This window comes from Perognathus longimembris, chromosome 14 (assembly GCF_023159225.1).
Source record: "Perognathus longimembris pacificus isolate PPM17 chromosome 14, ASM2315922v1, whole genome shotgun sequence".
Taxonomy (NCBI): Eukaryota; Metazoa; Chordata; class Mammalia; order Rodentia; family Heteromyidae; genus Perognathus; species Perognathus longimembris.
Window position 1 is genome coordinate 17,916,051 of NC_063174.1, and position 144,179 is coordinate 18,060,229.

General features: G+C 35.4%; 1 pseudogene; it reads left to right on the top strand.

The window, feature by feature from the left end:
- Nucleotides 1-7,946: 7,946 nt before the first annotated feature.
- On the top strand, nucleotides 7,947-109,505 carry LOC125362995 (annotated as a pseudogene).
- Nucleotides 109,506-144,179: the final 34,674 nt, after the last annotated feature.

Genomic DNA, 144,179 nt, shown 5'->3' on the forward strand with positions numbered 1-144,179 from the left:
AAAATCATTTGTAAGCCTCATATCTGCTGTATCAGATTCATAATGGTATGTGTTTGGGTAATTTGGGGAAGATTAATAGTAAAAAATGATTCTTGGTTCAAATGAGTGGATTAGTCATCACCAATTATATGCTGCCAGAATTCCTGAATTCATGGATAGATTGAAGTCCTTTCATAATACATAAGATGCCTTGTTCTAGATAAACCTTGCCTTTTCAATGGATCTAAACCATAACAGGCATTGTATTCTAATTTAGGGCTATCTACTCTTAGGACTCTTTTGATGATTAATATTTATTTTACAATTTAGTGCTTCATTAAGCCTCTCACAAGAATGTGTAGCACCATTTGTAATACATAAACAATGTACTAATGGAAAGGGTAGTGTTAGCCAATTTAGCTAAAATATGCAACCAAATTGAGAATTTGGAATGCCCAGAAAAGAATAAGGAAAACATTGACACAGAAGCCAAGGGAATTATTTCCAAGTACAGTTTTTTCTCAGTTTGTGATGGGGTTACACACAGATGAACCCATGAAAGCCGAAAATATCACAGGTTGAAAACTGCGTTCACACACTGAAGTGTTGGTTATTTTCCCTTTGTGATCTTTGTGGCTGGTTTGTAGGTCCTGCTCACGGCTACTACCAAGCATCACAAAAATATATCACCATCCAGAAAAGGATCAAAATGCACATTGCTTTTGCACCTTTGTAAAATTTTTAAAAATAATGTCAATCTATTGTAAATTGGGGTTGAAAAGGGAGTCAAATATGAAAAAAGAGACCTTGGATGTGACTGCATAAGATAGATATGGAATTCTCTGATCTGGATTAAATTACCAGAATATGAGGAACTATGCCCCAAAGCCAGCTTTAGAAGCTGAATTTAAACATGAAGTTTTTTTAGTGAAAGGCTATCACTAGATCACGATATGCGTGGAATTTAGACTTGTCACTGGAGATAGTTAATGTTCAGAGTCTTTTAGCAGTTTCTTTAGCTTTTCTCAGTGATTGAGTGATTGGAAGAATAAAGTTTTTAATGTCTCTTTTTATTGTTTGTATTAGTTATTTACTGCTTCATAAGTAATTAGGACAGATTCATTGATGTCAGAAAATGCATTTTACCTTGTTTCAGCTCCAGTAGGTAGAGGGATTGATATATTTCACTTCTATCTTCAAAATAAGAAAAAGCTAGATAAAATAAGAATCAACATTTTTAAAATCTGTCTGAGAACTGAGTTTTTCTGGCAGATTTTCACTTGGAAATTTGGAATGATAGGTCAATTCAGGAGGCCATTGTAAATATATGCTTATCTGAAATGGAAGAGATAATAGCCGTACATTGAACCTTAAAGCTAGATGCCAGTAATTATGCCTATAATCTAAGCTACTCAAGAGGCTGAGACCTAGAGGATTATGGTTCCAAACCAGCTCAGGGAGAAGAATCTGCGAGATTTCCATCTCCAGTTACTTATCCCAATGCTCAATTAGAGGTGTGGTTCAAGGGATAGAGAGCCAGCAATAGTTAAAAAAAAAAATCAAACAAAATTGTGAAGCTCTGTATTCCAGTCACATTACTGGAATAAAATGGAAAAAAATCATTATATTTGAAGAAAGTATCAAAAGTTAACATTGGGACTAAAATCATATGAACAGAAATAAAGAATACCCTTCAGAAACAATACAAACAAGGTGTATTAGTCAATGTTTCTCTGCTGTGACAAAATCCCTGAACCACACAATTTAAGAAAGAATTGTTCTAGTTCCTAGTTTCAGAGATTTTAGCTCATCATGGCAGGAAGGACATGACAGAGAACAGCTGACATCTTGAAATTCAGGAAGGGGGGAGAGACAGAGAGAGACAGAGAGAGAAGAAGAAGAAGAAGAAGAAGAAGAAGAAGAAGAAGAAGAAGAAGAAGAAGAAGAAGAAGAAGAAGAAGAAGAAGGAGAGGAAGAGGAAGAGGAAGAGGAAGAAGAAGAAGAGGAAGAGGAAGAGGAAGAGGAAGAGGAAGAAGAAGAAGAAGAAGAAGAAGAAGAAGAAGAAGGAGGAGGAGGAGGAGGAGGAGGAGGAGGAGGAGGAGGAGGAGGAGGAGGAGGAGAAGAAGAAGAAGAAAGAGGGAGAGAGAGAAGGAGGAAGGGGAGGGGGGAAGGGGAGTGGGAGGGGAGGGGAGAGGGAGCACACTAGGGCAGAGACAGAGAAAGACAGAGAGAGATAATATTTATGCGAGTGAGACTCTTTCTTCTTCCTTTTTTTATTCCATCTAGTGATGATGAGACCCATATTCAGGGTGGGTCTTGCCTCCTTAGATAATAGAATATATCCTCTCACCCACAAGTGAGTGGTACTAATCTCCTAGGTCTCAAATCATTCAAGTTGACAAGATTAACTACCACAAATCCACTCCTTGTCAATTTTGCCCCCAAATGCATCTCACTAAACTCAGTCTCCCAAAAAATTGATATCCACATCTTAATGCAAACTGTGTTTCTTCCATTCCCGAGAGTCCCCCATTGTTTTAACAGTTCCAACCTTGTTCAAAAGTTCTAATTCAAAATCTCCTCTGAGACTTCAGGAAAACACTTAGCTGTGAACTCTACTGGCAGTCCTAATGTTCTCCCTCCTGAACTGGCTCTATTCCTTACCTGAAGCATTCCTTAGCAGACATTCCGTATTCTTGGAATCCTGGTCATGTGCCTCTCTCACTCACAAAGGGCAAATTGTACAGTAGATGAAACCAGGAAGCAAAGCTTGGTAGGGTCTACCTTTGAGATCCTCTACCATAGTCGTTGTCCCATGTATTTGGAGAGCTTTCTCTATGGAAAACATTATGGTGTGATATGCCACATTTGGCTGAGAAGAGTCTGGCAGATTTCAATGTTTTAAACTATTTTCCCCCTCAATGTCTCTTCCTTCTTTTCTTTCTCTTGAATTCTCAGATGCCTTGTCTTTCTTTTTCAGGGAAGACAGAGGCACCAGCCTGAACCATCAGACTATATTTCCATCCACACATCAGCATTTTTATTTGCCTTTTCTCTTTTCTTTTGGCTTAGATTGAAGAAAGTTGCATTCTCTTCTGCAAGTGGCATGCACTATCATCCATCTACTTTTCTTAATATTGTCAAGTTCTTGCTTTACTAACCTGACAGCATGGTCATATTTCAGTGCAGAAAAATTACCCTATTTTCACATATTTTCCCACTCTCTACTTGTATTTAATTTTCAAAAATTCTTGAACAGTATGTCAAAGTTATGGATACAGTTCTCAAACTCTTTTTCTTAATCTAGTTCTACATAGCTTCTGATATTAATATTTTAAAATACTCTTTCTTATTAACATTATTTTCTTTTTCTTTATCTTTTTTGCTAGTATTGAATACTACAAAACTTGTGTTTGCTAGGCTGGTACTCTACCACCAGAGGCTCACTACCAGCTAAGATTTTTGCTGGCTATTTTTTTCAATGCAATTTAAAAAAAAAATTGTTATTTTAGAGGTGATATACAGAGTAACCACTCTTTACAGTTACACAAATCAGGTAATGAGAACAATTCTTTTTGAACCATGTCTCTCCTTTCCTCACTCTCTCTAAGTTTATTCTTTCTTTCCCCACCCACAAGAATGTTCTATTTGTCCCCCATTGTTCCCCCTTTTCTGTCTCCCCTCAGCCCTTACACTCCCAAATATAAAAAATAAGAAAAAAGGAAAATAAAACAAAAACAGCAACAACAGAAACTAAAAAGGATCAGTTTCCTTTTCTTGGAGTTCATTTGATAAAATATTGTTTGTCTATTTAGCCAGTCCTGGGGCTTGAACCCTGGGCCTGGGTGCAATTCCTGAGCCTCTTTGTGCTCAAGGATGGCTTTGTACCACCTGAGCCACAGCTCCACTTCTTGGTTTTTCTGAGTAGTTTGTTGGATGTAAGAGTCTCATGGATTTTCCTCTCTGGGCTGGCTTCAAATAATGATCCTCAGATCTCAGCTTCCTGAGATCTGACTATAGGCATGAACCACTGGCACCTGACAGACTTTATTTTATATGATCATCTGCACATAGCCATTGAACATCTATCATCCACTCCTATGCATATCTTCCTTTGGCCTCAATATGTGAATGCCTAAAAACCTAATATAATTTACAATATCCATGTGTGTGTGTGTGGGGGGGGGTGTTTTAAATTATTCAGTGTATATGCATGTAGATTTATAGGCACATTCTAGCTACTACAAATGAAGTAAACTATACAATCTATGCTTCTTTGGATCTGGCTTACTTTGCTTAATGTAGTTTTTTTCCAAATCTTTCCATTTCCTTACACATAGTACAGAATCATTATTTCTGATGGCTGGGTAGAATTCCATTGTCTATATATATTTTATTTTCTTGATCTATTCATCCACGGAGGAGCATCTGGTTTGATTGCATATCTTGCCTATGGTAAACAATGCTTCAACGAACATGGTTGTGCTGGTCACTTTAATGTTCATTGTTTGTGTTCTATTGGATGAATGTCCAGCTGTGGAATTGTTGGGTCATAGGGAAGCGCCATGTCTTTTGAGGAACCTCCATACTGCTTTCCAGAGTGGTTGAACAAGTTGCTGGCTATTTTAGAAATTGAATCTCATGGACTTTTCTTCCCAACCTGGCTTCGTGTCTGATCCTTTAGAGTTCCATCAACCAGAATAGCTAGAGTTCCTCCCTCCCTCCCTTCCTCCCTCCCTCCCTCCCTCCCTCCCTCCCTCCCTCCCTCCCTCCCTCCCTCCCTCCCTCGCCTCTCCCTCCCTCCTTTCCTCTCTCTCTCTCCCTCTTTTCCTTCCTCGATCTTCCCTCTCTCCTTCCTTCCTTTCCTCCCACCCCTCTTTCTTTCTCTCTTTCCCATTCCTTCCTTCCTTCCTTCCTTCCTTCCTTCCTTCCTTCCTTCCTTCCTTCCTTCCTTCCTTCCTTCTTTCTTTCTTTCTTTCTTTCTTTCTTTCTTTCTTTCTTTCTTTCTTTCTTTCTTTCTTTCTTTCTTTCTTTCTTTCTTTCCTTATTCCTTCCCTACCTCCCACCTTCACCCTCTCCCCTCTACACCTCTCTGTCTGTGCTATCACTGAAGATTCAACTCTGTCTCATGCCCTTGCTTGGCTTTTTCCTTAGAGCTTTACTACTTGAGTCACACTTCCATGTATGGCTTTTTGCTATTCAGAAATAAGAATCTTGAAAAATTATCTGCTCAGGCTCATCCCTTGATTCTCATATCTCATCTTCCTGAGAAGTTAGGATTGTAGGCATGAGCCACTGCATATGCTTGAACATTATTCCTTAATTGCTTTATCTAGTAATCTATTAATTTCTCATCCAAGACTTTCCCTTGTAGCCTCTTTTCCCCAGACTATTATGATACTCTCATAAGTATTTCCCCATATCTTATCTGTCCCCATTCCAAATTATCCTAAGTATTGTACTCAATATATAGCTTTAATCATGTTCATGGATTCCCTAACACAAGGTAAATGTTAAACATTTTAATAATTGGATGTTAATATCATCACACCAATTGTTAAATATGACTAATTTAAAAAGGTACCAATATTATTCTATAATTGTAAGCATGATTAGTTTTATTCCCCCTTTGGCACTGATTGACCATTGCAGATGATCTAATATAATTAAAAATTGACATTTGTACATAACCAAATTCCCATTCTCCTGACTCTAAATTTAATTAACTCTGTAACTTTAGGTAACTCCATTTCCAACTCCTCATTTAGTCCCTTGTCAGTAAAATAAAGTACTTAATTTGATCTTGTAGGGTTTTTGCCAATGTGAAACTTAGGTTTCAGTAGACAGGACTTTTCTGCTAGACATAGACTGCCAATATTTCATTTCCTTCCATCCAAATCAATTATGGAACCATAAGGTAAAAAGTCAATCACATAAGTACACAACCTATGACTGTTTTATCAGGTAGTCTCTGTGCTATATTGACTGACTGAGCTGTGTCTTTTTCTTCACAAATAAGATACAATGTTGATTTCTTTTCACAAGTACTTTTGGTATTGAAAAATTCACTAACTCTTCAACAGGAGACATTTTCCTGCTCTTCAGACTAATGTTAAGAGTTTAAAGTAGATGTGCAGACATAATCTTCTGTCAGTTTGAACAGAATCTTACTAATCCACCTGACATTAATTCATTTAAGTCATCTTCTTATGAGCTGCAGAGAGTAAAGCTGTCAGAAGTTCCTATCATAGCTGAAGTGGAGCTGCCAAGATTTATTTTTCAAACTGTCATGTAGAAGAGGCTTATTCTTAGTGTGACAAATACACTTTCAATACTCTTGACTTTACAAGTATAATATGGTATTTGGTTTAAGAAGGTAGAGTAGATTCTTTCTTTTTTTTTTTTTTTTTTTGGCCAGTCCTGGGCCTTGGACTCAGGGCCTAAGCACTGTCCCTGGCTCCTTCCCGCTCAAGGCTAGCACTCTGCCACTTGAGCCACAGCACCGCTTCTGGCCATTTTCTGTATATGTGGTGCTGGGGAATCGAACCTAGGGCCTCGGGTATACCGAGGCAGGCACTCTTGCCACTAGGCTATATCCCCAGCCCCTAGAGTAGATTCTTAAAGTCTGCAACAGCATTAGCATTGTATTAGTCTTGCAATTAGGAGCATTTGCAACCTTGATATTTTTCTTAGGAAAATATAAATCTTATTTTTGATAGCTAATGCAGTAATAAGTATATTAATTCTATACTAATTAATAATATTTCTATTTTCTATATCAATAAAATGCTTGCTATAAAGCCTTCAAAATATTACAAAGTATTATTAGCCTTCTGAAAGGACAAACATATGAATGCTTACTTTATGATGTTACCTACCTATTTCTTAAGTTATTTTTATCATGTTAAGTAAATATCTATTGTGGTGTATATATATTTTTAAGCACTAAAAATATTCTGTGCCTCATTATTTTCTCTCTCTCTCCCTTCCTTCCTTCCTTCCTTCCTTCCTTCCTTCCTTCCTTCCTTCCTTCCTTCCTTTCTTTCTTTCTTTCTTTCTTTCTTTCTTTCTTTCTTTCTTTCTTTCTTTCTTTCTTTTTCTTTCTTTCTTTCTCTCTCTTGTTCTTCCTTCCTTTCTTTCCTTTCTTTCTTCTTCCTTCTTTCTTTCTTTCCTTCCTTTTTATTTTTTCGGTGTTACAGCTTGCTCAATGTTTCATGCTTTCTTGCTTGGCTTTTTCACTCATTTGCTAACACTTGAAACATACTTCCACATCTAGGCTTTTGAAACCTACTTGATTTATCTGCCAAGGGTGTCTATAGACCTCAATTCTAGGACAGCCTCCTGAGTAGCTGGGATTATAGGCATGAGCCACCAGCACCTGACTTCATTCACTCTTTTTGTGTATCAAATTACTGGCCTAAAACCAAGTACCATAAAGATATGTGATTGTGTTGCCTGGTCTCATTTGTATGATAAATATCAGGACAGTATATGCAACTCATAAAAGGAAGACATGAAAAACATTGATGTTAAAGATAACCAATAAGGTATAATATCAGTTCATACATTCCCTCAGTCATTTTTACTGTCACCCAAATAAAATACTGAGTGAAAATTTTTAAAGGGATTCTTTCCTCAAAATAACTTATGGTAGTTTACTAAAATATTGCTTGACTATATAAGCAAATGTATGCTGACTACAGTGTGAATTTGTCTCCTATAATTATTCAGTACACAACCATTCTAACACTGAAGATCAATAAAAATTAATTGTGGGGCACGCCTCACATCATTAAGAGGCAATCAGCTGGCCCCGCCCGTTTTCCCAGCCCTGGGGCTACGTGGCTGTTATGCCGGAACCCGGAAGGGGTGGTCCTAGATAGCCCCTCTTGCCTTCCGGTTCCGTTGAACTGAAAGGCAGTTCTAGCTGGCCCCGCCTCCCAGCCTTGGGACCACGTGTAGCCAAGATGGCGCCGGGTGGTGAAGCTGGAGGCCGTCCTGTGGGCTGTGACTTAGAATTAGGCTGCCTCCTAGGGTTGGTCCCTCGGCTCTCCACCCTTGATGGACAGCTCAGGCCGCCCCTCATAGCCCCTAGCTAGGTGTGCTACACCCCTCCCCTTCCTGCCACTCTTTGACCCTTTTAAGAGTGTGATTCTCCCTGAATAAACTGAGATTGCAAGACCTCTCTCCCAGGCTGTCTGATTGTCCTCCGGTGAAGCGGGGCTGGATGGGGGTGGTTCGTCGACCTTTCACCTTTTCTTGGCTTGCCTCAGTTGGGGTGCGCTTCCCCACCCCTCCCACTGACCAGGAGAGCACTGGGGGTGAAGGACCCCGACAGGTAGTTTACTAAAATATTGCTTGACTATATAAGCAAATATATGATGACTACAGTGTGAATTTGTCTTCTAAAATTATGCAGTACACAACTATTCTAACACTGAAGATCAATAGAAATTAATCATTCTCTTGCTCTTTTGAGGAAAGAAACAAAAATAGATATATTGAGAACTGATTGTACTCTCTAATAAGTATTATTTGGGAAAATAAGTGCCTAACACAAAAAATTATAACTTGGAGATTCCAGAGAAAGTCTGTTTTTCCAGTAGACATTGACATTGCGATCTTGTCTACGAGAAGGAACTGACTGTATGAAAAGTATAAGAAAGGGCAGAGGAGATTCCTCAGAAAGCTAAACATAGAGCTCCCCTATGACCCAGCAGCCCCACGCTTGGAGATCTACCCAAAAAATTACAAACAAGAACACACTAAAGCCACCAGCACAACAGTGTTCATCACAGCGCAATTTGTCATTGCTAAAATATGGAACCAACCCAGATGCCCCTCAGTAGACAAATGGATCAGGAAAATGTGATACACATACACAATGGAATTTTATGCTTGTATCAGAAAGAATGACATTGCCCCATTCGTAAGGAAATGGAAGGACTTTGAAAAAATTATACTAAGTGAAGTGAGCCAGACCCAAAGAAACATGGACTGTATGGTTTCCCTCATAAGGAATAATTAGTACAGGTTTAGCAGCAGAGGATCACAAGAGCCAAATAGTTATGCCCTTATGAACACATAAGATGATTCTAAGTGAAATGAACTCCATGTTATGGAAACAAGCGTTATATTACTGTTTAATTATTTTCAACATGCCTTGTGAAACTGTAGCTTTTTTTGTTGTTGTTGAGGATCCTCTTGTATCCCCTTCCTGTGGTTGTTCCCGTGCTTTCACTGTATCTCATCTGAGTACCCTGGATTCTGTATATACTGGAATTAGAACTAGGGAAGGGAAAGGGAATATCAAAATCAAGAGACAAAGGATAAAAAGGCAAACGACTCCAAAAGCAATACTTACAAAACCATTTGGTGTAAATCAACTGGAAAAGTCATGGGGGGAGAGGAAAAGGGGGAGGGGGACGGGCAGAAATGAGGGAGGAAGTAACAAATTGTACAAGAAATGTACCCACTTGTATGAAACTGTAACCCCTCTGTACATCACTTTGACAATAAATAAATACTTATTCAGAAAAAAAAGAAAGGGCAGTTTGAGCTCCATGTGCAGAGGCTATGAGTCAATCCATTTGTGCTACTATAATAAAAATGGCATTCATCGGGCTATCATTTAAACAATAAACACCTGTTTCCTGTAGCTTTTTTTTTTTTGGCTATATTTTGGATCACAAATGAGGCTCATAAGCAATGTTTTGAAGATGTACTCTCAGCCTGAGATCCTCAGCCTGTGGTTCCAAGCCTGGGGTCCCCAACCTATGACACTATTGTAATGGAGTTGGACCTTCAGGAGATGGAGGCCTAGTGCAAAGCAGTTAGGTTATTGGAGGCATGCCCATGAAGGGGAATATGCCATTCAAGCATATATCTTTCCTTGCCTCTTCCCCCTACTTTCTCTGCTCCTCCCTGCACTTCCTGCCACAATACCCAAACTCCTGTTAACAAAGTGAAGAAGCCATGTGACATGGATGAACCTGTCAAACCATAAGCCACAAAAAGCCTTTCTTAGAGGTTGATTATGTCAGGTATTTTGTCACAGAAGTGGAAGGTTGGAGTGTCTGAAAGTACTTAAAGGAAGGTTGCAGAAGCATAGAATGGTGGAACTTGGAAAATATTAGAGACTCATTTATTTCCACTTTTTTTGTAAATCATTCTATTGTGGCTCAAGAAACTGGACAATTCGCCAAAAAAAAAAATCACAGAAGGATTATGGTGATAGAGAAACATACACACAACTGTAGAATGTTCTTATGTTTAATATGCTATGTCACATAGATATAACCAAGAGTCGTTGTCTTTCATGTCCTGTAATTTGAAGGCAGATGCACAAGTGCTCATGGAACTTCTGCTTTGTTGTGTTATCTTACACATGCTAATTTACTAGCCACAGTGGACTGAGTCTATTGTGTATTTTCAGTGGCAATGAACTCTACTAACTTCAGGTGTATCTTTAAGTACTGTACAAACAGATTTTGTCCATTTGGGAATTGTAAAAAACCATACATTCCAAACCCAAGTAACTTAGGCAGATTCAGAAAAGGAAGTTTCAGTGAAATAAAAAGTATTTTGACATGGAAATATCTTAGTAGTCCTGTAAGATTGTCAGTTTTTTCTTGGGGGAAATTTCTCTATGAAGATAAATTACAGTTCTGCCTCTTTTTCAGCTTTCACCAAGAAGGTGTCAAAGGTAGTAAATAGCTGGTAAGTAGAAAAGCAATAAATTTGCTATGCTTTAGTTACATCTATAGGAAAGAAATACCTGGGGCTTCTGCATTTGCCTTAAGAAAAACATGTGTAATTGGAAATAAGTGATGCTTGGTATACAAATGGCTATTTGAGGCTCTGACCACGTACTATTGCTGGCTATATAATCTGACTTATTTACTTACCTCTCTGTCCATGTCTTATTTTCAGACAAATGAGGCTAGGCTAGGAATAAAACCTACTTATATTGTTATAATAAGGATTATAAGACATAAATTATATAAAGCCTTTAGCAAAGATATTTGACAAATAGTAAGTGATCAATTAGAGTTACTTAATTTTAGTATTGCTTGGTTAAACTCTAAAAATGTATAGTGGAAAATTTATTCACTAATCACTATTAATTATGTTAGCTATAATAGAGTACTAATTTTCAAACCTGTCGATAATTTGGGTCAGTGGTTATTAGTTACTTGTCCAGTGGCACATAATGACATTACCTGTTCCCTCCATCTTCCCTAGAAATAGGGAGCAATTTTATTTGAAGTGACAAGGTGTTAAGGTATGATACAAAATGTCCTAGATAAAGTCTGTTATATAATCTCTGTATCATGCACTGTAAGTCCCATTTCGGATACTAGGAAGGCTGCTTAAAAGGGAAACCTTAACATTTACTCTTCTTTCCTTCTCTCCTATTTCTTTCCTAGAAAGATAAAAGTACATTGAACTGCTATTTTGGAAGAGGAAGCAACCTTGAATATGGAAATTATGATTGAAAATAGCAGACAGAGCAAAAACAAGGAAACTGAAATTCCATAAACTTGGCAGAGCTCTTATCCGGCTAACTCAATTTGCTAACTCCTCAGAGAAAAATGGAGAAAGTATACATTTTCGCTCTATTCAGCTATTTCAAATTCTTTTTGATGGACATATGCATAACAATTTTAGTTGATAGATTACCTCTCAGGAGAGTTGTAACAATATAGATTTTCTCTGAGTTTGGAGATTGTCATTCAGCAGATCTTGAGCCAGGGCCAACTAGGTTTAGAATAAGTGCAATGTGTCTTGAAGATTTTATTCTGTGATATTAGTTATCCTTTCTCCAGTTCTAGAAGGGTTATTCTTGTGGAACATCACAAGAGACAGTCACAAAAAATAGTCTCCAGGCATCATGTGTACATCCCATGGGGAATAGAACCACATGGAATAGATGATTGTTCCTTCAGCCCTGGGTAGTCATGTTTCATGAAAAAAATCTATCCTAGGAGGAAAGGAGAGTATTCACTGGACTTCTGAAATGTTTTGTGAGATACAGCTTGGGCAGATAAGCAAAAACAACTTACCTTTTCTGCAAGTCATCCTAAAATCTTAAAATTAATTGGAAGAAATAAGGTCTTCACACAAAAGAACCACAATGTCATCAGCTTGTGGTAACCAACAGAGCTAGAGGACAAACTGGCGGTGTCGTTCTGATCCTAAAGTACTATGTATCAAGGTCGATTCAATTTCAAACTAAACTTGCTTAAAGCATCCTTTCATTATAGGGAAAAACTGCATAAAGGGAACTCTCATCATTTCCCCTCCTTTTCTTTTTTCCTATTTTTTACCTAGAAAGAGAAAAATGTACATTGAACTTTTCTCTTTTGACATTGAACTTCTCTATTTCTAGAAATGGGAGAAATAAAGGAAATAAACATTCATGACCCAATAAAAGAACACTCATAGCAACCACTTGGGAACAAATATTTCTTGGTATGAATTAGAGTCTATATCCTATAGCCAGCATTGTACAGGAATTTAATAAATGAACCACAGAGGTCAGCTAGTCTCAACTATGACAGTGCCATTCAGTGAGATGAAAAGCCATTAGCCAGTGTGATAAAACCTTTTCTATGAACAACGGATGTAAGGGTCGAAATCACTCAGCAATTCCATCTTCATTACCTCTCATTCTTTCAAGTAGAAACTCACTTGCCTTATATTTTCACAGTGTGTCTCTAATAGAGCATCTGTGTGGAGGTCCTGTGTAGTTAAAGAAAAACTGTGCTGTGGTGACTTGGAGCCATTTTAATACTTTTTAAAACCTTTGCTCCACATATATGAGGTCGATTTTCCTTACCACTCAATAGTTTTGACTATAACACAAAAGCCTGTTTTTGTCATCACTCTGAAGAGATGAAAATCCAAGGTTATATCACCACATAGAAAAGAAAAAGCATTTGGCGCTGCTTTCCGATGGGAGCTTGTAGCATCCTCCTTGGCAATTGCTTGCTGACTTCTGCTGCAGGGCCAAGTGCCACCCTGCTTTGCAGAATTGAATGCATTTCTGAATCTGAAGCACTTTGTGGCCCTTTGGGATGAGAGACACTTTCCTTGCTAAGTGGCAGCTACTTTTATTGTTATTATTGTTATTAAGTCAATTCCCAAAGTCATATCCACTAACATAGCATTTTCAAAAATGACATATTGTAGCAGCGTAGTGGGAAATGCTGTTCAGATGGTTTTCTGATGCCATCTTTATAAGTATTGCTTTCATGGTGGTACTTTTGGGAGTGACACTTTTCTTTGGTGGTTCAATATGCCCACAGGTAGAAAGCTATTAAAAGAATAATGATGGGTGAGAGCAGGTGGCAGATTCTTCATGACAGGCTCATCATCTATCTAAGGCATCTGTTGTTGAAGAGCGTGTGTTGTCACAGGCTCCTGAGAATTATGCAGAGTGATGATATTGAAGCACATTCTTTGAGATCCATTAGAGTAATTGGTTGAAAATGGACTGTGTTTGTAGGCATCAATTCCAAGAAATATGCCAAGTTTGTGGAAGCGTGGCTTTTCCATTTAATTTCCAGAGGGAATCTGTGTAATGCCTTTTCATTATGGGATGGTGAATTCCACAGTGCAAATATCACACAATGAGGCAAATGTATAGAATGAGAGTCCAGGGAATGGTTATTCCATTTTCATGAGTATACTTCAAAGACAAAAGTCACAAAATATTTGGATGACACTAATGAGGGCTAACTTAAAGGAAAAGTATTTTTCTGAGAAACTAACTACAGGGTTGCTTTTACTTTTGACTGTATTGCATCTGATAAATAATGCTATCCTTCCTAGAGAAAGCAATAAAATGGTATGGTGGGTGAGAGACGGACATTTATACTCAACCCTTGTTTTAGAAGTATGTAGTATATATCTCCAATATTATGTTTCCATCCACAGTTTATGCAACAGAAATCTAAAAAGTGGTCAAAGACTCCTTAAACAGAGTTAAATATTTGTTCAGACACAATATGATGGATAGCCTCCACAAACTAGATGGTGAGTCCCTGAATGTAGTAGGTCCCATGAATGTTTCCATAACCCGCCTGACTCAGAGTGACTGTAAGCAGGATACAAAGTGACACTATTTAATTTGATTTTGTTGTAATTGGTACTGGTCTTTTACTTGGTAACACTCTTGCCTTGTACTTCACAATTTGAGCCGACCTATGCTTCCAGACTCTTGTTTTGCTCATTTTGGAGATGGAGTATTTCAGACTTTTCTACCTGGGCTAGCCTCAAACTACAATTCTCTGTATCTCAGCCTCGTGAGCAGCTAGGATTATAGGCATGAGACACCAGTGGCTAGATTAAATTTGATTTTGAATGGTCTGAAGAAGGCACGTACCTGCCTATGTGCTTTGTTTATGTGAAAAACTGATGACAATACTTTTTTGAAAAGTGAAGAGCATATGTATGTTTTTATAGGTTAATGTTTGAATGAAAGTGGGCAAAGTACTGGTATTCTTTCTTAATAGAAAAGGTAAAAGGAAAACAATTTGATCATGACTTCTTTGTGGAAAATTTGAGTCTTTATCATCAAATTCTGGACTTAATAGTATTAGCAAGGTACAGAGCTACCTAAGTCTTTGATCTTCAACAAATCATCCCCTGAAATTCTTTAAGAATTAATTGCTAATTACTGTGTTCAAAACTTGCCCTTTGCAGAAAACTGAAATGGAACCAAGTATTTAATTTCAAAAAAGTGAACAACAATGCTCAATTTAATGTAACACAAAGAAAGAGACAGCGAATGCCATCTCTTTCAGAAAAATTGTAAAACATGAAATAACATGCATGACGTTTATGCACTTAGGAATGTGCTTGAATTTTCCTCCTTTTCTGAAGTACATTACAGAAGGATGATGACAAGACACTGCTTCTAATATCCCCACTACATAGTCAATACAACATGGCAATGTCTTTGCTACAGTGACAATCTGTGAATGATTTTCCTTAAGTAGCTATTGTCTTGAGAAGCCAAAATTTGTCTATTCTCTTACTTAGAACAGTTGAGACAGTTGAATCTATATTCAACCATAAAATTAAACCAAAGCCTAAAGTTGTGTGCATGGCTCATAGTTACTTATGATTCAATTTCCTTTGTTCTAAAATGTTTTTAAAGGGAAAAGTTTAATTGTCTCTTTCTGGACTATCAATTATGATTTGAGTTTTTATTTTGTTACTGTTCTTTCTATATTAATTTATCTTTCCTACTTTTGCTGAATTTTTTTATAAACTTATTTTTAAGTATTTTTATTATCTTCAAGTAGTTGCACAAACAAGTTGTCATTCTGCAAAGCAGTTTATGAATACACTGGATCTTGATCAGTGTGACTCCTTTAGACATTCTCATCTATCCCTCTCAACCCCACCTCTTGCCTCACTTTTCTTAATTTTATAAGACATTCAGTACTTTCTCAACTACATTCCCTCCAACGTATTCTCTTTATTCATCCAGCCTTCTCCTTTTGGCTGCATTTCGATCTTTTCAAGTGCCTTTCCTGGTGTTTATTTTGTTCAACTTTGATTTAGACTTTCTAAGGAATTACATTGAGTTATCCTCTGAATCGTAAGGTATTTCAGCTAATATTTTTGTATACACTTGCATACCACCCAAAATATTTACTTACATACTTATAAATGAATTCTAGCTTCCACATATAAAACATGCAACCTTTGTCTCTCTAGGTCTGACTCATTTCATTTAATACAATTTATCCATGTCCTTCTCTGAAAACAATACAATATTATTTTTTCTAATGGATGAGTAAAATTCCATTATATATATATATATATATATTTTTTTTTTTCCCCCCTTAATCCATTCTTCCACTGGGGGCTGATTACATGTTTTGGCTATGGTGAATGGCATTGCAATAAAAATATTTTTGCTGGTGACTTCACTGCATCCTGGTTTGTAATCTTTTGGATAAATGCCCAAGAGCAAAATTGTTGGATCAAATAGTAGTTCTGTGTGTCTGTGTGTGTGTGTCTGTCTGTGTATGTGTTTGAGAAATCCCCAAATCATCTTGTAAATTTGGAGCTTACATGTGCTTTAAAACTATAAAAATAGTATTAATTTATCGAGTTTCATAAATTACCACTAATAGAAATATCAACTACTACATAGAAATTAGATGAGAAGAATCAGATGAATGGAATGAACTAAAGTAGTATTACTTTATAATTGGTCACTTTTATTATGGTATTCTGTGTTTTTAGAAATATATAATAGCCAAGGACATTTAAAAATAGAATACAGGGCTGGGAATATGGCCTAGTGGCAAGAGTGCTTGCCTCCTACGCATGAAGCTCTCGGTTCGATTCCCCAGCACCACATATATGGAAAACGGCCAGAAGGGGCGCTGTGGCTCAGGTGGCAGAGTGGTAGCCTTGAGCGGGAAGAAGCCAGGGAGGGTCTCAGGCCCTGAGTCCAAGGCCCAGGACTGGCCAAAAAAAAAACCACCAAAGAATACAAAGATAAATTTCTTTCTTCCTGTAGCTGTGAAACTTTATTATTTCTAGGTCCTTTCCACATGTATAATCCACAAAAGCATATATTTCTTGAGGTATGTGGTAGGTTAAACAATTGAAGAAAGGATTATTTTATACTCCCAGCATGTAGGATGCTAGTAAAAGAAAGTCATTAAATCATGGTGTACCCAAAATGATATAATTATGAGCTTATGGTAGTTTACTTAATTGGTCATTTAAAAGCCATTTACTCAAGGTTTTGAAGGGAAAGAGAGAGAAAGTATACTAGAGGGACAGAGTATTTTGACTTTGAAATAAATATAAGGCTTATGAATCTGCCTCATCCTTTACTAATCATGCTACCTTAGATAGGTTACTTACTCTTTCTGATTTTATTTTATATAAAACAGGTATAGTAATACATACGTATAGGGCTATTATAATAATTAAATGTGATACCACTTGTAGTCATCCAGTGCAAAATTCTTTTGTGTCTCATATCCCAAAAGATCCAGTTTCCATGATGCTAAATTACTAAGTACACTTTCTCTGGCCCTTTGTGAAACATATAATTTTGTTACAACTCTATGTCTTCAAGGGTTACTTCAGTTAATTTTTGTTAAAAAACAAAATCAACACCCTCAAACCAAGTTATCATTCTGGTCTAGATTGGCTAGCAATATATGAGGGCTACCCTCAATATTTAGTGAATAATAAAGGCCTAACGATTGAAGGTGAAGATGGTGCTGAATATACAAAGCATAGTTGTGAAGAAATTCTTCTTTGAGGAGGAAAGTCTCTGATAGGTTCAGATAATGACAATCCTTCACATTTTTATGTGAATGAATGGAACCATACATGTGGGTATTCTTAACACTTTGTAAAATTAAAGAGATAGAAATTTGTGGGAATTGATCTATGGGGAGAAAGGAAAACTATTTATAGAATGTATGTAGAAATATGTGAAGAATCTAAAATGATATCCGTAGAAGAGCTGGGCACAGTGTTAAGTGGCCTTTTGGTGAGGAAGGATGATGATCATTTATATCTAGAAAAATGTTAACATTTTCCTAATGACAAATTTTTATCTAAAGCATGAAACTAAAAGGTTAACTACTCTCCCCTACTCTTAAATGTCCTTGAGACTTTGTTTTGATAGCTAGAATCTCCATCTCTAAGTCTCTCTGGGAAGCAGTAGTTATTTCAGATATGAGTACAAAAATACAAAATGAACCCAAAAGATTAAAATTCTATATCAAAATTAAACTATCTGACCTTGAAATGAATTTAGTCTCCAATCTCTTATTTTAATTTTTGTCTTTAGGGAACACATAGACTTTTCTTTAATTTTATTTGCCGAAGCCTAGAGGTACTGTAAAAGATGGATTTTACTGTGAGAAAAAAATAGGCTATAAATAAACACATTTGTCATTGCTGGTAAGTGAGGTCTACATTTCTATATTGTTAAAGTAATGGCTTTGAATGAATATATTAACTCTAGTGAAAAATCAAAGATTGCCATTCTACTAAAGTTAAATTTATTATACTTTTAGGCAAGGCTTTAAAATAGCTGTGATCTTCCATTTAATTTGTATTGTGTAGAGGAGAGTGGGTCTGCTTTTGGTTCCTCTTAAATGACAATGTGCTATCTGCTGGCATTTGCAGTCTGCTACTTTAATATGCATAAATCCCATTATGCTCCACGCTTGATGCTTTTAAGATGTGACTGTGGCTTTCTTGACCTATTTGTTGATTTATTTTGGAAACTGAGAAAGTATCAAACCACTGAAGTTGGGTCCTATTAATCTTTGCTTGTGCTCTGTCTTTTCTCTCTGTAATTCTTATTAAAGCTAAAAATGAGAGAGTGCTACCAAATATGTATAGAACAGAAAAATGTTTTTAAATGGATGAATATCACAGTTTGTAAATTGTGTTTTGTGGCATTGGAACAATGAATTATAGTTTTAAAATACATTTATCTGACTTGCATGAACATCATATATCATCTTGATATGAAAGTTTTTGAGCTCTAAGTTTTTTCCCTTTAAAAAGAAACGAGAGATTATGGACCTGATAAATAATATACAATGTTACATTTGGGTAAAGTAAATTTATTCTCATTGTTCAAGAGAATAATTGGTGAAATGTGAGGAAAACCTTGCTTTGTCTTAAATTAAATCAATAGACAATAAAGAATATATTCTGAAGTTGATCTTTTGTTCATATACCCTGTGCCTAGGTATTTCCTTTTTTATTTCATTTGTGACCAGAAATACAAACAAGTATCCCAGTTTACATCTAAAATAATACTCTCCTTATTAGAACTTTGGATGGGGAGGAAATGGTTATTCAAATGCTAATTTATTGTGAAAAAGGAAGTCAAAGTACATTATAAATGCACAAAAAGACTTGGGTTTTTCACTTTTCTATTGTTCAAGTGAGCTGGAGAAACAGAATGACAATGGCCCAGTTTTGTCTGATTGATTCTGTATCATAGGTGGTGATGAGGGAGGTATCCTGTTTGTGAATAGGACTATCGTCTGGCAACCATGTTAATGACAATCAAGAGTTTTTTCTTGGCTAAGTTTGGGTAGAAAATAGGATCATCATTTGGGCTTGTTACAATTTGCTCTTTAGACATTTTTCTTGTTTAATATGGAATATTCTCAAGTCTTGTTACCTTCCAACATTTCTATATATGATAAAACCATGAGCCCAGATTTTCTTTATTTACTTTGGAAAGCGTCTTTTAATTTGTACATTAGCAGATTAATCAAGCTTGTCAAACTGAGGTATGTAGAATGTGGAAATCATTATGAATTCCATACTACAATAGAGAGAGAGGAAAAAAGGTAAAGTCAGTCTTCATGGAGGAACAATGAAACAGACATTATTATCAGAACTAGAATAAAATATTGTATTTAAATTTGAAAAATTAAAATACTTCATCTAGGTTTCCTTTATTTCTTATCACTTCTATTTTTAATAGCAAAGCCACATGCCATTTTATACAGTAGAAAGAATTCAAATGAAAAAGAAAAATTATTTAGAGGCATAATGGAATGTCCCAGGGAGTCAGTCAGATTTTGGTGAGGGGTAGAAACTTGAATGATTTTGGAAGATGAAGGACAATGGGAAGCCAAACTCCTTCTCTGTTTTCCATCTGTGGAGCCATCAGAGCTTTGCTTCTATGTCTCTCCCATGTCTCTGCTGCACTCAACCCCAGACTGAGCTTCAGTCATTCTTTCACTGCCATGATATTCTTGTTGTAAACCCAGTGCCTTGAGTACCCCTTGTCTCACATGAGACATTAGATCTAAATTCACCGAAGAAATACCTATGTGCTTCATCTTGGGTGAGTTATCTATCTCTGGTCATAAGCAAACTATCCATGGTTAGAGTGACAGAGTCCCATGGTAGGAATATGTCTGCAAATACTCATGGGACAGGTATCCCAAAGAAAGCAGATATAGAAAAAGGTATCTACTTTATTTTGGACTTGAAACACAATCATCTTAAGTTTAATGTTAAAATATAATACTAGTGAAGCTTGATTAACTGTAAAATATCCAATATGCTTGGGATAAAGGGTATGGGTTTAGGGAGACATCATGGGCTTGAGTTATAAACAAATGCCAGGACTACCCAAGGATAATAGGGTGGAACAATGATGGTTATTACTTTGATTTACTTAAAAAATTTAAATTATTTTTACTATTTTTCCTGAAAGCATTATGTGTATATGTTTAATTTATTTTATATAATACATAAAAATTATACATATTAATGGTGGTATGTTAACATAATAGGTATGAGATGTTTGAAAATATATGCCCTTAAGCATTTGTCTTTTCTTTGTGATGAAAACATTCAAAATCCTTTGTTGTAGTTTTGCAAAATACAGAACACCATTATTACCTGTAGGTAGCAGCAACAGAAGACTAGAATTTCACAATGTAAGGACAACTTAGGACCTTTTAATTGTTTCATATCTCAGACACAGTAATGGTGCGGTCTGTGTTGAGGTTTGAATTATACCCCAAACACGCATGTTGAAGACTTGGATTCCAGCCACTGGTGCCCCTGAGAAGTGATTAAAATATAAACTGTCTATTCCCATTTTGAACTAGCCCACGTATGCTTTTTATAGCTGAATGAGCTACTGAAAGGTGGGACTCCATAGGAAGGAAATGGTAACTGGGGGATGCCTCACAAGGCTATATCTTGTCTATGGCCACGTGTTCTCTTCCCTTTCCTGTCTGTCCTCTGTGCTTTACTCCATGCTTCCTGTCACTAGGCTCTACCTCACCACCCATGACTTAGAAGCAACAAACCCAGTCATGGATTGAAGCCTCTGAAATTATGAGCCAAAGGAAGCCTTCTTCCTTAAGTTGTTTATCTCTGGTATTTACTAAAACAATGGAAAAGTGAATGGCAATTTAAAACAATAGTCTGATAAATACATGACTAATGGATGAATGCAGACAGAGTAGAGGCAGATAGATCAGTTAGGAAATTGTAAAGAAGAGATAATGATGGAGCTAAATAGAGATAGTGACAATGAACAAAGGATAAGTTCAAGAGATACTGAAGTTACTGCTTAATTAATAGTTTCCTGACCGGTCAAACATGGTAAGCAAAGAAATAAAGACTCACTTTTTTCTTTTTTGAGTATCTGAGTGGTTGGTAATACAGTTTACTGAGATAGGGGGAGTCAAGACCAGGGAGTGAGAAGGAAAAGGAGGAGATTTACTTGACCTTGATGCAAGTAGGACAATTGATAGGGAATGGGTATATGGGCATAGTAGTCACACTGAGGTCGAGACAGAATAGGAAGATGGATTTTAAAGGGAGGCAGAGGAATCAGTGATTCACTTTAGAGGGAAACTAGAAGAAAAGCACTGAAAGAGTGTGTAGTAGAAACTCTGGAGTTAAATACTGTGAAGAGGTCATGACTGGTCCAAGTTTCCCAGTGAATTTATAATATATAAGGTATTTTTGACTTAAGCAACAGCCATTTACATAGAATTAGGGATGGGAGAGTGAAAGAGAGGGCCAGTTGACATCCAATTGAGTGTATATAGCTTTTCAGAGATAAGAGCCCGAGTTTGTATAATTGCTAGGAAGTAATAAAGAGTACGTAGGGGATTTTTGTTGTTGTTATTGTCTTTCTTTGTAAAACTGATAGAATATGTTTCTTGAAGACAAAGGAGATAGGAAATACAGAATAATAGGTAGATTGGCTTGGGAAAGAGAAATAAACACCTCTTTCCTCACATGGATATTCTTTGGTTTATCTGGCCTGCTATATGACAGAGTGCCGGGACACTCAGTTGCACTTGCTATTTTATGTACCGATTAGGAATGTGACATGTTTAATGTAGGGTTTCCAATCTCAGCTACATATCCTGAGACACTGCCACTGATAGTGCCAACTAATGGAGCCCTTCAGTTTTATTAAGCTGTACTTGATGTGCAATAACCTGTATATATAGAAAATATTTGATTTAGTAAATTATGATACAGGTTTGCACCAGAGAACTTTTACCCTATCAAATAAGGAAACTATTCATTACATCCCAAAGTTTTTACCTGCCTGTGGCAGGTACTCAGCCAATCCCTTTCTCTTCTAGCCCTCAGGTGACTACAGATGTTCTTCCTATCACTATAGATTAAATTGATATTCTAGAATTTTGTATAAGTGGTATTGCATAATATACATTAGTTTTTTTCTGCTTTCATTCATTTAGTATAACTGTTTTGAGATTCCTGTACTGTATAGTAATACTTAATTTCTTTTAATTGTTTGATAGTATTCAAGTGTATGAATATAGTTAAGTTGATGGTACCACTTACTTCTTTCTTGATTGGCATTTGGGTTGTTTACAATATGAGGCTACCAGAAAGAAAGCTGCTGTAAACATTCATGTACTAGCTCTGAGTGGACAAATACTTTCAATTAGAACAGAATGGATAAGTCATATGGAGGTATACATTTCTTTTATGGAACTATTATTTTTTAAGGCATTGTACCATTGTACCACAAGCACTATATATTATAATTGTAGTTCCTTAAGTCCTTACCAACAACTTCAGCCATTCGAATATGTGCACCATTATATCACAATGATTTTTTTTTTCTTTTTTTGCTGCTGGTCCTGGACCTTGAACACAGTGCTTGGGTTCTGCCCTGAGCTTTGGTGCTCAGGTTAGCACTTGAGCCACAGCTCCAGTTCCAGCTTTTATTGTATGTGTGGTTTATTGGAGGTATGTGTCTCAAGAACTTTCCTTCCCAAGCTGGCTCTGATCTGTGATCCTCAGATCTCAGGCTCCTAAATAGCTAGGTGTGAGCCACTGGTGACCAGCCACAATTTTCACTTAACCCATTTTCTAATGATGTTTACAATCTTTTGGTGTGCTAAATTCATGCACCTATATTGTCTTTACTTTCCTCAATTTTTAGTTGAATGTTTTCCTGTATTGAATTAAGAATTATCTCTATATCCTGGATGCAAGAATTAAAAAAATCTCTTCATATGACCAATTCAAATATTTTCTTCAAGTGTGCCACATCCACATGACTTTTCAGTCTAGAAAAATATTTTCTGAAAGGCAGAATTTTACACTTGATCAATTTTGACTAATCAGTTTGCTCTTATGTACACTATGATTTCTTTTTCTTTTTGCTAGTCCTGAGGCTTGAACTCAGGGCCTGAGTGGGTGTCCTTGAGTCTGTTCCTGCTCAAGGACTTTTCTTCCCAGGTTGGCTTTGAACCACATTCTCCAGATCACAGCCTCCTGAGTAGCTAGAATTATAGGCATGAGCCACTGGCTCCCAGCTTCAACTATGATCTCTTATTTAATCTGTAAAGCATTTGTATGATCCACAGTTTCAGAAAGGTTTTCTCTAATAGTATTTTAAAAATTCAGTCCTAGGTTTCACATTAATATATGATCCATTTTGAGTTAATGCTTTGGTGATCAAGATTCATTACTTTGCAAATAGATATCAGGTTTTGCAAGCAAAAAAGGCTGGGTCTTTCACATCTGAACTTTGTGCTATTTCCTCTCTTTCTGTCTCCCTCTCCTCCCTTCTCCTTCTTCCTTTCTCTCTTCCTCTCTCTCCTTCCCTCTATCCTTCCTTCCTCTTTTCCCTCTCTTTCTCTTTCCCTCTTTCCCCCTTCCACTGTGTCTCCCTCTATCTTCCCTGCATCCTGTTTCCATTGATGGCTAAGGATCATTTGCCAAGTATTTTGATGGCATTGTAGTAAATTGCACTTGCTTTTAATTTCAGTTTCAATTTGTTGAATGGTAATTTCTACTTAAAGATAATAAAATATAATTAAAAATAGAATATTAACTGGCCCTGGTGACTGTAATCATAGCTACTGAGTAGGCTGAGATCTGAGGACCACTATTAGAAGTCAGCCGGTTCAGAAAAGTCTATGAGACTCTTATCTCCAATGAACTACTCCAAAAAAGCTGGCAGTCTCACTGTGGCTCAAGTAGTAGAGCACCAGCAGAAGAAGATCAGGGACAGTTCCAAGGCCCAAGGCCAGGAACAAAAATAAAATTGATTAATTAATTAATTAATATTTATGAGTGTCAAAAAAGTAACATTGCTATCAGGCCTTAGCTATATTAACTGCATACTCATATGTGTAGGGAAGCCTTTGCCTAAATATGTTTGTATTTTATCTTGTTAATTCTAAGTTTTTAGAAGCTTCCACAGTATAGACAACCAAACCAATAGACAACTCACTGGGCTACTAAAATTAGAATTATCAAGAAAGAAATCTGGCCATAGTCATCTTATATATAGAAGAACAATAAGACGACATGTCCATGAGCATGTAAAGGAAATGACTATAAACCAATTTGGACAGTGTCTTCTATTCCTATATGACCAATGTTTCAGTGAGAGTTTTGCAACTGAATACTTTAAACACCAGTATTTTACCTGTGAAAACAGAGTTCTGGCACACATTAATTACTTACAGTGTTGCAGTGATAAAGGCAACATACATTATTCCTGCAGTTCATAGTGTTCAGGCTCCAACAGCAGGCCTTTAGGAACATTTATCAAACTCATTTATGAAACTCATACTTTATAAAACAACCAGATGTGTCTATTGTCAGTTCTGGCTGGTAAGTATAGAAAAAATCATGTAAATTTTAACAGGAAGGTCCAATTTAATATTTAAATTATAACTTTTTTGGTTTCTGCAGAATTTTATAAATAGCCACAGAAATTCAGGTGGTTGACAAAAGAGTAAATTTCAGCTGTGTCTTTGACACACTGTGTTCTTTAATTCTTTATTGGCCATAAATTTTTTATGAATTTATTTAATAACTTTCTGAGTACTTTCCTTTCTCTTCCTTCCTCCTTCTTTTCCTCTTTCCCTCCCTTTCTCCCTTCCTCCTTTTTGTGGAGTTCCATATATTCTAAATTAAAGAGATAAAACGTATAAGCTAAATTCATGTATAAGCAACAAAAAAGTACATTCCTCAGGTGTCTTTAATACTGATAAAGTACAATAACAAAAAAAATCACATAAATGTTTTCAGGTCCTTCCAAAGACCTAAATGTTATCTGCTGGCAAGATTGAGAAGGAGAACAAGGACTCAGAAAACTTTCCTCTCAAACCCAGATTCTCTTAATCACTTGTTATAGTTCTGTTCTATGATATCACAGATTGTTCTTCATCTTTAAAACAGAGATAATTGCATTCTTTTTAAATTAATTAATTGTCAAAGTGATGTACAGAGGGGTTAAAGTGTCATACATAAGGCAGTGAGTACATTTCTTATCTGACTTGTTACATCCTCCCTCATTTTTCTCCCATCTTTCCCTCTCCCCATTGCCCTCCTCCCTCATGAGTTGTACAGTTGGTTTACAGAATACAGTATGTAAGTATTGCTGTTGCATTGGTTCATCTTTTATTCTTTTTATTTATTTTATCTTCTTTATTGTCAAAATGATGTACAGAGGGGTTACAGTTTCATATGTAAGGTAAGTACATTTCTTTGACACACACATGTATTTGTGTTGATATATGCATATGTATGTATACACATGGAAATATGTGTGCATATACACATACATGTTTATATGTATGCATCTACATGCTTCTCAGTATACACATATAAGTATAAACATATGTGCACACATAGGTATATATGTATACAAACATGTGTATATTTGTATGTACTTCTGTATGTATATTTACACATACATATCCACATGTTTCTCAGTATTCCCAGAAATCAGTACCAAATTCTTACTAGATCAAATTTTGAATAATATAATCCCTTATATTACATGGTTAAGTATTTGGATATAACCTAAACAATCCTTCCATATATACAATCACCTCTAGATTCCTTATAATATAAAATGCAATGTAAATGGTATGCAAGTTGTCATCATATAGTATTTTTTAGGGAATATTGACAAGTCAAAAGTCTTTTCAGCTCAGTATAAACACAATCAGCAATTATTTTAAGCCTCACATGATATTCAATTGGTTCAGTTTATGGTTGCTCAAACTGCAGGTCCTGAGGGCTGACACACATGTGTACACATACTGTCAATTCTGTTTCTCTGTGTATTCCTAACTATATATTATTTATACTGTACAAAATACTAAAATGAAAACAGTAACCCACTTGTGAAAATATTAGAGTTTTGTGCCAATATCCAAGACTTGAAAGATGCTGAGCTTGTATTCTAGCTAACCTACCTTGTTTTTTGGCCTATGCACAAGTCTGGTGGTAACTCGAAAGAGTGGATTATAAACTGGATAAGGTATGACTCCAATGGTATTCACTTACCCTGATTCCTCCCTACCTCCCATGGTAATTCAAGATATCCAGTATGTTTGATATATAGAGTTGCTATCTGGCAGATGCAATACATTTCTGTTATTGTACATTTTAGGCCAAGTAGATTTTAGGCTCCATACCAACACTCCTGGATTTTATAGTTTATGTTTGGCCACTCACTTCAATAGGCCAAATAAAAGGTGAGGAGGAAAGGGCAGAGGAGGGAAGTTTATTAAGAATATTGGTGGCCTTGGGTAGAAAGCACTTGAGCTTGTCTTTACCTTATGTTTCAATAAAAGGGAGAATTTGGGAGCAAGGAGTTAGAGGTATGTGTAGCTAAATGGTCCCAGTCAGAGCTGTGTTCTTGTGGTCATAGGGGTCAGCAGCGAAGGCTGTCAGGTAATTAAGCATCTCAGGATTGATCACATGAGGCTTTGTTATAATAAGAATTATTGATGCCTGGCACTGAAGCCTTGGGATCCTGTTCTTCCTGGATTCCTGCAATGTGATTGCAAGGAAGACTGACAAAGTATACAAACATAAAATGATGGCTGAAATACTTAGGTGTTTTGTCTTTTTTATCCTACTTTTAGTTAATTTATAGGCCAAGTAAGAAGTCAGTGACCCTCAGCTGAAGCAGCTTCAAAAACCTGTTACATTTATTACTAGTTAGTAAAGACTGCCAAAAGCCATTTGCTTTTAGCTGGGAGAACCAACACTGTGACTTCAATGTCCTGCCTCAGGAATATATATCAACTGTAGCCTTTATGTTAGAAACAACATATACCTCATATGAGTGATGGATTGACTGTTGACAAGCATCTGAAAGATGGAAAGATTTGTCTACCCTAAGTAGAGAATGAAAAAACGTCTAAGTTTCTGGGCCAGCCATTCTGACACTTGGGACATGTATTTCAATAAAATGCAGTGGTGCTTGAAATGTCTATGGCAGGTAAAGAAGTTGGATGAAGCCTCTAGCAGGCTTCTAAACGTGAGTCACAGCATAGAACTGTAGGATTTCACATTAACTGCCCTATCCTCTGCACAAACCTATGCTATTCTTGAAAAATAACTGCAAGCTTCACTGAAGACTGAATGCTTGGTCATTGACCACTAAGTTATCCCTTTGTGAACTAGCCATAAATTGGGCCTGTTCAGAAGTTCTCCTTCATCAAATGCAGGCAGCATTTGTAAGAACAGCTTTGAGTGTGCAGGTGCACCTCAGTTTCCATTTGGCTAGTTAACAACAGATGGTTCAGCTGCAGTCCTAAAATCCCTCTCTCTGAGATCTTTTGAAAGGATGTTGTACAGGAAGATCTCTCACTGTGTAGAGCTTTGAAAAATCCATTATTTTTTTTATTCTGAGTGGAGGAAGAAGCAGCTAGAAAAATTGATCTACATCAAAATGTATACAAATCAAGCTAATTTTATAGTTGATGTACAGAGAGGAAAAGAAATTTAGTGAAAAAGAGATGGGGTGATATTTATGAAGATAGGCTACTCTCATTATACATAAAAGCATGAAATTTTATGTCCTGGTGAGTGCGCAACAAAAATTAATTTCAATAAAGGAAGAGCTCAACATTCTCAATAAATACACAAGAGGACTCAGTGTGTGGACACACGTCAGATTATTTCAACAGCCCTAATTTATCTTGCCCAATAGCAGTCAGGTACAAAATAACTGACAGTAAGGAAGAGTAACATATAGACTTAGAAACATGGGATTTTATTTAATCCATCCACTCTGAAAACTACTGATTGGTTCTCCTTTATAACCTTATAAACTTTCTAGAAATAGAATCCTATCACATGTCAGTTTTTAAGATTGCTTTTTTCCCCCCACACAACATGATGACCTTGTGATTCATCTAAATTATTTTGTGTATCAGTGGTTTCTTTCTTATTGCTTATTTTCCATAGAAGTTGTTATAGTTTGTGTATCTAGTCACACTGAAGGATATTCAATTTGACTCCAATAGGGGGCCCTTGCAAATACAGCTGCAATTTTTGTACAGGCATTTGTGTGTGAGATATCTTTTCTCTGTTATAAATGTGTATAATATGGTGGTTAATTTTATTATGTGTTAACTTGACTGGGAAACTAGGTGCCTGGATATTGGGTCAACTATTAGTTGGTGGAACTACTGGTTAGGTGGAACTACTACTTTTGGGTTCTGTAGTTGGACAGGGCTTTAGGCTATGCTCCAAGATGGCTTATTATTCATGGTTATTTTATATTTTGACTTGTTTCTTATTCTTCTCAATCATCCATAGTTCAGCCAGAATTAAAATCAAACTCGTTTCTCTTTGGCATCTTGTAAGTTATTCTTCATTTTACTAACATAAGAGATTTTTGTGTTTTCTTTCATTTTCTTCTTGAATTCAGATTTTATGGATAATATGTCTTCTGATTTTATATCTTGTTTTGTAATATTTTAAATCTATTAAATCTTGTAATATTTACTTCATGTTATGTTACACCACATTTTTCTTTTGTCTTATGGTTGACTGGTAGGAAACAATTTTACCCATTGAAAGTTTTTGACTGTGATTTTGATTTACTTTTTATTGTGACTTTATATGGATACTACCAGTCTATGTAATTGAGAAATATCTTCTTTGTTAAATGAATATTAACCGGTGTTCTCTAGGTAGGATTTAGGAGTTGGAGGGGTTTTCTATGTATTTTAATTTAGTATTTTCTCATTTATTTGTATTTCACAGTTCAAGTTCTTTAGTATCTGGTATTTTACAGGTGTCTTTGGCTCTGTGATTTAGTATTATTTCTAAAGAATATTTAAATTCTGTTACTTGATTCTTTCCTTTTTCTTTTTTCTAAATGTAACAGTACACATTCTTTTACTAAGTACCTTTCCCAAACTGCTACTTCAATGCACTTTTAGGCCCCAGCCTCCTTGTTTTTCTGGAATACAAAGGTCTTAGGTTATATTTTCTCCAAAAGGGATGAAAACTTCCCCCCACTTCCCCCTCATGATTTTAATTTGCATCTTTCACCCCTAGGCTTACAAAGCTCTCTCCTCTTTTCCACAGTGCTTGCCTTGTTTGTTAGCCTAATCTAGACTCTGCAGTTGGTTTGTTGGTACAGGATGCTTTGTTCTCTTATGCAAATTAAGCTTTGTGGTATGTTTCCTTTTCTCTCTCCACTGTTCTGGTTGCTGTCTTTATTGAGTAATATGGTATCTAGATGTCATATGAAGAGATTTAGGTTTAGAAGAGATTTAGATTTGGACAGGCACATGTATAAAGTAAAACCCTATACACCTTTAAAAAAACAACAAAGATAAAGGACACTAAAACATGAGAATCTGTAGTATTAAGAAAATAAACAAGATGACAAGAAGAGTGATAAAGTATGATATGTATAGGTGCTTAATACGCTTCAAATACGTGTGCTATTCTCTGAGAAGACCACTGACATAAATCTAGAGTTAGAATTGTTGACTATGTAAAATGTTAGTGAAAGACCAGCCTTGAAAAATGTCTCTGGATCTTAAACAATGTCTACAAATTACAGCTGGTTTGTCATGTAGGGGGAAATAACGAAGAAGTAATTTACCTGTGTTAACAATTTGGGGATAGTATATGTGCAGGTGAGGTTGGTATTCCAGTGAATATTATTTTGTATTAGGCTGTTAAAAAGAATGTTAGCTTGGTTCCAGTGGCTCGTGCTTGTAATCCTATATATTCAGAAGGCTGAGATCTGAGGAGCCCAGGAGGAAAAGTCCATGTGACTCCAATAAACTACTCAGAAAAAAGCAGCAAGTGGTGCCATGGCTCAAGTGGTAGAGTGCTAACCTTGAGCACAAAGAGGCTCAGTGACAAAGCCCTGGACTGGCAGAGAGAGAGGGGGGGGGGAGAGAGAGAAAGAGAGAGAGAGAGAGAGAGAGAGAGAGAGAGAGAGAGAGGAAGGGAGGAAGGCAGGCAGGCAAGTTAGTTTTCTGATGAGTTTAATCAAGGAACATATAACATTTTAATGCCTCTTAATTCTGACCATTCCAATAAGGGAAACTAAAATTATGTTTTATCCCCATGAATTTTTATTTTTGGGTGAAGTTCTCTGAGAAAATTGAAATATGAATCGAAAGAGATGCACAATTTTTTAAAAAGAATGATGTACCTTTGAAAAAACCCATATTTTTCAACTTTTAAGTGTCTTTTAAAGTATCATGACACTTTAGCTTGCTAAGTTATTGACAAGTTATATTCTTGGTTAGTTGAAAATACATTTCTGTAATATGTGTAAGTATAACTTTTGAGGGATGGAATTATTTGTGATATGGAGAGAGTTTATGTTTAATTAAGCTATTTACCATAACCAAGGTTAGAATTAGCTAAATGCCTCTCAGTGGACAAATGGATAAAGAATATGTGGTATATATACAAAAGGAATATTACTTATCCATTAGAAATAATGATACTGTATTATATGTATAGATTAGACAAATTACATTAAGTGAAATGAGTCAGGACCAGAGAGACAAAGGTTGCCAGAGTTTTCTCATATGTAGAAGCTAGAATTAACTTTTTTATTATCTGCTTTTTAAATTTTATTTTTTTATTGCACAAGGGGTTATATTTACATAAGTCAGGTAATGAGTATATTAGAATTACCTTATAAATTCATAAATAAATACACTGGGTAGCATTCAAGTGTATACAGATGTTTTAATTGAAATATAGTGGATTCATTATTGTTAGTTTTCCGTGTAAAGGACATTCTTACTGGGGTGAGGTGGAATCTCAGTGTTGTTTTGATTTGCATTTCTTTTATGGCCAGTGACATTAGAACACTTCTTCATATGTCTCTTGATCATTCTCATTTCCTCTTCAGAGAAGTGTCTTTTTAGGTTTTTAGCCCACTTGTTGAGGGGACTGTTGGTTCTTTGAGGATTTGTTTTGGAGGAATCTAATTTTTTTAGTTCTGCATATATTTTAAATATGAGGCCGTTGTCCATTGTATGGCCAGTAAAGATCTTCTCCCAATCTGTGGGCTTTCTGTTTATCTTGAGAGCTATGTCCTTTGCCCTGCTGAATCTCTGCAGTTTGTTGCAGTCCCATTTTTCCAACGGTTCTTTGATTTGTTGTATTTTTTGGCACTTATTAAGGAAGGAGCCAGACCCAAGGAGCCCAAGTGTTTCTCCTACTCCTTCTTGTAGTGTTTTCAAGCTATCTGTTTTTACTTCGAGGTTTTTGATCCATTTGGAATTGATTTTGGTGCAGGGTGATATATAAGGATCTACTTTTAGTTTGTTACAGGTGGCACCATTTGTTAAAGAGGCTGTCTTTCTTCCATCCTTTTTTTTTTTGGCCAGTTCTGGGCCATGAACACAGGGCCTGAGCATTGTCCCTGGCTTGTTTTTGCTCAAGGCTAGCACTCTGCCACTTGAGCCACAGTGCCACTTCTGGCCGTTTTCTATATATGTGGTGCTGAGGAATCGAACCCAGGGCTTCATGTATAGGAGGCAAGCACTCTTGCTACTAGGCCATATTCCCAGCCCCCATCGTATTATTTTAGCTTCTTTATCAAAGATTACGTAGGCATAGTTACGCAGGTTTGTTTTTGGGTCTTCAGTTCTGTTCCACTGGTCCTTCGGCCTGTTCTTGTGCCAATACCAAGCTGGTTTTTTTGTTACTATAGCTTTGTAATAGAGCGTGAAGATTGGCATTGAAATTCCTTCATCACTGTTCTTTCTACTTAGGAATGCTTTTGCTATTTGGGGTCTTTTATTGTTCCATATGAATTTTTGGATTGTTTCCTCTATTTCATTAAAAATGGTGTTAGGATATTAATGGTATTGCATTGAATTTGTAGATAGCCTTTGGCAATGTTATTCCTCCCAATGCAGGAGCATGGGAGGTTTTTCCATTTCCTTAGTTCTGCTTTAATTTTGTGGCCAAAAGGGAACCCCACTTCATTGTTGGTGGGAATGTAAACTTGTTCAGCCACTCTGGAAAGTGCTATGGAGGTTCCTCAGAAGGTTAAACATAGAGCTTCCCTATGACCCAGCAGTCGACTTTTGTGCATCTACCCAAAAGATAACAAGCAAAAACACACTAAACCCACCAGCACAACAATGTTCATTGCAGCACAATTTGTCATTGCTAAAATATGGAGCTAGCCCAGATGCCCCTCAGTAGATGAATGGATCAGGAAAATGTGACACATATATACACAACGAAATTTTATGCTTGTATCAGAAAGAATGACATTGCCTCATTCATAAGGAAGTGGAAGGACTTGGAAAAAATTATACTAAGTGAAGTGAGCCAGACCCAAAGAAACATGGACTCTATGGTTTCCCTCATAGGGAATAATTAGTACAGGTTTAGGCTAGTCACAGCAGAGGATCACAAGAGCATAATAGCTATGCCCTATGTACACATAAGATGATGCTAAGTGAAATGAGCTCCATGTTATGGAAATGAATGTTATACCACTGTTGTAATCACTTTCAACATGCCATGTGAAAGTGTAGCTTTTTGTTGCTGTTGTTGTTGTTGCTCCTCTTTACCTTCCTGTCGTTGTTCCAGCGCTATCACTGTATCTCATCTGAGTACCCTGGATACTGTATATACTTGTATTGGAACTAGGGAAGTGAAAAGGAATATAAAAAGCGAGATATAAAGGATAAAAAGACAAATGACTCCAAAAGCAATACTTACAAAACCATTTGGTGTAAACCAACTGAACAACTCATGAAGGGGAAAGAGAAAGGGGAAGGTGGTAGGGGGGGAGATGAGGGAGGAGGTAACAAATTATACAAGAAATGTACCCATTGACTTATGTATGAAACTGTAACCCCCTCCATACACCACGTTTACAGTAAATAAATAATTTTAAGAAAAAGAAACAACAACAAAAGAAATATAGTAGATTCAAGGGATAAGTCAAATAGTGTAATTCCTTATAAAGGCAAAGTCAAAGTTCAACAAAATAAACACCGGGAAGCAAGTACATGAAAGGAATGGAGTGAAGTTAAAGGGGGAGGGATAGATGAAGAGGAGAGGCAGAGATGACTACAGTCAAGTATTCAATGTATATCCCACACAATTAGGAAAAGTGAGGGAAAGGTTGAGAGAGATAGGTAAAAACTTTGTAAGGGTTACATGGATTAAGATGCATTGTAATCATAAACTGCTTTGTTAAGTGGCCACTTCTTTGTACATGACTTAAATATAATAAAAATATAAAATAATTATTAAATAAATGCCATTTTAATAATATGAAAATTATAATTTTAAGGAACTTAAGTTTTTCCACATTTTTGTTAGAATGAATGAGTAGTACAGGGAGGTTTCATTTTATCATGTCCATATATAATTCAATGTACTTTATTAGACTCAGCCCTTTTGTTATTCTTCTTAATCCCCATTCTTTCCCTTTCCCGACCAGTCTCAACAATCCTAATTGTTCTATTTTCACATGTGTTTATAAAGTATTTCAATGATTTTCACCTCCGGTCATACTCTCTATTGATATTCTTCCATCCCACTAGAACCCACATCCCACATCTATATTATAATTCTGTCATTCTTTTTTCCTCAGTATTTTTCAAAGTGTTTTCCCCAGAGTATTTAGCACATGTATTTATAGACCTTATTCAGAATGACCCTCTCACTTTCACTCTATACAGGCATTTTCTACATTGGCATGATCATCCGATTCTTGTCTGATTTTGTTTAAGTGTTAGATTACATTTAATGACTTCTGTGTCTTGAATCAACCTTGCATATCAACTTGATTATAATGAACTATCTTTTTAATGGGCTTTTGAATTTTGTTTGCAAGTATTTTATTGAAAATTTCTGTGTCTGTTATTCGAACAGAGTTGTCTGCAATTCTACTATTGTTATTATTGTGGTTTTTTTCGGGTTTGGGGATTAGTGTCATGCAAAATGAGTTTGGTTGTGTTCATTTTCCCTTTAATTGGAGTAATATTTGTGTTAAATCTCTTTAAAACTGGTGAAATTTGAAAGTGAATACATTGAGTATTTGAGGAGATTCTCTACTACTACTTCAATTTCATTGCTTGTTATTTGCCTATTTAAGTGTTCTGTGCCATCTTGGTTCTATTTGGAGAGGTTTAGTGAATGTATTCATTTATTCTATATTTTCTACTGTATGTAAATATATGTCTTCAAAGTATTCCTTCACAGTATTACTGATTTTATTGGGATTTTATGTGATACACTTACATGTCTTAGTTACTTGTATTCTTTCATTCCTTCTTTTAGCCAGATTAACTAAGTTTAGCAATTTTTTTTAAAACAACTTTTTTCTATTAATTTTTCTTATAGCTTTACTAATCTTTATTTTTCTGCTCTAATCTTTGTTATTTCTTTCCATTTGCCTATATGGGGTTTGGTTATTTCTCATTTTTTTCGAGGAGCTTGAGGTACAAAATTGTTTTCTTATTTGAGACCTCTCTTTTTTATATAAGCAGTCACAGCTGTAAATATGATTAAGCTTAATAATTTTAATGATTTGCTTAATTTTTTGCCACATTTGTATTAGAAACCAAGAGTGGTTTAATTTTGTAATGTATTCTATTAGTACAGTCTTTTATCTTAATTTCCTTTTAAGTTGTGAAAGCAATAAAATGATGTCTTATATTTTACATCAAATTAAAAGAAAAAAAGAGTCCACTTATATTAGTTCTGGTTTCTGGCTGCCTGAAATTTTTTCTCAGTCACATATAAAACCTTTAGGAAGTTTGTACTTTGACATTCAGAGAAAAGCTTCAACAGTTCTTATAACATGATTTTCCTGCATATAAGTGCTAAAAATAGTCAAATACACATTGAAGGAATGTAGTCTGTGGTTGAACAGTACAAGTAGGTGAAAAAAAATTTAACTTACTTTTTTAGAACTTTACCTTTGGTGAAGATCACTGAATTCAATTCTTTTTCTTTTGCTTCTGTCTAGTTTTTGCCTGGTAATACTTTTCTTTGTAAACAAAGTAACATCCATTTTAAAAGACTTCAGGTTTTGTTGATGATTCATAAATTCATAGCCAATCAAAAAATCTAGTGAATCAAGAATGAATAAAACAACTGAAGTTACAAACAAGATAAAGATTAGGGATTTTAAAAATAGAGGCTTTATTTATTACAAAAGCAAATAAGCATTGTATTAATTCCTACCCTTCTGCCTCTGCAAACATCGACTGGGACTCATGTCATTAACCAAGGTTTTTCCTTATCCTTTTCTCACAGTTTTCTTAAAATCTTTATACATTCTCAAGGGAAGCCATGAAACAAGGAATGAAGTATGATGTTCCATTTGCAATGTTTTTTACTTGAGATTTTACTGGAAAATTTTTATTGTAAAGGTGGTATAGAGAGGGATTACAATTACACAAGTTAGTAATATGTACATAATTTCCTCTCGAACAGTGTCACCCCCTCCCTCATTTTCTGCCAGTTTTTCCCCTCTTGGTTTCCCTCTCCCCAAAGTTGTATAGCACATTTCCAACATAGTGTCTAGTGGGTTTCGCTGTTGAATTGGTTCACCCTTGTCCCTTTGTCTTCTGTACTTCTCTTTCCCCTCCTCAAATTAGATAAGCATACATACAAGACATGTGCAAGCCTGGTTCAGTGGTAGAATTCTCATTTAAATTTTATTTCAACTAGTATTGTCCTTGGATACATTAAAAGAGATATCTGGAACAGTGATCATAAAGATCAAGATAAGACCGCACAAATGAAGAGTCCAAGTATCTGTGATTTGCTTCATTTATGGTAGCTTGGTGGTTAGCATGCGCAGGGAGACTATTCTTAAGCTTCCCACTGGCTTCTGCTTCTGCAGAAATCTCTTGAGAAGAGTACAACTAAAAGCCATAAAAATGTGCCTGAGAAACAGTAACCAGTAGGTAGCTTATACCTATAATCCTAGCAATTTAAGGGGCTAAAATCTGAAAATAATGGTTCAAAGCCAGCCTGATCAGCAAAGTCTGAGACTCTTATCTCCAATTAACCACCAAAAAAGCCATAAATGGTAGAACACTAACCTTGAGCAAAGAAAAGCTCAAGGACAGTTCTCAGGCCCTGAGTTCAAGCCCCAGGACTGGCATAAACAGATAAATAAACAAATAAATAAATAGATAGATAAATAAATATATAAGACTGAAATGTATTTTTTTAGAACAGCCTGAGCAGTTCTCCCTAAAACTCAGCTTTGTTTCTATTTTTTTCCAGCTCTTAAGACTGAAAAAGTCATTGTCTTAAGTCATGCATTCAGAAATACTATTCTGTTCAGAATTATGAATTGCATGACATTAAATTTTTATTCCTACTGAACATTATGTAGGTAAGATGAATGTATTCTGCAATATAAATCTGAAGTCTAATTAGGCTTTATGTATTATATACAGTAGTTTAGAAAACATATTTTGCATGTTTAATCAGAAAAAAACTACTCTTATTCAGTCTTTTATTACTTTTAATCAGATAGCTGACACAGGCTTTTACAGAAGCAGAGTTTACTTAGCTCATGGTTCTAGAGGTTCTAAGTTCAAAGGGCATGCTGATGTAGGCTCTTGGTTGAGAGACTCTTCTTTGGCTGTAAAATGCAGAGCAAGCAGTCACCTCTCAAGACAAGATGCAGAAACAGCTGAATTAAGCCCGACTTGCTCTTTTATAAAATCTCTCTCATGAAAATTATCAACAAATCTCAAGAGAACGGCCTCACACTTCCAATGACTAAAAGATCTCTCTTGTGCCTCATAGTTTAAATGAGTTATCACTGCCCAATACAAAAATCCTGGGACCAAGATTCTAATTACATGGACTTTAGGAAAACAACATTGTACCACTAAGGCAATTAGCTAAGGCAATTACCAACACCAAGTGCATTGATTTTTATTTACTTCAATAAAGTTTAGGAGCATTTCATGAATATTCAAGATGCCGTTGGAAAGATATTGATATCAGAATCACACTGGAGTCATAGAGTAGAATTTTCTTTTGGAAATTCTTTATATTTTGGCTTTAGGTTAGGGTATGGTTAATTAAAGATCAGAAAGATGCTTCCTATTTTTCCTGAGAAAAGATTCATTAAGCAACATTTAATAAAGGATATTTGAAAGTGTGTGTGTGTGTGTGTGTGTGTGTGTGTGTTTGTGTGCGTGTGTATTTTACAAACTTCTGAGAAATAGATGTTTAGTGCAAACCAAATGTTCCCTCTTGGTCCTTGGGTTCCCACTGCTTACAAATTGGATGCAAATTATCTCCCTAGGAAACTCCACTAATCTCTTCTGGGGTTGCTTAGTGAGTTCTTTCCTTAAAAAAAGTGTTTTCTTATCTCTGCTACTCCTTATGTGCATGAAAAAAAAAAACACAAAAACTACAGTCAGGTCTAAAATCAATCCCTGCCTCAAATCCCTCCTCCCAAACAAACCAAGACTCCACTCAAAAGAAGCTCCATTCATTAGAAGATTTGCCACTTTTTTATGCCTTTTATAACTTTGAACTAAAAGAAAAGTGAAATGAGTACATAAGTGAGAACATATGGGCCTTTGATAATGTGAGCAGAACCAATTTTCATGTATGTCAATGCATTTGTCTTTTGAAGAAAAGAAATACAAATGTGTGGCATTTTAAAATGAGTATTAGAACCCAAACAGGATAAAAGCCTTGTGAATGTGAATCCATTTTTAAAAAAAGAACTCTTAAAACAGCCTCAGATTGTGTGGTGAGCAGCAACTAGAGTAGAGAGAGCTAACAAAGAATATTGTTCATAAAGTTTACTTGCACATATGAAAATACAATTAGGTTATTAATATGGAGAAGATAACATGACATCCTACATAATTTCATAGAAAAGTCCATTCTGTGCATATTAGGTAACATAATGAATTCTACTGAATAATCAACAAAAAATATTGCCTCTAAAGTAAACATAATTGTCTGCCTACTGAAAAAATAGAAATATGTTTAATAAAATTAACAGCAAGATAAACTTAGAAATCAGACTACTCAGTAAATTTTTAATTTGTCATTACAATCAGTTATTTTAGAATGTCTCTTTCAAAAGTGTTACATTTGATTTTAGATAATCAATCTCTTGTTTAATGTATACTTAAAATAAAGGTAATCTTAATGGCAAAAAAAAGAAATTATAAAATAATGGCATTCACAGGGATATGGTCAGATCTTGAAAGAATAATATTGAGTGAGACAAGCCTAGAGCACCGAGGACAAAGGCGCATGGTCTCCCTGATATGTGGTTGTTGGAGGGGGAGGGGAAAACAGTAGAGATCACGTCTGTAAAGCAACAAACTTCTTTTCAAATGGTATTTCTACATATTTTGGTCAGTGACTTTACATCATCTCTCTAAAACCAAATAATTACTAAATAAACATAAAAAGGTCTCAACAGTTACATACATATGATTATATAAGATGAGGCTAAGCAAAATGAACTCCAAGAGATGGAAACAGGAGGATTTTACTGTTGTCAATGTTTAATGTACTAGGTGAATTTCCTTTGACGTACCCCCTGTGGTCACTGTATATGATTCTGGTACACTGGATATTGTATATATGCTTATCTGAACTGGGGAAGGGAAAGAAAAATGAAGGAGGTGTAACAAATATGACAAGAAATGTACTCACTACCTTATTATGTAACTATACCCTTTCTGCACATCACCTTATCAATAAAATTTAATAATAATTAAAAAAAGAAAAATGTAATTTCTTTATTTTTTATTACTAATTTAATTGACTAGGAAACCATTATTTAATAATTAGTTCAACTTGGGACAATGGTGTGGGAAGCTATGTCTAAAAGGACCTCAGCTTCTTTGGTGGAAACACATTTATTTGTGTGTGAAATGTGCATAATTTTATATCTGCTCTTTATATTACTCCCACTATTGTAGGTGATGTGTTGGGGAAACCTTACAGTTGTGTTGGGGTACCCTAACAGTTACAAGGGAGAGGGACTCCTTTCTGTGTTCCCAGACTGTGATCCAGTAGGAGGTACAATCTGATCTGTTTCTGAACTTGTGCTGTGAGGCTTTATCTGTCTCAGATGATCTTTATTATTTCATAGTCTGTATGCGCCTTTACATTCTGGATAGATTTTGTTTTTAAACCCAAGTTTACCCAGTAAGAATTTGTTGCCATCTTCCAATATCAACCAGGACACAGTAGACAGTGTTACACATCCTTGGGGTATTTTATATTTATCTTGATACGAGGTAATTGTCCAGGACTGTATATTGTTTAAGAACTTTTTGTATATTTAATCAGTTATTTCTAACAAAATCTTATTAGCTAATTACTAATATCCACACTTTGCAGAGAAAAACTCAAGCAGAGAGAACAAATAGTTTTTCTCAAGGTCACAGAGAAAGTAAATGACAGAGCTGAAGGTTAAGTCCAATGAATCTGCTCTTGAATCTTAAATTCTTTGCCATATTGTCTCTCTGATAGGAAGACAAATAATGAAATATACTTCTCAAGATGTACAATAATTCTTATTTGCTATATACTTATTGCCAGAATGCTGGCAACTGAACCTGCTAGGTAATAACAATATCAAATAATTTGGACATATAAGCACAATCTACAAAGGATAGTTTCACATTAGCCTTATTTCTATCAGTAAGTTTAGGTTTTGAGATCTCACCTACTGGAACATAAAGCCACCAAAGTTACCAAAGCCACCATACTTGTGATGACTTTATCACAGTGAGGAGACTGATAACACTGGCTGAGTGATATTTGGCTGTGTGCCTCTTCTATTTGCCTCCACTAGGCCAATTAATTCACCAATTTTTTGGGTTGTTCTTGTTCTTTGTTCTGTTGACCATATTCAGTATTCATATTACCAAGAGTGAGTTCCTAGGACAATTAATGATTGAGGATGCTTTTCCTGATTCTGTTCAGTTGTCCGTTCTAATTATACTTAAAGGTGGCATTACAATTCTTCTTACAATTGAAACTTCAGAGGAAAAGATCTAATGGAGCAATCAGACAAAAGGATAAAAACAGGAAGAAATGGAAGATTACTTGCCATTAATTTATGATGATGTGAACTTGTGTTCATTTTCAAGGGGGATTTGCAATAGATGTCTTTCATCTGGTACAAAGCAGACATTAAGTGCATGAGAAGAAAACCTGCAGACAAAATGGGGTAAATGAACTGGCCAAGCTATGTTATTGACATTCAAAATCCAGCTAATAGGATTCTCATATTAAAGGACTTGGCTGAGTGAAGACAAAAAAGGAGAAAATCTTGTGGATAATAACTTAAAACTTGTCAAAGTTTTACTCAGTTATGTAATCTTTTAGGACTTTAAATTAGAGAGAACATCACAGGTTGATGCACGCATAAAGATTACTAGCATCTTCAAGCAGAAACTATGGAAACATGAAAAATCTATATATGACCTTATGACCTAGCTTCTTCTTCCAAGTTTTTTTTTTAAATGTAATTTTATTGTCAAGTTGATGTACAAAGGGGTTATAGTTATATAGGTAAGGTAGTGAGTACATTTCTTGTCAAATTGGTTACCTCTTCCTTTATTTTTTTTGCCACCAACATTTGTTGTTGTTGTTGCTGCTGCTGCTGTTGCATTTCAGGATATAAAATATTTTGTAGAGTTTGAGAAGTGAATGCCTCCTGAATTTGTTTTTCTGCACAAAGATAATATCATCAGCTTAACATCAATGGAAATGTGGAGAAAACTTGAACAGGCTGATAAAGAGAAAATGCAAATAAAGTGGTCAAGCACAGATGAGAGACAATGCTCAAGAGCTGTGTGAGTTTTTGGCATCCATGTGAAATACCAACTCCTGTCACACTCTCTGGTTTTCACTCCTTTGTAGTCAAAATGTTCTGTGCCAAATATCCAGGCATCTAAATAGAAACCTCCACAAAAGAAAATATTATTTGTCATATCTATCCACATTATTTAAGTATATACATTGACAAAATTGGCAATGTGTAATTAGGTCTTCACAAGGTGGTAATGTGTTTAGTTACAAGTACTGATGAATTTTGTGATATGCTGATGATGATTTTGATATGATGATTTTGTGATATGTTTAGATTTAATTTTGAAAACATCACCCATAATTTATTATATGTGTATATATTTATATTTAGCATTTATTTTAATTTAGATTTGCTTCTCTCTCTTCTATCTTGATACAAAATAAGTGATTTATGTACTTGAAAAACATATGTGATTTATTTACTTGAAGAATATTGGAAAATCATTGTGTGGTTGGTATTTGAATACAAATTTCCTTTTCATGGGCTGGGAATGTGGCTTAGTGGTAGAGAGCTTGCCTAGCATGCATGAAGCCCTTGGGTTCAATTCCTCAGTGCCATAAACAAAAAAAAACTGGAAGTGGAACTGTGGCTCAAGTGGTAGAATTCTAGGCTTGAGCAAAAGCATTTAGGGTCAAGTGCGCAGACCCTGAGATCAAGCCCTGGGACTGGCACTATATATATATCCTGGCTTTAAGATCAGCAGCCATGGTGAAGCTCTAATATTTTGAAAAACTTATGTAAAATTCTGAAAATTAGTAAACAGGATATTTTCTTGTTTATCCAAAAATCATGGCTAAGTAGACATTTTTGTTTATATACATATGTGTGTACACACGTAACTCATTTAATCTTTCTTTCAAAGGGGTAACATGACTTCCTATACAAGCTTAGCTGGATATTAATGGAAGTAATGATTTCATCATTCAGGAAGGATGAGTCAGGTAGAAACCTGGTTTATAATCCCCAGCACCTATTTTGACTCTTTGGTAGGTATCAACTTATAAAGTTGTTACACTTGTAGAAACTCACAGTGGAACAATATTCTTTCTTCTTTTGAACCATTTTAGCAAAAACCAAGTATTTTGCTATTCACTCTTTCACAACCATCAACTTTACAAGACTTTAAAAATAAGCATTTACTAAAGATTTAGTGAGGAATAGAAACCACATTTGCCAAATACATTTAAAGTGCTCCAATAGATGTATGTTTTCTCTAAACCTCTCAACTTCAATTCTTCCAAATATTCAATGTCTCCAACTTTCTTCTTTTATAGAAATTCTATGCATGAAACAGTTTTGTGCAGCCTCTCCATTCAACAAAATGTCTTTGAATTGAAAGTACTTCTTGATCACTAAGCAATACCATTTGTATGATCTCAACACAGTTTTAGAAAGTTATTTAAGCAAAGTCTTTAGAGATGGGCACATACTTCATGTGATAGCTGAGCAAGCATGAGGTCTTGAGTTCAAACTCCAATCCTGGAAAACTATGTCAATAAAAATAATAACTCTGTAAGTTAAACTCTGTATTAAACATCATGAGATACTATGAACTCAGGTTATTAAGAATAAATCTATTTTAGGTAAACCAGTGACTTTTGGTCTAGGTCTGAGGCTACAGAGAGATCCAGGAGACAAGATTAAAGAGTGGTACTTTCAGATAAAAAGAAAAATATGAATGGATTCTGAAGACTGAAAGTACATACCTTGGAGTGGGTACATTATGACCAATGAGTATTTTAAGCTGTAAGTGGCTACTGAATAAGAGCCCATACACTTATCAATTTGGTGGTTGGAGCCTTTCAGTTATGTGAAATGGTTTATTATAATTTTATAAATAAATTTCAGTATGTGAAGGGGCCTTCAGAAGGTCTCAGAATAAAGTCTCTCAAAAAATATTTATGGCAATTTCAGATACACCTTAATCTGTAGAACAGGAACAATGTTGGATTACTATTGGATTGAATAGAGTAAACACTTTTCCAGATGATGTAATCAACAAGAGTTGAATGAACAATAACTAAGTTAGTGAATGTAGTCAGTTTGTTGACTACATGTAGTCAGTTTGTTTCCTAATGGAAGGTTAAAGGTGACTTAATTGTACCAATAACTAGGAGGAAATTCTCCTTGCATAGAGGAATCTGTCAATGTGCCTACAATTAATGAATCACTGATTTCACTTTTGTCAGTTCTGGATGTTTTTGGACTAAAATGGAAATTAATAAGAAACTACATATCCTTAAGATTATTATAGATCTCTGGTGTACACACAAGATTTAAATTCAAAAGAATGATTTCACTATATCTAGGACTACCATATCCTGTTGAAGGCTTTGTCTAAAAACAATAGCAAATAAAACTCTTTAAATAGGATGTAATAGAATTTAATAAAAAAAATAGCTACTTTATTAAAATTGAAAGGGACAGTGGGTAATTTCTACTTGATTTTGAAAGCAAATTTTGAACAACTGCTTAATATATTGGAAAGATAACAGTAAAAAGATCAGTTATGATTATTTTTCTTTAAATTCTTGCCTCATATGCACCTGGAATTTTTAGATCCACTGTCTTTCTCTAATTGCTAATAGTGAAATCTAATAGTGATCTGGTAATGCACAAAACAGATTTGGCCTCTCTTTAGAGAGGGAACAGATAACAATCTGAACATGACTTGGTGTTAAATAAGGCATTATTTGCAGCAATAAAATCAAAGCATTGAAATTACACAAATATACTTATGTACAGGTTATAAATGGCCTGTCAGTAATCTACACCAGTAAAATGATTGCAATTTAGATTTTATTCATATGATTATGTTAATAATTAACGATAATTATTGAATGCTTTTAGTGTATGCTCCAGTAATGATTCAAATAATGTATATCAATTAATCCATGAATACTTTTTAGTGTAATTGTTACAAACCCATGTTATAGTCAAGAAAACTGGAGATAAAAGAGCTTGCATAACTGAATGCTTGTTGTTAAAATGTGGGGCTACAACTAAGATTTAAAGGTAGAGCAGCTCTATTTTCTATTAAATAAAGCAATTGGTTCATTTACTAAAATGAATTTAATATAAATGTAATCGTTTAGCTATTAGTGATGACTGTGAATAAATCCAATTTGATGCTGTTGTCATTGTGACAAAAGACTGAAAAATGCGGTATTTTCTCTGAAAGTGTTAAAAGTTGTTTTTTTTTTTTTGTTATGGTAGGCAAAGAATTTAATCAAGTGTTTGTCATCTTTATAGTCTATCTCCAAGGTTGTGGATTTTTTACCCTTGAGGATTTACTGGAATGGCTTGTATGGCTGCATCAACATCGTCACATCTGCCACCCATCACAAAGCACCTGTTGTTCTCAAGAATCCAGAGGCAAAGGTTGAATTCATTAGGTAGACTGAACAGGTGCTCACAGGTACCACTACCTATTTAGCATAAGTAGATGCAGCCTTATTCAAGCCTCTGACCTGGAAGGCCAGCCAATTGAAAATGTTGTCCATCTGTTTTTATTATTCTCCTGTCCAGCATTGTTTTACAATGTGCAATGTATTTTCATACATACAATGAAACCATACTAAAGTAACAGTATTAACTTAGCAGGTCAAGGTAAAATTCTTTTGTTATAAAGTTATGTTGAAGCTTAAATGCTTAGACATATGGAGCTATTACAGTATGATAGTCATGAGTACAGGAATTTAACTGGAAATATTTTTATAGAATTCTTCTATTTAATGTTTCCTATTGCATGTGAATAAAAATCATAACATGTTGTAAATTAACTTCTTACTGTCTAGATCTCAGTGGTTATAACTACTACAATTTATTTACTCATAATTCACAATAATATACCTATGACTAGTTAATGAAATATAACAGTGATCTAGTAAACACAAAATAGATTCAATGGCTCTCTATAGAAGGAACAAATAGTAATTTTAGTTATGTAATTAATATGGCAATTATAAATCATGATGTGTATTTTAAAGACTATAAAACTGTTTTTTTCCCCAGCCAGTCCTGGGGCTTGAACTCAGGGACTGGGCTCTGTCCTTTAGCCTCTCAAGGATAGTGCTTTACCCCTTTGAGCCACAGCACCACTTCTGGCTTTTTCTGTTTATGTGGTACTGAGGAATCAAACTCAAGGCTACCTGCATGCTAGGCAAGCACTTTACCACTAAGCCACATTCCCTGCCTCACTACATGTTTTTATAATTGAATACTTATATCAACCGAACTGGGGCAGCGGAATTATATGAACAAGCTTAAATACAGATTATAAATGCCTAACCAGACAAGCAGTGGGAGAACTAATCGATTCTAGTAAAATTCTCATTTATTCCAATAAATAAATAAGACTGCTTATAGCCTCTGGGAGCTTGTGGCTGTGGAGTGGATGTGGAATAGTAAGAGATACTGGTAGCATAGCTTTTTAAATACTTGATGGGAAAGGATAGAGGGTGGAGGATTAAAGGAAGCATCCTCACATACACCTAGGGGGACTTGAGAATGAACACCAATTTCGACTGTAAGACACAAGGAGACTTAGAAAGTGGAGAGTGGTTATGAAAGTTCATGTCTATAATCCCAGCCACTTGGGAAGCAGAGATCAGGAACATTGCAGAGTGAAGTCAGTGTAGGAGGCAGTGAGATCTCTGTCTTAACTAGTGAGCTAGAGGTGGGGCATGGCTGTGATCCCAACTCTGCAGAAGGAGGACACAGGAGGATCATGGTCTGAGGCCTGTCCTGAGCAAAAATGGAAGGTGCTATACCATAATTTCTTTAAAAGTATGAGATATTTATATACACAAACTAAAAATAGAGTAATAGTGTTTTAGTTGATTCTTTTAATTTTTTCTTTAATATCTGCTGGTTTCTCAACAGTGAATATGTACTACTTATAGGATAATTAAGTAAAAATTAAAATTTGAAGTTAAATTTCTCAAAGAAGCATGAAAATTGCAAAAATTTTTACACTTTCACTGAAAATCAAAGTGAAAATTGACTACTACAGACATTGAAATTAATTCAGGAGCAAAAATATTCCACAGTAATCAAACACCTACAAAGACTGCTTTCTTCCTTCACAAACTACTAGGAAAATAGACTTTTAAAAGTGCTCCTATGTGAAATGTTCTTTAGGAAGATAAAAAGTAATAGAGTAAAATATAGTTATTAATCAGAGGAAAACAGATAAATGCATACAAGTACAAATTAAGGCCTTATGAAATCAACATGAAATGTTTGTTTAGTTAAATACATATTTATACTTGTTTGTACACACACATAGTCATGAATGTACACATACATGTACACAAATACGAAGAGCAACCCAAGACAACACTACTTCTGCTTTTAAGTTAGGATATTTTAGTGAATAGAAATAAACATCATATTATATTTAGAACAAACTAATTCCTGAGCTTCCTACTGATATATTTCTCACTGGCTTGATTCATTGCCTGGGATTCTCCTTTAGAGGACCCAAGTGTTTCTTTCTGTTGGGTTCTAGGTGTCCTGCGCTACCCTTATCATGTGATTGAATGTTGACTTTTTCTTGTGAGAAAGGCAGGGTAGACAATCTTTAATAAGCATTGAACCTGGAGCTCAGGAATGATGCTGGAGCCAAGACCTAAAAGCTAAGTACTTTTATTTTAAACCTAACCTTTTTAGGCTTTGCCACATCGCTTACAGATAACCAGCTAATAATCAATAAGAAAGAATTAAATAACTTGAATCACAGCTAGGGAGATAACGATGAGTTACAGTGCAGCAATAGTAAATGTTACAAATTTTAATTTGAATCAAGAGCTCTGTATCTTTTGGGCATAGAATAGCAGATTGCTACGTCTATCAATTCTATGTGAATACAACTGGAAATGGACGGTCAGTAGATGCAACTGAGAGAGTTGGAATGCAAGGTTTTATCTCTAGGCTTTTGAAAAAAAGTTTTGTCTATTTTGAGAAGATAATCACAGAAGGGATTTTCAAGATCCATGGCAGTCCACCCTATTATTTTAGTAATCTTACAGTGGGAATTTGTTTATTGACCTATTCTCTCATATACAGTAATAAAACTACTGCAAACGTCTAATATTTATTAAGTGCATGTTTGTTGTCAGACACTTGTTAAGCTCTTTGCATTTGTTTTAAAACAGTCTTCACATAGGTGTGTGAAGTGTGTATATTTTTTATACTTTGAAACAGTGATATTTTATGCTTGATATATTAAATACTTGCCCTAAGATTGTTTTTAGACTATGATAAATGGGGTGATTTGAATTTAGGATTGTAAGATTATGAATCCCACCAATAATAGGACAGTTCTTGCTTATACATCTTCTATGACATAAGGAATACTTGCAAAATACATGCTGGAGTGGCTGCAGGGCTTCTTTTTGGGATATTTAAGTTATTCTTAAAAAGACTAAACTAAGCAGCAAGATAATTGCAATTAAAGTTCAGTCTTTTAGAGTAATTTAAGTAACTATTAGAACTCTCTGTTACTTCTCTACACAAATTGCTATCTGTGCACACTTGTGTCTTCTCAATTCTTTAAACAGCTATGCAAAATCAACTTGCAATTCTTCTGCAGCTAAGGAGAGTGGCATTTGGAGAGATTAAGCTCTGAAGATGGTGTTGACACTTGGTGAGTCTCAAGTCCCTATTTTCCTGTATCTTCAACAGCTTCTTACACAAAGGTTAATCAAGTATTTTTCAGACTTTCCTTCATCCACACACAAACAAGTCACAAAATATGACATATGATTGCTCCTAGTAAATTGTAAGTTCATAAATAGCTACATTAAGTTGCACATCAATAAGACATGAAGAATCTCATACTGCTAGAATTCAGATTTCATCTGTTTTTAATTCACACCAAATGGCAATATGACTTTGATGGCCTCTATAAAAGCATGTCATGTGCAAAAATATGGAATTGGAGAGCAACCTGAAATAAATTCGCTTCAAGTGATTTTACGAATGACCAACTGAGCATTCTGTTCCCTCATAATGAAAGATGGATGTGGTAGGCAAAAACAGTAATAATTTAGATGGATACAACACTAATAGACAATACAACACATTGTATAGACAATTAAATCATATAGAAACTAATGCTTGCTGCTTAGAGAATGAGTCTTGAACTTTTTAGAAGACTGTGAATCAATTATGAAACAATAGTTGTAAGAAACATTTGCTTTGTAATTATAAAAAAATTAAAAATTTCTGGAAAATATTATCCTGTTTTGAAAGAATATGCACCATACTTATTTCTCAGAAAGTATGTCAAAAAACATTTGGAGTACATAATATGAATGTTCTAGTGGTGGCATCCATTTTCTTGCAGAAAAAGGCTTTTGTATTATAAATTATTTGTTGAAGAACTGCATTGAAGGTAAGATTAAATAAGGTAATTTTTTTGAAATTGTAGATTGTCATGAGATATGATGATTAACTGTGATAGAGTCATTTTTGTTGTTGTTTTGTTTTCTTTTTTTGCCAGTCCTGGGGCTTGAACTCAGGGCCTTGAGCACTGTCCTTGGCTTCTTTTTGCTCAAGGCTAGCACTCTGCAACTTGAGTCACAGAGCCACTTCTGGCCATTTTCTATATATGTGGTGCTGGGGAATCGAATCCAGGGCTTCATGTACATGAGGCAAGCTCTCTTGCCACTAGTCCATATTCCCAGCCCCTATGATAGAGTCATTAATCAAAGACTCATACTTGAATTCCAGCTCCAATTTTCCCTTTGAAGCAATTCTTGGCAAGATGTTTAGTATGTCAAGACTGTAAGGGTAAAATGAGAAATATAACACAAGCCTGATGGTATGGGAAATATAAATCTGATCTTGATTGAATTTTCATTTTCCTAATGATTTGTGATGCTGTATTGGAGAGTCCTGAATATGACCTCTATGTTCAGTGATTCATAAAGAGGTTGAAAAGTATTCCCAGTTATCATTTATTACATTGGAAGATACAGAGTAGTCAACAGGAGGAAATGTGGCCTGGGGAAAACTGATAGAATTCAGGTACAAGCTTCCATGATGGATATGTTTAAGTACCTTAGCATATGTAATAACCACAGAAAAACACAGAATACTCACTGCTCAGGGTTGTTCTTGGGGGTAAATAACCAAATCTAGACTTTTATGCAAATGTAGGCATTAAGAACAAGCCATGTTATTTGTATAATTTAGTCACAGTAAGCCCCTATTGCTAGTCAACAATTTCTGGTGGAATCCTCTAGAAAATTATACTACCATGTAGCATTTTTTGTTGTTGTTGATTTTTCTTGGAATTTTTTCTTAGTCCAAATTAGTGAGACATGTGTCTGTGTTTCATTTTTGGAGTAAATGTTCTCCTTTTTTATAAAGTTTCTGAAGGGCAATTTTCTTAAATTATCATAATTGGTATTAAGAAGTAGTTTTTAGTGTATGTTAATTGTACAATATAGTGGGGTTCATTTTGATATTTTCACACATGCAAATAACTTATTTGATTATTTATTATCCTTTTTATGCACACTTACCTGCCTACTGATCCCATTTCTATTTCCCAATATTCCCCTTTTGACTTCAATTGTTTATTCCTTTCTTTCTTTCTTTTTATTTTTAGATTCCTTATTTGAGTGTAAACATGCAAACGTATGATACTTGTCTTTCTGAGTCCAGCTTATTTCATTTAACAGGATTACCTCCACTTCCATATATGTTTTGGCAAACAACATTATTTTGTTATTCTCAATGACTAAATCATAATCGATTGTGTGTGTGTATGTGTGTGTGTGCATACATGTTTAGTTACTTGATGGTAACTTTTTTGAGTTAGGTAAGATGAACTCAAGTTTTCTTTTCTTTTCCTTGCTTTTTTTTTTATCCTATTCTTTTCTTTCTTTTGCTAGTCACTCAGGGCCTAGGCATTGTCCCTGAGCTTTTCTGTTCAAGGCTAGTGCTCTACCTCTTGAGATACAACTCCATTTTCAGCTTTTTGGTAGTAAGTTAGAGATAAAAGCCTCATAGTCTTTCCTGGCCAGGCTGGCTCAGAATTGTGATCCTATGATCTCAGCCTCTGGAGTAGCGGGGAATGACAGTTTTGAGCCTGTACATGTACTTGAACAAACAAACTTACAGTCAGTATGTAGCTTTTTATGATATTGAGTTGTGACTCTACTATTTATAATTTCTTTAGGGTTTTTTTTTATCATGAAGACCAATTTGATTTTACTATCAGCTTTTTCTGTGTAGATTTAAAAAATAAGATCCAGGTATTTGCTGCCTTCAAGAAACACACATCACTAGCAAAACCAAAAAGAGAATGAAAGTGAATTGATTAAAAAGATATTCTAAGCAACTGGAGCCTGTAATCAAGAAATTGCAGCTATGTTCATGTCAGAGAAGACGTCAGACTAATAGAGCAAAAGTTATTCTATGTATATATTTGTAATGGGAACACTCGAATGTTGTATTAAAATAAACTTCACTGCAACCAGTTTTATAAATCTACCAGATGTAAAAGTTCAGATAAATGAGACATTCTCATCGATTGATGTCACTATAACTCACATAACAGAAACATACAGAATATTCAAAACAAAGTTGTAGAATATACATTCTCTTCTCAGGGTATCATGCTACTCTAGCCAAAAATAGATCATAATTTAGAACATACAGTCTTAATGCAAGAAAAATGAAATAATTTCTCGAGTTTAAAGATCATAATAGATTAGAGAACAATAGCAGAGAAACACATAGAAGTTGAACACACTTCTGAATTATCAGTTCTTCATCACAGAAACTTGAAATGTGAGGGGGAATAAAAGTGAAAACATAACATAGCAGAACATGTGGAATTTTGTGAATGTCATTCTAAAAGGGAAGGTATCTATAAATACCTTGCATATAAAACCAGAGATGTCCCAAATAAGTAATCTCAGTCTTAGGAAAACAATAACCTGTCAAACCCAAAAGTATTAGAGAGAATGAAATAATAAACATATAAGCTAAAAATAGTAAAATGCAAACAAAAATATGAAGGGTCAATGAAACAAAGATTTGGTTCTTTGATAAGATAAACAAGACTGACCAACTTTCACACTTGTTGGCCATCACTTTCATCATTGAGTCATGTCCCCCAATTCTTTTTTGCTTTCATTTTTTTTCCTTACATGGTGTTACATGTTTTTGCCTATGCCTCTTAGCACCATTCTCAGCTTGTTTTTTGAGTCTATGTTTTGCTATTTTTCTGCCGAGATTAATCTTGATCCATTATCCTCTTCATATCTACTTCTTGAATTGCTAGGAATTTAGGCACGGGCCAATCATTCTAGGCCTTTGCTGTTGTCTTAAACTTACTCATTGTGCAGCATTGGCTGCTTTTACTAACTCTAATATTAACTCATGGCTATGAACTTTATAGCTACAGTTATAGTATTTATAAAATTATAAAAGAAATCCGTGGTTTATCAAGGCATAGAGTTATTTCTATTGTCCTTTAGGATGATTTAGTAATGTAAGTATATATTTCTGTGTATACATTTACCTTGCTTATCAATTTATAATTCTTGTTGATATGTTTATTTATGATTTTATTTTTACTACTTTCTTATTCTTTTGGTTCTTATATCTACAGTTCTTCTTCTTTTTGGGAGCTCTGTCTTTCTCCCGGAAAAAAACAACAAAAATGCCTAGGTTTTCTTTCATAGAATATTGTTCAAATTATTTTTCCTTGCTGCATATGTTCTCTCTTGACTAAAAAGGTATTTATGGCTGTATTTCTAGATCATGTCTCTATTAGTAACACAAAATGTTGTCTGCAAACTGTGCAGTAATACTGATATTTTTTCAAATCCCTTAAATTATATATTATTAAAATATTTATTTATTAATTGTCAAAGTAATGTACACAGGGGTTACAGTACATACATAAGGCAGTGAGTACAGTTCTTATCCAATTTGTTACCTCCTGCTTCATTTTTATCATACTTTTCCCCCTCCCTGATTCCCTCCACACTCTCCCCTGAGTTGTACAGTTGGTTTACAGCATATTGTATTGTAAGTACTTCTGTTGCATTGGGTTGCCTTTTACCCTTTGCTTCTTCATTTTGGTTTTCACTATCCCTAGTTCTGATAAACGTAAATACAATGCCCAGTGTACCAAAGTCAGATACAGTGACATTAGGGGTAAAAGCATGGGGAAGATAGACCGAAGAAAAAGGAATAATTTCTTATAGTACTTTGAAATTATCAACAACAAAGATAAACCATTTATTTCCTTAAATTATATGTTCTTCAAGATTATTTTAAGAGTGAAAAAATATTCAATTATATGTCTTCTGCTAGGGCTTCCTACCAGTTCTTTCTATTGGATTATTTATAATGTTCATTTTCGGGAAATGTGCTGAGAGACAGTTTTTATAAAAAGTACTCTCATGATGACATTTACCTTTTTCTGAGTAATAATACATTTCTAGTAAGATAAAATTGTTGGATTGTAAACCACTTAGGAGTTCAAACTATAAAAGGCAGAAAGTAACATATTGTACTTTTCCCTTTATATGTTTTCACATAATACCAGACTTTATTTTACATAGGTAAGCCCTGAGTAGAAGACACTGTTAAGTTGTTTGGACTTTTGATCCACAGAAACAGTAAGTAATAAATGTTCATTGTCTTAAGCCTCTATGCATGTTTTCCGTTGTTAGTTACTATACAGCAAGGAAAAGTAATACAAAACTTGTTAGATGAAAATGAATTGCTGCCAGAAATACAGTTGCAGCATTGGAACTGGACAGGGGCTAGAGATACAATTTTGAGAAAACAATACTGACTACCTAATTTTCTTCTACTTGATTGTTAATGAGTATTCTGAAGATGCTCCTGTTAAGGCTCAGAAGGAAGTGAAAGGCAAACTACTGTGAATACTATTATTATGTACTAGTCGAAAACTTTAGGAAAATTGTTTCTTGCACTTAGGTAGAAAGCATAATTTACAAGCTGATAGTCCTGCAGATTTAGTCAACCAGTTAAGGATAACTTTGGTTTCATTTTATTGTACTGTTAAGGGAATTAAACATACTAAAAGAAAAGCAGAACAAACAGAAACTAACAATACATAATTTAAAAAAAACCTCTAAGTCCACTCTACTTTTAGTGGTAAAATGTTCCAAAATTCAAAAAGATATGATAAAGCATGGTACAAAGAAAAAGTGTAAGGGTGTGGTTCATGCTAAAGTTTCAAATAAAATTTTCATTAGTCAAAGTATTTCATCACCAAAAAAGACTTTCTCAAGACTTGGAAACTATAGGAGTAAGAAGTATTTGGTAGCTCTTACCAAACACAGAGTTTCCCTGTGATCCAGCAATTCCACTCCTGATATTTATTCAATAGACCACAAACAAGGCCACACTAAAGCTACCAGCACAACCATGTTCATTGCAGTATTGTTTACCATTGCCAGGATATAGAATCAACCCAGATGCTCCTCAGCAGGAGAATGGATCAAGAAAACATGGTATAAATACACAATGGAATTCTATGCTTCCATTAGAAAGGATGACATTGTCTCATTTATAAGGAAATGGAAACACTCGGAAAAGTTATATTAAGTGAAGTAAGGGAAATCCAAAGAAACATAGGTTGTATTGTTCCCCTCATTTATTGGGATTAGTAAATGCCTATAAATATACATGTTAACATAATGGATGGTAAAAAGCAAAAAAATTACAATTGAACATGATAACTTATACGAGACTCTAGACATTGACACAGTGAGTCCAAAGGAGGATATTCTTAGGACAGGATCACATAGGTTCAGTAGCAATGGGCATATGCTCAAATAAAATGAGGTTAATTGAAATGAACTTGTAGAAATGGTAATAAGACGTTTTATGTAATTTTGTTTCTTTTCTTTAATCCTATGTTGCTATATTTGATTTGTGTACTTTTATACATAAATTTATCTCTTTGGGGAGGGTAAAGGGGGCACAGAAATGATGTGACTAACAGTGAACAAATGCAGCAGTGATAGTCAGTACATACTATGTTGAAATTGAACTCTACAATTTATGGGGATAGGAGACAGGAAGAAAAACCGAGAAAGAACAAGAGAAGAGGTGACATTTTACAAAAAATGTACTGAACATCTGACTTATGCTACTGTAACCACTCGGTGCATCACTTCCACAATAAAATAAAATAAGAGCTGGAAACTTTACCTCTCAAAATTTCTCAACCTAATCTGCAAGCTTCTTGGAAGCTTAACTGTGGCATTCACCAGCACCAGCAGGAGAACAAGATACAAGCTCTCTCTGAGACATATGTGAGTCAAAAACATTGAAATTCATGCAAAATATATAAATTGCTTCAGACAAAATGGTGGAGTAAAGGGGCTGAGCATAAATTAAGGGAAAGTTATTACATACCACTGGTAGAAAGCAGGCTAAAAAGTGATTTAGCTGTCAAGACTCCTATTTTCTTAAAAACTTATTTTCTTCAGAACCAAGAGTCCAAAAGAGAGAGCTAGGAGCTCCTAAAATGTTTGTATTCGAGGAACCAGTGGTGTATGCCTGTAATCCTAGCCATTCTAGCTATTCTAGAAGCTGAGTTCTGAGGATCGTGGTTTTAAATCAGCCCAAGCAGGAAAGCCGTGAGATTTTTATCTCCAGTAAAGTACTCAGAAAAAGTCAGAGGTGGTACTGTGGCAAAAGAAGCAGAGTGCTAGTCCTGAGCACAAAGAGGCTCAGGGACAGTGCCCAGGCCCTGAGTTCAAGCCCCAGGTCTGGTCGGGGTGGGGAGGGATGGGATTACCCTAGATGGCAAAATCCAAGCCAGAAAACAACAAGATTATCCCAGGCTGGGTTTCAGAGCTTTTTATATCCTCTTTATCATTCTTTCCCCCTATATTTCAGTTCAGAATAGCTATATTTTAACTGTATTTCTTTTCCCCCATTTTGTACTTAAATGGGTGGAGAACTTGTGGATTGATTTTATTGTCAACAGATGGAGAAGAACTGTTCCCTAGCAGCTGTGCTTAATGAATTAAATGGAGAGACTCATATGCACCTGGACTTTTATTTAGATTGTAGACTTTAACTTAATGAAATGATGTGATTTTGGATTTAGAACTGATGCTGTAAATGGGAGGAGACCTTAAGAGGGTTGAATGTAGTTTACATTTGGAGAGATATAAGTTACTGGAGGCCACGGGATAGGATATAGAAGACTGAAATGGGGAGGCTGGGCATAGCCAATGCCATCTTGGCCAAATGGAAGATACAGAATTGGGGTTAATTGAGGCAATCTTGTCTTCATGGTGGAGGAAGGTGAAGTCCCACTTCCCAGTTGATGGACATGCCTGAATTCCTATAGGCAATGGCGAAGACTTGGAATATAGCTTACTGGACCTGTCATTTTTGTGCCTTGAGTTATGGAGACACTGGAGTTTCCTATAACACTACCCATGCTCCTGAACTACTTAGGCACAGACCAGCTCAGGTGCCATTTCACCATGCCTTGTGTCTTGTGTTTCTAGTCTCCTGTCTCTCCTCTGGTGTCCCACTTCAGCTCTCTATTGGAGTTGACCTGGTTTGTTGGTATGATTGTTATGATCTTTCTTTACTACTGTCGTGGTGACTCAGTTTTCTAACAGCATTAAGTATATTTGAGGGCTGCAGGTCTTTGTGACAGGAGTCCACCTGTAGTTGTTGGCTTTCCAAAAAAGATTCCCAATTTTTCAACTCAGAATATGACTTTTTTGCTTCTCCCAACTGAATTCTCAGAGTTTCCTTATAACAAGACTAACACAACTTTATTTGTTATGGTGGTTGAATTTCATAAACACTTAAAATCCATGGAAGTGAATTTCTTTTGCCTTTATTTGGAAATATCCAGACAGCAAACATTAATCATAAGTACAGATTATATTATTTTGAATTAAAAGACTTAATTTCTTGATCACTTTGAATGAAAAAGTTCATAATTTAATTTTATGTGATTCTTTGTAAAATGCAATTTTATTGTTAGTATTAAGGTTTATATAGAGGAGTTGCCATTTCATAAATGAGGTGATGAGTACAATTATTTTTTTGAACAATGTCACTCGTTTCTTCTCTTTCCCCCAGTTTCCCCTTTCTAGCACTGCCCCAACATCACAGAGTTCATTTTCCACATAGTGAATATTGAATAGTATTATTGTTTTAGTTCACACTTCCTCCCTCCCTTCTGTGCCTCCCACGTTGCCTTCTACAAAAAAAGCAGAAACAAACACTATCACCACCACCACCAACAATGATGAAAACAACGACAAAAAAAACAGGGCTGGGGATATGGCCTAGTGGCAAGAGTACTTGCCTTGTATACATGAAGCCCTGGGTTCAATTCCCCAGCACCACATATATAGAAAATGGCCAGATGTGGTGCCGTGGCTCAAGTGGCAGAGTGCTAGCCTTGATCAAATAGAAGCCAGGGACAGTACTCAGACCCTGAGTCCAAGACCCAGGACTGGAAAAAAAAAAAAAAAAAAAAAAAAAAGCCACGTTTTCATTTCCTGGAATTCATTTCAGCAACATAATTTTGCTTTGAATATATTGGATTCTCCAGCATGTCACTTATTAGAAATGTTTTTTAATGCTGTGTGAAAATTCTCACTGTGCAAGAAAAGGAGGGGAAAGGCTGTAAAATCTTGCAAACATATTTTTTACCTTTCTCCAGAAAGTATAAAATGGAAAAGCAGGGATTACCAAATGGGTGATAATTTTCATACTTGTCAAATTTTTATGCATGTAAGAACTGGCTCCTACTTCAGTGGGCATGCTGTTTATATTACCTGACTTTTAAAAATCCTTATACTTGTTCACAGTACAAAGAGCATATTGCGAAAATGGTATTTTGTATTTCAGGTAGTGTGGTTATTAATAAAAGTGTCATGATGCTTATGCAATTCAAAAAATCTCTGTGAAACCTAACCTCATGCTGTCTGCCCTGTAAATGGTTTAGTAATTCAGACTACAATGTAGCTGGTAACAAATAGAATCTGGAGTCAGATAAAACAGCATGTTGGAGCATACCATTAAAGCTAACATGCATTCTTCATTAGAGAGCATTGACAAAGCCTACTTAAATACAGGTGCTTAACATACAGACTGACATGTATGTAACAGATATGGAAAAGAAAGTAAATGATAGTTGAGAAAATGACAAGGTGATTTCATATTTGCAGACTAATGGGCTAAACAAACAGAATTGTAATGTAGATTTTTACTGAAAACTGGAATGCTCTAAATTGGAGAGCAATAAAGTTATTTTTCAAGTAACACTAGAAATATTCAGTGAATCGTTTCTAAGTGTTAAATTGAAAAATTATTTATAAGGTATTTTTAGGAGTAAAAATAGACTACTTCTAGTCTTAATCTTCAATGAACCATTATTACTTTATGCTTAAGTAAATACCCTCAGATGATATGTTTTAAGTAAAATCTTCTTACCTAATTGGAATATAGTACACCAATTATTTTATTTTTCTAGAAGATTGTATTTAGAAATACTAAAAATATAGTTGTAATAAAACTGAATACACTATCGGATGTATGTGTCCTTTGGCACTTCAGTTCTCACACATTAAAAGAGACTATGTGTAACCTGTAACCAAATAGGAAAAGTAGAATATAAGATAAAGTATCAGTTAATTTACTTTTTTTTCTTTTTTGGTTCTAGTCTTCAGACTTGAATTCAGGGTCTAGGTACTGTCTCTGTGCTTTTTAACTCAGGGTTGTCGCTTTACCACCTGAGACACTACTCCACTTCCCTCAGTTTTGGTGGTTAATTGGACAAGAGTCTCATGGACTTTTCTGCCCAGGCTGGCTTCAAACTGTGTTCTTTAGATCTGAACCTCCACCGACAGAAATCCAAGCAAGCTAAGAATGCCGATGGGGCTCAAAATTTGGATCAAAAATCAAGATCCATCTTTCTGCTGCTTCCAAGAGACACATCTATCCAGCAAAAGTAAACATCATCTAAAAGTGAAAGGCTGGAATCAAATCTATCAAGCAAATGGCCCCCATAAGCAGGCTGGAGTTGCAATCCTAGTATCAGACAAAATTGACTTCAAATTAAAAAAGGTAAGAAGAGACAAAGAAGGCTACTACATACTAGTAAAGGGATCTCTCCTACAGGAAGATATAACCATTCTAAATATCTACACAACAAATGCAGGAGCACCCAACTTCATCAAACAAACACTACTGACTCTAAAAACACTCATAGACCCAAACACGCCAAAAACTGAACAAAGAAACCACAGAACTTAATAACTGCATAGACCAACTAGACTTAACCGACATCTACAGAATATTCCACCCAACAACAACAGACTACACATTCTTTTTGGCAGCACATGGAACATTCTCCAAAATAGATCACATCTTAGGGCACAAAGAAAATCTGTACAAATTCAGAAGTATCAAAACCATTCCTTGCATTCTTTCAGACAACAATGGAATAAAATTAGAGCTCAGTGCAAACAGCCACCACAGAAAATCTTACAATTCATGGAAACTAAACAACACACTGCTGAACCATCAGTGGGTCATTGAAGAAATTAAAACAGAAATTCAAATGTTTATGGAATTCAACCAAGTTGAGGACACAAAGTACCAGCTCCTTTGGGACACAGCAAAGGCAGTACTCAGAGGAAAATTTATATCTCTGAGTACATACATCAACAAACTGGAGAAACAGCAACTCAATAATTTAAGGAAGCACCTTAATTTCCTTGAGAGAGAATGATGAGCCAAACCCCGAGTCAATAGACGAAAGCAAATAATTAAAATCAAATCAGAATTAAATCAATTAGAGACGAAAAAAACCATCAAAAGAATCAACAAAACAAAGAGTTGGTTCTTTGAAAAAATCAACAAGATAGACAGACCCCTGGCAAACCTGACCAAAAAATGAAGGCAGCACACTCAAATAAACAAGATAAGAGATGAAACATGTAACATCACCACAGAAATAACCGAAATTCAGAAAATAATAAGGGACTATTTTGCAAACCTTTATGCCAACAAATTCAAGAACTTGGAAGAAATGGATGATTTCCTAGAAAAAATTCATATCCCCAAACTTAAGCATGAAGATTTAAACCTTCTAAACAGACCCAAATCCAGTATTGAAATAGAAACGGCAATAAATGATCTCCCATCCAAGAAAAGCCCAGGTCCAGACGGATTCACTGCAGAATTCTACAAGGCCTTCAAAACAGAACTCACACCAATATTTCTCAAACTCTTCAATGAAATTGAAAGAGAACATTCACGACCAGACTCATTCTATGAAGCCAGTATAACCCTCATCCCCAAACCAGGCAGAGACTCATCACAGAAAGAGGACTACAGACCGATTTCCCTGATAAACATGGACGCAAAAATTCTCAACAAAATTCTGGCCAATCGACTTCAACAGGTCATCAAAAAAATCATACATCATGATCAAACTGAATTCATCCCAGGGATGCAAAGTTGGTTTAATATATGCAAGTCAATTAATGTAATCCACCACATCAACCAGAGCAAGGTAAAGAACCACATGGTTTTATCTCTGGATGCAGAAAAAGCATTCGATAAAATCCAGCACTCATTTATGCTAAAAGCCCTGCAAAAACTGGGATTCCAGGGAACATTCCTGAATATAATCAAGGCAGTTTATGACAAACCAACAGCAAGCATAACTCTAAATGGTGAAAAACTAAAGCCATTCCCTTTAAAATCAGGAACAAGGCAGGGATGTCCACTCTCTCCCCTGCTCTTCAACATAGTACTAGAATTCCTAGCCAGAGCAATTAGGCAAGAAGAAAATATAAAGGGGAGCCAAATAGAAAAAGATGAAGTTAAGCTTTCTCGCTTCGCAGATGACATGATCCTATACCTAAATAACCCCATAGACTCTACCCCCAAGTTATTAGAGCTGATTCAAAACTTTGGCAAAGTTGCAAGTTATAAAATAAACCCTCAAAAATCAATGGCCTTTCTCTATGCTAACGACCCGAAGACTGAAGCTGAAATCAGGAAAGCAACTCCTTTTGCAATAGCCCCCAAAACATAAAATACCTAGGAATAACCTTAACCAAAGAAGTGAAAGACCTCTTTGATGAGAACTTTAAAGCTTGAAAAATGAAATTAAGTCAGAACTAAGGAAATGGAAAAACCTCCCATGTTCCTGGATTGGGAGGATTAATATAATCAAAATGGCAATATTGCCAAAGGCTATCTACAAATTCAATCCAATACCCATTAATATCCCAACACCATTTTTTAATGAAATAGAGGAAGCAATCCAGAAATTCATATGGAACAATAAAAGACCTAGAATAGCAAAAACAATCCTAAGCAGAAAGAACAGTGCTGGAGGAATTACAATACCCAACTTCAAGCTGTATTATAAAGCTATAGTAGTAAAAACAGCTTGGTATTGGCATCGGAACAGGCCTGAAGACCAATGGAACAGAATTGAAGACCCAGAATTGAACCCACAGAACTACTCCTACTACTCTTTGATAAAGGAGCTAAAACAATAGTATGGAAGAAAGATAGCCTCTTTAACAAATGGTGCTGTCAAAACTGGCTCAACAGATGCAACAAGCTGAAACTAGATCCTTATATATCACCCTGCACTAAAATCAATTACAAATAGATTAAAGACCTCAAAATCAAAACAGACTCCGTGAAAACCCTCGCAGGACAGAACTTCCTTAACAAAGAAAGGTTGGACAAATGGACTGCATCAAACTGCAGAGCTTCTGCATGGCAAAGGACATAGCTCGCAAGATAAACAGAAAGCCCACAGACTGGGAGAAGATCTTTACCGGCCATTCAACAGACAAAGACCTCATATATAAAATATATCCAGAACTAAAAAAATTACCTTCTTCCAAAACAAAACCGCAAAGAACCAAAAGCCCCCTCATCAAGTGGGCTAAAGACTTACAAAGAGACTTCTCTGATGAGGAAATGAGAATGGCCAAGAGACATATGAAAAAATGCTCTACATCACTGGCCATAAAAGAAATGCAAATCAAAACACATTGAGATTCCATCTCACCCCAGTAAGAATGTCATATATCAAGAAAACTAACAATAACAATTGTTGGCGGGGATGTGGCTACTTCATTGTTGGTGGGAATGTCAACTGGTTCAGCCACTCTGGCAAGCAGAATGGAGATTCCTCAGAAGGCTAAATATAGAGCTCCCCTATGACCCAGCAGCCCCACTTTTGAGTATCTATCCAAAAGACCACAAAAAAATCACAGTAATGCCACCAGCACAACAATGTTCATCGCAGCACAATTTGTCATAGCAAGAATCTGGAAACAACCCAGATGCCCCTCAGTAGACCAATGGATCAGGAAAATGTGGTACATATACACAATGGAATTTTATGCCTCTATCAGAAAGAATGACATTGTTCCATTTGTAAGGAAATGGAAGGACTTGGAAAAAATTATACTAAGTGAAGTGAGCCAGACCCAAAGAAACATGGACTCTATGTTCTCCCTTATTGGGAATAATTAGTACAGGTTTAGGCAAATCATAGCAGAGCATCATGAGGCCTAATAGCCATACCCTTATGAACACATAAGATGATGCTAAGTGAAATGAACTCCATGTTATGGAAACAATTGTTATAACACAGTTGTAACTACTTTCAACGTCCCATGTGTATCTGTAGCTTCTATTATTGATGATGTTCTTGTTTCACCTTCCTGTGGTTGTACCTACACTATCTCTGTAATCTTATCTGAGTATATTGGTGTATACTGGTATGGGAACTAGGAAATTGAAAGAGAATACCATAATTGAGAGACACAGGGTAAAATAAGACAAACAACTACAAAAGCAATTCTTGCCATAACTGTTTGGTGTAAGTGAACTGAACACCTCAGGTGGGGAAAGAGAAAGGGGGAGGAGGGAGGAGGGTATGAGGGACGAGGTAACAAACAGTACAAGAAATGTATCCAATGCCTAACGTATGAAACTGTAACCTCTCTGTACATCAATTTGATAATAAAAATTTGAAAAAAAAATCAGAATTTCACAGTCAAAAAAAAAAAAAGAATGCCTATGGAAGAGAGAAAACAAAGAAGAGCTAAAATATAAAGCCTGTGTTGCCCTAGACATAAAATTACCAATTGCCTTTTTAAAGTCATTAGAATATAGTAGTTTGGTTATGAGCCTTACATAAAAAAGAAATGTCAGAACTCGTTTAACACTTTTTCCCCCTTAAGAAATGTCTCATCAGAAATATCTTAGCCTTAAGTCACAGCAGAGGATCACAGGAGCCGAATAGCTATACCCTTACGAACACATAAGATAATGCTAAGTGAAATGAACTCCATGTTATGGAAATGATTGTTATATCACAGTTGTAACTACTTTCAACGTGCCATATGTAACTGTAGTCTCTATTATTGATGATCTTCTTGTATCACCTTCCTGTGGTTGTACCTACACTTTCTCTGTATCTTATCTGAGTATATTGGAAACTGGGTATACTGTTATTAGAACTAGGAAATTGGAAGCGAATACTAAAATCAAGAGACACAAGGTAAAAAAAGACAAACAACTACAAAAGCAATACTTGCAAAGCTGTTTGGTGTAAATGAACTGAACAACTCATGGGGGGAGGGGAAAGGGAAAAGGGGAGGGGGAGGGAGGAATGAGGGATGAGGTAATAAACAGTACAAGAAATGTATCCAATGCCTAATGTATGAAACTGTAACCTCTCTGTAATTCAGCTTTATAATAATAAAAATATATATATAAAGAAATTCAAAAGAAAAAAAGAAGAAATATCTTAGCCTTGCCTTTTTTTCTTCTCTCTCTCTCTCTCTCTCTCTCTCTCTCTCTCTCTCTCTCTTTTGGTCTGTCATGGGGCATGAACTCTGGGCCTGGGCACTGTTCCTGAGCTCTTCAGGTCAAGACTAGCACTCTACCATTTGAGCCACAGTGTCACTTCTGGTGGTGTGGTGGTTAATTGGACATAAGAGTCGCAGGTGTTTTCCTGCTCTGGAAGGTTTGAACTGTGATCCTCAGATCTTAGTCTCCTGAGTAGCTAGGGTTACAGAAGCTAGGGTCACTGGTGTCTGGCCATCTTAGCTTTTCTAAGGTTGGACCTGGAAAAAAATCAACTGACCAACTCTAAAACTAAGATATAGCTAAACAGACAACAGCTGGCATAGGGACTATGTCCATATGTTGAACAATAGTAAGAAAAGGAAAGAATATTTTTTTTGAACATCAGATAAATTTAGGACTAAAATTTAGTAGGAAAAAAGATTTTCTTTATAACACTTGGGAATTATCCATATTAGCATAACCTATTATTATTATTATTACTAAATCCCACTAAAATGTGGCATTCAGAGTAATCCTCCAAAGACATTTTTTGGCCAATAACAGCAGCAAATCCCATCATGTGTCCTGAGAGATGCACTCTTTGTTTAATGTAGTCATCACGTCCTTTTACTGCATGGTATTCCAATTGGTAAATTGGCTAGAAATAGATTGGTTTTAGGAAACAGATACAAGATATAATCCTCGACAAAGGAAACAAATCCCAGACAACTGAGAAATGCCTGAATACTATTCTATGTCTTCCTTCATAGTCTAAGTGTGGCCATTTACTCTGACAATTGGAGATCAGAGTCTTAAGGAGTTTTCTGCTCAGGCTAGCTTCAAACTACAGATCTCAGCCTCCTGAGTAGCTAGGAATATGAACTACTGGTGCCCGGCATGATTTCTTTTTTAAACAGATTACTGGCAGCCCTTTTTAGTTCTAGATGAAATATCAGGTTCCTTTAAATAATCACATTCATAATTCAGTTTGCTATATGTATAAAAAGTGAAAAATATAAATTCTTCTGCAATAAGGTGACAGTAAAGCCAAATTCCAGCTCTGAAGCCATATTCAAGTACATATGACACTTACAGAAGGTCCAAAGAAAGGGAAAAATTTTAATCATAATATGCAAAGTTACCTAAAGGTTAAGGAATCTTTTGGGAAGACTTCAATTAAACTACTTTGCCTTTTGTGGCTCAGTGTTATTATGGACACACATTGTTCTACCTGTGAAAATGACATATAATAATTCTAGAAGTCTCCCAAAGCCAGGGAATACCTTTCACCATTAAAAGAAGAATCTAGTCTTCTCTTAAGATGTCTCATGAAGGCCTGTCTGAGGATTAAGGTTTTAGGGTATTATTGTTGTTCTCTTTCAAATATAATATTCATGGACATGTGTTAGGCAGCAGCTAGGCAACAGCAATTGTGTTAAGCATCTTTGTTGTATGGAAGCCTACACTTACTGTTTCACAAGAAAACTAAATCAACATGATAATTTTTCACAAACATAGAGGGATTTTATTCATCTCTTAAGAAACTACTCTTAGATTGTCCATAATAGAATTGACATCTTTGACAACTCTACTTATTTATAAAAGCATATGCAGAATCACCACTCTGGACAAAAGCATTTGCTTTCTTGTTGGACTTTTTTTTGTTAGAAGAGGCAATCTAGTACTATGCAAAAGGACAAAATCCAGGAATTTCCTTAATGAGTGCTCTGAATTCAATTTGCTAAAGATTACATACCAATTGTGTCACAACATCCCTTAAAACTCTTTTCCATGCTGGAATGTAAGTGGTGCATAGATACTCTCTCATGAAGTATAGGGAGTATCACAATACAACTTTGTACTGAATATATACTAATAAAAATTCAGAGAAAAATAATAATAGAAGTGTAGTAGAACATTACCTGTGTAGATACTATATTTCTGACAATAATTTTAGAACTGACACATTTGTGGAGTTGTTTAATAGGTACATACTTTCAGTTCTGCATAATGAGAAAGCTCTGGAAAATGTTTCTGTAATTAATGACACTGTACTCTGCACTTAAAACCTCGTTAAGAGGATAGATCTCATGTCAAGAATTCTTTACAAATACCTACACACACACACACACACACACACACACACACACACATTCAAACCCAGCTTTGTTCCAATGTGATTTCATATGAATGTAGGTATCGTTATATACTATGACATACATTTTTTCAAATTGGTATTGGTGTCTTAAGTATAAAGATACTAAACATTTCCACATTTATATGTAACAGAAAGAAATTTCAACCCAGATGTTTGTACAATACAATTGCAAGAGCCTTAATTAAGCCATAATTATGTGTACTTTTATTATTATAAGCATGGACACTCATTGACTTCATTTTTATTGCAATGAAGCGATTATTTCATGAAACACCAATATATCTTTGCTTCATTTTTCACTTTTAGCACATTTTTATTAGCATATATTAATAGTACAAAATTGTAATTGTGATAATTCCATAGAAATGAATTGTATTTTGAACAAGTTGACCCTCTCGTGTGTGTGTATGCATGTATGTGTCTTATGTCTCTTCTTTCCTCCTTTTCTTGCATAGCCTTTTTTTCTGTTTACTTTTGAGTTATTTCTTTTACTACTTAAGCACATAATACTACATTTTATAGAACATGTAAATACAGATATTTAGAGTTAGAACACTATGAATTGTATAAGGAGACAAGCAAATAGAAAAATGTTAGGACGGGCAGTAACTTTTAAAAGTGGATAGGATAAGCATATTACACTGCAAATGTAATTTGCTTCATAGTTGACCTTCGCTCAGGTTTAGAATTTGTTTATTCTAAGTCAATATATTCAACTAATATTTTTAGGATATGTACATTTTGTTTAATTTTTTATTCACAAGATAAATTCAGCACCTAACTCACTTGGTTATTGTGATAATAACCAATCAATGCTGGTAAAACTTAAGACGTGTTGAGTCATGTAATATCCTGCTCCAAAACCACAATCCAGTACTTCCTGCTTTCCTACTAATTTTTTTACAACTATATGGGGAAAATTCCAATTCATGTCCATGCATCAAAATCTCAGATTTGAAAACAAATTTGGAATAAGAATTTAGGAGTTTATAGTCTGGACAATCTTCATCAAATCACCTTCAGTCCTTGGCAGTAGCCCCTGGCTTCTACAGAAGGTCAGTGCAGAGGAAGTTGAGCTGTTATTTATTTATTTTTAAAATAATTACTTATTTATTGTCAAAATGATGTACAAAGTGGTTACAGTTTCATACATTAGGCCATGGGTACATTTCTTGTACTATTTGTTAGCTCCTCCTTCATTCCTCCGTCCCCATTTCCCTTCCCCCCCATGAGATGTTCAGTTGGTTTATTCCACATGGTTTTGCAAGTATTGTTTTTGGAGTCGTTTGTCTTTTATCCTTTGTCTCTCAATTTTGATATTTCCTTTCTCTTACCTAGTTCTATTACCAGTATATACAGTATCCAGGGTACTCAGATGAGATTCAGTGATAGAACGGGGACAACCACAGGAAGGGGATACAAGAGGATCACCAACAATAGAAGCTATGGTCACACATGGCACATTGAAAGTAATTACAACAGTGATATAACAGTCATTTCCATAACATGGAGTTCATTTCACTTAGCATCCTCTTATGTATTCATAAGGGCATAGCTATTGGGCTCTTGTGATCCTCTGCTGTGACTAGCCTAAACCTGTACTAATTATTCCCCATGAGGGAGACCATAGAGTCCATGTTTCTTTGGGTCTGGCTCACTTCACTTAGTATAAATTTTTCCAAGTCCTTCTGTTTCCTTATGAATGGGACAATGTCATTCTTTCTGATAGAGGCATAAAATTCCATTGTGTATGTGTACTACATTTTCCTGATCCATTCGTCTACTGAGGGGCATCTGGGTTGGTTCCACATTTTAGCTATGACAAATTGTTCTGCAATTAACATTGTTGTGCTGGTGGCTTTATGTGTTCTTGTTTGTAGTCTTTTGGGTAGATGCCCAAAAGTGGGGCTGCTGGGTCATAGGGGAGTTCTATGTTTAACCTTCTGAGGAATCTCCATACTGCTTTCCAGAGTGGCTGAACCAGTTTACATTCCCACCAACAATGAAGTAGGGTTCCCCTTTGGCCACATCCAACATTTGTTATTGTTAGTTTTCTTGATAATGAACATTCTAACTCAGGTGAGGTGGAATCTTAATGTTGTTTTGATTTGCATTTCTTTTATGGCCAGTGATGTTGAGCACTTTTTCATATGTCTTTTGGCTATTCTCATTTCCTTATCAGAGAAGTCTCTTTTTAAGTATTTATGGGCTGTTATTTTTAATGTGCACAACAAGAGGACTCATCACATTAAACACACATTATTGGTTTTTGTAAAAATGCCAATTCCTGGGATTGCTGATCTAAAGCAGACTATCTGGAAATAAGCTCTAAATAGCATTTTTTTATTGCTTCCTCAGTGATTCTTGCACAACTGTTTGGGCTTGCTACTGTACACAAGTCTGGGTTTAAATCATTGTATCAACCTTCAGAATCTTCAGGAATAAAACACCACAAAATGCACAGAATGAGGATAATTATTGATTGGGTTTCTAGAGGGAGTTACAAATCAAGTGAGACTGTTCATGAAAATCTGTGTGATTTAACGTTCTATTTTGTACAAAACATACTCTTTAAGTAGTATAGTTTATAATTTCTCTTGTTAGCTGATAAGGTAATGTTCTAGAATAGGTCTTCTGGATCTAGTGTTTGTGTACCTACATAACTTGCTTTTAATATTTGAGTGATATTTATGATTTTAATTTTCTATGTCCTTAAATTGAGGGCATGCTACTCAAAAATAGCATGAACATAAACATATATGTATGCTGGATACATGCATTATGAAGCAGAATATTATATAAGCATTTTCTCAGGACTTGAATCTTGAAATTGTTCTTGAGTTGTTTATTAACCTAACTTCTCGCTATTATTCAACCTTGTCAATATATCTCATGCATGTCTATTTAATCTGTCTCACCTCTAAATTCATTGCTAGTAACAAAACCAAGTCCACTCATACTTTGTGTGTAGACTACTACTGCAATACCTTCTAAGAGGTTCTATGATATTTACTTTGTCTCTTGTACATTCATCAGACATGAGTGTATTGTCTTTAGTTAAATTGTGTAGTATCATTATAAGTAGGAAGATTTTAGATAGTGTTAAACAAGTGGGGGAAGACTTATCCTGAATGTGAGTAGCACTGTTCCCCAGGTTGGAGGGCCTGATAGAATGAAAGAGAGGAAAAAATGATTGATCCTATGTAGTGAACGATTTTCCTTCTAGTTCTTGCTTATGCTACCATAATGTTTTGATTCACCCCAGTGGGGTGTGTGTGTGTGTGTGTGTGTGTGTGTGTGTGTGTGTGTGTGTGTGAAACAGAGAGAGAGAAAGTGAGAGTGAGAGAGATTTTATATTATGCTAAACTCTGCTTTATGAAACTTTACCCCTCTATCAGAAAGAATAATATGTCATTTGTAAGGAAATGGATAAACCTAGTGAAGTTATTTTAAATGAAATAACTCAAGCTGAGAGAGATAAATGGCACATATTTTCTCCTATATGTGGAAATTGTATGTATAATTATAAACATATATGAAAACACATAGAGTTTCATAAACTTATAAGCACAAACAAGTTGACTAAATCATGCTATATTTAAGGGAAGAAACCAATGATGCAACGTCCTTTGAATAACTAATTTACAGTTTAACAAAATGTTTACAAGGAGGCTGAAACATGTTTTGCAAAGGGGAGTGAAGACACTTGAATAGAAAGAAGAAGGCAGGCAGTGGGGGGGGGGGCAAATACGGTCATGATATTCAATGTGAATATGAGAAAAAGGAACCAGGAACTTGAGCAGATGGGTGGAATTTGGAAAGATAGGGAGAATAATGGAAGAGTGACATTGATATATGCATTGTACTCATAAACTGACCTGTTGAATTGAAACCCTTTGTACATGTACTTAAAGATAGCATATGTTTTTGTGTGTGTATTCATTCACAAGTGTTAATCCTTCCACTTCTGTTAACTTTTTCTAAGAGAGAAATCCTGTTTTATAAATGTGTTGCTTAAGTTTGTGTTGGATAAGTTTGCTGCATATCATTAGAATTTTAGTAATTGGGAGAAGTATTTTGCACTCAGGTCACAATAGGATAGAATGGCATCTTGGTGGGAATTGTCCATGTAAAGGTCAAAATATTAAAGCATTGGTGGGTGAGGAATATGGCCTACTGGTAGAGTGCTTGCCTCATAAACATGAAGTCCTGTGTTTGATTCCTCAGCACTGCATGTATAGAAAAAGCCAGAACTGGTACTGTGGCTCAACTGGTAGAGTGCTAGCCTTGAGCTAAAGGAAGCCAGGGACAGTGCTCAGGTCTTGAGTTCAAGCCCCAGGGACAGTGCTCAGGCCCTGAGTTCAAGCCCCAGGACTGGCAATATATACATATACATACATACACACACACACACACACACACACACACACACACACACACACACTCAAAACATTGGAAGCTTTTTATTTAACAAAATGATTCCAAACCCCAAAAATACATTTTCTGTTTTGTTTTCTAAAGACTTTGGCACAAAGGTAAAGACTTCAGGGCTTTCACTGAGCTTTACTTTGGTCTTTAGATGTAATGTTCTAATGTGAATAATCTTGAAAGCATAAATATGTTGACATCTTAATGCTCTGACATTTTATTGTCTGGTTTTATTTCTATTTTCTTCTGATGATTGAGTGTAATTACAATGATCACTGTAGAATAGCACTATTCAAATCCCGCAAAAGGCTATTTGTACGTTAAGGAATTAAAAAAAAATGGTTTATGTCAGAAAATAGTGAACTTTTATTTTCAAATGATTTCCCCAAAGCCCCATTACATAGATGAGAATAATTCCTATAGAGATGATAATAATTCCTATAGAGAATGTTTGGGGAATTGTCACATAAAATATCTGCAAGATGACCAGTTGTTTTCTAGTGCATTGAACAATATGAGTTTATTATTAACTTCATTTAAATCAAAAGACACATATTTCAAGTGTTTACAAAAGAACACTACATTAATGATTTGATGGTATCTCAGCCATTAATTCTTAAAATAATTATGTTTTATAAACAGAATTTGTAAGGAATTAATTAGTGTGGCAATGATATAGTAATGCACAGAGAAATGATAATACAGTAACATTTGGCATACAAACTTTCTGCAGTTCTACTAAAAAAGACAGATTACTGTTTAGAAAATTATGATAAATACATCGCATAACTAGTGTATCTTTGGGAGAAAATCTTTTCTTAACAATCATGCATATTATATATTGAGTATTGTTAAATAAATATAGTGAGTCCATCAATTGCAAATAATCTTCAAAAGCAGTTTATGTAATGACATTTATTACAAGAAGAACTGCATAAATAAGTTTTCTTTGGACAGGACAAATTATTAGGGAAAGTGCCCAGTATACGTAGGCCCTTACTGTTTTTGGATCCAAAAACCTGGTTATAGGGAACAATACCACCCCCCGTCTCTCTCATGTGACCAGAAATTATTAATACCACCAAAATAATACTATTATTTTGCTTTAACAACTAAGGCAAAGAATGGTAGGCCCCATGATTCTAATGGAATACCTTGGGTGGAACAAGGAATTGGTGATGGAGAAATTGCTCTTGGATCATGTCTTATTGGGTTAGCCATCCATTTGGGGCTAGTTTACAAAATTTCTTGAGAACTAAGTTTATTTTTATTCAGAAGTAAAATATGAATGGATTGATAGCAGAAGATGATATTCAAATAAGACATCTGCTTACTCTTTTAATAAGTTTGTTTAATTTGCACCCTATGAAATATTACATTATTTTTATGAAGAGCCTAGAAGTTATCTGTTACGTTCTATGATACTTATTATTATGATAAAGTAAATCTGTAGGCCTGAGTAGCTTTGATTTCAGCTACTCACAGGACTTCAATCAGGAGGATCATGGCTTGAGGTCAGCTTAGGCCAAAAACAGCTCAAACCACTCCAATCAACAAGTTAGTCTTGGTGGTGTGTGCCACGAAGGATCACTATGTGAAGCTAGCTTTAAGCAAAAATGCAAGATACTATCAGAAAAATAACTAAAATGAAATGGATGACCACTCCAGTTTAAGTGAGGACCTGCTAAGAAAACATAAGATTCTGGGCTCAAACCCCAGAATTACAGGGAAGAAAAACAAAGAAAAGAAAAGGAAGAGAAAGGAAAGAGAGAGAGAAAGAGATGAAAAATATAGGTTAGTCCTATGTTTTTGCTGAAGGATAAAAATTTGGCATGAAAATCAAATATACCTGTGTTTAAAACATTGTTCCACCACTGACAAATTGTGAAACCCCATATAGCCTACCATTTTCTTTAACTCTATTTTTAATCACTGTAATTGAGATGAGTACAATATTTAATAGATTTTGCAGGTATTATATGATAGAACCTACATTGTTCTTATAGAGAAGATATCAAGTTAATTAATTATTTCATCATCATCATCATCATCATCATAGCATCTAATTTACTCTGGCCCAAGTTCTAAGGATGTAAGTGTATTCTTGAAAGATAGGATACTCTTGAAATATGTACAGTAGTAAAAAATTGGATGCTGTGTATACAGTATCTAGACATCTTATTATATTAACAAAGAATATAAGGAATTCTAAAACTATTAATGAGATATTTGATATATAGGAATACACACATACACACACACACACACACATATTTCCAAGAAGACATGTAAAATCTGGTAAAAAGCTGGTGATACAGTGTGATCTGTACATCTGGAATGCTGGAGTGGTAGTCCTGACTGTGTGACCTAAGTTTTGTTATTTGACCTCTCCAAGGCTGCTTATCTCATCCATAATGTGAGGGAAAGTTATACATGTTTACTGAGGATTAAAAAGAATATTATATGCAAATGAGTGAGTAGGGAAACAAAGGAAACAATATATTTGACTACATAGATGTTAAGTTTTACTGTGGATCAGAAGAAACTATGAAGTGAAAGTCTAAGCCTTTGGAAGGATCAAAATCAGCATTATGGCTCAACATAAAAAAAGTCACAATAGAAAATCCTGCAACTCATGGAGACTGAACAATACATTGCTGAACAGACAGTGGGAGGACATCGAAGAAATCAGAACAGAAATTCAAATGTTTATGGCTTTTCAGCAAGATAAGCACACAAAATACCAGCTTCTTTGGGACACATCAAAGTCAGTACTCAGAAGAAAATTTATAGCTCTGAGCACCGACATCAAAAAACTGGAGAAATCTCAATCCAACAATTTAATGAAGCATCTTAAGCTCCTTGAAAGAGAGCAACAAGCCAAACCCCAAGCCAACAGTCTGAAGCAAATGATTAAAATTAAAACAGAATTAAAGGACTTAGAGTCTAGCAAATCTGACCAAAATATGAAGAAAGCACACCCAAATAAGCAAAATCAAAGACAACACTGGAAACATAATCACAGAAACAAGCAAGATTCAAAAGATAATAAGAAAATATTTTGGAAATCTATATGCTAATAAACTTGAAAATCTGGAAGGAATGGAAGAAACTTAACCAAGAAATTTAAACCTAATAAACAGACGCATATCACACAATGAAATTGAAACTGCAATAAGAGATCTCCCATCAAAGAAAGGCCCAGGTCCAGATGGATTCACAGCAGAATTCTATAAAACCTTCAAAAGAGAACTCACATGAATACTCCTCAAACTCTTCAATGAAATTGAAAGTGAAAGTTTGCTACCAAACACATTCTATGATGTCAGTATAATCCTTATCCCTAAACTAGACAAGGACACATCAAAGAAAGAGAACTTTAGATCCATTTCTTTGATGAACATCAGTGCAAAACTTCTCAACAAAATTCTGGCCAACTGACTTCAACAAGTCATCAAAAAAAGTATACACTATGATCAAACTGGATTCATTCCAGGGATGCAAAGCTGGTTCAATATATGTACTGCAATAAACATAATTCACCACCTCAATAGGAACAAGGTCAAGAATTACATGATTATTTCTTTAGGTGAGGTAAAAGCATTTGATAAAATCTAGCACCCATTTATGATAAAATTTTGGAGAAACTAGGATTCCAGGAAATATTCCTGAATATAATAAAGGCTGTCTATGGCAAACCTACAGTGAGCATTATACTTAATCATGAAAAGTTAAAGCTATTGGCTTTAAAATCAGGAGCAAGACAACCTGTCTACTCTCTCCACTCCTCTACAACATAGTACTATAATTCCTAGCCAGCGCAATAAGGAAAGAGGAAGGCATAAAAGGGATCCAAATAGGAAAATATGAAGTTAAACTCTCTCTTTGCAGATTTTAGACTCTACCCCCAAGTTACTAGAGCTGATCCAAAGCTTTGGCAAAGTAACAGGATATAAAGTAAATCCTCAAAAATCAATGACTTTTCTGTATGGCAATAACGCGAAGAGCAAGGCTGAAATCAGAAAAGTAATTATTTTTACAATAGCCTAAAAAAATAAAATTCTTAGGAATAACCTTAACTAAAGAAGTGAAAGAACTCTATGATAAGAACTTTAAAAACCTGAGAAAGGAAATTAAAGCAGAACTAAAGAAATCGAAAAAACTCCCATGCTCCTGGACTGGGAAGATAAACATTGCCAAAATTACAATTATGCCAAAGGCTATCGATAAATTCAATACCCATTAATATCCCAACATCATTTTTAAATGAAATAGAGTAGCAATCCAGAAATTCATATGGAACAATAAAAGACCCAAATAGCAAAAACAATCCTATGCAGAAAGAACAGTGCTGGAGGAATTACAATACCAAACTTCAAGCTGTATTACAAAGGTATAGTAATAAAAAAAAGCTTGGTATTGGCACAGCAACAGGCCTGAAGACCAATGGAACACAACTGAACCAGAAATAAACCAGCAGAACTATGCCTACTTAATTTTTGATAAAGAAACTAAAAATATAGGATGGAAGAAAGATAGCCTCTTTAGCAAATGGTGCTGGCAAAACTGGTTCAACACATGCAACAAACTAAAAGTAGAGCCTTATATATCACCCTGCACCAAAATCAATTCCAAATGGATCAAAGATCTCGAAATTAAAACAGATACCCTGAAAGCACTACAAGAAGGAGTAGGAGAAACACTTGGGCTCCTTGGCACAGGATGAAACTTCCTTAATAAAGGCCCAAAATTGCAACAAATCAAAGAAAGGTTGGAAAAATGTGACTGCATCAAACTTCAGAGCTTCTGCAGGGCAAAGGACATAGCTCTCAAGATAAACAGAAAGTCCACAGATTGGAAAAAGATCTTTACTGGCCATACAATGGACAAAGGACTCATATCTAAAATATATGCAGAACTAAAAAAATTAAATTCCTCCAAAACAAATCCTCAAAGAACCAACAGCCCCCTCAATAACTTGGCTAAAGACTTAAAAAGAGACTTCTCTGATTAGGAAATGAGAATTGCCAAGAGACACATGAAGAAGTGCTCTACATCACTGGCCATAAAATAAATGCAAATCAAAACAACATTGAGATTCCATCTCACCCCAGTAAGAATGTCCATTATCAGGAAAACTAACTATAACAAATGTTGGAGGGGATATGGCCAAAAGGGAACCCTACTTCATTGTTGGTGGGAATGTAAACTGGTTCAGCCACTCTGGCAAGCAGTATGGAGGTTCCTCAGAAGGCTAAACATAGAGCTCCCCTATGACCCAGCATCCCCACTTTTGGGCATTTACCCAAAAGACAACAAACAAGAACACACTAAAGCCACTAACACAACAATGTTAATCGCAGCACAATTTGTCATTGCTAAAATATAGAACCAACCTAGTTGCTCCTCAGTAGAAGAATGGATCAGGAAAATGTGGTACATATACACAATGGAATTTTATTCCTCTATCAGAAAGAATGACATTGCCCCATTTGTAAGGAAATAGAAGAACTTGGAAAAAAATGTACTAAGTAAAGTGAGCCAGACCCAAAGAAACATGGACTCTATGATTTCCCTCATGGGGAATAATTAGTACAGGTTTAGGCTAGTCACAGCAGAGGATCACAAGAGCCCAATCAATAGCTATGCCCTTATGAATGCATAAGATGATGCTAAGTGAAATGAACTCCATGTTATGGAAATGACTGTTATATTACAGTTGTAATTACTTTCAACATGACATGTGAAAGCGTAGCATCTTTTCTTGAGGATTCTCTTGTATCCCCTGTAATTGTCCCCGTACTATCACTGTATCTTATCTGAATACCCTGGATACTATATATACTGGTAATAGAACTAGGGAAGTAAAAGGGAATATCAAAATCCAGAGACAAAGGATAAAAAGAAAAATGACTCCAAAAGCAATACTTGCAAAATCATTTGGTGTAAACCAACTGAACAAATCATGTGGGGAGAGGGAAAGGGGGAGGAGGGAGGGGAGAGTGAGGGAGGAGGTAACAAATAGTACAAGAAATGTACCCATGGCTTAATGTATGAAACTGTAATCCCTCTGTACATCACTTTGACAATAAATAAGTAATTACTATTAAAAAAACAACTAGTTCAATATCTATAACCAACTAAGACTAGATCATTTTATATCACCCTGCAACAAAATCAATTTCAAATAGATCAAAGAACTCCAGGTGAAATCAGATACCCTGAAAACATTACAAGAAGGAATAAGAGAAACATTTGGTCTCCTTGGCACAGTACAAACTTTTGTAATAAGGACCCAGAAATGCGACAAATCAAAGAAAGGTTGAACAAATGGGACTGTCTCAAACTTCAGAGCTTCTGCAGAGCAAAAGACAGAGCTTGCAAAATAAACATTCAGCCTGCAGATTGGGAGAAGAACTTTACTGGCCATACAATGGACAAAGGCCTCATATCTAAAATATGTGAACAACTAAAAAAAAAATTAAATTCCTCCAAAACAAATCCTCAAAGTACCAACTGACCCTGAACAAATGGGCTAAAGAACTAAAAAGAGACTTCTCTAAAGAGGAAATGTGAATGGCCAAGAGTCACATGAATAAATGTTCAACATCACTGGCCATAAAAGAAATGGAAATCAAAACAACACTGAGATTCCACTGCAAAGCAGTAAGGATGTCCATTATCAAGAAAACTAATAATAAGAGATACTAGAGGGGCTGTGGCCAAAAGGGAGCCCTACTACACTGTTGGTGGGAATATAAACTTGTTCAACCACTTTGGAAAGCATTATGGAGGTTCCTCAGAGGCTAAACATAGAACTCTCCTGTGACCCAGAATCCCTACTTTTGGACATCTACCCCAAAGATTGCAAACAAGACCACACTCAACACAGCAACACAATTATGTTCATTGCAGCACAATCTGCCATCCCTAAAATATGGAACCAACCCAGGTGTCCCTCAGTAGATGAGAGGGTCAGAAAAATGTGGTACATATACAGAATGGAATCATATGCCTCTATCAGAAAGAATGACATTGCCCCATTTGTAAGGAAATGGAAGAACTTGGAAAAAAAAAAACTATACTAAGTGGAGTGAGCCAGACCCAAAGAAACATAGACTCTATGGTTTCCCTCATTGGGAATAATTAGTATGTTTAGGATAGTCTTAGCAGATTATTAAAATAGCTCAGTAGCTATGTCCCCATGAACACATAAGATATCGGTAGTTGAAATGAACTCCAAGTTATGGAAACAAGTGGTACATCATTGTAATTTTCAACATACCATGTGAAATTACCCCCTTTTTCTTTTGTCTTTCTTTCGCATGGTTTTACCCCTGATATCTCTGTAACTGATTTTAGTACCATGTATATTGTATATACATATATTGGAACTAGGGAAGGGAGAGGGAATACCAAAATCGAGAGACAAAGGATAAAAAGACAAACCAATGCAACAGCAATACTTACAAAACTATATGGTGTAAACCAACTGTACAACGCATGGGGGCGGGGGAGGGAAATGGGGAGGAGGAGGCGAGGGACAAACGAGGGAGAAGGTAACAAGTTGGATAAGAAATCTACTCACTGCCTTGTGTATGAAATTCTAGCTCTGGTGTACATCACTTTTACAATAAAGACATGAAAAAACAAAAAAACAAACCAACAAAGTTACCATGATGCAAATTAGCAAGAGACTCACCATGTAGCAGTGGATAAAACCCATTGTGCAGGCATTTTTCATCAGTCCTGGTTTGTTTCTTCTTCCTTCAACCTGCCATCTGCTATAGGCAGCTGCTTTGTGAGATTACAACAGTACCTGACACTTGTGGCCTCTGCTTCATAAAGAACTGAGGGTCTGAGCTAGATAGCACATCTTCCCTGAGCTGTTCTCTCAGGAACTGCTCTGGTTTTGAAGACTGTAGAAGGTGAATACATTTATCAAGGGTACCAAAGTGCTAGCTCCTTTACTAAAATTCTCAATAGATAAATGTAGAAAATATATTTTAGATTTTTTTACCTTTAATATATGCAGTTAATGTGATCTCTAGGAGCATTGTCTTGAGATTGAAGTTTTAAGTCACTAACTGTTATTGAAAAGCCTAAGGAAGACGTTTCTTCTCTTTCTTTACATATATACATATATGTAATATATTTATATTATATATGAGCATATACTTAACTATATACAAATAGGTACTTAACTATAAACAAGTATGTATATTATTTTTAACTGATTATTCTCATAACTTTTCTCCCTACACTTTAACCATCCTTACTAAGAGTCAAGAGGTGATTTTATTCTCATTTTATAATTTTACAAATGATTGGATTTTGACTGTTAATTTTTTTCTGATTTTTCTGATTTAAATTGTGGTCCATATCTGTCCTCTACATTATTTTTGAATTTACTGAGATATCATGGATGAATTAATAAAAACTTGAAAAACATTAAATTTAATAGGATCATTTTATTCCTATATAATTGAAAATATTTTAATATAAATCTTTCATAGCAATTCAAAATAATAGCCATATTTGCATTATATTAATATGGAAATAATGTAGAATAATAATATATAGAAGTAATGTAGAAATTGCTGTATACAATTACTATGTACTTTAGAAATATTATTCCCTGTCATTCATTGCTATTTTCTAATGATTTGGAGTTTGTCATTACCCTGATTTCAAAATCATTTGTGAATCTGCTAAAGTAAGATCTGAAATAAGAGTGCCAAGTGGTTTTTCTTGTACCTCTTTATATGAAATACTGTAATTTCACTGGCATAAATAAAATTTGGCCTTATTACTTTTAAGTGATACCGTCTAGAGAAACTTAAGCAAAAATTTACCTACAATCACTTTTTTGCTTTTGTTTATATTTTTAATTGTAATTTGCTTTAAAGCTGATTTTTCATTTGAAACAGACTTTGTACATAGTACTTTTTTTTCTATTTTTATTGTCAAACTGATATACAGAGCAGTTACAGTTTCATACTTTAGGCATTGGATACAATTCTTGTACTGTTTGTTACCTCCTCCCTCATTCCCCCCTCCAACCTCCCCCTTTCCCTTTCCCCTATGAGATGTTCAGTAGATTTACACTAAACAGTTTTGCAAGTATTGCTTTTGTAATCGTTTGTCTTTTTTACCCTGTGTCTCTCGATTTTGGTATTCCCTTACAGTTTTCTAGTTCTAATACCTGTATACACGGTTTCCAATGTACTCAGATAAGATACAGAGATAGTGAAGGTAGGACCACAGGAAGGGCATATAAGAGGAACATCAATAATAGAAGCTATGGTTTCACATTGCATGTTGAAAGTAATTACAACAGTGATATAACAGTCGTTTCCATAACATGGAGTTCATTTCACTTAGCATCATCTTATGCATTCATAAGGGCATAGCTATTGGGCTCTTGTGATCCTCTGCTGTGACTCGTAAACCGGTACTAATTATTCCCTATGAGGGAGACTATAGAGTCCATGTTTCTTTGGGTCTGGCTCACTTTACTTAGTATAATTTTTTCCAAGTCTTTCCATTTTCTTACAAAGGGGACAATGTCATTCTTTCTGATAGAGGCATAAAATTCCATTGTGTATATGTACCACATTTTCCTGATCCATTCTTCTACTGAGGAGCAACTGGGTTGGTTCTATATTTTAGCAATGACAAATTGTGCTGCGATTAACATTGTTGTGTTAGTGGCTTTAGTGTGTTCTTGTTTGTGGTCTTTTGGGTAGATGCCCAAGAGTGGGGATGCTGGGTCATAGGGGAGCTCTATGTTTAGCCTTCTGAGGAATCTCCATACTGCTTGCCAGAGTGGCTGAACCAGTTTACATTCCCACCAACGTTGAAGTAGGGTTCCCTTTTGGCCACATCCCCTCCAACATTTGTCATTGTTAGTTTTCTTGATATAGGACATTCTTACTGGGGCGAGATGGAATCTCAATGTTGTTTTGATTTGCATTTCTTTTATGGCCAGTGATGTAGAGTACTTTTTCATATGTCTCTTGGCAATTCTCATTTCCTCATCAGAGAAGTCTCTTTTTAAGTCTTTAGCCCACTGGGGGCTATTGGTTCGTTGCAGTTTTGATTTGGAGGAATGTAATTTTTTAAGTTCTGCATATATTTTATATATGAGGCCTTTGTCCATTGTATGGCCGGTAAAGATCTTTTCCCAATCTGTGGGCTTTCTGTTTATCTTGAGAGCTATGTCCTTTGCCCTGCAGAAGCTCTGAAGTTTGATGCAGTCCCATTTGTCCATCCTTTCTTTGATTTGTCCCATTTATGGGTCTTTGTTAAAGAAGTTTCATCCTGTGCCAAGGAGCCCAAGTGTTTCTCCTACTCCTTCTTGTAGTGTTTTCAGGGTATCTGTTTTAATTTTGAGGTCTTTGATGCATTTGGAATTCTAAAGGAAGCAATTCAGAAATTTACATGGAACAATAAAAGACCCAGAATAGCCAAAACAATCCTAAGCAGAAAGAACAGTGCTGGAGTAATTACAAGACCCAACTTCAAGCTGTATTATAAAGCTACAGTACTAAAAACAGCTTGGTATTGGCACCAGAACAGGCCTGAAGACCAATGGAACAGAACTGAAGACCCAGAAATGAACCCACAGAACTATGCCTATTTAATCTTTGATAAAAGAGGTAAAAAAATAGGATGGAAGAAAGACAGCTCTTTAACAAATGGTGCTGGCAAAACTGGTTCAACACATGCAACAAACTAAAACTAGATCCTTATGTATCACCCTACAATCATTTTTTTGGACACTAATGTCAAAGCATGCTAAAGTTATAAATTCATTTGCAGTACCCACAGCTCAGCTCAGCTTTGTTTCAGAACCTATCTAAACATATTAGTTTAAAACTCAAAAGAATTTTTACTTCAGAAACAACATTGTGATTAATTAATTATTGGGAAAATAACTAATGAGATCTCAATGGCTGACGTATTTTCTATATTATACATTCTTCGCTAATTAAACTAGACACATTAAATACCTCCCTCATGTTATTCATCCATTTTGCTTTTGGTCTAAATTGAAAGCAGAACTTTGTGAGACTTACAGAAGGAAGAAAATACATTGAAGAAATCAATGGAGAGATTCAGTGTAAATGAAAATACAAGAACATTTGGTACTTCACCCCTTATTTTAAGTTCTTGGTGGAAAATATACATGTAGGCTATAAAAGAATCCTTAGGGCATTATAAAATGTTTTTCCGAAGTCAGCAGAGAAAGTTGTAATGGTAGAGTTGTTAAAAGTCTAACTGGGTAAACCATTTGGGAATATAGGCCATATATTGTGCAATAATTTTTCAAAATAATGGGAAGGATGACCTAATGAGACATTTCCATTTCCTGAGTCTGTGAACCCTGTAGTTTGATTGCATGAGGCAATGACTTTTTTCCGTGGGAGTTGTATGGCAGAGTCTCATACATTGCTTACAAATTCATGGTGAAGTGTTCTAGCCCACAGGGTAATGATGTGTAAAGGCATTTGAAAGCATAATAAAATTGTGCTTCTGTGTATAATGCAGACAAAAAATAATTTTATTGCCATCTCTAAATTGTATATTGCTTTGAGTTGGACCCATATACTGTCTATTTAGATAAAGCTTAATTCTTTTCTGGGATTAGTAATTTCTTCATTGGTTGATATCTATCTTCATAAGTGTCATGAATAAAAATAACAAAATGTTACATCTTATTGCAGGGTCTAACCAAATTTGGTTGAGGAAAATGATTGATCTGTTCCAGGTATGTCACTTTAAAAATAAATACTTAATTCATAAAATCTAAATGGTAAATTGTTATCTATATATTTACATTTTATTACACAAACTATAGCTTAAATCTTAAATTTATTCCTTTTGATCTTGTACTTTTTTAACGTAAATCTTTTGGGGGCTTTATAAAAACTTACACGTGCTTCCATTACAGTGACTTGATTACCAACATATTTTATAGGAACAATTTATTCTTCGTAAAGTAAGTATTTATCAAGTCAAGTATGAAATTGAAAGAAAAGTATCAGAAGAACATGCAGAATTTTTTTTGCTTTCATGTTTATAATTCAACATTTGTTTATATATTAATTTTGAATATTGATATATATTTTTCCCAAGTTACTTGCAAGTGTTTTAGTGGCATAGTTCTCTTTTACCACACAATTCTTCGATATAACTTTCTTTTCTTGCATGGTTATAGAACAAACGTCAAATAAGTAATTTAATATTCATGTTATAGTATTACTTAATCTTCATCCTCTGGTCTAAGAACCATTCCCAGATCAACCAGATGACCACAAATCAATCAGAAAATACATTCTTACTAGATACTAAATTTTCCCCTAGCTTGATTTTACTTCCTTTGTAATTTTGGTAGAGATTCTTAAATTGTTTCTAATGTGATTGGGATGAAATGCTATTTTATGTCTTTCAGTACAATAATGTAGTAGCCCAAGTGTTTAAGAGTTCTTTAATTACATTCAAGAAATGTCCTGCTTTTTAAAGTTGTTGTTTAAAAGTATGTATAAATATACTTTGATAAATTGCTTCTAACAATTTTCTTTTTTCCGCACTACTGAAAAGTTATTGTTTTGGAAATTTTGTTTTTCATTGCCTGTTCCTAGTATTTAAGAATAAAATTTTATGACCTTTTATTCTGTGATTTTTGTCAAATTTACTTAGATGTTCTGGTAGTTATTTTGCTAATCACTTAGGATTTGTATACATGAATTATATTTTTTGGTTATTACATTTTCTATTTGCCTTTTTGCTAGGACTAACATCCAGTACAATTCTGAAGTATTGAGTTTAACCTATTTTTTTCATATTTACTGGCATTTAAAGAGACGATCAATCAGCATTCCATTACTAAGTTTGATGATAGCAGTACGTTCTTAAATTTTTTTATTAGTATAAAAGGGCTATGTAAAGGGTGTCATTGTGATAGTTACAACTTGCACATAGTATACTTTGTCAAATTCAAAATATGTTGTCAAAATACATTATTCTTTCATAATAAGCATCCCTCTTGCCCTCTCATTTTAAATATTTTTAGTGGATTCTCATGGCTTCTTTCACTCATGTATATGTCTCTCTATTAATCTGTCTAACTCTATCTATCATCTCTCTCTCTCCCTCTCTTGCTTTTTGCTCTTTCTCAATATTCACCCTTTATAATTATTTCTTACCCATCCACCCAGTCACCAATCCCATACTATCCCTTTTCCATCACGACGTGTTATTATTTTTGTTGTTGTTCATCTTGGGGCTTGAACTCAGGACCTGGGTGCTGTCTCTAAGCTTTTTCACTCAGGGCTAGTACTCTATCAATTTGAGCCACAGCTCCATCGAGTTTTCTGGTGGTTAACTGGAGATAAGAGTCTGATTGACTTTCCTGCCTTGGCTAGCTTTGAACTGTGATCCTCAAATCTCAACTTCCTGGGGCCACCAGCTCCCCACTAACTTTTAAATCTATATTCCTCATATGAGCAAAAACATATGATATTTTTAAGGAACAATGCAGTCCATGAGAGCTGGGATTGAGTGCAGAAAGTATGAATGGCTGGTGGGTATGGAGAAAGCCTCTACCAGTGGAAAGCTGTTTTTTGCACTGTTTTGTTCTTGAGTAAGGTCATGATTCTGTGTGCTGGACATGACAAAGTGAACCTGATTAAAGACAGGATGAGTGCCTCTTAATCTTTAGTAAATTTTGATATCTTGTTATCTATATCTTGAAATATGCCCTTTGATCTAAAAACTGAAACTGCCCAAGCTTTCTCTCTTACACATTCAAAACTGATGATGGAGGAAACACAAAAGGCACCTTTCCTAAAACTCTCTCTTGTGTCTTTGACAATGATGTATGTCTAGAATAGTACTTTTCTCTGCCATAAGGGTCTCTGCTTAATAGAATTGGCAATATTTGTCTTCACTGAGCTTGATTTATCTAATTTAATATGATGATCCCCAATTCTGTTTTCCTGAAAATGACATAATATAATTCTTCTCAAGAGTTGAATAACAGCTTATTGTTTGCGTGCCATATTTCCTTTGTCTAATTGTTGGTTGTGGAGCACAACAAATTGCTAACCAATTCACCACTATGATTTGTCTGTCTATAAATATGGGTATTTGAATTTTTCCTTTGTATGTTGCTTTACATTCCCTAGGGCCTATTCTCAAGAGCGGTAATATTACCAAAAGAAATAAAAAGATAATCCAACCAAAATGGATAAGAAAATAAACAAATAGTTTCAGAAGTACAAATTACTGATAAATACATAAAGATCATACAGCTAAAAGAATAGCCTTTGCCATAAAGGAAATAACAACAAGTGCCTCTAAGATTCCATCTCATCTCTGTCAAATGGCTATCATCAAGAAAAGAAACAGCAGAGGGCTGGGAATATGGCCTAGTGGCAAGAGTGCTTGCCTCGTATACATGAGGCCCTGGGTTCGATTCCTCAGCACCACGTATACAGAAAATGGCCAGAAGTGGCGCTGTGGCTCAAGTGGCAGAGTGTTAGCCTTGAGCACAAAAGAAGCCAGGGACAGTGCTCAGGCCCTGAGTTCACGGCCTAGGAGTGGCAAAAAAAAAAAAAAAAGAAAGAAAAGAAAAGAAAAGAAAAGAAACAGCAGAAAATGCTGGTGAGGGTGAGGGAAATGATAACTGGAGTAAGAACCCTCAGACACTGTTGGTAGGAATGCAAATTAGTGTAGCCACTATAGAAATCAGTAAGGAGATTCTTCAAGAGACTAAAACTACCTGTATGATTGTATTCACACATTTTTATTAGATTGGGACATTGTACAGAGAGATTGAAATTCCAGAAGTCAAGTTACTAATACATTGCATCTTGTTTTAAAATTGTGAATTTTTTTTTTTAATCATTTATCAAATTCTGTTCCGTCTTCCCGGGAACTGCATGTGTATCTGTTACCTTGCTGCACAGAATCACGTGGATTACACACACACACACACACACACACACACACACACACACACGGAGAGAGAGAGATGTAGGTTTGTTTTCTTGTTTTAAACTTGGAGTCATTCAGAATGAAGTTATTTCTAAAGGACTAATATATCCTGTTTGAAAACCCCAGTCATGAAAACATTCAATCAGATATGTCATATCTGTTGAAATTCTATCCTCTCTTACTGCTTTTGCACATGAGGTATAAATTTTTAAATGCATGCCACTTGAATCACAATCAAATACTTATTAAGGGGATTATTAAAATTATGCTGCCCTTTTTAAACAGGTATTGCATTAGTCTATTTTTATATATAAATAATTGTAACTCTTTAGCTGGATTTTTTAATTGATAAGTTATAGTTACTGAACTTTAAAAAAAGGAGAGCCATTTGCATTTCTGTTATGGCCAGTGATGTAGAACACTTTTTCATATGTCTCTTGGCAATTCTCATTTCCTCATCAGAGAAATCTCTTTTTAAGTCTGTAGCCCACTTGTTGAGGGGGCTGTTGGGTCTTTGAGGATTTGTATTGAGGAATTTAATTTTTTTAGTTCTGCATATATTTCAGATATGAGTCCTTTGTCCATTGTATGGCCAGTAAAGATCTTTTCCCAGTCTGTGGGCTTTCCATTTATCTTGGGAGCTATGTCCTTTGCCCTGCAGAAGCTCTACAGTTTGATGCAGTCCCAATTGTTCAGCCTTTCTTTGACTTGTATCATTTCTGGGCCTTTATTAAGGAAGTTTCATCCTGTGCCAAGGAGCCCAAGTGTTTCTCCTACTCCTTCTTGTAGTGTTTTCAGGGTATCTGTTTTGATTTCGAGATCTTTGATCCATTTGGAATTGATTTTGGTACAGGGTGATATAAAAGGATCTAGTTTTAGTTTGTTGCATGTGTTGAACCAGTTTTGCCAGCACCATTTGTTAAAGAGGCTACCTTTCTTCCATCCTATTTTTTTAGCTTCTTTATCAAAGATTAAGTAGGCATAGTTCTGCGGGTTCATTTCTGGGTCTTCAGTTCCGTTCCATTGGTCTTCAGGCCTGTTGCTGTGCCAATACCAAGCTGTTTTTATTAATATACCTTTGTAATACAGCTTGAAATTTGGTAATGTAATTCCTCCAGCACTGTTCTTTCTGCTTAGGATTGTTTTTGCTATTCTGGGTCTTTTATTGTTCCATATAAAATTCTGGATTGCTTCCTCTATTTCATTAAAAAATGGTGTTGGAATATTAATGGGTATTGCCTTGAATTGTCGATAGCCTTTGGCAATATTGCCAATTTGACTATATAAATCCTCCCAATCCAGGAGCATGGTAGGTTCCATCTCACCCCAGTAACAATGTCCTTTATCAAGAAAACTAACAATAACAAATATTGCAGGAGATGTGGCCCAAAGGGAACCCTACTTCATTGTTGGTGGGAATGTAAATTGGTTCAGCTACTCTGGCAGGCGGTATGGAGATTCCTCAGAAGGTTAAACATAGAGCTCCCCTATGACCCAGCAGCCTCACTTTTGGGCATCTACCCAAAAGACCACAAACAAGAACACACTAAAGCCACCAGCACAACAATGTTCATCACAGCACAATTTGTCATTGCTAAAATATGGAACCAACCCATTTGCCCCTCAGTAGAAGAATGGATCAGGAAAATGTGGTACATATACACAATGGAATTTTATGCCTGTATCAGAAAGAATGACATTGCCCCATTCATAAGGAAATGGAAGGACTTGGAAAAAATATACAAATTTAAGTCAGCCAGACCCAAAGAAACATGGACTCTATGGTCTCCCTCATGGGGAATAATTAGTACAGGTTTAGGCTAGTTACAGTAGAGCATCACAAGAGCCTAATAGCTATTCCCCTATGAATGAATAAGATAATGTTAAGTGAAATGAATGCCATGCTATGGAAATGAGTGATTTATCACTGTTGTAATTACTTTCAACGTGCCATGCGAAACCATAGCTTTTATTGTTGATGATCCTCTTGTATCCCCTTCCTGTGGTTGTACCTGCACTATCACTGTCTCTTATCTGAGCACATTGGAAACTGTATATACTGGTATTAGAACTAGGAAAGTGAAAGGGAATACCAAAATCGAGAGACACAGAATAAAAAGACAAATGACTACAAAAGCAATACTTGCAAAACTGTTTGGTGTAAACCAACTAAACAACTCATCAGGGGAGAGGGAAAAAGGGAGGGGGGATGGGGGAATGAAGGAGGAGGTAACAAACAGTACAAGAAATATATCCAATGCCTAATGTATGTAAACTGTAACCTGTCTGTACATCACCTTGACAATAAATAAGAAAAAAATATACTAAGTGAAGTGAGCCAGACCCACAGAAACATGGACTCTATGGTTTCCCTCATAGGGAATAATTAGCACTAGTTTGGGCTAGTCACAGCAGAGGATCACAAGAGCCCAATAGCTATGTCCTTATGAACACATAAGATGATGCTAAGTGAAATGAATGCCATGTATGGAAATGAGTGATTTATCACTGTTGTAATTACTTTCAACATGCCATGTGAAACCATAGCTTCTTTTCTTGATGATCTTCTTGTGTCTCCTTCCTGTGGTTGTACCTGCACTATCACTGTATCTTTTTTGAGTACTTTGGAAACTGTGTATGCTGGTATTAGAACTAGAAGAGTGAAAGGGAATCCCAAAATTGAGAGACACAGGATAAAAAGACAAATGACTACAAATGCAATGCTTGCAAAACTGTTTGGTGTAAACCAACTGAAGAACTCATGGGAGGACAGAGAAAGGGGGAGGAGAGAGGGGGAAGTTAGGGAGGAGGTAACAAATAGTACAAGAAATGTACCCCTGGCCTAATGGAACAATAACCCATCTGTTACTTTGAGAATAAATAATTAAATAAATAAAACTTATAACTCTAAAAAAAAATAAATAAAAGCCATGGACTCATGCCTGTAATCCTACTTACTCTGAAGGGAGAGACCTGAGGATTGTGGTTCAAAGTCATCCCAGGCAGGAAAGTCCATGAGACTCTTATCACCAATAAACTATACAAAAATCTAGAAGTGGATCTGTGGTTCTAACAGTAGAGTTCAGGCCTTGAGCAAAAGAAACTAAGGGACAAGCCCCAGAGTTCAAATAGCAGGAATGGCAAAAAATAGAAAAGTAAATATATTAGTATAATTATGTACATATATTAATTATTACCATGACGCTAAGAGAAATGATCTCCAAAATATGGAAACAAATGGTCTACCAGTGATGTTATTTTCAATGTACTATATAAAATTATTTCTTTTTTCTTCTGTTCATCTTCCCCATGATTTAGCCCCTGTTGTCACTGTATTTGATTCTGGTACTCTGGGTATTTTATATATGTCTGTCTGAATTAGGGAAGGGAAAGGGAATGTTAAAATAGTGAGACAAAGGGTAAAGGCAAACCAATACAACAGCAATATTTACAAAATAGTATGTTGTAAACTAACTGTACAACTCGGGGTGGGGAGGAATTTGGGAGGAGGGAAGGTGGGAGAAAAATGAGGGAGGGGATAACAAGTTTGACAGGAAATGTACTCACTAACTATTGTATGTAACTGTAACCCCTTGTACTTCACCTTGACAATACAAATTTTTACAAAATACAAACTTTTAAAAAATTCTATGAATAAAGGGACAAAGGGGAAAACCATTCCCTAAAAATCCCCAAACAAACAAAAAAATCACAAAAATAAAATTTAAAAACCTCTTGTCTCCAATAAGCTACTTGAAAAAAGCCGGAAATAGAGTTGTGGTTCAAGTGTTAGAGGAGTAGTCTTGAGCAAAAGAAACACTGTGGGCTAACAAAAACTGAGGGTATTTAGTCACTTTATAGGAAAGTAACTGAAAGAGTTGTTTTTAATATAGCTATCTTAATCTGGACTATAGGATTATGATTTCATGACACTAGCATTCTCCTAATGACTACAACATTTTAATTGCTGTACATGGATTTTAGGCTTGTATCTGGTAATTTATCATACTAGCACATTCATCTGGTTTAACTTACTTTCAGATAATTTGAATAAATTTTGTTTAATTTTAGATGCTTCTTGTTGTTGTTTTCACTAATGGGATTCAATGTACCTCCAGTTTACAAAGTATAGTAGTCCATTGGTTTGAAAAATAATGCTAGAAATAAATTTTCCAATTTAGACTAGCATTTTAAATATATTGATCAATTGGAATTCACATGAATATAGAATATAAATTTACATTCAATTACAGTTTTTAAGTGTGGATTTTGCCTACATAATAAAACCAGAGACATAAAATAGAAGTTCTGATTAATTTTATCATGTAATTCACATCTTTATTCTATACTATGTTGTTGTAAGGTGCCAGGAAAACAGTGAACAAAGAAATGTTAGCTTTGATGAGATTTTAGTCTAGTAGTCGAGTTTCTAGTGTAGTCTAGTAGAAGAAAGTCAGTGAAACATTTATGTATATAATAGTTTAGACCTCTGGCTGCTACAATGTAGAAAATGAAAGAACAAAAGGAATGATTTGTAGTGGAAATGGAAAGGGTATTTGTGGGACTTGGACAGGGCTTGCAAGTATTCATGATGTCACATTGGAGCCCTGAAGAGAAGAGAACAATCAATATCTGAGAAAAGAAATTCCTAGTCACAGGGAAGACCATGTCCAATGAATGCCCTGACACGTGGATTATGTAAAGAACAGAAAAGAAGGGTTGCCACTGACACTGACTCCGGCAGTAATAACAGAAATAACCACTTGCATTTGTGTTCGGCTGCATGAAAAAAAAACCACACCATTTTATACAAATAGAAACTTTGCAAACTGTGTTTGGTGTTTTAGAAAACTACTGGAGAAAGCTAGTTTTAATATGAATGTGAAGAGTGAGAAGGAATTAGCTAAATGATAGATTGTGAGAGAGGGTCATTAGTTTGTAGAAGTTTTTTTTTTTTTTTTTGGCCAGTCCTGGGCCTTGGACTCAGGGCCTGAGCACTGTCCCTGGCTTCTTCCCGCTCAAGGCTAGCACTCTGCCACTTGAGCCACAGCGCCGCTTCTGGCCGTTTTCTGTATATGTGGTGCTGGGGAATTGAACCTAGGGCCTCGTGTATCCGAGGCAGGCACTCTTGCCACTAGGCCATATCCCCAGCCCCTGTAGAAGTTTTTATGTCAAGGGACAAGATGGGAAAGAAGAGAAAGAACACATTTATAGTTACAGCATGGAGTATGAATGAGAAGGTGACAGTATATGAGACTGGGCATTTTTTTTACAAACACACATGGGACATAATAAATTATATAGGAATCTAGTCATTCACATATTGAGACCAAAGGAGGCTATGCATAGGAGAAGTGGACACAGGCCCAATAGTTATGGGCTATTGATGGGCCAATGATGGGTTCTGCTTCTCAACTTCGTAAATGGGACTCTGCTGCTTTCTAGTGGGTTACATTGAACAAGCTATTTGTTTTCTCTTGCCTCCTTTCCTTCATAGAAATAGTAGCATGTACCTGGTTGTACTGTAGGTAGATGGAAGTAAGTTCTTACAGGTGCAACAATTAGAATAGTGTCTGGAATACAGTAAGTATGCAATAAATGTTATCTTGTTTCCATGAGGAAGAGAATAAGTCTTGAAAGAGATTGCTTACTGAAACTGCATTTGGAAATACGGACTGCTGGAGTACTTCATTATAGTGACTAGGAAAAAAGAGACTGAGGTTCTTGCTACTATCATTTGTGAGAAGAGAGGCTAAAACTCCTACAAAGTATGGAAGAGCCTCACAAAATGACAAATTACCCCAAGTGCCAGGAGCTTTCTAGCTGAAAAATATTACTATACATATTAAGGCTTAAACACAAGTGGAAGGTTGTTAGGTACAAATGTATTTAAAGAAAAGACCACCTGACATACTTTCATGATCATAATTGTCTTTATAAATTATAATCATAATTGCATTTATGAAGCACTTTAATTGCAAGAAAATGAATAAATTATGTTTAGTAATTGAATTACTTGGTATTCAGAGAAAATTATAAAATGATAGCTTGCTCAATAAAGCCTAATAATTAGAAATCCAACAGTAAAACTAACTGGCAAATTATCCTTAGTCATAGCCAAAGTTATAAAAAAAATCTTAAGAAATAGGTTAAAAGAAGATCCTTTAACATTTCTGAAAGTTAACCAGTATTAGAATAATATTAACAGCCATTTTGATAGTTCCTGTTAGCTACTCAAATTGCTTTCTTATATCACCTTAGTGAGTCTGGTTCACATATGTGAGCTTACACTATAAACACCTGCCCCCATGGAATACTATGTCATTAAAAAAAAAAGGCTAGCTACTATTGGCTCATACCTGTAAACCTAACTACTCAGGAGGCTGCTATCTGAGGATGGCAGTTCAAAGTCAGCCCTGGTAGAAAAGGCTGGAGATTTTTATCTCCAATGAACCACCAAAAAATGCAGAAGTAGAGGTGTGGCCCAAGCAGTATAAAAACCTGCCTTGGGCAAAAATGCAAAAGGACAGTGCCCAGACCCTGAGTTCAAGCCCTACTATCAAACAAACAAACAAACAAAAAGAAATAAAAAATAAAACTAAAAAAGCTCTACGTTTTTGTTGTGTTTTTTTGCCAGTCCTGGGCCTTGGACTCAGGGCCTGAGCACTGTCCCTGGCTTCCTTTTGCTGAAGGCTAGCACTCTGCCACTTGAGCCACAGCGCCACTTCTGGCTTTCTACATATGTGGTGCTGGGGAATCGAACCCAGGGCTTCATGTATATGAGGCAAGCACTCTTGCCACTAGGCCATATCCCCAGCCTACGTTTTGTTTTTTGAGGAACCTACATACTGTTTTCCAGAGGAGTTAAACAAGTTTACATTCCTACCAACACTTTTGTCCACATCTCTGCCAATGTCTGTTATTGCTAGTTTTCTTGATAATAGCTATTCTAACTGGGGTAAGGTGGAATCTCATTGTGGTTTTGACTTGCATTTCTTTTATGGCCAGGGATATTGGACATTTTTTATGTGTCAATTGGCCATTCTTACTGAAGATTCCCTATGATCCAGCAGTTCCACTCCTGGGCATTTATCCAAAAGAACACAGTCACACTAAAGCTACCAGTACAACCATGTTTATCATTGCATCATTGTTTACTATTAGCCAAAATGTGAAATCAACCCAAATGCCCCTAAATGGATGAATGGATCAAGAATATATATATATATATATACACACACACACACACAAAATGGGATTCTACTCTTCTATCAGAAAGAATGATATTGTACCATTCAGAAGGCAATAGAAAGACTTGGAAAAACTTATATTAGGCGAAGTAAGCTAGGCCCAAAGGTTGTGTGGTTTACCCATTCACGGTAGTTAGAACATGCTTATAAATCTATAAGTAATGCACTTGAGGGTAAAAGACCACAAAGAAAAATAAATTTGGTCATGATACAGGACTCTCAGCATTCACAGTGTGAAATCAAAGCAGTATATTGTTAGGTCCTCTCCCTGAGGGCTACATGCAGATGCCCCCACCTCATTAAGTCTCCACCCAGTTACCTGGGTAACCAGCAGACCTCCCCTTTCCCTGAGGTCACATCCTTATCCACACCCCTTGCCCCTGCCCTAGATATAAGGCAGGGCCGGGTGGGGGTCTCTCTCTCTCTCTCCCTTCTCTCTGGCCATGGATCATCTTGGCCACAGGCCAGCAGTTCAGTAATAAACTTTCTTTCGTGCCTGAATACCGCGTGTCATTCTCCTTTACCGGCTACCTACTTTAAAAACCTAACATATATACTTAGGAAAGGATTACAAAGGTTCAATAGCTATATGCATAGGATCATATAAAATGGTATTAATCCAATGAACTCAAAGTAATGGAAACCAGAGGAGTTTTTTTTTTAATACTTTGTTGCTCTTTTTGTTTTCTGTACTTTTTTACTTGTTGGTAAGTTTATCTTTTGGGGATAAGGTAGCAGGGAGCACAGAAATGGTGAGGTCAAGGCTAAGCAAATGCAGCAGTGATACTCACTAGCCATTATATTGAAAATAACTATACAACTTGTGGAGGGGAGTCAGGAGGGAAAAACTGGGGAAGAATTAGGGAAGAGGTGACACTGTTCAAAAAGAAATGTGCTCATTACCTAACTTACGTAACTCTAACCCTTCTGTACCTCACCTTTACAATAACAATAAAAAGAAAAGAAAGAATCAGTTATTTCTTAATGTAAGATTAAAATAAAATCACAATGGAAAAATAATAAATAAAAGTAGAGCACTCTGTTTGTATAAAATGAAGTACATAAATACATTTTAACTGATGAACAACAAAATATTTTTAGAGAATAATTTCTTAGATATTCTTAGATATTGGCATGTAAAATAAAATTATTTTCCTTAAACAACACAGAATTTTTATTTGGTGAAATAACTCAATTACATTAGTTGGTCTGCTTTTTCTCTTACCCAATTGACTATTATTTCTCCTGCTACTGGGACTTCTAAGACCCCTTAGTAGTTGTTTTTTACTTAACAGACAAGAAAAAAATATTTCTTAGTTCTCTGAGCAAGTCAGTAAGTATAAAATGAGAGGGAGAAAAGAGTTGTCATTGCAAACATTCTAGGATATGATGTGTAAGCTATTCTTCAAGGAAAGATGTCATCACTTCTAAAATACAAAATAGAATGCAAAATGAACCACAAGTGCAGTGTTCACCAGCTTCGTGTGGCAGAGGACAGTGTGGTGGCCAGTGTCTTCTGACTCTTCACCTTGAACCAAATCTTTGCCTCCATGTGGCTAGTATAACTTGGCTATGTTTTAAATCTAAGAAACACATGACATTGTAAAGGTACCAGAAATAGAAGAATGTAGGTTCAGCCACAATTTTATTTTATTATATCATCAAACAATAATATTATATACATAAGGATGCTTTGTACATATGTTATTCACTAAGTGACAATGACTCAGGCCTATAGAAATCTCAGACCCAGAAGATCTCAGTTTGAAGTCAGCCAAGGCAAAAAAGTGCCTGTTAATCTCTAATTAGTCAGCAAAATTCTGTTGTTTATTTGTTTTGTTTTTGTTGCCAGTCCTGGGGCATAGACTCTGGGCCTAAACACTGTCCCTGGCTTCCTTTTGCTCAAGGCTAGCACTCTACCACTTGAGTCACAGCGCCACTCCAGGCTTTTATCGATATATGTGGTGCTGGGAAATCAAACCCGGAGCTTATGTATATGAGGTGAGCACTCTACCACTAGGCCATTTTCCCAGCCCGCCAGCAAAATTCTGTACTGGACTTGGGGCTCCAGTGGTAGAAAATCGGCTATGAGCAAGAAATCTAAGCATAGGAGTGAGGACTTGCATTCAAAATCAGAATCAGCATATATGTATGTGTATATATATGTATATATAAAACACATATGTTAAATATTTCATCTTTCTTTTTTATTTATTTTAATATGACTATGTTTTGTTCATGTTCTAAAATTCTTTTTTCTTTATAGTCAAATAGAAACATATTTGTATTCCATAACTGATGTCAATGAGAATTTATCTTACTTCTAAAATAGTTAAATTAAATATATACTACTGAATAAAAAAATAGTTAAGTCAAGTTCCAATGTCTCATGCTTGTAATCTTAGCTACTCTCAGGAGGCTGGTTGAGGTTTGTTGTTCAAAGCCAGCCTGGGCTGGATCCTCTGTGGAACTCTTATCTCCAATTAACCACCAGAAAACTGGAAGTGATGCTGTGGCTCAAAGTGGTAGAGTGCTAGCCTTGAGGCCCAGAGTTCAAGGCACACCACCAACAACAACAATTACAAAAAAAGCCAGGCATCAGTAATCTCAGGCTACTCAGGATATTGAGATCTGCTGATCACAGGTCAAACTAATCAATACAGGAATACATGTAAAACTCTGATCTCCAATTAAATACTAAAATGACTGTAGTGCAAAGTGGCATAGTACTAGCTGTGAACACAAAAGCTGAGGAACAGTATTCCATTCCCTGAGTTCAAGTCCCAAGACTGGCACCAAAAATATAAAATAAAATAAAAACTTAGGGACTACTTCACAATTGGAGCACGTTATTCTTGTCTCTGACTATAGAGAGCTTTCAGCATTATAACGGGAGCAAAAGCTTACTTGAAAATAATCATGTGATATAGAATGTGATCAATAAAGTTAAAATATTGTTAATTGATGCCATGAAGCTTATGCTTCAAAAGATAATGGCGAATATACCACTCCTCCCATGCCTCAAGTTGGAATCATTGCTTTCTCTTCATATTGACTCTTCAGAGCACTAATTCCATTTATCTTTGTCCCAAAGTAGCTAAATAAAACTTAACATTAATAACCATAGTAATAATCCTTCCTGCTTTTAATAATCATATAAAACCAGAAATGTAAAAGATTTTACAAATACACATACACACACACACACACACACACACACACACACGCACACAAAACCTTGAGCTAGAAGTCAATATTAGCCCCTGAATGCTACAAAAGAAGACAAACACAAAAAGGAAAATGTCTTCAGCAATAATTGATTCCCAAATAAGTTATTATGGCATCATTATCTTTTATTTCTCCTTTCACTAATTAGATGTTTGAAGAAGGTTTTATGATAGTTGAAGACTTTCCCTGTTAACAATATCAAGTTCTGCAGGAAAATTTTAATGTAAGTAGTTCTTCCTCCTGCAGAGACATTATACTCTTTTTTTGGCTACAGTTCATGGGAACTCTATTCTGATCTCTTTTATAATAAGTATCACATGTGAAGGAAAATGCTGTATCATTTTTGCCATTAAAATCTATGTAGGATAGATACCTGAATATCTATTATATACGCTACTTGCTCAATTGAGGACTGCAAGGAATGAGCAGAGATGTTTGCATGTCAAACATGTAGACTACTTGGAGAACCAAACAGGAGTTAGAATGGCAAACTATAACTAGTTTATTTTATTGCACTTGGACAAAAGGCCAATTCATTCTGTCTTAGAGGAGTTTCCTAACACATTTACAAGTGATGTATAAGCTATGTATTGTTGGAGAGATACTGAGTATCCCAAAAAAGTAAGCACTAACAGGAAAAAGAGTTCCCATTATATATGCTAAAATATGCACATTAAAAAGCAACTTGCAATGTGGAGAGAAGCATAGATTTAATCTGGAAGGTGTAAAGGAAATGATCTGCTCTCGATAATGGGCATTCTTACTGGGGTGAGGTGGAATCTCAATGTTGTTTTGATTTGCATTTCTTTTATGGCTAGAGATGTTGAGCACTTCTTCATGTGCCTCTTGGCCATTCTCATTTCAGAGAAGTCTCTCTTTAAGTATTTAGCCCATTTTTTTTTAGTTGTTTCCTTGAGGATTTGATTTGAGGGAACTTAATTTTTTGAGTCCTAAGTATGTTTCTGATATGAAGCCCTTCTTTGTCTGTTGTATAGCCAGTGAAGATCTTTTCTAGTCTGAGGGCTTTCTATTTATCTTGTAAGCTATATGCTTTGCTGTGCAAAAGTTCTGCAGTTTGGTGTAATCTCACTTGTCCAAACTTTCTTTTTTGCTGTGTTTCTGGGCCTTTATGAAGAAAGTTTCAACCTGTGCCAAGGAACCCTAAGGGAACACTGCTACACTTTTGGTGGAAGTATAAACTTGCTCAACCCCTCTGGAAAGCAGTGTGGAGGTTCCTCTAAAGGCTAAATGTAGAGCTCCCCTGACCCAGCAACCCCACTTTGGGGCATTTACCCAAAGATCACAGGCAAGATCACACTAACGTTAACAGCACAACTATGTTTACCCCAGCACAATTTACCATAGTTACAATATTGAACCAATCCAAATGCCCCTCAGATGAATGGATCAAGAACATGTGGTACACATACACAATGGAATTATATGTTTCTATTAGAAAGAATGAGTTGGCTCCATTCGTGAGGACATGGAAAGACTTGGGGAAAAAATCATACTTAATGAGGTGAGCCAGACCCAAAGAAACATAAACTCTATGGTTTCACTCATTAGAAACAATTAGTACTTATCTAGGATAGCCCTAGCAGAGGAGCAATGTACATACGATTACATAAGATGTTGCTAAGCAAAATAACTCCAAGATTTAGAAATAAGTGGTTTATCTTTGTTGTTATTTTCAGCCTTTTCTTTTGTCTTTCTTCCTATGGTTTTACCCCTGATGTCCCTGTATCTGACTTTGGTGTAATGGCTCTTGTATGGAACTCGGGAAGGGGAACATCAAAATTGAGAGACAAAAAGTAAAAGGTGGTAACAAACTGTACAAGAAATGTATCCAGTGCCTAAAGTATGAAACTGTAACCTTTCTGTACATCAGTTTGATAATAAAAATTTGAAAAAAAAAGTAAAAGGTGGGCTGGGGATATGGCCTAGTGGCAAGAGAGCTTGCCTCGTATACATGAGGCCCTGGGTTCGATTCCCCAGCACCACATATACAGAAAACGGCCAGAAGTGGTGCTGTGGCTCAAGTGGCAGAATGCTAGCCTTGAGCAAAAGGAAGCCAGGGACAGTGCTCAGGCCCTGAGTCCAAGGCCCAGGACTGGCCAAAAAACAAAACAAGAAAAAAAGTAAAAGGTGAACCAATGCAACAGCCCTACTTACAAGACAATATTCTGTAAACCAACTGTACAAGTCTGGATGGAGAGGGAACCATGGAGGGATGAAAGTGTGAGAAAGACGAAGGAGGAGGTAACAAGTTTGATAAGAAATATACTCATTGCCTTACATATGAAACTGTAACCCCTTTGTACATAAATAGAAAAAGGTCTGCTCTGAGAGCTAAGAATGCCTAAACACATCGCAGCATGACTACAATCTTACTGGAGTTCCCAAGAGAATGCTTCTGAGTCAGATTCAGCCTTCCAGAGCCTTGCCATCTGAACAATGAAAAAGAAATATTTAAGCCCTCATTTCCTATTATTTCTAACTCTTCAATAAAACTGAATGTTCTGCCCATCCTTTGGTGTTTGTAGTATGGAATAAGGTGGAGGAAAAAGGCCTATGTCAAGTTAACTTCTTCCCCCCAGGCCCATGCCTTCTATTTGGGGGACCCATGAGCAATTACAATAATGGTACTCACCACGAAAGAAGGGCTGGGGCCTCAGTGAAATTAGGAATAGCAACAAAGCACACAAGCAATTAAGCTTAGCAGAAATAGGCTTGAAGCAAATCCCTTTCCTATGAGTCTGAATTGGAGAGATCTTGAATACCTAAGCTTCAAACTCACTGAAATTTCACAGTGTAGTCTTTATGACAATTTTTATTTTCTTTCCATAGCAAAGAAAGGTCTTTATAATGTTATGGGAAATTAATTTCTGGTTACTAAACTAGTAAAATACCCTCTGAAGATGGTATTTTCATGGGGTAGAGACAATGATGTAACATATGAGAAGGAGATAGGGAAACCATACATGTAAATTTTTATAATTGTTTCCTTGCTTAAGACCAGAAGAGATCAAGACATTGGGCTCTTAATTCACATAATCAAAACTATGTTTTCTATATCTGTCACTAACTAGCTGGTATAAGCTGAGGCCAGCATCCTCTCATAGCTTTCCAAAATTCCCCTGGAAATCATAATAATGATATGAGAAATAAATGATACAAAATATACTAAGTCCTTAAATGCTAGGGTCAAATTTTCAAAGTTATCTTTTTCTTCACATTGTAAAATGTATATACCCTATAATTACTGCTTTAATAATGAGAAATTATCTTACACTGTTCATAAACAAGGGGCTGTAGACTCAGTAAATGTTGTTTACTTCCATTTTTAGTTTATGATATTCAAAAACTCTCCAGTCAAGTTGTAAATCACTAGCACAATATACTTCCTTAACTTTTAATTATGCATTAATTTCTCACCTGAGAAAACTTGGGATGTATTCATATAAGCCATCTTTAGAAAAGTTATGGCTAGAACGTGAACATGAAAGTTAAATAAATGGCATTGATAGATCTAGAAGACAGAAAGATTGGCAAGATTTTGTGAACAAGAGAGGAACAAGATGCCTCATTCCAGTGGGAAGATGATAAAGAAGCATAATATTTTGGGGACCAAGATGAGAGAATTTCAGGAGAGAAAAGACAACCCATGTCAAATGTTCCACAGACAACAAGGAGAAATGATAGGATTATTCTGTGAATTTGGCAGAAGGCCAAGTTGAAAGATGTAGTCTTAAAAAAGAAAGATAGCAAGATGTATAAATGTCAATTTAAGCTATTTTTCAAGAACTTTGAAAATGAAGAAATACAGTATAAGAGAAATCCAAATAAGGAATAAGGAATTGAGCTTTATTAAACTACCACAACATCCCAAAGTAATATATCTTGGCAACAATCCACATAGTAATAAAGAGTAAGCATATGTATGCCATCCCTCATTCAATATGAACACACAGCATGGGCTGTGTAGATACTAATACATTATGGTTTGAGAAATATGTTATTGAGATTGTCGTTTTTGCATTTTAATCACCTTTTTCTTCTCTTTTTATTGCTATTGTAGAGTTAATACACAGAGTGTTACAGTTACATGAATCAGATGAGTAATGAGTAAACCATGTCTCCCCTTCCATCATCTCTCCCAGTTTTTCCTTCCCATCTCCACCCACAAAATATCCAGTTCATTTTCCACACCCACCTTTAATGTGCCCTACCTTACCCTCCCAAATATAAACAAACATACAAGACAAAAGAAAAAGAAAACAGCAACAAAGACATCTTAAAATGTCTCTTGTTTTCTTTTCTTGGAGTTCATTCCTCCTCCCCTCCCCCTCCCCCTCCCCCTCCCCCTCCCCTCCTTTCTCCTCCTCCTCCCCCCTCCCACTCCTCCCCCTTCCCCTCCTCCCGCCCCTCCCCCTCCTTCCCCTCCCTCTCTCCCTTCCTCTCCCCCTCCCCCTCCTCCTCCGTTGCTGATCCAGGGACATGAACTCAGGGCCTGGGCTATGTCCATGAGCAATTATTGATCAAGGCTAATGCTCTACACTTGAGTCACAGCTGGACTTCCAGCTTTTTGACAGTTTATTGGAAATCAGAGTCTCACTGACTTTTCCTGCCCAGTTGGCTTCAGTTGCAATTTTCAGATCTCTGTTTCCTGAGTAGCTAGGAATATATGCATGAGCCACTGATGCCTGGCTAGAACCCAAGCTTTTAAAGCCTGTCTCATAGATAACTGTGTATTAGGAAAGAAAAATCAAGGCAGTGGAGTTTTTACTTATATATAGTCTTTAAATGGAGCCTGTATGCTGTTATGTTGTCATTTTTATTTTATGCTATTTTATAGAACATGGTAAGGTGCTGAACACATAATTGATATTCAGAAGTTATTTACTCCTAAAAGTCATGATTTAATTGTTGTTTTATTTACCCTATATTGAGGCCTTCTTAAAGGGAGACAGATTGTAAGTAATATGTTATGAAATACATCGTTTCCCACATACTGTTAAAGAAAGTTACCATTTACTGTCAATGTGAAAATTGCAAATAATTTTTGGGTGTATTTATTTAACCATTTTATTATTTTATGGCCTACAACAAGTGCATTTATTTCCAGGCACACAGCCATCCCTAAAGTACAATATGATTTTAAATGCTCTGTGGCAGAACTTATCATGCAGTTGTCCTTAAAATATAACTATGGGTTTCATTTTGTTAGGGAAATTAATCTTGCTTTTAAGTATTATTCACTGACTTATAATAGGAAATGAAACATTTTAATTTTACCATGTACAATAACAAAAGGTCTTTTGATGCAAGTATAACTTTGAAATTACTCTCTCTATATCCATAGAAACAAAATTAGGGTGTTTCTACAAAAATATATTAACTCTTTGTAAGTAAGCCTAGACCATAGAACACAAAAATAATCATTTAAATTAATGATAAATTTCCATCACTTTAAAGGAAATCATGAAATAGTTATTTTGCATATCACTTACACAAGTAGTTTGTCCATTCTATCATTTCCATATTAATTAGTGAGAGCTTTCTAAATATAATTTTCAGTCTCATAAATATTTCTTTCCTTTGGCATAATTCTTTCTTTTTATATTACAGCTATGTAATTTAATTTTTTCTTTTTGTTAAAGGCTGAAATGAAACACTGGACAGATCTCGATGTTTATTCTAAACAATCATGGTCATCTTATTCCTTCACCAGGCTATTCTATTGTACTGTATTCTGTTCCATTCTATTCTATATATTTATTTAGTGGAACTCAGGGCATGGGAACTGTCTCTGAGCTTTTTCACACAAGCCTAGAGCTCTACCACTTTGAGCCACAGTGCCACAGTTAATTGGGGATAAGAGTCTCATGAACTTTTCTTCCCCAGGATGGCTTCAAACCACTATCCTCAGATCTCAGTATCCTGAATAGCTTGGATTACAAGCGTGAGCCACTGGCACCCAGCTTTTATTTTTATTAGATATTTTATATATACTTAGTTGAAAGTCACTTCAAACATTTTGGGAAGGAACACTAATCAATTCAACAATATCTTTGTATTGAGTCAGTAGGATTTTTTAAGTGTTATTATTAAGGTATTGTGCATAGGGTTTAACATTTCATAAGTCAGGTAATGAAAACATTTATTTTTGGACACATCACTCCTTTGCTTTGTGAGATTTTTTTTTTTAAAGCCATGGCAGAAGGGGATGGGAGAAGTGAAAGAGGAAAAAAGGGAAAAGTCTAAACACTCTTGTCAAATAAATGTAACCTCACTAATCATGGTAAGGCATCTCTTAGGAACAAAATGTAGTAGCAGCGTAATTCCACCAGTGTGTCTAGTCAATGAACCTATCACCTTCTCTCTCATTGTTGGAGAAGAGTTCTTGTAATAATGCACACATCCTATTTTAATGAAGAAAAGCAGCAGACTTGTTCTGAATTGAAGGGTACATAATTATACTTTAGTTTAGTGACTCATTTTGTGTTCCTTCTCATCTCTACCTCTATCAGCAGCTAAGGAAAATTCATGTTAAAGGCATCAAAAACAAATTTCTTTGTGAATATGACTGTATCAACTTAATAGCCTTCTCTGGTGGAGTGACAGCTGAAACTCTGAATCCTCTGAAATGGTTTGTAATGAGAACTGAGTCCCTATTGTAAAAGCTTCCCTGTGAGTAAATGCTTACCAACCATAAGATAACAGAAAAGCAGGTAGTGGGCCTACTTTGGGAATAAGTAATGAGTATACCTTGAAAGAAATTTACATCATCCCTATATGTAAAATACTTGAATTGGTTTTTATTTTCCACTTGTTGAAAAGATGGTTAGAATGTATTCTTCACAAATGTATGTTCATAACAGAGTAATCAATAGTTTGGTAGCCAAATATGTGCTTATACTAAAACAAAATTTAAATTCAACTGTGATGTTACTATAAGACCTCTTAATGCTCAGCTAACTAGAAAATACAATCAGCTACCTATTTTTTTACAGCATACTGCATATAGACTTTAGCTCTTAATATTACATAAATTTTACTACCTACTTCCAGGTAATTGCAGATAGCTATAATGAGCTTCATACATTAAAATAATTTTTGATTATTAATAAAAGTATTGTTTCATGTGAAATTATGAGGTAAGATTCCATTACCACCCATGTTCTTCTATAACCTTCAAACTAGACTGGATAATCCAGTCATAGACTTTGATACAACTGTAAATGCACCTCATATTAAAGTTACTTTTTACTTCAATCAAAGTAGATTATAAACTTCATATGTTTTCCAATTTACTTATTAAATATACAATGCTCTCTATGATACATAATAGCTTTAAAAAAGATATATTGAATAATTGTATTTAATGTATGAATTAATAAATATAACTCTTTTTAAGCACAGAATATAAAATATTAGTAATAAAGATTATGTGATAGGAGTAGATAATTTCTAGAAAAGCACCTAAATATTTGCTGGCCAGATAAAACATTACCTTGAAAGTAAGGTTTTATTCAAAGTCAATGCATAATCTTATACTATTGTTTAAGCACAAAAATTGTCTTCTGGAAGCATATTTCACACATGTACTGACTTTATTGGTAATGCTTAACTCCTTTGATATGACTATTTGGGGCTTTATAAGATTATCAGATGTCAAAGATGACTATTGGACTGGAAACAGTATCACAATATTTTAGGATTTACTGTTTTCAGTATACCTATCAGAGATTTTTAATTTATTTTACATGTATCTATTTGTAAAATCTTCTAAAGGATATTTTGCATATGGTTTTCCTGTATGTGAGGTGCTAAGAAAATTTGTACTATTTTAAGCCACTGAGAATTAGTCAGTAGAGGGTGTTACACAGCCTTATTGCAGCAAAAATATCTGATGCTCATAATATCTTGCTGCCATTCCTATTTAGTGGTATGCTTCTCTGAATCTCTCATCTATGCTGTTAAAACACAACTTAGAAATCTGGTAGAAAAGAGTTTTTCTAGTTTATACTTGACTTTTTATATGAAACACTAAAATATGACATGTACTGCTTTAAAATGTTTTGAATAAATAAGTAGTGGTGGTTTCAAAATTAATTTGAAATCAGCTTTTATAGTGTTTGTTTTTGGGTTTTTTTTTTGCCAGTCCTGGGGCTTGAACTCAGGGCCTGAACACTGTCCCTGGCTTCTTTTTGCTCAAGGCTAGCACTCTGCCACTTGAGCCACAGCACCACTTCCGGCTTTTCTATATATGTAGTGCTGAGGAATGCAACCCAGGGTTTCATGTATACAAGATGAGGCGGGCACTTTACCACTAGGCCATAGTCCCAGCTCCTACAGTGTTTATTTTTTAGTGAAAAGACTGGAAAAGCAATATTTATAACAGAAAAATATTTATTGAAAAGATAGTACTTTAGAAATTATAATTTACATAACACATAATAGTTACTTCTAGAAAATCAATATCTCCTCAATCTTAAAATAGATCTTAGTTGGATGTTTTAGTTTAATATGTGAAGTTAAATTAAATGAAACTAACTTAGTTTATTTTAAATTTGAGACTAATTTATCAATGTAACATTTGAGCTAACAAATCAGTCATAGCAAATTCTCTTGGGGGGCGGAGGATAGACAAAATATAAAAGAACAAACTCAACCCAACTGAATCCAAACCATTCCATACCATATCAAGAAACATAAATCTAGGTGGTAATAGATTTTGAATTATGACTTGGTGCTTTGGGATGTTGACAAACTTTCTTACCTGCCTCAACTCCCACAGTGCCATCAAGGTGACTATTTAAGGGGTGGGGGTTGGGGTGTCGATCTTGTCAGTTTTGTGTTATCTGGAGCTTTCTTGTTTAAGTTCTGGTTCACAAATTAGGAAATACATTATTTATAGAAAAACACTGTATACATCTTACAAGTAAATGATATGCAAGAGCTTCCAGCAGTTTGGAACAAAGACTATATTGAACCCAACTACTGTTATTAACAATGGAAATAATTATATTCACCATCGTACCTTTCTCTGGAGATCTCGGGAAACACTTTGAAAAACTTTATAAATATCGTGATTTTCAGAGAGAGTAGAAGTTGAATTCTAACTCATTAGCAGGTCACATTTAATTAATGTGCAGCTAGATTTGCACATCAAGAACCAGGACAAATAGCTCTCTGCCGATTGCTAATTTAAAAGAAGAATCAAGACATTTTTCAGTAGAAACAGCAGTTCAGCATTGTGCCTGAATGCCACCTCCAAACTGACTGTGCTTTTACATATCTCATGGTTTTCATTCTAATTAAGGCCACTGTTGCTTTCATAATGTCTAGGGACTGATTTACAAAACAACATCCTTGGGCCTGGAATTGTCAGAGATTATTTCATCCTGTTGCCTCCTTTCTTTCCTTTTACTAAGGAACTTGTATTGCAGTTTACAAATATGAATTTGGGGCCAAACTAAAAAACTAACCTGCTGGATTAAATCTCAATCATTTTCATTCTATAGTAGGTAGCAGTGTTGTTTAGAGGAAGGGCATGAAAAAAATGTCCCAGTGCTATTTATTGGGTGAGAGGAAGCAACAATGTGTTAGAAAGTTAGGATAGTGCCCACCATAAAGGTTGGCTATAGGAATTAAGGGAATAAAGTGCTTAGAAGGTGCATGAGATACTGTAACAGAAGTCTCTTATTTTTGTTAATATGGTCAAGTTCCCTGGCTTGGTTCGTTTGTAATTCCATGTTGAAGATTATACACTCTTGAAAGAATAACTGTTTAGTTAACTTTAAGTTATACTTACTCACTGATTTTCTTCAGCAAGATGAAAAATTCTTATTTGTCAATGAATGTTTTGTTTCTGCAATATGCTAGGTTGGGTTTCACATCAGAATTCTGTTGGCTTCATAAAATGAATTCAAGGTTTCTTATTTTTCAATTTGTTTCAAAACTTTGCCTGATGGTCATTATTACTTCCCTTATGTTCTAGTCACCAGTATTATTTATTGGTGTCTTTCTATTTCTCAATTCATTTATAATCATTATTGAAATTTGATACTTTATAATTTCCATTTGGTTAGTATTTTACTACACTTCACTTTATACAGTATTTTAACTCTATAAGCCTAAAATTACACAAAATGTCACATTAGCCTTCCAACTTCTCTTGTTGTCCCTGTTAGTGATTTATGTCTTTTGCTGTGTTTTAACTGGTCCTCCAAAGGCTTATCAAATATTTTTAGACTTCTCAAAAATGATTTCAATCTATTGTTTTCCCAGTCTTTGATTCTTCCTTTTATTTATTTATTTTTTTACTTTGGCTTTCACAGTTAATATTATTTGTATTCCAGTTATTTTAAAGGTTTTTTTTTTTTTGCCTTTTTTTGACGTTGATGCTAGTACAATGGATTTTTATCCTTTCTGGTCTAAATACCTTTAGTTTATTTATCAAGTGAGATATTGATTCTTTGGAGTTAGTCTTAAGATCCTTGTATATTCGAATATTAGATTCTTGTCAGATATACCGTTGGCAAAGATTTTCCATTCTATATGCTTATTCTTTACCTTAGAAACCAGAGCCTTTGTGTGCAGAAGCTTTTTAGCTTGATACAATCTCATTTGTTAATTCACTAAATTTTTGAGCTACTGGAGTTCTACGAGGATGTTCCAGGTTATGCCATTAATTTCTGGTGTTTTCCTAATCTTTCCTACAATAGTTCTTAGGTTTCAGGTCTTAAGTTATGTCTTTCATTCATCTTATATTGATCTTGATACAATTTCAATTCAAAGACATAGGAGTGAGAAGTAGGGATCCAGTGTTAGTCTTTCACATGTAGATATCCAATTTTCCCAGATACATTTGTTGAAGAGACTATTCTCATTCCAACTTATATTTTAGATTATTTTGTGAAAAATCCATTGGTTGTTAAGTGCATGGGCTTACTTCTGGTCTTTGAGTCAGTTACTTTTGTGTTTGGGCCTGTTTTTGTGCAAGTACTGAGCTGTTTTTGTTATTATAGCTATTCCTATTTGTGGATGATATTATCCTTGAAGGTTCCTTGCACTGAAAACCTCTAGACTTGAAAAGGCTTTTGACAGTGTAACAGAAAACAAAATCAGAACACTAGAATTAGTAGTGTTCTGTATACCAACAATGAACATTATGATAAGAAAATTAGGAAAAAGCTCTATTCACAATATCTCCAAAAATAATAAACTTAACCAAGGTGTGAAGGACCTCTATAATGAAAACAATGAATCACTGAAGAAAGAAATTGAAGAAGACATGATAAGATGTTCCTTGATTAGTAGAATCAATATTGTGAAAATGTCTATATTGCCAAAAGCAATCTAAAATTTAATACAAGTTCCATTAAAATCCTAATGTCATTCATCATAGAAATAGCAAAAGAATTCTTAAAACTCAAGAAATACAGAAGTTCTGGAATAGCCAAAGTAATCCTGAGCTAAACACTTGAGATATCATAATTTCCCACTTTATACTATAAAGCCATAATTAAATTTTATTGAACATTTATAATTTCACTATTTTATATTTCCCTCCCTCCCTCCCTCCCTTCTTTCCTTCCTTCTTCCTTCCTTCCTTGCATCTTTCCGCCATCCTTCCCTCCCTCCTTTGTTCTCCCTCTGTGTCTCTGTCTCTGTCTCTCTCTGTCTCTGTCTCTCTCTCTGTCTCTCTCTGTCTCTCTCTCTACGTTTTTTGCAGTTGTGTAAACCAGGGAATTATGCATCCTAGGCAAGTATTCTAGTCTAGAGTTACATCTATGACACATCTATTTTCTATTTGTAACATCTTTTCTTGTCCCTTTTATATTTTTCACTTCACACTTTTTAACTTAGTTTATAACTATATGTACCTCTTTAAAAATGTGTCAAGGTGATGTACAGAGGTGTTACAGTTACATACATAAGGGAGTGAGTACATTTCTTGTCAAACTTGTTACTCCCTCCTTCATTTTTCTCCTATTTTTCCTCCTCCAATCCATCCCCCCCAAGTTGTACAGTTAATTTCCAACATATTGTCTTGTGAGTATTGCTGTTGCATTGGTTCATTTTTTTTCCCTTTGTTTCACCATTTTGATGCTCCCCTTCCCTTCCCTAATTCAGATAAATGTATATACAATACCCAGGGCACCAAAATCAAATTCAGTGACAACAAGGGGTTAAACCATGGAAAAGACAAATGAAAGAAAAAATAATTTCACATAGCACATTAAAATAACAACAACAATGAAAAATACTCTTGTTTCCATATCTTAAAGGTCTTTTCACATAGCATCATCTTATATGATCGTATATAGATAGTTATTGAGCCGTTGTGATCCTCTGGTAGGACCATCCTAGACATGTATTACCAGTGAGGAAAGCCATGGAATCTGTATTTCTTTGGATCTGGCTTACTTCACTTAATATAATGTTTTCCAAGTCTTTCCATTTCCTTATGATTGGGGCAATGTCATTCTTCCTAAAGGAAGCATAGAATTCCATAGTGCATATATACCACATTTTATTGATCAATTCATCTACTGAGGGACATCTGGGTTGGTTCCATACCTTAGCTATGATAAATAATGCTATAATGAACTTGGTTGTGCTGGTAGCTTTAGAATGGCCTTGTTAGTGATCCTTAGGGTAAATGCTCAGAAGTGAGGTTGCTGAGTCTTAGGAGAGCTATATGTTTAATCTTTTGAGGAGACACACCATACTGCTTTCCAGAGTGCTTGATCTAGTTTGCCCTACTACCAACAATACAGTAGCATTCCCACAGATTGGGAGAATATCTTCACTAGCCATATAAGAGACAAGGGATTAATATCTAAACTATACTTATATCAACAACTCAAAAATTAAATCCCAGAAAGCAAATCCTCAAGGAAACAATCATCCCATCAATAAATAGGCTAAAGATGTAAAGAGACAGTAGCAGCAGCGCCGGCTCCCATGAGGAGGTACTCTCGGCGGTGTTTCTCAAGCAGCTACAATTCTCACTACAGCGCCAGGACGACTCCGGTTCCTGTTGGTCCGCGGAGATCTCTCTCATCTTTCTCTGCTGCGGGAAACCGGGCTGAAGCGACTGAGTCCGCGCTGTAAACTCTTTATTGGTGGCTTAAGCTTTGAAACCACAGAAGAAAGTTTGAGAAACTACTAGGAGCAATGGGGAAAGCTCACAGACTGTGTGGTTATGAGGGATACTGCAAGCAAAAGATCAAGAGGATTTGGTTTTGTAACTTTCTCATCCATGGCTGAGGTTGATGCTGCCATGGCTGCCCGGCCTCTGATTGATGGGAGAGTGGTTGAGCCAAAACGTGCTGTAGCAAGGAGTCTGGAAAACCAGGGGCTCATGTGACTGTGAAGAAGCTGTTTGTTGGTGGAATTAAAGAAGTTACTGAGGAACATCACCTTAGAGATTACTTTGAAGAATATGGAAAAATTGATACCATTGAGATAATTACTGATAGGCAGTCTGGAAAGAAAAGAGGCTTTGGCTTTGCTATTTTGATGACCATGATCTTGTGGATAAAATTGTGTTGCAAAAATACCACACTATCAATGGTCATAATGCAGAAGTAGGAAAGGCGTTGTCTAGACAAGAGATGCAGGAGGTCCAAAGTTCTAGGAGTGGAAAAGGAGATGGATATGGAAGTGGACGTGGATTTGGGGATGGCTATAATGGGTGTGGAGGAGGACCTGGAGGTGGCAATTTTGCAGGTAGCCCTGGTTATGGAGGAGGAAGAGGAGGATATGGTGGTGGAGGACCTGGATATGGCAACCAGGGTGGGGGCAACGGAGGTGGTTATGACAACTATGGAGGAGGAAACAATGGTCCTGGAGGCAGTGGTGGAAGTGGTGGTTATGGTGGGAGGAGCCAATACTGAGCTTCTTCCTATTTTTCATGGGCTTCACTGTATAAATAGGAGAGGATGAGAGCCCAGAGGTAACAGAACTGCTTCAGGTTATAGAAATAACAGTGTTAAGGAAACTCTTATCTCAGTCATGCATAAATATGCAGTGATATGGCAGAAGACACCAGAGCAGATGCAGAGAGCCATTTTGTGAATGGATTGGATTCTTTAATAACCTTACTGTGGAGGAAGGATTGTAAAAAAAAAAATGCCTTTGAGACAGTTTCTTAGCTTTTTAATTGTTGTTTCTTTCTAGTGGTCTTTGTAAGAGTGTAGAAGCATTCCTTCTTTGATAATGTTAAACTTGTAAGTTTCAGGTGACATGTGAAACCTTTTTTAAGATTTTTGTCTAAAGTTTTGAAAAGCTATTAGCCAGGATCATGGTGTAATAAGACATAACGTTTTTCCTTTAAAAATTTAAGTGTAGAGTTAAGAAGCTGTTGTACATTTATGATTTAATAAAATAATTCTAAAGGGAAAAAAGATGTAAAGAGAGACTTCTCTGAAAAGGAAATAAGAATGGCAAATAAGCACATGAAAAAAATGCTCAACATCTCTGATCATAAAAGAAATGAAAATCAAAACAACATTGAGATTCTACCTTATCCCAGTTAGAATGGCCATTATAAGCATTTATTATGTATGATGTCTGTATTTATTTTATTTTTTTATTATTTTTAAAGAATTTAAATGTACTTTTAGTGAAAAACCTCAAGTTCATACTCATTTACTTAAAAAAAATGAAACCCACTTCATTTTTGTGTTATAACTCTTAAGAAAAATAAAAGTAAGTAATTATCTGCAAACAGATTAAAGACAAAAATCTAGGTGACAAACTACCTACAGAGTTCATACTCTGAATGTGACTAGCTCTGGAGTAAGAAGGAACACTGGAGCTATAGGCACTAATAAGATAGTGCACATCATGTTTCATCTTCATCATTTAAGTAGGCCCAAGACATGCACTGTTCTGCTCATTATGGGAAGCAATCTGATAGAACATGTTCATAGATGCACTTATTTGAATTAAAGTGCTGTTGGGAAACACAATTAAAATTGTGCATATAGGGCTGGGGATATAGCCTAGTGGCAAGAGTGCCTGCCTCGGATACACGAGGCCCTAGGTTCGATTCCCCAGCACCACATATACAGAAAACGGCCAGAAGCGGCGCTGTGGCTCAAGTGGCGGAATGCTAGCCTTGAGCGGGAAGAAGCCAGGGACAGTGCTCAGGCCCTGAGTCCAAGGCCCAGGACTGGCCAAAAAAAAAAAAAAAAAAAAAATTGTGCATATAAATTGCAATTACATGATCATACCTTTTATCTAGGTGTGACACATATCAATCTACACTAGCTACATCTATATAGCTGACAGCTGCTATTACTTCCAAAAGACATAGATATGAGAAACAAGATGGTCTCCCACACAAAGAACATGTTTCATAAACCTACTGATAAATGAATGTATTTATATAATTGGAACTTTAGGATGTTAAGACTGTACTCCTAAAAATAAATCTGCTACCTTCAGTCTCTGTGTAGCCTACATTACAATCCTAAACATGTGCATCTCACAATGAGGGATGGCTACCTGGTATAGAATGAGAGTGCAAGCTTACTGCAAAGAGTAGCTTGATATGGTTTCAAGGACCGTCAGCTGCACAACACTGGAGTTTGTACATCAACATCAAGGCCATAGTTGCCATTACAGTGTTAAACAGGATGGTATCCAGCTCATCCCTTGCAGAGTTAAGGGTATGACTGGCAGGTACTGCTGCTAATGTGCTGTAGTTTTGGCTATGTGATAGATTATTCTACCAACTGAAAGCTTACCTGCCCAAATAACTGAGAGGCATGTATTTCCTTCTTCTTTCATCAAGATACTTGGGCATCATTTTCCAACACCTTGGGACAGCCCATAGGCCTTTTATTTTTTCTTTGAAAATTGGATAATCTTATATTGCCATTGGAATCTTAAGGGCCATCTCTTTTAAACTGAGTTTCCCAAGTCCTTGGTATCAGTGTATGTAAATTCCAGATAAATTTTGGTATTTACAATTGGTAAATATTCTCCAATCTATGCCCTTCTCTGGGCCCTAACTACTATGAGGAGTGCAATTATTCTAGATTAATTTGCAATTGTCTAATGTTCACCATCATTTGATAACTCATAAATTTTGGCACTGAGTATGATAAAAGATATAGAACTATAATTTCATGCATTTCCCAGCTTAAGAATACATATGCCGGGCTGGGATGTAGCTCAGTGGCAAAGCGCTTGCCTAGCAAGTGCAACGTCCTGGGTTCGATCCCCAGTACCAAAAAAGAAAACACAAAAAAATACAGTTAAAAAAAAACCCAACCAAAAAAAATCCTTTGGGGCTGGGGATATGGCCTAGTGGCAAGAGCGCTTGCCTCTTATACATGAAGCCCTGGGTTCGATTCCCCAGCACCACATATACAGAAAACGGCCAGAAGTGGTGCTGTGGCCCAAGTGGCAGAGTGCTAGCCTTGAGCAAAAAGAAGCCAGGGACAGTGCTCAGGCCCAGGACTGGCAAAAAAAAAAAAGAAAAGAAAAAGGGCTGGGGATATGGCCTAGTGGCAAGAGTGCCTGCCTCGTATACATGAGGCCCTGGGTTCGATTCCCCAGCACCACATATACAGAAAAAGGCCAGAAGTGGCACTGTGGCTCAAGTAGCAGAGTGCTAGCCTTGAGTAAAAAGGAAGCCAGGGACAGTGCTCAGGCCCTGAGTCCAAGGCCCAGGACTGGCCAAAAAAAAAAAAAAAAAAAAAAAAAAAAAATTACGTCAGAGCTGGGGATATAGCCTAGTGGCAAGAATGCTTGCCTCATATACATGAGGCCCTGGGTTCAATTCCCCAGCACCACATATACAGAAAACGGCCAGAAGTGGCGCTGTGGCTCAAGTGGCAGAGTGCTAGCCTTGAGCAAAAAGGAAGCCAGGGACAGTGCTCAGGCCCTGAGTCCAAGGCCCAGGACTGGCCAGAAAAAAAAAAAAAAAAAAAAAAGAATACATATGCCATCAAGACAATGGATCTCCCTATTTTATAGTAATCTAGAATAGCTCAAACATAGTTACCAAGCCAGTTCCCTCACATTTTGCTCTTTCATTGGGATGTGTCAAGCTATGATTTGGCCAGATCCAAATATCCTTCCAAATGATATATTTGACCATTTATTAAAATGCACTGGTCTATAATAAAGCTAGTGTCATCCACTATTAGTGTCTCTTGTTCTGATATTTTTACATTCTCAGCTTCTTTGTCATTTTCAATACAAAATCCTCATATTATCTACAATGTAATACTGTAGGAATTTGTTGATATTCTTGTATTAGAACAAGGAAACTGAAAGGGAATACCAAAATCAAGAGACACAGGGTAAAAAAGACAAATGACTACAAAAGCAATACTTGCAAAACTGTTTAGTGTAAACCAACTGAACAACTCATGGGGGGAAAGGGAAAGGGGGAGGGGGGAGGGGGGAATGAGGGAGGAGGTAACAAACAGTACAAGAAATGTATCCAATGCCTAATGTATGAAACTGTAACCGTTCTGTATATCAGTTTGACAATAAAAATAAAAAAAGAAATGCGCTCTTTACCTGAACTCTGTAACTGTAACCCCTCTCTCTATCATCTTTACAATAAAAATAAATTAAATTAAAAAAAATAAGTATATCCACCCGGGTGCCAGTGGCTCATGTCTGTAATCCCAGCTACTCAGGAGGCTGATATCTAAGGATTGTGGTTCAAAGTCAGCCTGGATTGGAAACTACATGAGATTCTCATCCTCAATAAACTATTCAGAAAAGGCTAGACATGTGCTATGGCTCAAGTGGTAGAGTGCTAGCCTTAAGCAGAGAAAGCTCAAGGACAGAGCCCAGGCCCTAAGTTCAAGCCTCAGGACGAGGAAACAAAAATTATCTTTTAATTACTATTAAGAGCATCTATATACACATAAATATAATATATACATATAGATATGCTTTGTGATGGTTATGTATATATTTGACAAAATATACACTTTCTCACATTAAAGTATTGGAGAAAAATTTATCCAACCAGTTTTAAAAAACTAAAAGCTTGGTTTTATTTTGTCCTGTTGCTTTTGGCTTTAAAAAATAAAAGACATTTTAGAAGTACAAGGCAGCAACAAGGGCTTTGTATTTTCCCAAGATAATTTCAACCCAACATGCATCAATAATTTCAAGTTCTGAAGCTGAAATTACTAGAAGAAAGAGGGGACCTACTTTAAAAGGTAGAGATGGGTAACATCTTCCTGAATGGGATGGCAGTAGTTCAGGAAATAACAACCAGAAGGAACAAATCGAATTGTATCTTACAAAAACTACAGTAGAGCAAAGTAAAGAGATAATTTCCACAATTGGAGTTAATCTTTACCAGTTACTCTTGTAACAGAAAATTGATATCTAGAATATATAAAGAACTCAAACATTTAACCATCAAAACACATTATTTAATCAATAAGTATACAAATAAACTGAACAAACATTTCTCAAAGAAACAACAATTGGCCAATAATTATAAAAAGAACATTGAAATTTCCTCTTGGTTATATCCAAGAACAAAATAAAACAGATTTGTGAGGATGTAGCACCAAAGGAACACGAATATAAACACTGTTGGCAGAAATGCAAGTTAATGTAGCCACTATGAAAACCAAAATAGAGGTTCCTCAAAAAAAAAAAAAAACCACTATAAAACTAAAAATAGAGGTACCATATGATGCAGCTCTATTAACCCTGAAGACATACTTCAAAGGTCTGGGGATGTGGCTTAGTGGTAGAGTGCTTGCCACACACGCATGAAGCCCTGAGGTTTATTCCTCAGTACCACATAAATAGAAAAAGCTGGAAGTAGCTCTGTGGCTCAAGTGGTAGAGTGCTAGCCTTGAGCAAAAGAATCTCAGGGACAATGCTCATGCCCTGAGTTCAAGCCCTAAGACTGGCCAAAAAAAAAGAAAAAAATTGCTCCAGCAAATCAAAGTCAGCATATGCTAGAGATAGCTACATACACATATTTGTTGACAATTTCACAATAAAGAGAATAGCATTAGCCAAGGGGTCAATCAATGGATGAAGTAATTAGGAAAATGTAGCTTGTATTCAGAAGGGAATAACATTTGGCCACAAAGAAAAATACAATCAAGTTATTTTTCAGGAAAATGCATGGAACTTAAAAAAACTATCTCATAAAACAAAGTAAGGCATATTCAGAAAGACAAGAATCAAAGATTTGGTTATGAGAAGAATTAAAGACTTGACTATGAGAGGTAGACTACTGGACGAAAGAGAGCAGAGGGACAGGGGAAGAGATGGTAAAGAAAGGTAATAGTATAGTAAGGGGAGGAGAGGGTGAGGGGGTGATAAGATCTCAATTATTTATTTATTTACTACTTATTTATTTATTAATTTAATGTCCAGTCCAGAGGCTTGAACTCAGGGCCTGGACACTTCCCAAGGCTGCTGTTCTACCACTTGAGCCACAGAGACACTTCTGGCTTCTTCTGAGTAGTTTTGGAGATAAGAATCTCACCAACTTTCTTGCCTGGGCTAGTTTCAAACTGAGATCCTCAGATAGCCTCCTGAGTAGCTAGGATTACAGGCATGAGCCACAGGCTGATCAAGTATCTTTGTTATAAAATTCTAGAATGTTTTTGACCTGTCAGATCTGGGCAAACCTTCTTGAGCCAGTCATTTGCTTAGGTGTGTGTGTGTGTGTGTGTGTATGTATATATGCATATATATTAATTTTATTGTCAGTTACATACATAACGTAGTGAGTACATTTCTTGTCATAATTGTTACCCCTTCTCTCATTTTCTCCCACCTTCCCTCATTGTCCATTGCTGCTGTACAGTTCATTTCTGATATATTTTCTTGTGAGTATTGCAGTTTCATTGTTTGCCCCTCATCCTTTGTCTCATCATTTTGTTGTTTCCCTTCCTGCTTTTGTAATTCAGATAAAAGTATATATAATACCAAGGGCTCCAAAATCAAATAAAATGACAACAGAGGATAAACTAGAGGAAAGAGAACCAAAAGAAAAGATAAGTAGTTTCACACAGTACATTAAACATAACAAGAGCAATGAAAACACTCTTTTTTCCATATCTTTGAGTTTGATGGTATTGTGGACAATGTATAAACATAGTAGACAACGCAAATGAATGTGTAGATGATCTAAAGATAGAGCAGTGGTATGGTCCTTTGATTTCCCACTGACTGAACCGCTAGACTAAAAAAGTCAAGTGAATAGGGAAAAAGTAATTTCAAAAATACTTATAGAGAGATCAGGGGTAAAGCCATGTCAAAGAACAACAAAAGAAAAAGGGCATAATTGCACATGATATGTTGAAAATAACAATGATAGAACACTTATTTCTATAACTTGAAGCTCATTTCACTTAGCATCATCTTCTGTGTTCATATGTACATAGCTATTGAACTACTGTGATCCTCTGCTAGGACTATCCTAGACATGTACTAATTATTATCAGTGAGGGAAACCATAGAATCTATGTTTCTTTGGGTTTAGCTCATTCCACTTAGTATTATTTTTTCCAAGTATTTACATTTCCTTATGGATGGGGCAATGTCATTTTTTTCTGATAGAAGCATAGAATTGCATTATGTATAGATACCACAATTTCTTGATCCATTCATCTACTGAGGAGCATCTGGGTTGGTTCCATATTTTAGAGATGGTAAATTGTACATAACTGATCTTGGTACCCTGCATATTGTATGTACGTTTATTGGAACAAGGGAAGGGGAAGAGAACATCAAAATGGAGAAACAAAGGGTAAAAGGTGAACCAATGAAACAAATAGTTACAAGACAATATGCTATAAACCAACTTTACAATTTGGAGGTGGGGATTTTGGAGAGGTGGAAGAAGAATGAGGGAGGAGGTAACAAGTTTGACAAGAAATGTACTCACTGCGTTATGTATGATACTATAACCACTCTGCACATCACTTTGACAATATAAAGACCATATGTACTGAGATATATTTGAATTTATTCTTTGGTACTGAGATTATAAAATGTTTTGAGATACAGGATTTATTTTTCAGTATCTGAGACTACATGTTTGTGTCAATAGTATATTCTTAAATGTTGAAAAACTTGCAATAAAAACTCAGACTAAAAAAAGTACTTATATAAGTGATGTTAAGGATATCATATATTATATATAATAAAACCTCACCTGCAAAAAATGGAAGACTTATAAGAAATTTAAATCAAAGTCATTTTCAGTCCACAGGTTTGTGATGAACTGCAGAATATCAGACTAGTATAAGATGCTATATTAAGCAGGAAATTTGAACATAGGGACTTGCAGTGTGATTGTGTAACAGCTGCTGTGAATATTAATAATACTGCTTAATGATTTTTGTTTTCCCTTGGCACATTTGGAAATTGTTTTAAATTAATTTTTAAAACAACTATTTCTCATCACCTTTTAGCAGTTTTTGCACAGTAGTATGTCAGTTTACCCTAATGGGCTAATGTCTTTATGAATGCAAATGTGCAGCCATGTACACAAGAAGTAATTAAACACTGTACCACTTTGGGGGGGTTGTGTTTCAACAGCTAAAATTGATTCAGGGAATTGGTAATTGGATATTTTGTTTACTTTGAAAAGGACAAGAATTGATGCCATGTTTTAACTTAAATACTGAGTTTTTATTTGGTTTTCAGAAGATTTCTTAAATGTTATATTACAGTATTTAGTTTTAGGCACCTTTAGGATGAATTAAACATTGGTGTCCTTAGTATATTAAAATCCTAGATCACACTAAACTGCAAACAGTCATGCTCCTAGGGAAAGTAACTTCTTTTCTGAACCAATTAGTATTTTTCAAACTGATGTGCTTTCAATTTGATAGATCTAACTTCCCATGTACACTATTTGGTTTTAACGTGCATTTAGAATTTTCCTAGCTGTGTAGAATTTGGTTTATAATTTAATTGTCCTTTCCTACGTTTTTCACTCTACAGCAACAAAAAAGAATGCCTTCAGATTATGAGTAGCTGTATTAGAAATATTATTTATTTACTTACTTACTGGCCAATAGCAGAGCTTGAACTCATGACCATGAGTCTTGGCTTGCTTGCTCATCTGGCACTCTACTGCTTGAGCCACACCTACAGCATTTTCTTGGTTATTCTGAAGATGAAGTTTCCCACACTTGTCGGCTGTGACACTCAGCCTTCTGATGTCTTCCTCTCAAGTAGATGAGGTTACAGACAAGTAAGAGCATGAGGCTTAATCAGTCTCTGTGCTGGTTGATCAGTCTACTGGTGGAGCTATTTGTTAATTTTTTTCAATCAATCATTTTATTTTTTACCTATAGGATTTCTCATGTGTTAATTTTTAGTTGTTTGTCAAATGTATTGTTTTGTTCATGGCATTATTTCCTTAATTTCAAGAAGTTTTCCAACCATACATATTTTAGGTTACCGAGCAAATAAATAATAAATCATTACTGTTGTTTTATGTGCATAAAATGTTTTATGGTCCTAGAATTTGAATTTAGGGCATCAAGTACCCCAATTAAGCAGCTGCTCTGTCAAGACTATCAGTCTTTTTGATTTTGGTCATATTTTGAGATGAGATTCTTGCTTTATCCCCTAACAGCATTGATTGCAATCTTCCCTAAATCAGAGCTATGACATACCCTTGAAACTTCCAGCACTGGTCAAGATGGAGTTCCTGAAAACTTTTGCTTGGAATGGCCATACAATTGAAACAACAACAACAACAACAACAACAACAAAAGTTAGCTCTTGCACTTTTCCAAAATGGGCTATGCATGAAGACTAGCTAGATAGGTAGTGACTTGTTTCACATTCCATTGTGTTTCTAAAGGCAATCACCTCTGTATTGCTAATGAGCCATCAAGTGAGCTGTGTCTACAATCTCACTGCACAGAACACAGGGGTTTTACATGCTAGTCACTATGTCCTCTGCCTCCATTTGCTTCAACCTATATTCCAAGCAGTCAAGCTGTGCTTTTAACTCTTTATTACCCATGAAATCAGACAAGAGTTGGTTTCCAAGGAAACATCTTGGAATGCTAGGGCGTCTGGAATACTGCCTCTGGTTACTTTTTTCTTTTTGTGATGAATAAACCCATGAAAACCTCTTTGGTATTGTGATGATTTGGGAGAGGAGGTATGTGGTAGAGAGAGATCAGTCATTGTTACCTGTTGAATTCTATTTTTATTCTCTTTTCAAGTGACATCAGTTTCTTTTTTTTTAAATAAGTACTTTCTGAAAATAAAAAAAAAGTTAAAAAAATCTGGTCGGGAGATAGTCATATTGAACTTCTATATGAGGGGGAAAATGTGGAATATAACAGAGAATATAACTTCTTGTGGCTAACATCTACTCCTTTCCTGACTTTCTGAATTTTGTTTGTTTACTAATTTTTCTCTTATGGTATTATTTTTCAGTTGTACTAACACAATCAATAAAATATCATTCTATAGTCAGGTGCCTGTGACTCACACCCGTAATTTTAGCTTTTCAGCAGTCTGATATCTGATCATGGTTCAAAGCCAATCCAGGTAGAAAAGTCCTTGAGACTTATCTCCAATTAACCACCAAAAAATATGAAAGTGGAGCTGCAGATTCAGTGGTAGAGAGCTATCCTTGTAAAAATAAAAGGTCAGGGAGAGTTCCCAGATTCTGAGTTCAAGCTCTATCTATCTATCTATCTATCTATCTATCTATCTATCTATCTATCTATCTATCTATCTATCTCTATCTTCTCTATCTGTTCCTATATAGATATCCATCTAGATATAGATATCTATAGATCTATAGATACATATCTCTCTCTGAGAGAGATCTCACCCTATAATTCTGCCTCCATCCCAATTTTTGTTAGTTAATTTTCTGTGTTGTCATATGCTTTTGTTTAGCAAATACTTATGTCAGAACCATTATATTTTTGTTTGAACTATTAATATTCATTTCTATATATATTTTCTATATATTTTCTCTCTTCCTGCTTTCTACTTTTCTGCATGATGTTTCACCATCTGGAGTCATTTTCTTTCTACATAAAGAACTCTTTTTAGTATTACTTTCCATGCATGTGGTCTATCCTTAATTAATGATCTCAACTTTCTTTGAAAACAAACTTTTTTATTATACTTTGAGGTCTATTAATATTCGAATTATTTTGGGTCAGGTATTATGAATTATATTTCTTAGAAAATTGCTCATTATATTCAGATTCTTAAGTTTATCTCTCTTACTTCATACAGTCATTTCTTGGGCCTGGTGCTAGTGACTCTTGCTTGTAATTCTAGCTGGTCAGGAGAATGAGATCTGTGGACCCTGGTTTGGTGCCAGACTGAGAAGAAAAGTCAGTGAGACTCTTATCTTCAATTAACCATCAAAAAGCTGGAAGTAAAACTGTGGTTGAAGCATCAGCCTTAAACAAAAAACCAAGCAAAACACAAGCTCCGGAGATCAAATCCAGCATCAACACCAAAATTAAGAAGAAATTTCTTATGGTTTTGCTCATTATCAAATATTAGCGTATAGATATCTGAAGAATGCTGTTTTTTTTCCCCTCTATATTATCCTTTCTGCCATTTATCCTACATAAGTTTTTTGAAGAGTCTAATAAAGATGACTAAGATATATTTTGGAATCAATCATGTTAATTTATTATTTTTTCTTTTCTCTTTTGGTCATAAGTGCATTTAGATTTATATCTTACTTTATTTCAAGAAAACCAATTTTTACCATCTTTTTTTAATTTTTGTTTTCAGATGCTCCAATTATATGTAGTATATATTTATGTGTGTTAAAATCTTTAAATAGTTTTAAAATCCTTAAATAGTTGTATATATGAGTTTCAATTCAGCATGTCAACTTATGAGTACCATGCATCTTGATCAATGTCACTCCTTCCATTTTTGGGTGACAGGGCACATCAGTCAACAAAATGAATAAGTTGTTGTATTTGAATGTACTTAAAATGATGCCTCATATACAGGGAAGATTCAATATAAAGTCTCAAATTTATGATGTTCTGGAATTTTCTACAAATATTTTTCCTACTAATTAATACATTCTTTTACCTGCAAGCATCGATAGTCATAATAATGATATGGAGGCATATGGTATGCTTAGTGTTTGGGGAAGTAATTTCATACCTTCAGAAACTTCCTCCAGTATTTTACAATCCTGCTCCCATCCTCCTGGTACTCTTTCTGATTCTCAACATTAGTCTTTTTTCCCCTATGTTTAGGTTTTTTTTTTTAAATTTAATTTTCTTGTCAATGTGATGTACAGAAGGGTTAGAGTTGCATATGTAAGGTAGTAAGTACATTTCTTGTCAAACTTGTTACCCCCTCCTTCATTTTTCTCCCTCCTGCTCCCCCCCTCCTACCCCCAGTACTTCTCCCCCAGTTGTACTTAGTATTCCCAATGGTTGTGGATTGCTTATTTATAGAGGACAGCTTCACTAACTCCCATCTGGTCAATGTGACTGCTGCTGTTGCTGCTACTGCTACTGCTGAATAGTGTGGCACATACTAAAGATTTCACTTCTGTGGAACTTTGGCTAGACAGCTCTTTTGGCAGTTGACATACTTGCTGTTTTTATGAGAATTTGTATCACTGATTCATATGCAAGAAGATTGCCAACACATAAATTATTGAATCTTTAGTGTTGTCTTGCAAATGAAGCTGCTAGAGCAGCACAATTAGCTAATTGCATGTAATGAGTTTGAAAACATCACACTTCCCAATTGGAAGAATTAGGAAGGGATCTTTTCCTAGGCCACGTTTGCTCTACCTGGTGACAAAGGCTGACAATTTTCCTGAAGTTCTTTGTTGGCTTAACAAGATGATACTTGCAGATAAGACAGCTTTAACTTTTAGGTGATAAATTATCTTAATTAACTGTAATTGTTCAAAGACTATTTTATACAAACAGAGACATTTGAGAAATAGAAACAAAGATTTATTAGATGGATGAGATAGTAGAAATAGTTTTCCATTTTTTATGAAATTTAAAATTTCAGAGAATATTGGTTTGTAACAATTAAGATGGAACAAGGAAAATAATGGTAGTTGCTTGACCAGAGGTCAGAAACTTTGGATACTGAAGGAATCAGAAAGATATGTATGTTGATGATCTGTAGGTGTCTGTACTTCTCTCAACTCCATATTTTCTTTTGTATGTGTGTTTTGGGATATTTTGTTCCCAGGAATTGGGGGTAAACCTAATTCATATTAGAAATTGAAAGCCCAATAAAACAGATTACACATTGTGCTGCCATTAGCTTGCTTAGGTATGTAGATGTATATTTTTTAACAGACATTTGAAATCATGACTGACAATTGACAATATAGTTTAAATATGAATTTTAGAGGGAAATAAATATTTGAGCTCTAGCACAAGGGATCAGTATAGTAGCCCCTGGTATTTAGGTAGATCATGAGAAATTCTATAGTAGAAGATAATGAAACTATTTATGAATAAAAAGCAAAAGAAAGAAGACAAATATACAGGTTACTATTATGACTTTTTATTGCCCACACCTATCTTTTTATTCACTTGAATTACATGAATTAAATAGTTAATTTCTCTTGGTCTAATCTAGCTCAACTTGGGTTTCCATAGTCAAGTTGAACAATACAACCCCACCTTTATGTGACTCTCCATTCTCTTCCAACAATGTCATTCTTCCCTCAATCTCCACTTTTATTAGAGAATCTGTTCTCTTCTCTTCTTGAAAAGTACTGGCTTGCCTGAATTATCTGGCTATACATTCTCAGTGCTTGATCATTCATTATCCTTGTACATTTTTTGCTTTTATTTCTGGCTTTATCTTAAATATTATTTCCCCAAATTCCTAGAGATCAAATTCAACATGTTTTTGCAATGCATATATTGAATGTCTTCTACATTAGATTTTCCTCATACCAAGTGAACATGGCTAATGGCAAATGAGACAAATTTCTAGAGGAGCTCAAGTTCCAACAGGGAGACAAGTAATAAATTTATGAAGGGAAAAATAGATGTTTTTAGTACAAATTTGTGTTTTTACTTTCCATAATAGAGCATAATGCAATGAAGTCAAGACAACTTGGCTCTCATATTAAAATAAGAAGGTGTCATTAATTTGGGGTTGAATTGTTATAAAGCAGTACATAATTTCAAATGGAAACTAGATTTGACGACAAAATAATTTCTTTCCTTTAGTAGAGAGCAAGTTGATTCCTCCTTTTGCTGATTTATCTTTGGCATATGACTTTAATATGATTCTCTTTTTTTGAAAATATAAATTTGTTAGAAGGTTACAATATGGGGTGCATTTAATGCTATACTTAGGAACAGGGTCAGTTAAAGGTAAATATCTGCCTTTTTCATAGTACATAATAGTATCATAGAAAAGTGTCAGTCTTAGATGCTTAGATAAATACATGACAATGTTAGAAAATTATAATTGCTACAGAAAAGACTCAGGAACATGGAAAAGTAAGTAGTAGGGTATGTTTGCTTCAGTCTAGAATACCATGCACTTCTGAGGTTGTAACATTTGTTCAGCCACACAGAGGAAGTTGAGTTTCTTTAAATACTAGGAAAGGCAGAAAGAGCTACATGTGGAAAGGTCTCCAGAAGAGAATTCATTGGGCAAACTACAGAATTATTCTAAAGGTTAAAATAACATGAAGATTATTATATCATAGAGACAGACGAGTGTCAGATCATGAAGGGCTTCCTGGAACACAACCTGACAGGAAGCATGCATGCAGACATGTTTTTGCTTAACTGCCCTCCTCATCCTCCTTCACATATCACGCAATACTAGGAACTTTAGCCTTCTTAAAACAAGAGACACTGAGCACTCCTGTGACCTTTGTTCCTATGTCTCCAGTCTAGTAACATAGGAAAAATTTCGCCAACCACCTACACATAGCTATTCAGTGATGTGTGTCCACTCCCATCTTTGTGCTCAGTATTTCAATCATCCTTTTAGTGAACCATACAAATTCCCATTATTTTTACTTGCAGGCAAATTTGTTACAAAAGTTAGAATAACAAGAGGAAAAAATATTAGAAGATTGTCATCATCTACTTAAGGGAGAATACATACTTCTCAAAGAGATGGCCTCGATTCCATTTTATGTAATCCCTACAACAAAGAATGGTAACTTCTATGGAAATACAGTAAGACAAAAGAAAATATTTGAGTTTTTATGGCAATAACATAAAGGAAAGACAAATAACACTCAGGTAAAGGCCCATAGGTAAAGCCTATAAATTCTTTGGGTACCATTAGCAGGCTGAGAAGGAACTAATGTTCCCCTTGGTAAAAGAGATTGGAGTAGGGGACCTTTTGTCTTAGTAAAATCTATGTCCTACTTTTAAACAAAGAGAGCTCCTGTAGCTAATTCTCCTTAATTTCCTTCATATTTTGGAAAGACACAGTCTGGTTACATCTTACTATGGGAGTTTCAAAACCACCTTAAACACTACTTGACATAAGACAAGTTCCTAGGGAGGAAGACTAGAGATGAAGATTCATATGAAGAAAGTTGTTAGTATTTTCATAATCAATGCTTGTGGAAAGAAAGAAAAGAATGGAGAATAGGACACAGGAAGCGTCCAAATTGTGATGCAGTCTTACGGAAGGTCTTGGCTACCTTGCAGGGAGTTAGGAAGATGTAATAGAGAAGATGAGAGAGGATTAGGCATTATTGACCCAGGGCTCATTAGCTATTAGATAAAGTACTTTGAAGGAAGCCAGACTTATCATTTGATTAGTAATGGAAGCTTTCTTCCATTTCATTTTTTCACACATCCATCCACATTTCAAACTCCCACGTTAATCATGATGTTTCTGCTTTTCTTTCTATTCCTTCAAACATCATCACCTCCCACCTCTCACTTAGGTTGTTTTAATTCCTAATTATTTTCCTTTCAAAAAGTAAGAAAAGGCCATGGCAGGGGTTCAGTAATTCATTTTGTGAAAAGACTGTTAGTTGATAGGGCAAAAAAAATGTGCTGCAGATCATATATTTGTATTTTACCAAGTTATTTCTTTTAAAAGGTCATTAATGGCCTTCCTATGAACAAAATGGAAAAATGAACTGCAGGCGAGCATAATTATGTAAATCTGCATTTGGATGCCAGTGCCTGAGGAACTCAAGCTGATGTGCTTGAAGGCTGTTTCCTGTTCAGTGATTTGCTTTGAGATTTGGATGAAAATATCAAAGGAAAGCTTGTGACATTTTTAGATGCCAATGAAACCGGAAAGTTTATAAAAAAATATGCCAGGTGACAGAATCAGGTTCCATCAAGGTCATTCCCAGGCTGGAATAATGGGCCAAGTACACTGTCATAAAATGTAATTGTGACATGTTAGGTCCTGCCTTTGTATCTTCAAATCAATTGTGAGGTACAGAATACAGGGAATTAGATTTAACAGACACACATGAACAAAGTATATATGACAATAGACATTGACTCTGACTATACATGATGATAACCCAGCTGAAATTTCAAAATCTCCAGTGTATAGGATCCATCTTTAGATGTATATAATTTCATTTTATTTTTATAGTGTAAGGCCTGTAAGCATGGGAGATTTCTTTAAAGTTTTTTTGAAGTTATTTATATATTCAGCCAAATTCCAGAATCACTTATTTTAACACAATTTAGCACTTTGGTATCATGGATAGCTCTTTTAATGAAGATTAATGAAGAAGGGTTACAGAGGAAAAAAGAAAGGCCACTATAATTTAAGCAGAAACACATGTTGAGCTTTGGGATGAGATATAAGTAGTACTAGTCCCTGTTCTAGAATAAGATCTGCAGGGAGAAAGGTTGATACAAGGCTTATTTAGTTATAGCATTGTCAAATGTAGAACACAGAAACCAGAGTTTTTGCTTTGCTAGCCCATGCAAGATATCACAGGGTTTAATTTCTCACTACAAACTTCAAGAAAGTTTACAATAAAGGATTGTTTCACATCTAGCAAGGGGTAGAGCTGAGAAGAGAACCATATGGATCTTACCCTAAAGCCCATGATACGAAGGATGACTGATGTCCTACTGGGTCATGGATGAGCAAACTAAAATCAGATAAGGCAATTTCCAAACCACTGATAGTGTTCCTCTGGGGAAAGAAAATATAGTTGTATTCAGGTGAAACAAGTCATCTTGTAAGGATTCAAGGTTTGATGGTTCTGTATGAACCTGAAGAGAAGAATTAGGGCAGGTATTGTTGAGAGAAGACTGAAATGGCCCCAGCCTCTTTCTCATAGCATACCAATAGCTTTATCATATGTTGGCTTACACGTTATAGAAAACATGTAGCATACTTCCAGTTGAGTGGGAATCTCTGATTTCACAATTTTCTCTCAAATTTTTTCTTTCTCTGCTTGAATTCCAATTTCACACTGCTTTAGGGTGAATCTTCTTTATTAAATGATGCATATACCATATATCTTTTTAGCTCAAAATCCTTCTGTGCCTTTTCAGTACACACAACTGATTTAAAACAAAGTTCCCTGCCTAGTGTTTCAAGGGTTCAGGCATATGCTTCCAAGCTACTATTCTAGCCGTAATCATTTCCACTTCATTGTCTCTATACTCAAGAGATATAGTTGTGCCTCCTCAAATATTAATGGGCTTCCTCAACATTGTGCTTTTTAGATGCTCCTTCACAGTGCTAATGTAAATGCCATTTCAGTTAAGAGCTGTAAAGTGTTCTAAATAAAATGTGCAAGCTACTTTTTTTCAGCCTATAAATAGCTTTTTATGTAATTAATCAGAAATACAACTTCTTGTGCCTAGATTAAGCTTCTCATGTATAGTTAATTGTAACTTTGAATTCGAATCCACAGTCTCTAGCAGCAGGCTGACAACAAATACAGGGGACAAGAGTCACATAGGCTCACATCTCCTTTTCTCGTGCCTTTGGGAGATTATTATTATTATTATTATTATTTTGCCAGTCCTGGGCCTTGGACTCAGGGCCTGAGCACTGTCCCTGGCTTCCTTTTTGCTCAAGGCTAGCACTCTGCTACTTGAGCCACAGTGCCACTTCTGGCCGTTTTCTGTATATGTGGTGCTGGGGAATCGAACCCAGGGCCTCATGTATACAAGGCAGGCACTCTTGCCACTAGGCCAAATCCCCAGCCCCGGGAGATTATTTTTAAACCAATTAATCCTAACATCTTTAATATGAAGCCCATATTCAGCCTGATATTCTGTCTTAATACATTGCTTCAGATTGGCTCTGTGATAAGGCATGCATGACACTGAAATCAGTTCCCCATGGGTACAAATGATGGATACTATCTTCATGGATACACAGATTTGTGAAAGACATCAAAATTCATGTGTTCAGAGTTTATACACGGGCATAATCCTATCTCACAGCATAATTATTGGGTGAGAACAAGTGCCTACTCCTCATTCCTGATGATCTTCCTCGAGTGAATTGATCCTTTTTAGTATAATGGTTATACGCTTTCTGCTTTTTTACTTGTACTGCGTCATAGATGTTGGGATAAGGTATATGCGTGGTAATCTTAGGAATATTAAAGTTAGCTTGTTCTATCTAGCTCTTGTGATGAGGACCTGGCAGGGTGGTGGACATGATGTGTTGATGTAAACTTTCCCTGTAAGACTCCTCCTTTGTAAAAGATGATGTCTTCCTCAGCTTTTTACCTAAGCTGTAGGCTTGAGCTTTAAATTTCATCTGGAACAAAATGACATGCTTAGCCTTTTACGCCTTTTTTTTTGCTTTGTTTTGTTTTTTGTCTTGTCTCAATATTTTCAGAAAGTAGGTGAGAGAAACAGGTAACTTTCAGTTATTAGGTCTTTTTAGGCAATAGTGAAGTTAGGTGAGACAATGTGTTAGAATGTTTGGGGAGATATTATGATGTATGTGTTGAGTGGTCAGTATATGTGTTTGTGTGTGTGTGTGTGTGTGTGTGTGTGTGTGTGTGTGTGTGCGCGCGCTTGTCCTGTAAAGGGAGTTTTAATAAAATGCAGTGATTGTCTTTTCTAGTTCATGCACTTAAAGTGTTAGGATTTTAGCAATTCATTTACTTATCAAACCTTATAGGTTTGACAAACACAACCTCAGATATCTGTTACAGGGACAAAATATTAGAATGTTCAAAGAACTAGTTCTTTAGCACCATCCATTGAGTCTATTTCTCCTATTTTTAAATGCATAACAATTTAAAATTAATACACTTAGTTGAGGGTTCTGCATTTTACAAAAAAGTAACAAAGTACAGAGTTCCCATGTGTTCTCCTAAGCCTCCAGTTCCCTATTCACTTCTCCTATAAACATTTTGCATTGCTGTGCTGCATTTCTTTACAGCTGATAGTCCAACATTGACATATTCAGTTTTAAACAGAGTTGCCCAGGTTATTAGAGATCTGTCTTTGCATTGTGTATTTTTGGACATTTGGAAATGTGAAGGGTAGTGGATTGTTTCTGTCATTACAGTATCATACAGAATAATTTTACTCACCTAAAAAGCCACCTTTATTTCCTTTTTTAACCTTTCTGATTTCCTATCCTTGATAACCACAGACCTGTCTTCATGCTTTTGCCTCTCATAGAATGCTACATTTGGAATCAGATGGCAATAAATAGTTAAGTTTGCTCCATGTCATTTTGTAGCTTGATCTTTAATTTTCAGAACTGAATAATAGCCCATTATTTTGATTTTTCAAAGTTTCCTCAGCCAATTGTCTTTGGAAAGATTTCTTAATTGCATCTAAGTTTTCACAATAATGAATAACTGATATAAACATCTGTGTTCAGGTTTGAGGGAAGACGTAAGTTTCAGTTTGTTTGGGAAGCCAAGAGGGAATATAATTGTTGAATAATATGGCAAGAATATGTTTGGTTTTGTAAGAACTGTCAGGTGTTTTATTTTGTTTTTAAAAGTGGAAAGCCATATGGGAAATGTAACTTTGTAGCACGTGAAAATTTTCTTCTATTTTGCATTTCCACTAGCAATGAACAAATGTTTTTGTTATTCTTCTTTCCTGTCAGCTTTCTCGCTGTGTGTTAAGTACTCTGATAGAAATATAATGGTATAAAATTGTTGGGTTTACTATGACCCAGCAGCCCCACTTTTGGGCATCTACCCAAAAGATTGTAAGCAAAGCCACAGGTACAACTATGTTCATTGAAGCAAAATTTGCTATTGCTAAAATAATGAATCAACCCAGATGTTCTTCAGTAGATGAGTGGATCAAGAGAATGTGATACATGTATACCATAGAATTCTATGCCTCTACCAGAAACAATGACATTGCCTCATTCATAAGAAAATGGAAAGATTTGGAAAAAAATCATACCGAGTGAAGTGTGCTATACCCAAAGAAACATGGACTCTAAGGTTTCCCTCTTTGGTAAGAATTAGTACACATCTAGGATAGTCCTAGCAGAATAACTCAATAGCTCAATAACAATAACTCAATAGGTGTGTACATATGAACACATAAGATGATGCTAGGTGAAATGAATTCCAAGTTATGGAAATAATAGTTTATCATTGTTGTTGTTCTTTTCAACATACTATGTGAAATTATGACATTTTCTTTTGTCTTTCTTCACCAGGGTTTTACCCCCGATGTCACTGTAACTGATTTCAGTACCCTGGGTATTTTATGTATGTTTATTGGAACTAGGGAAGGGAAGGGGAACATCAAAATGGAGAGACAAAGGGTAAAAGGTGAACCAATGCAACAGCAATACTTACAAAACTATATGCTGTAATCCAGCTGTACAACTCATGGTGGGAGAGGGAAATGGGGATGGGGGCAGGAGGGAGAAAAATGAGGGAGGAAGTAACAAGCTGTATAAGTAATATACTCACTGCCTTATGTATGCAACTGTAACTCCTCTGGACATCACTTTCACAATAAAAGTTTAATAAAGCATAAAAAATTGTTGGGTTTAATTCTAATTCCCTAATGGCATATACTGCTAATCATTTTATATGATTATTTACTATGTTTATCTTTTGATAAAGAGTGTGTTCATGAGCTTTGTCCACTTTTAAAACTGGTTTCTTTCTTTTATTGTTGAGTCGTAAGAGGCATTTTTGTACAATTTGAAAGTCAGTCCACTTTTAGGTAGGTTTTCTCTATGGCCAGTTTTTAAATTCTCCAATTTATCTTTCAAAGAATAAAGGTTTTAATTTTTGTGAATTCCAACTCAGCTTATCTTCATTTTTTTTTGCTGTTGTTATGTGTGTCAATAAACCATCATCAAACTCAAGGTCACCTTGCATTTCTCCTGTTATCTTTGAGAAGGGTTATAGGCCTTCATTGCACAGTTTGAATTATTTTTTGGAAGGCATAAGAGTGTCTCCAGATTCATGTTTTTTGTCTGCAAATGGCCCATTATTTGAGCACCATTTGTTGAAATGACAGGCATGGCTTTTTAAAAATACATATTTCTGGCACTTCTTTCAGAGAGTATTCTTTTTCTCTCACCACTGCACATATGACAGATTCTTGTGCCCCATCCCAGTAGTTGACAGGTCAAAATACAACAGCAGTTTCAATGAGCCTATTGTTTAGATGATTTTTGAACATTCTATTAAGCTTGATGTACGATATTCACATTGGTTTAGATCTCTTAGTCAATGTTTGGTCAAACCCTATGATATGGTTTCTGTATGTGTTTCCTGTTCAAACATCAAAGAAAAAGTTGATATAGGTTTCACCTAAAAAAAAAAAAAGAAGAAGTCAGAGGGCCATGAGTTTCTGGGTGTTCAGTGGAGGGAAGACAGCACAGTCAGCAGAAGAAGCTGCTAAGGCGAACATTGCTGGAGCACACTTGGTCTAGTGAAGCCAGCGTCTCTGCTTTTGGGTGGTGGGTGAAAGGTGATTTTGCCTCTGAACTTCTGGTTAACTTCTCAATACCTTTATATATACATTTTTCATTATCAAACTGAATTACAGAGAGGTTAGAGTTTCATACATTAGGCATTGGATACATTTCTTGTACTGTTTGTTACCTCGTCCCTCATTCTCCCCTTCCCCCCCTCCCGCTTCCTCTTTCCTTTCCTCCTCCCCCCATGAGTTGTTCAGTTGTTCAGGGAAGTAATTCTTGTTGAAGGCCCTATTATGCCAGAGAATGGAGCTCAGTGGAAGCACCTATCATTACATTTAAATGACAGAATTCCAAGCCTCCAAGTTTGAGTGAAAAAAGAAAGCTGTGGGTTTGTATGTATGCATCATTTCAGCACATTTCATATCTACATTTCTGAAGTGAGACATGTTATCTATAGACTAAATATATGTCTACCACAATATCTTCCTTAGAAATCAGCTTAAGTATCTAGGGCTCAAAGTAGACAGGTGATGGTGATTCCATATTCTTTTTCTAGTACGCAGTTTAAGTGCTGAAGTCACAAATGTTTTCTCTAAATAATTTCTTAAGTAGGCCCTTCTCCCTATTGCCCATTCCTAATACTTTGGTTTCCTATAATGACCTCTAATCCCTTTCTTCCCAATCTACCTTTCACTCTGATGAGTGTCATTTTGCACTGAGTTCAATCCATACTCTGCTTCCATCACTAAAATCTTGCACTTAAAGCCATCAACACAAAAGAAATCTCTTCTTGCTCACAACCACTGCTGCCTTCTCCTGCTTTATCTCCGATTACTCATCCAGATTTATTATGTGTTTCAGCACAAACAACTTTATGTATTTCTTCAGATCTATCCATTCATCTTAGTCTGAAATGTTCACTCATTTCCTTTTGTTGAGTGACATTTCTACTTCCCACGAGACCTTTGCTGCAGCATTTGTACAGCCTGTATGTTCCAGGCCTCCTCAGAGCACCCTAATAGCACTTACTGCATTTAATTGCAATTATTTATAATAGCTGTTTCCCTCACATCAAATGGAACTCCTAGAGTCAATTTCCTTTGTAAAAGTTTCATGCATACAGTTACATGAAAAAAAATGTTTCTTAAAAATAAAAAGGAAGCACTTAGAATTTCAGTTTCAAACAACATGGAAGCTTAATCATCTTGGATATAAAAGCTATTCAACTTTTGAAAAAGTAAATGAAATATGATAAAAAATAAAACATTTAAAGAGAGTAGTTGAGATTATGTCACTACCAGGCAATCAACACTTCTAAGGACCAAAATGGAGCCAAAACTACAAAAGAGAGCTGATTTCACAGGCCTGCAGGGAGGATGAATTGCAATGGGATTTCCTAATCTACAATCCTCACACCTCGATTTTAATGAGTTAGGTCCTAAAGGAAAGGAAGACTTGTCTTCAGTGAGGTGAGAATTAGATCTTCTTGGTCAGCAGCACCTTTATGCTTGGTTAAAATTCTGGGCTAAGTAAAATTAAGGGTTTTGGAACAAAAGGAGCAGTTGATTTCCTTTTCCTTCCCCCTCCCCCCCAATTCCTTTTTCTGGGTAAAAGTCATTCTTAGTTCACAATCCGAATCCACAATTCTTGACCCAACTGCTTGCAGATTTGAAGTATTCTTTAATATACCCACTATTCAGTAGCATTTAAGCTGAGAATTGGTAAAACTTGATTGTAAGATAGAAGAAACACTTCTAAGTTTGACCAATTTAAGCATCCTACATCTGGGAGAGACAGCCTTTTAACTCAGGTTTAACAAGCTCCCCACTGATAGTTCTCCTCTGAAGTCAAACCCACAGTTGAAAATTTAGAAACATAAGGACCAGGAATTCATTCAAAGAAAGCATGATTCCCACCCACAAGAGCTCTGAAATGACTGTATTTGAAGTTATTAAGCATGTCAGTGAAAAAGATACTAAGATACCATAATGAAATGTATGGGGATACTTGAAACTAAACAAAACATGTCTCTAGAAATAGTTCTAAAAATAAAAGGAGACTGTCATTAATTCATTCACTAGACTATTTACAAGTGAGGCATAAATCTGAGACATTTCCTATAAACAATTTCACGTGTGCTGAAGCACACAGGTAAGAAGTGCTTTGTACAAGAGATATTGGGGTCCAGCTTGGGCAAGTCAGGGACTGGCAAGGAAAGGCATTTTAGGTAATTCTGTTCGTATGAGTTTGCCAATGAGCAAGGAGATTAAATCAACCAGGCACAATGTATGCCTAGTGCATGAAAGTACTAGAGGCATAAAGAAATGGAAATACTGAATGTAGACAATGAGAAACATGAGGACTGAAAGGAATAATCCATTGCACATCTGATAGAAATTCTGTAAGTTGGAAATAGCATGGGAAATGATATTGAAAGAACTAGTAGAAACGAAATTAAAGAAAAATATGATCTCCCAGATTCAGTAATGAAAATGACTTTCAAAGAATGCATACCAATTATGCTAATATATACTAGTAATGGGCTATATACAAACACACCATGGCTACATCGTACTAACACTGCAGACCATCAAAGACAATGGTATTTGAATATTGTAACCAGTGGGAAAAGATTACCTACAAAGAAAAAAATAATGTGTCTGAAAACAGGATTCTTATCTTCAATGTCCAAGACAGATAAATTTAAATAAGCAAATACTTGTCAGAACAAAGTTGTTTTCAGATGAAATATATTATTTCAAAGAAAGCACATGATTGACATACAGGCAAAGATGAGGAGTATTTACCTTCTTAATATTATTTTTAATTTTTTGTTTGACATATGATATCCAGTCATGTTCATGAGATAAAAATATGATACTTTGACTAATATACCTATTGGGTACCAATTAAGTCAAGGTAATTAGTATGTCCATCACCTCACACATCATTTCTTTATGAAGAGTACATTCACATATCTCTTTTCAATTACTTTGAGATATAGACTGATGGCATTATAAATTATAGCCACCTTCAGGTACTGTAGAACACTAAAATTTTTTCTCTGCTCATAATGGATGGTACTCATCCTGTCTCTCCCTCTCTGTCCTTCTATTCTCCCATGTGCTTAATAACCATAACTTGCATGGAATCAATTGTTCTTTAAAATTTCATTTGTGAATAAGGTCCTGAGATCTTTCTCTTATTTATTTTACTTAACATAATGTCCTCTGGTTCCATTCATATCACCACAACTAGCACAATAATACTTTTTTAAATTGCCAAATAGTGATGCAATGTGCATACAAACCATATTTTCTTTATCCACAGTCCACTAATTATAATCTTAGGTATTTCCTAGCCCGGTTATTATTAGTAGTGCAACAAGAAGAATGGAAATTCATGAGTCTTTTTGACAGGTAGATTTCATAACCTTTGTTTATGTACATAATATTAGGATTGTTGAACTTATGTTTATTCTGTTTTTGTTTTTTATCCAATGTAATCCTGACTTAAATGCCAACGACATTCACATCATTACAAAAATAACATCTAAAATTCACTACAACTATAAAACATCCAGATATTCAAACTAGTCTTGAATACAAAGAACAAAGCTGGAAGCATCATACTACCAAAGCTCAAGTTAGCCTACAAACTATGACATTGGCATAGAAACAGATACATGTAACAGAAATAGCTCTGTGCATTTGAAGCCAACTGATTAAAACAAATACTTTTATTGTAAAGGTGATGTACAGAGGGATTGCAGTTACAAAGTCAAGTAATGACTACATTTCTTTTTGAAGAGTGTCAGCCAACTGATTTTTGACAAAGGAACCAGTATACACAATGGGAAAGGCTCAGTCTCCTCAGGAAATGCTATCAGGAAAACTAGAATACTCACTTCTTTAATACTATACCCTTATCTCCCACCAGCCTAAAAATTATCTCAAATGGTTTCAAGGCTTAAACACAAGAAACAAAACTGTAAAAATCAATAAAAGAAAATCTAAGGAACAAATGTTAGGATATTGACCTATGGGTGAGTTTGGTGATATAATCCCCAATGAATGTGCAACAGAAACAGAAATTGACAACAGGGCCATAATAACTTAAAAACACTTTTCATACATTAAACATGCAATCAAGACAGCTAAACAAACAGGCTAAACAATGCAAAAAATCTTCAAATTATACATCTGGAAAGATTTTTATTTCTAGAACATTAAGGTGTCCAAGTGAAGGTTACATGTCTCAGTTAGTAAAAATACCAGATTAAATATCCAATTAAGAAATGAGCTAGATGTCTGAATAGATATTTTTCAAAGTAAGACATGAAAATTACCAACAGATATGTGGAAAAAAAGCTCAAGACCATTATTTATTAAGGAAGTGTAATCCCAAACTACAACCAGATACCATATCACCTCAACAAGAGTAGTTACTACCAAAAAGGAAAAAAAAAATTAACAAGGATATGGAGAAAGAGGAGCACTTATACATTGTAAGAATGTAAGTAGACATAGCCATAACAGAGGCTATTTGATTTTAATTGAATTTAGCTGCACACCTTTTGTCAGAGGGAATCCTTTAGTTAATCAATGGTTACTATTCCAGGCACAGGTCTAGATGTTTGAGGATGACCACTAAACGAGAGAATTGTCATGCCATCATAAATCCACATTCTGTGAAGAGTACACTGACAATAATAAATAGCAACAATAAAATAAAGATATGTTGTTCACAAGGAGGTGATAACTGCTACAGAAAAAGAGAATGAGGCAAAAATGCTAGGGAAGGGTACACATTCCATAATTAAGCAATTTGGTCAGTATAGGACTATTTAAGGTAAAGGAAAGGACACAAGTTAAGTTTTGACAAAATGATGTAGGCAGACATAGCTGGCTACACAGATGTCCTGAAATAGGGTTATAACTTGCTCCTGCCAACAACAGCCAGGGCCAAGATGCTGGCATGACTAGAAAAAAGTTCACAGAACAGAAAGAAACAAAGTAGTAACCATCATAAGGTGTTTTTTTTTTTTTTAAAGTGGAGGACATCATCTGATCTCTGTGCCTAAATATTATACTGGTCAGTATGTTGCTAGGAGGTTACATAGATGCAGGAAGACCAAGTAATGATTGTATAAATCGACGAGCTCAGTGATGGTGATGGTTTGAACCAGAATGCACTTCTTCTAATAGTGTGTCTGTAGTCAGTAAGGCTATGTTGAATAAAGAAATGAATAAATGTGTTACACCTATAGAAATGTCTTACACTTCTATACTCTTATTATACTTTTTCTACACAGGATAATGTCAGGAGAGTGGCCAAGGGCAGTCAAATTCCAACCTGATTGAGAGTCAAAACTAAGTATCAGAAAATCATGTCCACACTTGCTTGTCTCAAATTCTGTCATACTGGCTGAATCATTATTATCATTCAACATCACACACACACACACACACACACACACACACACACACACTCACACACGAAAGTTAGCTCTTAATCCTTATTTTTAAAAAAGCAGTGGTGAGCAACATATGCATTATTAAACATGGTGTTATTTTGTGGAACTTTGCTCTTTTTCTCATAAGTATATGTAGTGAAACATCCATTGTCACATTATAGGTGAGGATATATAGTTTTGGGGGTTCTGAATCATTAAATACTATTAATTATTTTAAGGCTTTGCTGAAATCCAACAAGGCCTGCTTCAAAATATAAAAAAAGTCAATGAAAATTAACTTATGTTTGGGCAATATCATTCTGTTAAATACATCAGTATTTGTACAGGCAAGTCTGAAAAAATCCTGTGAAATCCTTTATTTCCCATGCAAGTACAAACGTGAGACACAATTTCTCTGTGGACCTGTTTATGCACCATTAAGTTGACCAGCTCTTTAGATTAGAATATAAATTAATCTAAGTTTGGTTGAATTAAACATATTTTTTGACTTTATTTTACATTAATGCCTAGGGAAAAATTTCCCAAGTATCTAAGTAACTAAGTCACTTTGCCCCTCAAACAGTTCCACTATCAAAAGAAATCAATAGGGGAAGTAATATCATACTTCCAGACAACCTCCAGGCTTATATTTGCTTGTGTTCCAAGGAACAAAATAGTACTAAGCATAATGGATGCATAGGCAATATATCTTTGACAATTGATGGAATTTAAACATTGCTATTTCATATGAAATGATATTAAAATCTGGAATATTATTTGAAAATATATATTCCCTTTCAATATCTCACTAAATATATACAATGGAAAATAAGTTAAGACTTTACTATATTAAAAATTATGGTAGGTTATAAAGTCTGTATGTCAGTCTGTAGAATCCTGCTTGGTGCTTACAAGGTCTCTGTGTATTCCGTTGCCACTGTTTGTAATTATTTGGAACATCATATTCAAATTCCAGATCAAAAGGCTCTTCCTCTGATAGGACAGCTTTAATGTAGGTGCTTTACTCAAAGACTTAACCTACTTCTTAATTTTTCATTAATGTGATTATTTAGTTAATCGGTCTCTAAACTATAGGATCAGTAAAGGAAGAAATTGGTTTGTTTTCATTATTTTTATATTCCCAGCACAGTAAGTAGAGTGTAATATAAAACAAGTTCTTAATCAATATAACACCTTGCTATGTGCTTACTGTGTGTAGATTAATTCAATAATTGGTAGTCATCATAGTAGTTTTCCTTCTGCAATTTAAATGATACTAAGTCATGGTTTCCTCTACTTCAGATAGGCCTGGTTGACATGTGATCATTGTATTCTTACCTATATACTATATGGATTTCTCCCTGAGGTATTCAGTAGAAACTGAAAAATCATTTCTTGCTAAACTCAGAGTAACACAAATGTCTTATAAATCTAGTTAAAGCTTAAAAGACACTGAACAGATAAAATTGCATAACAATTAATAATTGAATGAGGCAAATTCCTATAAGAAGTTAGGCGTATTTCAAAGATAAGTTCAGTACAACTGCATGTATGAGTCTTTTCAAGTGGTACCTAGTATAAAACTGGATGATCACATTTTTACTGGTACTTCTGCGCTCTTATTGGGCTTGAGCACTGCTTCCCGTAACCACTTGTCACTTATAGTGCTACTTCTAAAAGACAGGGTATGTAGCATGAAGAATTCAGAACTTTAGGTAGAAAGGACTATCCAAGGTAGGATTATTATTAGAGGTAAGATTCTCATGAAGCAAATCACTCATATAGGACATATAGAGGACTGGGAACAAATAGTTTTGTACCTTATATGGTTCATATTTTCATCACATATTTCATGTATTTGGTTAAAAATTTTAGAGAATAAGGCAATGGGACAGGGTAATGAATACCAATAAAAGTAAGGGTTAGATTGTAAACACTGCAGAGCATAGCTACCTAAGATGACATCTAACTATAAATCCTGTTTCTTTTCTTTCTTTTTATTTTTTTTTTTTGGCCAGTCCTGGGCCTTGGACTCCGGGCCTGAGCACTGTCCCTGGCTTCTTCCCGCTCAAGGCTAGCACTCCGCCACTTGAGCCACAGCGCCGCTTCTGGCCGTTTTCTGTATATGTGGTGCTGGGGAATCGAACCTAGGGCCTCGTGTATCCGAGGCAGGCACTCTTGCCACTAGGCTATATCCCCAGCCCCTAAATCCTGTTTCTGGTTAAACACAAACATAAATGAAACTGATTCTCATTAGAAGTATAAATACAGCTTGATGTGTGAATTTGTGGATTGGAGTGTGTTTTCATGCGTGCGTGTGTGTGTGTGTGTGTGTGTGTGTGTGTAGGTTGGTATTTAGCTAAAACACAGTACTGACGAGTCAGAAAAAGGAGAAATCATCACTATGAATCAAATGTAATTCCATTGTTTTCATAAACAAGATTGAAGTAAATTTTAGAGAATTATTCACTATATACAACAAAGTATTAATTACATCCACATATTAGGAAAGATATTGAGATCGAAAATATAGAAATACAAATACCACAAAATCCAAGGGAAAATGGATGATCCAAGGAAGGGTTGGAAAAGGCTAAAAGCAAAGCAGCCGCAAAATCAAAATCTACAATGATGACCTTCAGGAAAGAATTGTCAGATTAAAAAGCACAGTTGCTGACATAAATCTTGGGAGGCATTCTTAGTTGCAATGGAAAGGAAAGAGAAATAATAACAATGAATGGGATAGATATAAAGGAAAAATCATCTTGATACACACACGCACACACACACACACACACACACACACACACACACACCACACCTATGAAAAATGAAAAGAGGAAATGATAATACCCTGTATTGAAAATATGGTCATAAGGTAAAAAGGATCTCACCATTCAGACTGAAATATTTATCTTCCTGTAGGAAAAAAATCAGTGTAAAGAGATTCACAAATTAATTTTCCTTCGCAAAAAGTTGGGTTATAGTGATAGACAATAGGCTTATTGACTTCACAGTAAAAACAAGTGCAAGAAGAATTAAATTTATCTTGGATATGTTCAAGTCCAACTACCAGAATATAATGAAACATCGTTCCATGTCCTTACTATTTTACCCAGCTAATTTTTCTTTCATGATATTACAGCAGTTATCCTTAGACATAAAAACGATTCAAAATATACTCGCCCTTTAGAATTCAATAAAAAATGTGATCAAATGGAGTGAAAGCAGACTCATAATTTAAAATAGGAATTTTTATAATGTCAATATTTGACTCATTCAAAGTTATTTGTTGAAGTATTTTCTCACAAATGTTATGGTGTTAGGTGTTGGTAGTACACTACTCATGAAGTAGATCTACTGGTGAAATTAGAATTAGAAAGGATTGGAATTTGTGCTTATAGTTTTCTTTTATCTAAATGTTCAAGGGATGGAAACTCTGGAAGACAATAGAACTAAAGCGATGAGGAGTGGAGCTTCAGGTTGGGTAAGTGGGGATGTCTTGAGGCAGTCAACATCCTACTGATTCACGAATAGGAGCTAAATGTGAGTGACATTAAAGCCCACAAAATGCTTCAAAAATGTTTCATAATAATAGAATTATCCCACATCACTCTTTCTGGATGCTGTTATACAAAATGACCTTATGATATGTCAAGAGATGAGTTTTATATTTTTATTTTTTATGGCAGTCCTGATAAGGCAACTCAGGGCCTGGGGCATTATCGCTGAGCTTTTGGCCCAAGGCTAGTTTTCTACCATTTGAACCACACCTCCATTTCTGGCTTTTGCTGGTCATTTGGAGATTAGACTCTCAAAGACTTTCCTATCTGGGCTCACTTCCTCAGATCTCAACCTGAGTAGCTAGTAGTACAGGCATGAGCCACTGGTGCCCAGCTCTTTCTTTTTCATTAAAATAATTACATAGGAAATTTTGTTAAAGCAGTAGAAAGCATTGGTTAGAAACTTTTAAAAATGGTTTTCTTCCAATAGTTGTACAAAGGGGGTTCAGTAAGATGCATTTTGATTAGAATCACCCCCTTCCCATCCTCATCCTAATCTATCCTGTCCCCATCTGTTTTCCCAAGTTTTCTAGTTCAGTTTTCATGTATATACTATCAGCATTATAGCTATATTTATCCACTTTTTTTCTTTTCATTTTTCTTCCTCCTATCCTTTTAATTCCCATCCAGTGAATGAATGGACCAAGAACACGTGGTAGACATATGCAACAGAACTTTATTCATAATCTATCTGAAAAATTAATATTAAGCAACATATGAAACTGTAACCTCTCTGTACATCAGTTTGATAATAAAAATTTGAGAAAAAAAAAAGAGAGAAGAATAGGAGCTCCTTGCCACTTTCCATCTAGTAAAAAAAAAATTGATATTAAGTCATTTGTCAGGAAATGAATGAACATGTTAATATAATGAGTGGATATCATGTCAAAGAATTACTAGAATAGTTTTCAGAATAAGAAAAATTTCAAATAAATATTACATTAACAATTATAAAAATCCCTGGTTTCAGCATAGCAGTCAGAAAAATATAGACCTTTATTTTTTGTCAGTAGAAAATTAAAGAATGCTTTCCAGCAGTTACTGCTCAAGTTTCCATTGAAAACACTTGTGGAGAGGTAAGGGGTTCTGGAAAAAGTCTTTACTAAAATGAAATGGCGCACAGTAAGCAGGAAAGAGATCAACTCACATCTAGAGACAGAAATACAATCTTAGAGTAGATTACTGTACGAGAGTCCCGTGGAGCCACACAGTGGGGTCACAGAAGGCACAGTGCACGTGCCGGCCTCAGAGAGACTCCTTGGAGAGGAGAAAGTGGCCACAAAGAATGGGGAAGTTTCCATTGGGAGACTGGTAGGAGAAACAAGTGAGGGAAATTTAAAATTCAACCAGATAAAAAATTACTTTAATGCAAGAAAGAAATGAATAAGAGAAACCCCAAATTGATAAAGAAATCCAGTTAAAATTAAAAGGAATAGTAGATTTGAATAAAAACTAATGAGGAACAGTGATAATAGACAGAAAACAAGGAAAATAACAAAAAATCAATAGTGTGATTTTTTCCCCCCTGGATTCATCCATTCCCTTCGAGTAAAATAAAGTTATATGAGTGGAATTATCTAGGCTCAGAATGATAAGGGGCACATAATTTTCTCTCATATGAGAATCTTAGACCCAAGATATAACTTCCCATGTAGACATATACCAGGACATATCCAGCTGCCTAACTCATAGTATGTAGAGGAATGAAAACCCAGGGTGTAAACCATTTGAATAATGAAAAGATAGTTTTACAAAATGAATATCAGAAGCTAAAACATGTTTTAAATGGGGTAGGGCTAATGGGAGGGAGTAGGATAAATAGAAAAGGTGAGCGTGGATGAATATACTTGTAATATTTAATGCACATGTGTGGGAAAAGGGTTGTGAAATTTAGGTGACAGAAAAAGAAATGATAGGAGCGATAAAGAGGAAGAATGAAGGAAAAAGTAACTGATCAAAGTAGACCATATACACATAAATGAACATGAGAAAGTATAATATCCTTACACAACCATTTAAAGATTTAAGCATTTTAAAACTCACTAAGGTAATATAAAAATAAATACAATCTCTCATAAGAGAGAATATGTTTGAAAAAAGAATGGGCAGTGATGATCAACTATGTCACCAAAATGTAGTATGTGTGTGTGTGTGTGTGTTTATTGCTGGGGATTCAACTCAAATCCTATACACATGAGGCAAGTGCTCTAACACTCAGTTTTACTTCCAACCCATATTTTACATTTTTGGGGACTCCACTGTTATATTTAAAATTATAATACAAAAAATAAAAGAGAATGAAAGCCTGCATACTGAAGAGAACATTAGCACACAGGAAAATAAACAATGAGATCTGAAGCATATTCTTACAAAATTGTCTGACTTGAAAGAAAAGGGCTTGAATTCTTAAGCCCTCAAAAAAAGATCAATATTTAGAGCAAGGGGAAAAGGCTAATATCAAAGTTTTCAGCAATAATATCAAAGTAAAGAAACATGAAATAGCTTTTCCAAGAAACTTAGAAAAAAATTATCATCAATCCTGCTTATTTATGGACTCTGTACTTGCAAGTATGCCTACCTGATAAAGTTTGTTTATAATTAAAAAAATTAGTACTCTCAGTGATTGGAATGGTTTTTGTGCACAACACAGTGCATATAAAAAGAAAGGGCCACGGTGTGGGTGGGGAGTGGTGAATATGATAGAAATACTTTACATAGACATATGAAAATAGTATAATAAAATCCAATAAAGCTGTAAGAAAAGGATGAGGGAAATAAGAAAAAGAAGTAGAGGAGTAGAGGAGAAGAGTTCAATTGAAATATATTACATGCATTCATGGACATGTCAGATGGAACCACTCTGAACAATTAATATTGGTTACATATACACATATATGTATATATTTCAATTCAAAAGCATTAAAGAATCTGATTTGCATATCCTCAGCTGACATTGATCAGGGTCAGTATTTCTGCCTTTGGGTTTTAGCTCCTATACTGGACCACAAGTATATTTTATGACCGATTTAGTGATACATTTGTGCTTTTTGTGACTTTTGCTGTGGTGTTTGTGTATAAAATGCCCCTTAAGCCACTAGTCCACTAGTGTTTCTAAATTCAAGAAGAGAGTAATGTATTCATGGGAGGGGGGCGGCAAATGTGGTTTATAAAAGCCTGCCTGGTCTGGCATGAATTATGTGCTCTTAATCAAAACTGCATGGTCTAGTGTTAATGAGTAAAGAATACATATTGAGTGAGTGCCTTCAGCACAGAGTCACACAGAACAAAGCTATTGATCAGTTACTGAGAATGTGTTGAGTAGATGCTCACAGGAACCTTACCCTGTGTTTCCTCCAGGGAAAATCATATCAATAAACAGGAGCGATGAAAACTCACCTTATTAGAAGGGCTTCAAGCAAATTCCAACTTTGGGTCTCATTCATGATGTACTTAAAGTTGCTCAGAAAGGCTAAACATAAAAATAGATACTGGTGGAATGGGCAAATTAACCATAAAAAAGAGATTTTCCTTCCTACTATTAAAGTAGAATTGAACCAAAAAGTTATTAAAGGTCTGAAAGGTACTATCTAAAGCAAAAGGCTTATACTCATAATAAAGATATACTAATTATTGAGATTGCAGTTGCTCAACTTTCTTACAGAAAAGACACAAAATGGAGTTGCAAAGACAAAGTATGTACAGACACATTAATAAACTATATTCATGAGAGACAAATCCCACAAATTTTGAACCATACAAACTATTAACTGCTATAAATATATCAACAGAAAATGGTCTATCAAAGTCTATCATTTATGGCTATAATGTTTGTCTATGTTTGTGTGAGTTTAAATAGTTCTGCTTGGTATGCTCATTATATCAGTGTGTAGGAAATGTCAGTCTATCTTCAGGATAAGACTCTTGCACCAAATAAATTACATTTGATGGAAGGCATAGTAATTAATCCTACTTGTCAGCCAATATAAAAATAGCTCGTGGGAAATGCCAAAATAAACATATCAATTGGCTTAAAAAATGAGTGACCAGTTTTGAGTCACATTGCACTTCAAGATATTGACACTCACACATATTTAATAGCTTCTCAGACTCCTCCATCTGCACAACCTTGGATCATGCTGTGCATTGATCCAAAATGACATTTCAAAGTCTTTTGCTCCATCAGTACTCTTCTCTCTATCACGTCTCAGGCTTAGGAGAAATATCGTCAGATATTCTGAGAACTGTCATCAGGCAAGCAGACGAATGCAAAATCACTTGGTTTAAATTGTGTGGCTGATAAACTAAGGATAATCCATTCTGGAAATGGGAAGGGGGAAAGGTCACTCCGATCTATAACATAGTCTCCTGTATTTTCCTAAATAATATATTCGATATTTGTGAAAAAACGTTTAATCCAATAGAAAAATTACTAGTTGTTCAGAATGACAATTTTCTGAGACATAAAAGCTGGCCAAAAGACCTTTAAAATTCATCCTTAGGGTATTCTCATGAGTATTTCCATAATAGATTTCAGGGTATATAAGAAAGGTTATGGTAGAATCAAAACTAGAATAATCTATTGACATCTACTATTTCAATATTGTTATTCTTTTTGTATACCCCTGCTCGTGACCTTTCTCCACACAATGAAAGACATCACTGATCATTGTTTTACCTTTGATCAGGTTATACGTGTTTGTGTTATTTAGTACTTGCTTTTTTCTTCTTTCCTCCTTTGTTCAGTTTTTTTAATCTTTATCTTAGCCTGCCTATTTGTGTCAAACATATTCTGGGCCATGTCTTACCTGTCTGACAGTTCCCTTGGCCTAGTTGCACTTAATACACTGCTATTGAGAAGGTATTTGAAAGTATCTAAGATCTCATGTCTCATCTAAATCTCATCAATCTCATCTAAAATCTAAGTCTAATGCCAACAACTACTGCTGATTGTTTTTCTTCCTCTTGGCCCTATAACATCCATTTTCAACTTTGTTTGTACAAATACGATTCTATTTTTTATTGTCATATATTGCTTTATTTTCTATTTTTAAATGTAGAGATTGAGCATTTTCTTTGTATTTTAAAGAGATTGTGTTTAGTAGGCATTTTTAAATGACATAATATCCAGTAATGTAACATACTAATACCAGAAAACAAATGTACATATGATAGTGAATATTGTGGCATGCTTATGTAATATCGAGGATATCTTTAATCCATGACTTTGAAAAAA